General features: G+C 42.1%; 3 protein-coding genes and 1 pseudogene across 12 annotated transcripts in view; 2 read left to right on the top strand and 2 right to left on the bottom strand.

The window, feature by feature from the left end:
* Opn1lw (opsin 1, long wave sensitive) overlaps positions 1-13,602 on the bottom strand; it is a 59,261-nt gene extending 45,659 nt beyond the window's left edge. The window contains exons 1-4 of one of the 2 annotated variants that reach the window (XM_021153782.1): positions 13,469-13,602; positions 7,789-8,085; positions 3,837-4,005; positions 2,454-2,619 (exon numbers count right to left, since the gene is read on the bottom strand). In XM_021153782.1, the coding sequence (XP_021009441.1) occupies positions 2,454-2,619; positions 3,837-4,005; positions 7,789-8,085; positions 13,469-13,565 (729 nt within the window). In that variant the 5' untranslated portion in view covers positions 13,566-13,602. The remainder of the gene's footprint in view (positions 1-2,453; positions 2,620-3,836; positions 4,006-7,788; positions 8,086-13,468) is intronic. The other variant, XM_021153781.1, reaches the window with a different exon arrangement.
* A 44,790-nt stretch (positions 13,603-58,392) lies between these two features.
* On the top strand, positions 58,393-117,426 carry Mecp2 (methyl-CpG binding protein 2). 3 transcript variants are annotated; one of them, XM_029473092.1, is made up of 6 exons: positions 58,428-58,573; positions 63,755-63,856; positions 64,316-64,439; positions 69,497-69,591; positions 106,711-107,061; positions 107,538-117,426. In XM_029473092.1, exons 5-6 carry the CDS (start codon positions 106,964-106,966, stop codon positions 108,613-108,615), a joined length of 1,176 nt encoding a protein of 391 aa, XP_029328952.1. In that variant the 5' UTR covers positions 58,428-58,573; positions 63,755-63,856; positions 64,316-64,439; positions 69,497-69,591; positions 106,711-106,963; the 3' UTR covers positions 108,616-117,426. The 3 variants fall into 3 exon arrangements, with proteins under 3 accessions (XP_021009111.1, XP_029328952.1, XP_029328950.1); XM_029473090.1 differs by lacking the exon at positions 69,497-69,591; XM_021153452.2 differs by lacking the exons at positions 63,755-63,856; positions 69,497-69,591 and having other exon boundaries at positions 58,393-58,573.
* Positions 117,427-120,077: 2,651 nt separating this feature from the next.
* Irak1 (interleukin 1 receptor associated kinase 1) lies at positions 120,078-129,883 on the top strand. 7 transcript variants are annotated; one of them, XM_021153433.2, is made up of 15 exons: positions 120,161-120,403; positions 120,480-120,647; positions 120,807-120,938; positions 121,052-121,155; positions 121,340-121,531; positions 121,759-121,823; positions 122,045-122,159; positions 122,961-123,079; positions 123,486-123,693; positions 124,055-124,120; positions 125,653-125,889; positions 126,002-126,118; positions 126,508-126,889; positions 127,314-127,463; positions 128,493-129,883. In XM_021153433.2, exons 1-15 carry the CDS (start codon positions 120,268-120,270, stop codon positions 128,552-128,554), a joined length of 2,253 nt encoding a protein of 750 aa, XP_021009092.1. In that variant the 5' UTR covers positions 120,161-120,267; the 3' UTR covers positions 128,555-129,883. The 7 variants fall into 7 exon arrangements, with proteins under 7 accessions (XP_021009093.1, XP_021009090.1, XP_029329359.1 ...); XM_021153434.1 differs by lacking the exon at positions 126,002-126,118 and having other exon boundaries at positions 120,078-120,403; positions 121,343-121,531; positions 129,677-129,883; XM_021153431.1 differs by lacking the exon at positions 126,002-126,118 and having other exon boundaries at positions 120,078-120,403; positions 121,343-121,531.
* Positions 129,884-135,565: 5,682 nt separating this feature from the next.
* LOC110286239 overlaps positions 135,566-143,550 on the bottom strand; it is a 37,709-nt pseudogene continuing 29,724 nt past the window's right edge.

The raw sequence follows: 143,550 nt of genomic DNA, 5'->3' as shown, positions 1-143,550 counted from the left end.
AGAGAGAGAGAGAGAGAGAGAGAGAGAGAGAGAGAGAGAGAGAGAGAGAGAGAGAGACTTTCTGCCAGCTGTGCTACACAATGCTGGGGCACTGAACAAATGGCACACAAAGTAAATGGTAGGGGGGTTGTTTAACAAAGGGACAATTTCTGCTGGGGAGGGAAACCATTAGAGGAGCACACAGCACTCAGCATACAGTACCCAGCTTACACATTCTCTTACTCTCATCTCCCCAGTGTAACCTGACCTAGATAGGGACATTGGTGAGACAGGGAGTCCTGACAGAATGGGCTTCCTAAGATGGAGCACACAGGACAGTGTCGAGCAGGTCTAGAGACAAATGGCATTCTGGAGTTCACTTCTTGATCTTCCCCAAGAGCCTCATTGTGGTGGTTTGAATGAGAAGGGCCCCCATAGGCTCATGTATTTGAAATCTGGTCTCTAGTTCATGAAACTGTTTCAGAAGATTAGGTGGTGTGGCCTTCTTGGAGGAGGTGCATTATGAGGGGTGAGCTTTGATGTTTTAAAAGCCCATGCTAGGGTCAGTCTCTCTCTCTCTGCCTTCAACTTACAGATCAGGATTAAGCTCAGGTACTTCTCCAAGTGCCATGCCTGACTGACTGCTGCCATGCTCCCTACTACATTTATCATGGACTCACCCTCTGAAATTGTAAGCATCCCCTAATCAAACACTGTTTTTTTAAAAAAAAAATAAGTTGCTTTGGTCATGGTGTCTTTTCGCAGCAATAGAATAGTAATGAAGACACCTGAGGAGGGGATGCAGGCTTTCTGTAGATTATGCTCCATGGGAGGGCTGTACTGGGCCAGGGAGAAGGCACAGACAGCTCTGCTCTCTTTCTGAGTCCTCTAGGAATGGGCAGTCACTTTCCATCTCATTGGAGTGAGAACAAGGAAGCCAGGTTTTGAGACTACAATAATTTCATTTATGTGTACATCAGTCCTGTTGTGTCTGGATGACAGTTTCATTGGAGCTATTCTTTACCTTTACATCTTACAATACTTCTAACTCCTTTTCTGCATTAAGGGCTGTAACAGCACAGAGAAGACCTGTAAAGTTCAAACCACACAAAATTTCAGCATAGAAAGAAGTTCCATCCCTAACTAAGATGCTATTTGCAACTGATACATGCTGAAAAGGGGGAAGTCAGTTTTCTGTATCAGACCGCGTCACTAGGTATATCTGCCACACTCCAGGGTAAGCCCCAGATCCAGGAGTAGCTGTCTAACACAAAATGGACTCCACAATTGGTTTGTCGTTTGTTTGATTGGGTTTTTGTTTGTTTGTTTGTTTGTTTGTTTTGCTTTGTGAACTTTTTGTTTGGTAAATTTTGTCTTAATGGATTTTGCTTGTTAATTTATTTTGACCTTTGTTTTGTGTTTTTCCCCCTAAGGGGAGAGAGGGAGAGAGAGGGCAGAGAGTGTGAGAGAATATGAAGTTGGGTGGAGAGGATCTGAGAGGAGTTGAGAGAGGGGAAAGAATATGATAAAAAATATTGTACATACCTTTTAAGTAAAAAAATCCCTAAATTTTATCCCCCAAAGGAACTCCTTGCATCTCCATAGTCTATGTACATATCAGGCTGGCCTTGAATTTGCTATATAGCAGAGGATAACCTTGAACTTTTTTGATCCTCCTGCCTTCACTGCCTAAGAGCCACCACTCACAGTTTATTTGGTGCTTAAGATGGAACCCAGGGCTTCAATACATGCTAGGCAAATATTCTACCACTAAGCTACACTTCCTGTCCTATACTATTGGTTCTTAATATTTTTTATATGGATGGGATCTGCTTATATGGTTTGAATAAGAATGCCCCCTCCATAAGTGTTTGAAGCTTAGTCATCAGGGAGTGGCACTATTTGAGAGGGATTGAGAGAGGTGGCCTTGTTGGAGTAGGTTTGTCCATGTTAGAGGAAGTATGTCACTGGAGGTGAGGTTTCAAAAGCCTACAACAGGCCAGCATTCCTTTCTTTGCCTTCGGATCAGGGTCTGCTCAGCACCATGCCTGTCCAAGTCCCACAATGATAATAATGGACTAAGCCTCTGAAACTGTAATCAAGCCCCCAATTAAATGCTTTTATATGAGTTGCCTTGGTCATGGTGTCTCTTAACAGCAATTGAACAGCAACTAAGACTCACAGGGATAAAAAGGTTTAAGCCAGTCATGGTGGTACACACTCAAGAGACAGAGGCAAGTGGATTTCTGTAAATTTGAATCTAACCTGATCTACATAGCAAATTTCAGGCCAGCCAGGACTCTATACTGAGTCCTTGTCTCCAAAAATAAAAGGGGGGTGCATTTAAGAGACTCTGGTGAACTGCTTGATTTGGGATCAGAGCAATGTGGAGGCAGGAGAGTTACCAGGTGTGCCTCTGAGTTGCCTACACATCTTGCAAGTTTGGTATGAGGACAGGAGGGTAAAGGGCTTACTGCTCGGATGGCCAGCCACACTTGGAGGTAGCAGAGCACGATGATGCTGAGTGGGAAGATGCAGCACGTGACCATGAGGACCATCATATAAGACTGAACCCCGGGGTACGAGGTACCGCTGAACACGTCTGGGCCACAGGATGTCTTCAGGCCATAAGGCCAGTACCTAAAGAGAAGGGCCAGCAGCCCATCCTAATTCAAGCTGGGGCAACCTGGAACCTCCCCAACTAGCCAGGGCACATGCCTGACTTGAGTCAGAGGGTTTTTTAAATTGAGAAGAAATTAACCAATTAGAAGTAAACAAGTCAATAGCATTTCATATCTACACAGTGTTGTACTTCTAGAATATTCTGATCATCTTAAAACTCTGTAGTAGGATTTTGGTAAATCCTTGTCCATTTATATTCTTCATGTCATCTTTTCTCTTTGTGACAAAATATGCATAGTATGAAATTTGCCATTATTACATTCAAGACTTTCCCAAGGTTGTGCAATTATCACTACTTAGTTCTAGAATATTTTCATAAGGAGGTGAAGAAGCTTCCTCTTTCTCTTCCTTTTTAGAAACCCTAAGAATGTCTGAATTTATTATGAGGCCAGTTTGTGCCAGGGCTGTAATGAAGGGGAATGCTCACTGGGTAACCATGGAAGTGAAATGAAATAATCCAGTCTAAGCCTCCCCCAGCACTAGCACTAGGACATTCTTAATTACTGGTAATTGTTGTGGTTCTGTGGAAAGACAAGCTGTTAACAAGGCTTATTTCACAGAATGATGGAAGCTTCCCAAAGAAAGAACATTCCCTGTCCAAATACCACAGGAACACACACTCAAGATTGTCATGTACAACAGTAAAATCCGTTGTCCATATCTCATTCCTCCCTGCTAAAATATCTAAGCCATTGCCTCATCAGCTTTGAGTATTTCCCCCAAAGAATGAATCTGGCAAGGATATATATGGCTTCCATGACCTCCTGTACCGTCTAAGAAACCTCTGAAGGTGGTGGGGTAAAATGTATGAGAAGTGCCTGGCACAGAGCTTTTAAGAGGGCCCTGAAATCTAAATGTACCCAGTGTTCACTTACACTATAGCCCTAGGATGGGCATTTTGAATAATCCTAGCCTTCTTGTGGGCTTCTTACACTTGAGATAAACATTTTCATGTCTAGGGAGTGAGCCTCAGGGCCTCTTTTGATGTCATAGGCAAATACATACATACATTCATGTGCGTGCCTCACTACCCTGAGGCGAGTTTCCTCCTTCCTTCTTGTAAGCAAGGAGCCACACAGACCCAGAAATCAGAAGTGATTTCCCCAAAGATCACAGTCTGACCTTCCACACTTGGTCCTACAGGGGCTACCTTTCTAGCATCATTACACCCTTACCTGCTCCAACCAAAGATTGGTGGGGCCGTCCATATAGCAGCCCAGACCCAGGAGAAGACGATTCCCACAGTGGCCAGCTTAGCATCAAATCTCACATTGCCAAAGGGCTTGCAGACCACCAGCCATCTCTCCCAGGAAATGATGGCCAGGGACCAGAGGCCTGTGATTCCTACACGGAAGAAGAGATAGACCAGGCTTCAAGCCAAACAAAGGATTATTCATACTGCTTCCTCCTCCTGGCTGGCAGATTTTAAGACTCCTAGCTGCCACACCAAATCCTTGGAAAGGTTTTTAGATCTAGAGTTCCATGGACCTCTTGGTGAATGGATTTTTTTTCAATTCATTTTTATGACATAGGTGTCTCACCTTCTTTCCCCTCCTCTTTTAGGCTCATCTGCTTTGCTTCCAAGCTAAACCCAGCAACTTGCCTTCTCCTCTGTCTTTCTACTCTCTCACCTTCCTTCTAACCAGAGTTGCTTGTGCTCTGGAGCAGGATGTCCTAGTTCTCAGTTTAGTTACTGAGTCATAGAATCCTGAGACTGGTAACTTAGAACTCTCATAGCTCTCTTTCCTCAACTTCAGCCTGCACACCTCATCACTGTAAAGAAGGCAAGAAAGGGCTATGGTAGCTGGCTGACTTGTCCACAGGGACCCTTTTTGTTCCCTTGGTCTCTGAGATTGTCTTCCTCTGATGTCATTGATGAAATTCCTGGAAACACATGTTCATTCTGGCATGACCACACTGAGGTGTTATTGTTCCAAAGAAATAGAACATGCGATCTATACACTTCCTGCTTATTTGCTGTTTCTTTGAGTGTTTGGGGACAGCTCAGATTCTCTATAATTGGAGGGTGGCACAGGTTCTCACTCCATCTTATGCCCAAAGGTGTGTACACAGGCCTCAGGGACCCACAAACCAGGGTGGGAAAAAGCATCTTTCATTCACCTAACCTCTAACGGACACTGTATTACCTTCTCTTATGAACTTGGCAGTATTAATAATACCCCTGACTCAGTCAGCTAGATATAAAAGTGACAGATATTCTCATATCACCTTACATTATTACTCATTGTCATTTGACTGAATTTTTATTAGTAGTCAGATCAGATCCTTGTTGAAACACTTTAGTACAGAACACTGTTGCTAATGTTTTAGTGAAGAAGTTCATAGAAGACCTATTTTTATTTTGAGTGTATGAGTGTTTCACCTGCATATATGCCCATGTATGCCTAGTGCATGTATGCCTAGTGCCCATGGAAGTCAGAAGAGGGTGATAAATCCCTTGGAACTAGAGTTTAAAGTGGTTGTGAGCCTTCATATGGATGCTACCTAACTGAACCCAGGTCCTCTGGAAGAGCAACCGATACTCTTAACCACTAAGACATCTCTCTAGCTCCATTTTAGTCCACAGTTTAGTACGTTTTGGTTTTGCTTTCTTTTTATGTCTTTTGGTTTTGTTTTGTTTTTGTTTTTTGACAGGGTTTCACTATGTAGCTCTGGCTGTCCTGGAATTCACTCTTTAGACCAGACTGCCCTTGAACTCAGAGTTCTGCCTGCCTCTGTCTCCTGAGTGCTGGGATTAAAGGTGTGTGCTACCTCTGCATTGGTCAGTTGCTGGCTGTACCTCCCAGGGAACCACCACACTAGGTTCAGGTCAGCAAGCACCTCTTGATCACGGTAACGGTGTTGGGTTTGGTGTCTGCAGACATGATGGATCCCCAGGTAGGGCAACTGACCAACACAAATGCAGATGCTTAGAGACAACTATCAGACTGAGCTCAGGAAACCTGGTGGGGGAGCTGGAGGAAGAACTGGAGGAGCAGAGAGGGATTGCAACCCCATTGGAAGAACAACACAGGCTGGCATGACCACTCTCTTCTTCCAGAGTCCAAACCACCAACCAAGGAGTGTACCTGGAGGGATCCATGGCTTCAGATACGTATGTAGCAAAGGATGGCCTTGCCTGACAGCAATGGGAGGGGAGACCCTTGTTGGTCCTGGGGAGGTGTGATGTCCCAGCGTGGGGGGATGCTGGAGCAGTAGGGTGGGAGAGTGTGGATAGGTGAGGGAGCACTCCCATTCAGGTAAAGGGGAGGGCAATTGTGGGATGGGGAGTTGGTGGAGGGGGTAACCAGGAAGTGGGATATCATTTGAGATGTAAACAAATGGGATGATTGATAAAAAATAAAATAATAAAGACATTAAATGCTCATATATCTTGCCACTGGAAGACCCCTGAAAAGAGCATGCAAAGTGAAAACATCAGTCTTGGAAGAAAAAACATAGCATATCACTAAATGTATGAAATGTCTAGAACATATGGCTAGAGGCAGCCTAGAATGGAAACTGGGAAAACACCAAGTGACTGCTAACAGAGATGATTCCTCTTTCAACACTATTAAACTATTCTAAAATTGATTGTAGTGATTGTTGAACAACTTTGGATATAATAAACTCACTAAATTACAAAAAATAAAGTGTGTGCCACCATTGTTAAGCAATACTTATATTTCTTATGAAAGACTATGTTGCTAATAGTTAAAACTTTGATAAATATTTTTCAATGTCATTGATAACTTTGTAATGTTGTGGATTTAATTTTACGGATTTGAAAACATTCCTGAGGGTGAAGGCATCTGTGATACTAAAATATGCTGGCTACTGGACATCTGAATGAACCAAGAATACACTGTGAGTAGGACAAAGGCAAGCCTACCAGAGGCAGAGCCAGACATGAGGATGCCACTTAAGGCCATGTAACCACCAAGGCACACATCTATAACTGAAAGCACTTGGACCTGGGAGATAAATTTTGTTTACTTGATCTTTCCTGATTATTCTACCCCTATGCTTTTGGGATACAGCCTCCATACTCCCTCTGGTCTGAACTTTTATCTGCCAAATAGATGAGGAACAAGGAGAAACAAAAGTGAGGGAACCAAAAGCAAGGGCAGCCACTGATAGATAGATGTCTGCTGGGTATATAGCTAGGTAAGTGGGGTTCCAACCATGACCATTTGTGGGTCTTCCACCCCCAGTCTGGACCTCTCAAAGTATCTGCTTATAAGCATGACATTCAATGCCCCCCCCTTTCATATATGTTCAACAAAGCCTGTTTTCCAGACTGGCTACTTCTCCTTGCCCAATTAGAGATAAGCTAAGAGAGAGGTTAACAGAGGCATTGTGTTGCCCCCATCTGGTTACTAGGCCCTCTCCAGTACAGAACATAGCACACTTGTACTTCTTAGCCACCACTTTTTAGGGTTTGTATGTGTGTATAGCCATGGTGTATATATGGAGATTAGAGGACAATTTTTGAGAGTTGGTTCTCTTCTTCTAACATGTGGGACCTAGAAATGAAACACAGCTGATCAGGTTTGGCAGCTAGCTTCTTTACCCACTGGACCATCTCATCATCCCCTAGTTACCTAACCTAAGCAAACCATAGACAACCAGTATTAGTGAGAGTTGTAAAGAAAAGTGTCTAGAATCTGGTCAATATCTCAAAAAGCTCTGGGAACTGTCTTTCTCTGAGAACAGCTCATCCAGTACCATTAACCAGCCTGAGAGATAGGATGAAAACACATATATTCCTCAACTAGCTAGGAGTCTATCGAAGGTACCCAGAGCCTGTCATCCATATGTTTCTGAAATTCTCTGGCTCAATATCTATCTCTTTTCACATGAGTCCCAAGGCCCCAAACTGGGTACATACAATCAGAACCTGTCTTGATGTTGAACTCAAGCAAACTGAGTTGAATATGTGTGCTTAGATGGAAGTCTTCAAAATCCTGTAAACCTGTCCTCCAACCCTTGTGCTGACAGTGATCCAGCTTCTACTATGAGTATCTCCCTTCAGACTGTGTCTCATACATGAACACCATTTGTGAACCCCAGGGTTTGCAGTATGGTTTCCTTTAGGCATACCAGGTTGTGTTTCTTTCAACTTACCACACAATGAGACAATGTAACCTTCTATGACACACAGAGGGTGTCCCAGAACGAAGTAGCCATAGATTTGGTTCACAACACTGATAGTGCTGGCAATAATGGTCTCTGCTAGGTCAGCAACTGCCAAGTTCACCAGAATCCAGTTCAGTGGATGGCGCAGCTTCTTGAATCTCATGGTGGCTGCCAGCACAAGTCCATTAGTGAAGACAGATGCAATGACCACAAGAATCATCCAGGTGCTGGTGAGGTGGTACACCCACCTGGGAGCAATGTGATAATTGGGGCCTTCAAAGGGACCTGGAGGCAAGAAGTACAAAATACAGGAGGAAGTGTACAAAGCTTTATGCTGCCGAACCAGAATCTTGACCTCACTTTTCCTTGCTCTATGTGAGCCCTGTACATAAAGCAATTAAGGTGAGCCTTAATCCAGTAAGATGGGTGTCTTTATAAAAAGGGAACATTTGCCATTGCTGCCTTTTGCCAGAATGATTGGATAGGGTCACAAGCCCCAATCTCTGTTACTCGATAAGGCTTCACAGAAAGGCAGAAAAACACACACGAAGAGACCTGTGTTTGATAGAATTCTCCAGTCTATTCATTCAACAAAACAAAACAAACAAACAAACAAACAAACACCCAAAAAACAAAAAGCAAAAAAAAAAAAAAAAAAACCCATCACCTCCCCTAAAACCCACCAACCTCCTCTAAAATTCCCCAAACTCCCTAAAACAAAATAGCTCAAGAAAAACAAGGCTGTTCTGGCTGTGCTATGAGGGACAGGTAAATCTCACCCCCAGCAAAATTGCATCCTGTGATACCTCTGCTTCACTCTGCGTACAGGTCCTATTTGTTTCTAAAAGAAAACCCTGCACAGCTTTCCAGGAACCCCAAATATGAGATGTAAGAACAGGCCATTCTTAACCCCAGACTCAGAGTTTTAGTCTCTATGCAGAAGGGAATAGTTTGAAGCAACAGGGATTTTAATAGACATGAGAACAGAGAACCCTCAGACTGTAATGTATCTCCCCTGAGAAAGCACTGCAGAATAACCGGAGCAGAAAAAGGAGAACTGGGTGGTATTTTGAACCTCTAGTTTATAGACAAGCAAAGAGGTTAGAGCAATTGAATGTCACAGATTCTAAACCAGAGCCCGTTCTAGAGAATAGACTTCAAACCAGGCAGAGCACTGACAAAGAGAAGTAAGTATCCAGGCCCTGGCAGCAATGACACAAGAGCAGCCTGTCTCTCCTGCCTGAACAAGATTCATAAAGAAATAAGCAAGAAAAAGGTATCAAAAGTTAGATCCTACATAAAAAATTTGTAAGGAATACAGGAAAGGAAACAATTGGGTCATGAAAGCTGGACTTCTACAAATCTATCTTGTGTTCTAGCTTTCCCTTCGGAACACTTATTATTATTATTATTATTATTATTATTAAAATGAAATTTTAATATTTCTTTATTAAATTTTTGGATAAGTTTTCTCTACTGAGCCCTGGATGTGCTGGAACTTGCTATGTAGACCAGGCTGGCCTCAAAATCACAGAGATCTGCCTGCTTCTGTATCCTGATTGCTGGGATTAAAGGTATGAACCACTATACTTGCCTCCTTTAGAACCTTATAACCAACATATTACATAATTATAAAATGTATTTTGAACAGGTTTTAGGTATGTAAACCTGGCTGGTCTGAAACTTGGTATGTAGACCAAGCTGTCCTTGAACTTATCCTGCCTCTGCATTTAAGTACTAAGATTACAAGCAAAGTGGCTTATGCCTGACCTAAAATTTACACTTAAAATGTAATATCTGATTTCCAGGTGTGCTGGTGCATATCTATCTTTTAAAAAAGTAATTCCTAGCCAGGTGTGGTGGCGCACGCCTTTAATCCCAGCACTCGGGAGGCAGAGGCAGGCGGATTTCTGAGTTCGAGGCCAGCCTGGTCTACAAAGTGAGTTCCAGGACAGCCAGGGCTACACAGAGAAACCCTGTCTCGAAAAACCAAAAAAAAAAAAAGTAATTCCTTGTTAGCAAAACAAAACAAAAACAAACAAACAAAAACAAATGAGCCTAAGAGTACATCCAATCAATAGCATTACTCCAAGACAGGGATTGAAAGCACAGTGTCTCAACTACACAACTTAAGGACATACATCCTAAGTGTAAAAAGACATGTACAAATGTTAGGTCTTTAGCAACCCTATTTAAAAGATTTTAAAATATTTTATTTATGTGTGTAGGCATTATGCATCAGCAACTTGTGATTTCCCAAGAGATGCTTCTGAAAGCTGTCATCACTGAGACACAAGATTCCAGCTGGATGCTAGTCTAACAACTGAGAGGAAACTAAATAAGAACTTTAGCTTTGCTGGCTCTCAGTAAACTTCAAGATTGCTAATTCTTCTTTTTTAAGATTTATCCTCAGAGGATAGAGGTGTCAGATTCCCTGGAGCTAGATTAGAGACTCTCGTTCTGAGACACCTGATGTGGGTTCTGGGGTTTGAATTTGGATCCTCTGGAAGAGCAGTAAGTGCTCTCATTCAGTTCTTCAGCTCAAATAGCACAAATTCTGAAGGTCACTTCCTAGCTTCAATGCAAAGAACAACTCTGCCGTGTTGGTTGTGGTAGGACTTTCTTAGGTTACTGTTCGGGGACCTGAAGGCTGTTTATGCTGAAAGTTCTCTCTTTACTTTGGCCTGCAGGTGTCTGATAGCGTGACTGGGATGCGATGATATGGCTTGGCTCATCTGTCTTCCACCTTACTGCGTTGACGTTTGAGCCAGAGTCTACTCCGTTCTGTGTATAGACCTGCAGCACCTGGATTTCCAGGACTAGCCAATGTCTTAAATAAAAAATAGAACATCTTTTGAGACCAAAGCTATAGCCAGGAGAAAATCTTCAGGCTAGACCAGTAAACAAAGAAGAGCTTGCCTCTCTTCCTCCATCTGCAGAGCAGCCTGACCTCTGTTTCTATCAATACTGAGTACTTTCTGCTCAAGTTGAGAGTGTTCTGCTTGAGTTGATGCTCCAATAAAGATTTGCTTAGGGCTGGTGAGATGGCTCAGTGGGTAAGAGCACCCGACTGCTCTTCCGAAGTTCAAATCCCAGCAACCACATGGTGGCTCACAACCCTCCGTAACGAGATCCGACTCCCTCTTCTGGAGTGTCTGAAGACAGCTACAGTGTACTTACATATAATAAATAAATAAATCTTAAAAAAAAAAAAAAGATTTGCTTAGAAGTTCCTGACCCAGAACTTGCTCTTATTTCTATTACTTCTGCCAAAAGATGCCTCTCATACCAGTCAGACTTTCAGATCAACTGTTAATTTACAGGAAAAAAAGGTGATAAATAATACAACTCAGAGTGGCAAGCTAAATCATAATAGGCTAGTCATCAGCAATGTTTCAAGAGAGGGAAAGCCCAAAGGAAAGGAGTTACTTTTCTTTTTTAAAAAAATGCAAGGGAAATGAAAGATGTAGCAGTTGGGTTGGGGAAGTAGATACATGGTAGAGTGCATATATGAGGCACTAGGTTTCATCTAGTAATCCACATGAATCTGTAAATTTCATTTGGGCCTTGATTCAAGTCAACTTAAAAAAAAAAGTATAAAACACTTTTTCTGGTTATAGTAGTCCATGCCTGTAATCCCAGAACTCTGCAGTCTGAGGCAGGAGATCATGAATTCAAGGCCACCCTGGGCTGTAAATTCCAGGATAGCGTCAGAATCATAAGAAAATTCTGATTCAAAACAGAAACAAAAACAAAACAAATGAACAAACACACAAGTATGAGATTGTCAATAGAACTCAGTGGCAATCTGAGTTTGGTCCATGGAGCACACATTCTGGAAGAGAACTCACTACTCTCACAAGTTCTGATCTCTATGTGGATGTTGTGTATGCATTATCTGATAAATAAATAACTAAATTTGAATGTAAAACAAAACCAAAACATGACCATTTTGACACAAAGTCTTGAGAGCTATGTAGCTAAGAACTTGAGCTATATAGTTTTAGCTGGTCAGGAACTTGCTATGTAGAACAAATTGGCCTCAAAATCAAAGAGATCCACCTATCTCGGCCTCACAAGTTCTAGAACAAGGTATATACCTGGTTAATTTACTTTTTTGACACAGGGTTTCATGTACAACAGACTGGCCTTAAACTCTGTATGTACCTTGAACTTCTGATCTTTCTGTTTCTATCTCCTAGGTGCTGGAAATACAAGCATATGCTACCATGACCATTTGAAAGTAAGATCTTTCTAATATCAACTAAGATAATGCATACAGTCCAGGAAACATTGTTGAATTTTTAGTATTAGGATGACATCATAGTTATGTTTTATAGAGCCCTATCATCTTAGAGGGAAGAGACTGGGAGGAGTGGAGAGAGGGGAATATATGAGTGAAGAATAAGTAAAAAAATTAATTTTTAAATAAAGAAGGATATAATGTGTTAGATTTATGTCTAAGAATCAGGAATCAGGAGGAACTAGTGAGATGGCTTAGTAGGTAAAGGTGCTTGTTGCCAAGCTTGATGTTTGATCCTGGGTCCCACATAGTAGAAAGAGAGAACTGACTGCTCCAAGTTATCCACGGACCTCTACACATATGTTCCCAAGTTGTCCTCCGATATCTATATGCAACTCTCTGTCTGTCTGTCTCTATCTTATCTTATCTTATCTTATCTTATCTTATCTTATCTTTTCATTTCTTTTCTTTCTTTCTCTCTCTTTCTATCTTTCTATCTATCTATCTATCTATCTATCTATCTATCTATCTATCTACCTACCTATCTTCATTCTCTCTTATCTTTCAGAAGATCCAACAAGCAGCTGAAAGAGTCAGATGCAGATATTTGCACCCAACCAATGGACAGAAGCTTCTGACCCCTGTTGTTGAATTAGGGAAGACTGAAAGAGGCTGAGAAGGAGGGTAACCTTGTAGGAGGATCAGCAGTCTCAATTAACCTGGACCCCTGAGATCTCTCTAACACTGGACCACCAAACAGACAGCATACACCAGCTGATATGAGACCCCAAACACATATACAGAAGAGGACTTCCAGGTCTGTTTCCATTCAGAGATGATGCACCTAACCCTCAAGAGACTGGAGGCCCCAGGGAGTTTAGAGGTCAGGTGGGGTGGGTGGTGGGTGGTAGGTGGTAGGTGGTGGGGACAATCCTTGTGGAGATGGGGGGGGCAGGGAGGAGATATGGGATGTGAAACAATTGGTGGGTGGACTGGGAGGGGAATAAAATCTGGAGTGTAAATAAATAAATAAAAGATTTAAAAAACAATTTTTAAAATAAAAATAATCAGGAAGAAAGGGGTTGGAAGAATCACAGATGAAATAAGATAAAACCTATGGAAGTTAGGGTTTTATAAGGACCTGCGTTCATGATACTCTTCCATTACTTTGACATTTGGAGCTTTGCACAAAACAACCCCCTTGGCATCAGAAAACAGAGGTGTTGTGTCTCATTGAAGGCACAGGTACCAAAACAATCCTGTGGAGGTGAAGTACAGAAAGTTTGTGCTTTCTAGCTAGTTTGGCCTGAGATCCCTGTTCCTACCGCAGTGGCAATGCTAGGTTGTTGCCAACCCCAGGTTCTAGGGAAGCTTTAAGGAGAGACCTGGCCTGCTTATTGAACCTCTAGTGCACCTGTTGCTCACCTCTGGTGCTGTTGCTGTTGGTATAGGTGAAGATGCTTGCATGGGTGCTATCCTCATAGTGGTCCAGTGTCTGTTCACCTGTAAGCCTTTGGGCCATGGCTGTAGAAAACTGTCTCTGGAACCTGTCAGACTTGGCACATTGCCTATGGGGTTACAGGACTTTATATCAGCCTGCAGGATCAGCCCAGGCCTCCTTACCTTAAAGGCCCCCAAACCCTTCACCATCTGATCTCTTAATTGGGCCCAGGACTTAGATCATCCCCTCCTACCCTCACTTCCATGTTTCTGAGTCCAATCCACAGGGGTGGCTCAGGGCCATTTGCCTGCACACACACCACTGTTCCCATTCCTGGCTTGCAGTAAAGCTTGTGGCAGCCACTGTAGCTCTTGCTTGTTTACAATGGCTTATTTATAAGGGTTTGTGTTCCATTTCTTTTTACTACTATGGATCAGGAAAATGGGGTTTGTGGACCAGAGTGTGAGTAGGGAAGCAGCCCAGAGTTCCAGTCTACTTCCTTTCTCTGACCCTGCTGAAAGCAGCTCCTGGAAACCTTTCAAGCAGACATCTGGAACACAACTGTGTCGCAGTTTGTTGGTGGGCCCCAAGGGTACATTGTGTGTTAGCAGGATTGCTCCCATGGAAAAGGGGGTAGGAGCTGACTGCCTCTCTCGGCTTTAGCCTTCTTTATCCTTCATCTCTGCCAGCTGCAACTCTTATTGTCACTAGGAGACCATGTAGGTCTTCCCAGAAGCATGGCACAGTACTTGAAGGTGCTCACATGTGCTTCCCTTTTGCCTGTTCAAATGCACAATATGTCCTTGGACTTTAACTGGCTGCTGCCTGCTTCTTCACATTGTCTAGACAGGGTGCCTCACTGTCCTCCTCTACTCATAACAGTGTGGCTGCTGCTGGCTTCACAATTAGTAGGAGACACTAATTACTTGAACATGACCACTTCCAAGAAAAGACTCCTGCTTTCTTACTGTGGCCTCCTCAGGAAGCACATCCACTAGCTCCTCTCTACTTGGTCCTGGAATCCAGCTGCCTTGAGGAGTATCTCCTTTGAGTTAGCTTCTTGGGCTCAGTAAAGACTCGTGGGCTGATGGAATTAATGTCTTCACCCTCTGTGCTATCATTCTACAGTACCATTCTACTCTTGACCCTACCCTTAACCTGGGAGCTAGGTAGAACCTTTGTAGCTACCCATCCCAAGAATGGCTCTTGGAATTAATTGATGTAACCGTGTAAGAACCAAGCTTAGAGGCTCTGTGTGTAACTTAATCCTGGTCACAGTCTTGCCCAGCAGCAGCCCAGAAAGCATGTGTCTACACAGAACTCACACCAAAAGCCACTTAGATATGATTCTATGATGTCAAGTATAAAGAGAAGGCAAATCCATTGAGACAGAAAGTAGATAAGTACATTAGAGGAAGGGAGATGAAAGTAACTTTTTTTTTTGATCATTTAATCTTTATTTCTAAGTTCCTGGAGTGGGGCAAATTGATGCTATCTTTTCAATTAAATAGCATTTGTGATACAGGATTTCAAAAGTATTCATTTATATTATTGAAAATTTTATTAGGAAGCCCAGAACCTATGCACCAGAGTTCTAATCATTTAAGAGATGTATGGAAAGTTACCCTAAACACTGCTCTGCATAATTTAATTTTTGTTACTCATGATAAATCTTTTGATTAAGACTTTAAAAAATATTTTAGTAGTGTGTATTGATTTATATACTAGAAGAATTGGTTATAATATGTCAGCATGGGCACTTCTCAAATCCAACCTCTTTTGTCTACCCATCTCCTTTCCCAATATCTAGAATATTTTTAAAGATTCATTATTTTAATTTTTTCTCAATGTACTATTTTTATTAATTATTTGGGAATTTCATACAATGAACCCTGATCATTTGATTCCCATTCCTCTCAGGTCTGCCCTTCCACCCTTGCGCCTCCCCCAAAACCCTACCAAGTCCAATTTGTGCTGCCCATATACTCATTGGAGCATAGTCAGACTCCCAGTGGCCAGCTTCTTAAAGAAAACTGTCCTCCCCATTTATCAGCATCACAAGAAGTCATCAAACTGTGAAGAATTACATGTTAGCATCGTTATCACAATTTTTAAGGACTCTCTGATAGCTGTCTGTCTGGATTATTTCTTTTTGGGGGCTCAAGAGGCATTGTTACAGAAACCTTCAATGTCTCTGACTCTAAGTTCTGAGTCTGCAGTCATTGAAAGCACTGCATAAGAAGCTTCTTTGTGTGTAGCAGTCTGCAGCAGCATGGATCACAGAGTGCTGTGCCACATGTTTTCTGGCAGCCAAATGGATCACAAGGTCCCAGGACTATGGGCCCGGGTTCCATTCCAAGCACTTACAAAGTGGATGGCACTTGTCTGTCACTCTGGTTCTAGGGGATCTAATGTCCTCTTCTGGCCCCTTTGGGCTCTGCATGCATGTGGTTCACAAATACTTGAGAGCAAAACACTCATACACATAAAATAAAAATACATTTTTAAAAAATGTTAAATTACGTGTGTGGTGGGGGGACGGTACATGCCATGGCGTGTGTGTGGAGGACAAGAGAACAACTTGTGGGAGTCAATTCTTTCTTTCTACCATGTGGGTCTCAGGGATGTTGGTGTCTTTATCTGCTGAGACGTTTTGCCAGCTGGAACATGATTCTCTAATGGGTACTGGGAATCCCTTGAGGGTGAAGCAAGTGTTCTAGAACTAGGTAGAGATGTGAAACCACTGTGTAAAACAGTTTAGCAGCAAGAAATGGGGGGGGTTGTGAGATGGTTTCAAACTTGTTATATAGCTAAAGATGACTTTGAACTCTGGATTCCCCTCTCTCTACCCATCAAATACAGAGATTATAATCACAGTACCTAGCTTATGTGGCTCCAGAGATTGAACCCAGGGCTTCATGCATGCCAAGCAAGTACCCTATTAACTGATCCAGCTTCGTTCTGAAAAATTTTAAACATGGAATTAGGGTGTGATCTAAAAGACTTGAAAATAGAGGTTTCAAAGAAAAACTTGTACCACTATCTTGACAGCAGCCATATTCCTTACTGAGATGAGGTGGGTATCAGTCTATTGTGCAGCAACAGATGAATGACTAAACAAAACATGGCATACCCATTACTCAGCTTTAAAAGGGAAGAAAGTTCTGATACATGCAGCAACATGAATAGCCATGAGGATATGAAGCCCCATGAAATGAATCGGGCATTAAAAGACAAATACTTGAGTTCTAGGAGGTCCTTAGAGTAGCCAGATTTATAGCAGATAGGCTGGTGATTGGCAGGAGCTAGAGGACAGGGCAGTTGGTGTTTCATGGGTACAACTTGTCCAAAATGAACAGATTCTGGAGTTGGAGGTACTGACAGCTGCCCAGAAAAAAGATCATGCTTAGTCCCACTGGACTGTCCATTTGAAAATGGCTAGGGTGGTAGACTTTTAAAATGTCAAAGGAAATTATCAAATGGTTCCTTGTTCTCTAGCAAAATCAGCTACTGGCTGTTGCTGATAAAGTCCTTGACCTGCCAGATGAAGCTGAGAGGAGCTGAATGAAGGTGACAGGCAGCTTCCAGAACTCCTAATAAGCAATCCTTTATAAAGGCATTTAGAAATAGATTAGAGATAAGTGTGACATCTAATCTTCCAGGCTTCCAGGATACCAGCTGGTACAATGATGGCAAATGATGCTGGGATGAGGCAGAGAAAAGGATGCTGACATCGGAGTTCTTTCTCTCTCCACCCTCACCATTGCCCTTGTTACACTCCCATTTTCTCTCCACCTTCACCCTTCACTTCCATTTCCAAGGCCCCTCTCCTTCTACCCACCCTTTTTCTGGAGCTCCAGGGAGCTGTCATTAGAGCTGGGGAGCTCACATGTCCTCACACATGTTTGGGTACTTTCTAAGGTAGTAATCCGCTTTAAGCTAAATCAAGACTTGATCTTCTGTTAGCCCTAATCATCAATTAGCACTCAACAGTACAGGAACTCCAAGACTTAGAACTCAATACCTTATTCCACCTCCTCTTTCCCCTCCCACTTCTAAACTCCTTCCCTAGGGTTTTGAAGCACTACAGTGAGATGTCATAAGTATAATATTGGACAAGGGCAGGCAGGGCAAAACTGAGAGATAGCTCTGGAGCTCAGGAGAGGTAGAAGTTCTCCCAGACACCAAGCTCCTCTGTATGTAGATAGTGCTTCACCTTCACAAGGAGAACTTATTAGGAATTCTGAGAGCTTCCTGACACTTTCTTTCATTCAGCTTTTAGACTCATTTTGTTAGGACTTTTATTATATAAGTCTATTATTAGGACTTTTGGTGAATGCCTGTCCCCTCATTCAACTCTCAAGTCCATCAATAAGACCAACTACAAGACAAGGAATCATTTGCTCTTTTGCCTTTGACATCTTCAAAATAGTAATAAAACACATAAAAAAAATCTAGGGAGGAAAATAGAGGGACAAGAAGAGGTCAATGACTCAAATTTGTGCATGTTTTAAAAAATCATTTACTTTCATTTTCTGTATGTGTTTGCCTACATGTATGTATGTATGTGGATCAAATGTATGCCCAGTGCCTATGGAGGCCAGAAGAGAGCATCAGACCCCCTGAAACTGAAGTTAGAGGTGTTGTAAGCTATCTTGTGAGTGCTGGGCAATGAACCAAGGTCCCCTGAAAGAGCAGCAAGTGTTCTTAACCACTGAGTCATCTCTCCAGCCCCACTGTACACATTTTTCAAGGAGACTGTTATAAACAACTTTATTCCAGCCAACTTGGATGGTAAAATAGACAAACTCTTAGAAAACACAGCTTACCAAAATCAGAAGATCTCTATGTCTACCAGAAATATCTAGCCCATAATTCCAACTTGCTCCTTCCCCACACAAAAAAAGGTAACAACCTTTCTTACTCAGGCTGAAGTTGAAATGGATATTGAGGCTGGGGGTGGAACGTATACATACTGGGCAAGCATTCTACTACAAAGCTACACCCTTGGACTTCATGACAAATTATTGGAGTTGGTTTTGTTTTTTTTTTTTACACTTTTATGTGGGTTTCAAGGTATGCACTCTGGTTGCCAGACTTGTATTTTTTGTTTGTTTGTTTGTTTGTTTGTTTGTTTGTTTTAGACAGTGTCTCACTATGTAACCCTGGCAGAACTGGAACTCACTGTGTAGACCATGCAGGCCTCAAACTCACACAGATCTGACTACCTTTGCCTTCTGAGTGCTGGGACTAAAGGCATGTGACCATTCCAGAAAACCACAACCAATCAAAATGCAGAATTGTAGATACATCTAAAAACCACTCTTGTACATAAGGCTCAGAAAGATTTTAATAGCCAGAGGACTAGGGAGTTTGCTGTGAGAGTATGTCTCCTAGAAATGTCAGAAACGACACCAATAAAGTCTCACTGACATGACTGCCCAAGCATGAGCTAAAGATGGACAACAACAATAAAACAAGCTAACGTGAATGGGGGCAGGGAAACCTAGGATGATTCAACCCTACACAAAGAACTAAAGGACACTAAGCAACATTGAGAGTAAGAGAAATAAATAGTCTTCCCCAGCGAAGAACACACAAATTGGTTATCCTATACCAAATGGCCAGTCCTGAAGACATAAACATTCAAGTAACATACAGACTGAGCAGGTCATATTTAGGAATATACATGTAACAAAAATTAATGAAAAAAAAAGCCTCTGGATCATCTGGCCTTTTCAGTGCTGGGCACTACCATGCCAGGCTTTTTACCCCGATGTTAGAGATTTAGTTTGAAACTCCAGGGCTCAAACACATTTCCTGCCCCAGTTTCCCAAACTGAAACTATAGTCACTTGCCATCAAACCCAGTTTCTCAACATATTTTTTTTTGCTTGAAAAAAACTCACATTCCAAACCAGTTTCATTTTTACAATCTAGTGAAGAATCAAGTCTTAGATTGTAAGGATTTCCCCTTGATTACTATCTCCTGTTTAGTTTAAAAATATTTTTAAAAGAGGTATATTTTCCAAACTCAGTTACAATTGGATTCCATTTACTATGTAGTCCCTGGAGTAGTCAAACTCATAAAAAGAAGGAAGGATGGATGCCAGGGCCCAGAGAGAACTGCATGGGGTTAGTGATTCATGGGACCAGAGTCTCGTTTAACAAGATGTTGAGGCTCTAGTGATAAATGGTTGTGATGTTTCATAACTATGTCCACATACGTGACACCACAGAACTATACAGTTAGAAATGCTTAACATGGCAAAATTTTTGTTGTGGTCATTTGATCACAATTAAATATTAAAACATCTTTAGAGATAAAACTCTTCACTATACTACCAACTGCATCTCAGCTTGTCCTAGTTAGCTTCTCTGTTGTGTCCTAAAATACTGACCAAAAGTAACTTGGAGGGGAAAGGGTTTATTTGGCTTATGCTTCCACATCACAGACCATAACTGAGGGAAGTCATGGCAGGAACTTAAGTAGGAACCTGGAAACAGGAACTGAAGCAGAGGCCAAGGAGAAACACTGCTTACTACCCTTGCTCCTCATAGCTTGTCTGCTTTCTTTAAATTATATTTTAGTATTTGTGTATGTGTGTGTGTGTGTGTGTGTGTGTGTGTGTGTGTGTGTGTGTGTATGCAGAGGTCAGAGGACAACATGTGNGTATTTGTGTATGTGTGTGTGTGTGTGTGTGTGTGTGTGTGTGTGTGTGTGTGTGTATGCAGAGGTCAGAGGACAACATGTGGGAGTCAGTTCTCTCCTTCTACATGTAGCTCCCAGGGATTGAACCTGATCAGATTGTCAATCTTGGCAGCAGGTGCCTCTACCTACCGAATTATCTCCCTGGTCCCTCACTTTAATTTCCTATACCATTCAGAACCATCTGCCCAGGGTGGCATTTCTTAAAGTGGACTGGGCTCTCTGTCATCAATAAATAATCAAGAAAATGCACCCCGCCCCGACTAATGGAGGCATTTACTTGGTTGAGGTTTCCTCTTCCCAGATGACCCTAGCTTGTGTCAAGTTGACAAAAACAAACAAACAAACAAACAAACAACAAAAACCTACTAAATCTCACACAGCCCATGGTGGATGTGAAAGAAGGCCAGGGGAAAGCTTGAAAAAAAAGAAGTCGTCAAACAGCACTAAAGTTTCTAATAGGGGTATGTTAGTAGCTGTTTCCTCTAGTATGGACATGGCAATTGCAATATTGAATCAGAATAGCTGTGAATGACCCCAAAACAACACTCACTAATAAGGAAAGAAACAAGCAGATCATGGGTCTCACAGGTCCTGTGTGGGAGATGGAAGGCTGACTGGTGGAAAGGACTTTTCTCTGGTATAGCTTTTTATGAATTATGCATGCTGTGGGTGGCATTTTTAGTGCTATAGCTTCTTGTGAGTCACCCACGCTATTGGTGGAACTCTTTAGTGGTGTAGCTGCCCACAAATTGCCCAGGGTCTTCCCACTAGTGTGGCTCTCTTTGAGTCCCCCACATTCCTGGCAGTAACCCAATGAACTCACCGATTTTCCAAGATGGAACACTTTCTTTGGTCTGTCAGTGTTTTCTTATTCTGGAGTGAGTGAGTAGACATTTCTTTATGTTTCCTTAGGAAAAGTCACATGACAGTCAGAGCTTTATATTGATGTAACAAATACCTTCTAATAACTTACAAGGAAGACAGATTTTGGCCCTTGGTGGATGGGCTCAGTTTCCTATAGGCTTGATTCAGGGCAAACACATTATAGAGGTAGGAGCCTATAGGAGTTGATAATCACTTCATGGCAGCCAGTAAGGAAACAGAGAAAAAGGAAGGGTGTAGGGACAAGGTACCCCTTGAAGGTACCTTGAATACTTAACAACTCATTTTCACCAACATATTTTTGGCAACCTCTCAAGAATTCTATCAATTTTTGTCTCCATTAGTAGGTTATTTCATTGATGAAGTTAGAACCCTCACTACTGAATTCAACAGTTGGGGAACAAACACAAAAGCCTTCAGCAAGGGGGTAGGGAGCGTGGGTCTACAACAATAACACTAACATTTGCCAGGTTCAGTTATTCTCGTTTTAACTAGTGGATAAATATAAAGCCAAGAGTGTGAGTCTTTTTTTTGCCAGACTAAATGCAAAATGTATTGCACTATATTTGGTTATGAACTTAAAGCTGGATTGGGCCAGGTGAGTCACTTTTAACTACTTTGTGCTTAGTGACACCCATGTCTTATGATCTCTCTTGAACTCTCAGCTGGGTGCAGTTCCTGTACTGAGAGCAGTCTTCCCCCTTTCATATATGTATTGTTTACAAGCTTTCACATTATAAGACAACAAAAATAAGAAATGAGTTCCACAGATCCTGGTCTTCAGTGTAAATAGGAGAAAATGTAAACAAACAAACAAACAAACAAAAATACAAAAAAAAACCCCTGGAAATTGGAAATTTTAATAGGAACTCACTTTTTAAAATGTGTTTGTAAATTGCTTTACTAGATGAGTATTTCCTAGTAAAACACATGTGTGATGAGCTGCAAGCATCTTGGTTGCACCAGAACTGATGGCAAGAGTACAAAAGACCCTTGGGAAGGTGTATCCACTGGCCAACATGATGACAAATTACATATCAAAAATAATTTATAGGGATTGGAAGCATGGTTCAGTTGCTAAGAGCACTTGTTGCTTTTTTAGTGGACCAGGGTTCAGTTCCTAGTACACATATGGTAGCTCTTAAACATCTATAATTCCAGTTTCAGGGAACCTGATACTCTCCTCTGACTTGGTCCAGTACTGCATAGTGAGTTTGAGGCCATCTTGGGCTGCATGACACCCACATTCAAAACAAAACAGAAAAGTTATATAACAAGAATTGATTCAAACACAGAGAATCCATGAAGAATATAAATTCCCCAATCCATTTGTCTCTTCCAGTACAGTCTCCCTCCATCCCCCCACCTCATCCCTCCTCATCCCCATCCTTCCCCCATCCAGTCTCCTCTTTCCATCCACCCCGATATTTAATCTATTTCTGCTTCTTCGTGAGAATCAAGAGTCCTCCCTTGGGTCCTCCTTATTATTTAGTTTCTTTGGCTCTGTGGATTGTAACATGGTTATCCTGTACTTTATGCCTAATATCTGCTTATAAGTGAGTATATACCATATTGTCTTTCTGGGTCTGGGTTACCTCACTCAGGATATTTTCCTTTTTGTTTTTTCAATTTTTTTTATTTTATTGGATATTTTCTTTATTTACATTTCAAATGTTATCCCCTTTCCAGGTGTCCCTTCTGGAAACCACGTATCCCTTCCCACCTCTGCCTGCCTCTATGAGGGTGATTCCCCCACCCACCCACTCTTGCCTTGTCACCTTAACATTCCCCTACACTGGTGCATCAAACCCCCTCAGGCCCAAGGGCTGATCCTCCCATTGATGTCCAACAAGGCCATCATCCTCTGCCACATATGTGGCTGGAGCCATGGGTCGCTCCATGTGTACTCCTTGGTTGGTGGTCCAGTCCCCAGGAGCTCCAGAGGATCTGACTGATTGACACTATTGCTCCCCTCATGGAGCTGCAAACCCTTCAGCTCCTTCAGTCCCTTCAGTCCAATGGTTGGCTGCGAGCATCTGCCTCTGTATTTGTCAGGCTCTGACAGAGCCTCTAAGGAGACAGCTATATCAGGTTCCTGTCAGCAAGCACTTCCCAGCATCCTAGATAGCATCCCGGTTTGGCTACTGTATGTAGGATGGATCCCCAGGTGGAGCGGGGACTATACTTTTCTAGTTCCATCCATTTGCCTGCAAATTTCATGATGTCATTGTTTTTAGCAGCTGAGTAATACTCTCTTGTGTAAATGTACCACCTTCTCTTTATCCATTCTTTGATAGCGGGGAAATTCTGGGACCAGCCAGAGACCTAGGACACTGGAAACGCTCAAGAATCTATGAGGATGACTCTAGCTAAGACTCCTAGCAATGGAAGACATGGAGACTGAACCGGCCATGTCCTGTAACCAGGCAAGACTTCCAATGGAGGGATTGGGACTCAACTTACCCACAAAACCTTAGACCCATAATTTGTCCTGCCTACAAGATATACAGAGGTAAAAACGATGGAGCAGAATTTGAGGGAAGGGACAGCCAGTGACTGCTTGAGACTCATGCCATGAGACACTGTTAATGATACATACTTGCAGACAGGAGCCTAGCATAACCTTCATCAGAGAGGCATCATCCAGCAACTGATGGAAACAGATGCAGAGACCTTCAGCCAAACATAAAGTGGAGCTTGGGCAATCCTGTGTAAGATGGGGAGGAAGGATTGAAGGAGCCAACTAACCTGTGCTCATAAGGGCTCACAGAGTCTGATCCACCAACCAGACGACAGCATGCATGGGATGGACCTAGGTACTCTGCATATATGTAACAAATGTGCAGCTTAGTCTTTGTATGGAACTTGTAACAACTGGAACAGGGGCTTTCTCTGACTCTGTTACCAGCCTTTGGAACCATTTTCCACTACTGGGCTGCCTTGTTTAAGCCTCAATTGGAAAAGATGTGCCTAGTCTTACTGCAATTTGATATGCCAAGGCTGGTTGATATAACCATGATGTACTGGCTAGTTTTGTGTCAACTTGACACAGCTGGAGTTATCACAGGGAAAGGAGCTTCAGTTGAGGAAATGCCTCCATGAGATCCAACTGTAAGGCATTTTCTCAATTAGTGATCAAGGGGGAAAGGCCCCTGTGGGTGGGACCATCCCTGGGCTGGTAGTCTTGGGTTCTATAAGAGAGCAGGCTGAGCAAGCCAGAGGAGGCAAGCCAGTAAAGAACATCCCTCCATGGCTTCTGCATCAGCTCCTGCTTTCTGACCTGCTTGAGTTCCAGTCCTGACTTCCTTGGTGATGAACAGCAGTATGGAACTGTAAGCCAAATAAACCCTTTCCTCCCCAACTTGCTTCTTGGTCATGATGTTTGTGCAGGAATAGAAACCCTGACTAAGACACATGGTATACCTGCCTTTTTCTGAGGAGTAGAAAGGGTAGATTAGGGTGAGGGAAAGTGAGAGTAAGTGACTGGGAGGAGAGGGGGGAGGGAAAGCTACAATCAGGGTGGAAAATAAACAAATAACTTTAATAATAATAATAATAATAATAATAAATCTATAAAAATAAATAACCCATGAACTCAAGAAGAACACAGTGAATCACTGAGAACATTAAAAGCCATTGCTGCCAACCATTGGACTGAGCGTGCGGTCCCCAATAGGGTCACCAAGGGAGGAGTTAGAGAAAGGAATGAAGGAGCTGAAGGGGTTTGCAACCCCATAGGAGGAACAACAATATGAACTAACTAACCAGTACCCCCAGAGCTCCCTCCCCACCAACCAAAGAAAACACATGGTGGGACTCATGGCTCCAGCTGCTTATGTAGCAGAGGATGGCCTTGTCGGGCATCAGTGGGAGAAGAGGCCCTTGGTCCTGTGAAGGCTCTGTGCCCCAGTGTAGGGGAATGTGAAGGTGGGGAGGCAGGAGTGTGTGGGTGGGGGAACACCCTCATAGAATCAGGGGGAGGGGGATGGTATGGGAGTTTGGGGTCAGGAAAAGGGATAACATTTGAAATGTAAATAAAGAAAATATCCAATTAAAATTAGGGGGAGAACCATTGCTGGAGACCTTCTGCTTGTTACTGCTTAGACTGTTTACTTTGTGGGCTTTTTTCTCCTTTGTGCAAATGCAGTCCCCCTCTCCCTTTTTATTTTGCTTTTGTTCTCGCTGTTGATACTTGAATATTCTTGGTCTCCTAGATGCCAGCTTAGCACAGGTACGCCCTGGGGAACTCAATAGATCTGTGGCTTCCTCGGTTCTCAGGCGCCCTCTCCTGGTCACAGCACCTCTTTGGGCTTCCGTACCCATGGCCACCCAGTTTCGTTTTCTTTCCCTTTTGCTCCTCTGAGCCTTCTGACTGGACCTGAGCTCATCTGCACGCTGGTGTTTTCAAGCACAGTTGGGCAGTGTCCTGCTGTACTGGATCACAGTACATTCTGGGATCACTGAGACCCTTAGCACCTCCTAATGCCTTGTCACACCCTAGTGGCATGAAGTGGTTGTTTTTTCTGGTTTCCTGAACTCTGCATTCTGATCTGGAGTTAGCCAGTTGTCTGCGTCCTGGGTTCTTGAAAATTGTAAATTATTGGGCAGTTGCAGAGAGAGAATCTTTTTTTTTTTTTTTTTTTGAGACAGGGTTTCTCTGTGTAGCCCTGGCTGTCCTGGAACTCACTCTGTAGACCAGGCTGGCCTCGAACTCAGAAATCTGCCTGTCTCTGCCTCTCGAGTGCTAGGATTAAAGGTGTGTGCCACCACTGCCTGGCTCATTTGTTTTCTCCTTGAATTTTTTTTTTTTTATGCTCTTAGAAGACTATGAGACGTTAGGATTTTTGTTGTATTCCTTCTGTTTCCTGAACCCAGAAATCTCATTGCCTTTTCTCTCTCTCTCTTTTTTTTTTCTCATTGCTTTTTTATTTTTTAAAAATAAAATGAGTCTAGGTTCATCTTTAATCACAGCACTCACGAGGCAGAAGCAGGTAGATCTCTGTGAGTTCCAGGTCAGCCCGATCTGCATAGAGTTCTAGGATAGCCAGGGATATGCAGTGAGACCTGTTTTTTATTAACTAAAAAGGATATGGGATACTAGTGGGTAAAGTGCTTGCTGTGTATAAGTCTCTGAGTTCACAGCACCCATCTGGAGTGGTTGCACATGCATGTAAAGCTCCATATGAAAAGAAGGCTCTAGGTTCAGTGAGAGGCTTCTAACTTAAAAAATAATAAGGTAAAGTGGCTGGAGAGATGGTTTAGTGGTTAATAGAACTGCCTATTTTTCCATAAGACATGAGTTTGATTTCCAGTACCCACATGATGGCTCACAACCATCTATAACTCTAGTCATTGCCCTCTTCTGGCCTCTGCTAAGCACACACGTGGTTCACAGACATATATGTAGGCAAAACACACATACACATAAAAAAACTAACAATAAAAATATTTTAAAAATAAAGTGGAGTGTGATAGAGAAAGATACCTAAATTCAATCTGGATTCCACAAGCACATGTGCAGGGGAATACACTTATAACACACATGTTCACACACATGCATACACAAAATGAAAAATAACAATAATCTCAATACTTAATAGGCTAAGGAGGAAGGATTGCCACTAATTTGAAGCAAGTCTAGGGTACAGAGTGAGACCCTGTCTTAAAATAACAATATCCCAAGTTCAGAGATTACTGGCATATGCCACCACACATAGTTTGACTGTTTCAAATAGCTGCTTTTTTTTTTTTTAATCAAAATCCAAGATTTCCCCAGGAATTGGTATGGCACATCTTTGGCAGTGCTTGAGATGAGTCAATCCAGACTGGACCAGTTCCCCTACAGACCTAAGCTCAATTGAAAATAGTTTATAGTTTGACTGAATAAAAGCCAAGGTTAATATGTTTATAACTCAAATTCCTGCATCCAAAGGCGATTGTGGGCTGGATATGTGCTTCAGTGATAGAGCACTTGCTGTCTATTGTGTATAAGGCCATGGGTTACATCCCCAGTGCTGTGGATTTCTGAGGCTCAGCCTATTTGTCTAAATTGCAACCACAGTCATTGTCTCCAGACTCTAGCTTTTCTTTTCTTTTCTTTTTACTGGATATTTTTAAATTTACGTTTCAAATGTTATCCCCTTTCCTGATTCCCCACCCCCAGAAACCCACTATCCCGTCCCCCTCCTCCCGCTTCTGTGAGGGTGTCTCCCCACCCACCCACCACTCCCACCTCCCCACCCTTGCATTCCACTATACTAAGGCATCAAGCCTTCACAGGACCAAGGGCCTTTTCTCCTATTGATGCCAGATAAGGCCATCCTCTGCTAAGACTTACCTTTTCTTTTTTACTAGTATATATATTGACATGCAAAATAATGGCCTTCTTGATGGCATTACAAATTGTCTATCACACACATTGAACATATTCACCCCTTATTACTCTCTTGTACCCTATAACTAGTCCTAGTCATCTCCCCAAATAGTCTATCCACTTTCAAGTCTCATATAAGTTTTTAAATGTGGGTTCTATACATGAACAAAATTACATATTTGTCTTTGCAAATCTGCCTTATTTCACTTAACATATTTATCTTCAGTTGTATCCATTTTCCTTCAAATGACATAATTTCATTTTTTATGGCTAAATAAACACTGCATTTAGAAATACATACCACATTTTCTTTATTATTCCTGTGCTAATGGACACTTTGGTTCATTCTGTAACTTGGCTATTGAGAACAAAGTCACTGTTGCTGAACATGGTAATGCACAAATTTAATCCCAGCACTTTAGAGGCAGAGGCAAGCAGGTCTTTGTGAGTTTCAGGTCAGCCTGGTTCACATAGTTTCAGGCCAGGCAAAATGCTTGAGTGTGCTCAACAAGCAAGAGAACAAACATGTAAACATAGACGTGTGGGTATCTTTGCGGTGTGCTGGGAAAGACTGCATTGTGAGACTCCTCCATTGCCATAGTGACAGCCCTAGGCATTGGTATAGACACAAAGGATTCCAGCACACCACAAAGATACCCATATGTCTGAAATGTCAACAGTGCTATTCATTTTTGTATTATTATTGTTGTTGTTGTTAGTAATAGTAGTAGTATGAATATGATGCATGTGTGAATGCATACATGCACAGTATGCATGTGGCAGGGTCAGAGGGCATCTTTGGTTCTTACCTTCCACCTTTTATGTAAATTCTAGAGAGCAAATTCATATTATCAGGCTTTTATGGCAAGCACTTTATTTGCTGATCCATCTTGCTGATCTATTATATTCATTTTAGCACTGCTTTGTGGGGAACCCGTATCAGGAAATTGCCACGGTCAGGTATTTAATATCTCAGTTGCCAGGTGCCCCAGAAAATGAAAAAATCCTGGCGCTGGCAGTGTACAGACTCACAATATATTATCACAACCTATAGGGACAGTAGGGTGATAATTGAGTAAGAATTAGATCCTCTAGAAAGTGAAACTTTAGCCTTTGTTTATAGTTTGATGCCCCATTTATTATAAGTGGCCACAGTTCATATATTTATACACATACATATATGGATACACACACATACACATATACATATGTATGTATGTATATATATATATACATATATATATACATACATACATATGTATATGTGTATGCATGTCCAGGTTTTTCAGGCATCTCTGTTGACAGAACTAAGGTGCTGTGAGTTTCTTGTATAGTAAAAATAAAAACCTCTGGGTTTGGGTAAATATCTGGTATTGAAAAGATATTGGGGTGGAAGATATGGCTCAATATTTATGGCTCAGAGCACTGTCTGCTCTCTACCTAAGTTCAATTTCCAGCACCCACATGGCAGATCACAACTGTCTGTAACTCCAGTTCCAGGAGAACCAACACTCTCTCACAGACATACATGCAGGCAAAACATTAGTGCACACAAAAATTGAAAGTAAATAAATAATTTTAAAAAAATAAAAAGAAATGAAACAATTTTAAAAATATGAAAATAAAAGATGTTGATTGTTCACTCACTCACTGATTCATTCATTTGCTATTTTGAGATGGGATCTAGTGTAGTCTGAGTTGGCCTCAAATTCCCCATGTAACCAACCTCTGATCCTCCTGCCTTTACCTTCCCAATGCTGAGATTACAGGCATTTCTCACTACCATACACATGTTCAATATTGGTTATTTAACTTTTTTCATTTCATTTCATTTTATGTGTATAGATGTTTGTTCTATGTCTGTATACCTCATGCACACAGTATCCAAGGATGTCAGAAGAGGGCATCAGATGTCCTAGAACTGGAGTTAAGATGGATGTGAGCTACTATGTGGATGCTAGAAATCAAACCCAGGTCCTCTGGAAGAGCAGCCAATGAGTGCTCTTAACTACTAAGTCATCTCTTTAGCTCCTATATTACTTATTTAAAAGGGCTCTGTTCATTCAGACCTCTATTATACAGAAGCTTTATAAACATTGTAACTTAATACACAATTACATGTATTTATGTAAATATATACATATATAGTAGTAGCAAAACATGTGTGGATGGTGCTAAGAATGCATAAGTGAAAAGTAACCAGGAGCTGAAATGTAGCTCAGGGCGTTGAGTGCTTGCTTACCACATATGAAGCAGTGTTCTTGATCCCCAGAACCACATAAAGTAGGTGTGGTAATCCCAGCACTTGGGAACTGAAGGCTGGAAAAACAAAAATACAGGTTCAACCTTGTCTGTATGTCAAGTTCAAGACCAGCTTGTGATATATAACACCCTATCTCAAAAAAATAGCAAGTATGCACAAGTATTTTTATTCTTTGTATATTATCCAAGTAAATATTTATTCATTGATTACTCAAAGTAACAAAGATAAAATAATGGTAAATTGATTACTCAAAGTAACAAAGATAAAATAATGGTAAATTGATTACTCAAAGTAACAAAGATAAAATAATGGTAAGGCAACATGGAAGGATAATATGATCACAGATGATAAATCCAAATTAGACAGAGAGGGACTGGAGAGATGTTTCAGGGGTTAAGAACATCTTTTAGATGACCCAGGTTCAATTCCTACCATCCACATGGATGCTTACAATGGTCTAAAACTGTAATTCCAGAGATCCAATGCCTTCTTTTGGCCTCCAGAAGTATTACACACATGTGGTGCACATACATACACAAAGACAAAACAGTTATATACATTTTTTAAATTATCATCCTAACAATTGACAAAGAAATAGGGCATTTCAAACCTTTACTTGCTTTACAAAATGATGAAAGGCTAAGGCAGACTCATGAAGGAACGTTTCAGTGAAGCAGACACAGGAGGAATGATGTTCTGCTAAAGCAAGCACATGAAAGGACACATAATGCAGAATTCTTTGCTTACAACACCCATGTATTTGTCTGCCTTACATTGTGTAGTTGAGCTCCATTTGTTGGAACTCCATAGAGAGAAATGCACCAAAAAAATTCTGGTGGTGTGCTACAGTTTCTTGCCACTTCCTCGAACTCAGGCTGATTGGCAGAGTGATGTAATATGAGACAGTGTTGAGACAAGGCATGTGCTGAGGCAAGACCAATGGAGGACATGTGATATTTGGAGGGTATAAATAGGACTTGATAGACAGTGATGGAGGCTGAGCTTGACTTGCTTTTAAAACTAGCTTTACTACACTTGTTGGTCTCACATCTTTGCTGATCTTTGCTTCCCTGACAGAGGCACAGCCTAGAACTTATCCTGGCCTCCCACCTGATCCTTCCTACTGAATTGTACTGAGGCTGAGGCCTGGATATCTCTGCTAGGTAGTACCACTACTGTTGATTCCTGTTTGTTATTCCAACTCTACCAAACTGGACTACTAGTATATCTGTGAGGTGTTTGCAAATGGATTGAACTGCCACTGCTGACCTGTGAACTGAACTGCCAATTTCCAGACAACATAGATGGGATTTGCTCCAAAGAACCTTTCTTAACAGGTCCACTTCCCCTGTATCCTTTCTTCTCCACTATTCTGGTGGGTGGTGGGCTAAAAGAGAGGTTAAAATGTTTAAGAACCATCATTAAAAATAAGATAAAAAATTAAAGTTATAGACCTTGGGTGTTTTGCCTGTTTGTGTATGCCTGTGTACTGCTGAAATACCTGGTGCCTGTGGGCTAGAAGAATGTGTCAGATTCCCTGGAATTTCACTTACATGATTGTGAGCCACTTTGTAGGTGCTGGGAATTGAACCCAGGTCTCTAGAAGAGCAACAGTGCTTTTTAACCACTGAGACATCTCTTTCTTGAGACAGGGTATCAGAATGAGACAGGATATCAGAATTACTTTTTAAAATATTTTATTACATTTATTTACTTGTTTGTTTGTATGTGTGTATGCATACACATGCATGAGTGCCATGGCCTATGTGTGGAGGTCAGAGGACAACTTACAGGAGTCAGTTCTTTCCATCTCTCAGATCCTAAGGGTTAAGCTCAAGTCATCATGGTTGTCAGCAAGTGTCTTTACCTATTGAGCCATCTCACCAGCTTAGGTCTCCTGTTTTTAAACTGGGAACAAGTGTCCTAAGAGATTGTGTTATGTTTATATGCTGGACCATAACCAAGATTCCCAGAAACATGACTTTGTGTGTGTCTAAATGTTATGTGCATGTTCGTGTATATAGGTGTGCTCATATGTGTGGAGATCAGAGGCTCTCTTTTGGCCCAGAATTCTCCAAATAGGTTAGACTGGTTGTCCAGTTTACTCCAGAGATCTATTTGTCTTTCTCCCAAGCACTGGAATTTCAAAAACAAGCAGCCACACTTGGCTGTTAATTAGTTTCTGGGGATTAAGCTCAGTTCTTCATTCTTTCAGATAAGCACTTTACCAACTAAGTCATCTCTCCACTCCACCTCCATGCCCAGAGTCAGGGCTTTTGCTTTATACCTCAAAAGGTAAAGGAAATTAGCCAAAACCCTCAGAGGACCAGAAAGACGTGATTCTCAGACTTCTATAGACAAAAAACCTAGAAGTCAACTCAATGGATGAAACTAAGACGTTTCCCAACCTCCCCTGTATATCACCTCATTAGCAGCAGTTTTCCTAGAAGAGAAGAGAGTGGGAGACTGTAACACCCTCCCCTCTCTGAGTTCCTGGCAGGAACTTTCCATGCCAGTGCATAGATAGCATGTAGCCTGAGGCCAGTGACATTGAAGGAACTTCTAACCTGTGTAGGCTGTAATCTCAGCCAAGGAGGCAGCCAGCCAGCAGAGAGTATAGTTCCCAGGCTTCAAAAGGAAAGGGGCATGTAGGTGGTTACTTTAATAGGCACAGCACATTAGTTACCCACGGGATAAAACTCTGCTACTTAGCCAGGTATGGTGACAAGCACCTGTAGTTCCAGCTACTTGGGTGGCTGAGGCAGAGGATTGCATGAGCCCAGCATTTCAAGATTATTGTGGCAACATAGTGATCCCTTATCTCAAAGCAACAAAAACCTACTCTGTATTTATGAGTTGTGTGGGTTAAACCTGAATCACACTGACACAGATACCTCTCTAAGAAACACCAGATCTGGGACTCTTCTTTCTTTTCTCTGTCATTTGTGTTTCTTCTGTTTTTTTTCCTTCTTTTTCTCTCTTCCCTCCCTCTCTCTCTTCTTTCTATAGCTGAGGATGGCCTGGAACTCTGCTTTTCCTGCCTTACTGCCTTAGCATCCCAAATGTTGGGATTATAGTGTGTGGCACCATGTCTGGAGGGTTCTGGAAACTTAATCAGAAATAATGATTAACATGAGTGAACATCTGTAAGAAATAACAGGAGCCAGATGTTGTGGGTATATTATAATAATCCAGTGTTTTTGTTCTTTCTTTCTTTTTCTTATTTTTTTTTAGATATTTTATTTATTTACATTTCAAATGTTATCCTCTTTCTGAGTTTCCCCTCCGAAAATCCCCTATCCCTTTCCCCCTCCCTCTGCTCCCCAACCCACCCACTCCCACTTCCTGGTCCTGGCATTCCCCAACACTGAGGCATCTAGCCCTCACAGGAACAAGGGCCTCTCCTCCCATTGATGATAGACAAGGCCATACTCTGCTACATATGCAGCTGGAGCCATGAGTCCCTCCATGTGTACTCTTTGGTTGGTGGTTTAGTCCCTGGAAGCTCTGGGGTTACTGGTTAGTTCTTATAATGAAGTTCTACTTCATTTTGGAGGAAATGTGTTTTGTCTTAAGTTAGTGTATAGAATCTGTGTCATTCTTTCAAGTTTTGAGATTTTATTTTCATGTTTATGGATATTTTGCCTGCCTGTATGTATGTATGTATATCACAGGAATGAAGAACTAGCAAGGGTCAGAAGATGGTGTCAGACTCACTGGAACTGGGATTACAGACATATGTGAACTACTTTTTTTTTTTTTTTTTTTTGNTTTTTTGAGACAGGGTTTCTCTGTATAGCCCTGGCTGTCCTGGAACTCACTTTGTAGACCAGGCTGGCCTCAAACTCAGAAATCCGTCTGCCTCTGCCTCCCAAGTGCTGGGATTAAAGGTGTGCGCCACCACTGCCCAGCTCTTCATTCTTTTGTTAAGGGGCATCTAGGTTGCTTCCAGTTTCTGGCTATTACAAATAAAGCTGCTATGAACATAGTTGAGTATGTGTCCTTGTGTTATAATGGGACATATTTTGGGTATATACACAGGAGTGGTATAGCTGGGTTTTTGAGGTAGATTGAGCCCCAATTTTCTGAGAAACCATCATACTGATTTCCAAAGTGGCTGTAGAAGTTTGCACTCCCATCATCAATGGAGGAGTGTTCCTTTTTCTCCACATCTTAACAGGAGAGGAGGTGTCTAATCTTACTACAACTTGATATTCCATGTTTGGTTGATATCCATGGGAGGCCTACCCTTTACTGAAGAGAAATGGAGGAAGAGTAGATGGGGAGGAAAGGGGCAGTGGGGAGGGACTGGGAGGAAAGGAATGAGGGGAAACTGAAGTCAGGAGGTAATATATGACAGAATAAATTAATTTAATAAAAGAAAAGTTCCTTTTCCATTCCTATTCTCTTCTCTTTTTTGTCTGCAGCCTTTTCTCTCTTTCTTCCATTTCTCTTCACTTCTCTTTTTTCTTATTTATTAATATTTGAAAATATTATATATGTATAAAATATATTTGGGCCATTTTACTCCCATTAATCTCTCTCTTACCCCCCTTTCACTACTTCTCAATAAGTCCTCCTCCTATTTTCATTTTGTGATGTGGTTTGTGTATGTCTGTATGTGTGTGTCAAAAACAGCCAGGCCTCAGCCAGATCAGCATGACTCATCAGGAGAAACCAGGGACACCAGGAGAAGTTCTTTGTTGTACCTCTCTTAATGAAGCAGAGATCAGTGAAGAAGTGTTGAAAAGCTACAAGCAAGCCAAGCCTCTGTCACTGTTCATTGAGTCATATTTATATCCCTCCAAACATCATGTGTCCTCCACAGGTCTTGCTTCAGCACATAAGTCTGTCTTAGCAAAACTCCACGTAGTTTGTATCAGCTGACATCACTTTGCCAATTGGTCAGAGTCTGAGAAAGCAGTAAGAAGCTGCCAGCACATCACCAGAAGATTTTTGCTGCGTTTCTCTCTATGGAATCACAATAAACAGAGCTCAACTATGCAATGTAAGGTGGACCAATATATGTGCGTTGTTAGCAAAGAATCCTTCATGTGTCCTTTCATATGTTTGCTTTAACAAAACATCCTTTTACCTGTGTCCACTTCAGGAAAACACTTCTTCATGTGTTTGCCCTAGCAAAACACCATCCAACACAACTGACTTTCCAAAGAACCCTTTAGTTTCCTGTTCAGTTTACAAACTGGTGGTTGTTGGGCTCAGGCTATGCCCTACTCTGTTATTATATAAAAAGTGTGTTTTTTTTCCAGGCTATGCCTTGCTTTAGGAAACTCCATTGTAAAAGTGGCCTTTGACTCAATTTTGAGGGAGAAGGATGACTAGAGCCCCTGGATGGACACAGAAACTGCACCATCTGTCAGGTAGCTCCATGTAGCATAGAGTGATGAAGGGCTTTTTCCTGGAAATAGGAAGGAAGCCATAGCTGGGCAGTGGTGACTCACACCTTTAATTCCAGCAATTGGGAGGCAGAGGCAGGTGGATTTCTGAGTTCGAGGCCAGCCTGGTTTACAAAGTGAGATCCAGGACAGCCAGGGTTACACAGAGAAACCCTGTCTCAAAAAACCAAAAAGAAAAAACAAACAAACAAACAAAAAAGAATTGTTATAGAGTGAAGACAGAGCAACCTAAAGAATGGGAGAAAATATTTGCCAACTGTTTAGTCAAGGGTCTCTAGAGTCATAGATGTCTCTATATATTAATGGAATATATTGTAATGATTTACAGTTTGCAGTCCAACTAACCCAACAATAGGCAACTATGAATGGGAAGTTCAAGAATCTAGTAGTTGCTCGGTCCCACAAGGCTAATTTTTTCAGCTGGTCTTCTATATAACCTGGAGACTTGAAGAATCTGGTTCTAACAGATGTGCTGGCAAGTAAGTGAAAGCAAGCTAAGAATTAATCTTCCTTCTTCCAATGTCCTATAGGAGCTGTAGCCCAGATTAAAGGTGCATACTACCATGCCTGGATCTAGAACTTGCTTTCTCCCAGACTGACCTTGAACGCAGAGATCTGGAAGTAGAAACTACTAAGGCTACACAGAGAAACCCCATCTTAAAAAAATAATAAAAAGAAAAGAAATGGTGGTAAGTATGTAGGAAATGATTAAACCTTAAATACTGCTGTTGGGAATGTAAACTGGTGCAACAAATATGAAAATCAGTAAAGATCCCTAAAACACACACACACAAAGAGAGAGAGAGAGAGAGAGAGAGAGAGAGAGAGAGAGAGACTATTCAGTTAAGTAAGTCCTGGACATAATATCCAAAGCTCTCTAAGTTTTACCACAAAAGTAGTTGTGCATCCATGTTTATCACTGCACTATTAAGAAACAGAAACAACATAGATGTCATCAACAGGTGAATGGACAAAGAAAATGTGGTTCATATATGTATTTGGCTGTAAAGAAAAATAAAAACAAGTACTTTAGGGAAAAAATGGATGGAGTTCAAAATCATTATGTTCAGAAGATGTTCCAACCGGTAAGAAGGACACATGCTCCACTATGTTCATAGCAGCCTTATTTATAATAGCCAGAAGCTGGAAAGAACCCAGATGTCCCTCAACAGAGGAATGGATACAGAAATTATGGTACATTTACACAATGGAGTACTACTCAGCTATTATAAAGAATGAATTTATGAAATTCCTAGGCAAATGGATGGACCTGGAGGGCATCATCTTGAGTGAAGTAACACAATCACATAAGAACTCACACAATATGTATTCATTGATAAGTGGATATTAGCCCAAAACTTAGGATACCCAAGATATAAGATACAATTTGTTCAACGCATTAAACTCAAGAAGAACGAAGACCAAAGTGTGGACACTGTGCCCCTTCTTGGAATTGGGAACAAAACACCCATGGAAAGAGTTACAGAGATAAAGTTTGGAGCTGTGACTGCTTGTGGACGTTGTACATCGTGGTGCGGAGCCTAGTGCGCACCACGATGTACAACGTCCACAAGCAGTGGGAACTGCAACCCCATAGGTGGAACATTATTATGAACTAACCAGTACCCCAGAGCTCTTGTCTCTAGCTGCATTTGTATCAAAAGATGGCCTAGTAGGTCATCACTGGAAAGAGAGGCCCATTGGACTTGCCAACTTTATATGCCCCAGTACAGGGGAATGCCAGGGCCAAGGGGTAGGGGTGGGTGGGTGGGGGACTGGGGGGGGGGGGGTATTGGGGGACTTTTTGGATAGCATTGGAAATGTAATTGAGGAAATTACCTAATAAAAAATAAATAAAAAAAAACCAAAAAACAAAATCATTATGTTTAGGAAAATAAACCAGACTAACAGAGACAAATACTGGCACAATGTGGTAGCACATGTCTTTAATCACAGCACTTTGGAGGCAGAGACAGGTAGATCTTTGTGGGTTTGAGGCCAGCCTGGTCTACCCAGTGAGTTTCAGGATAGCCAGAGCTACATAGTGAGACCCTGTCTTAAAAACAAACAAAAAAGCAGAAATATATTTTAATTTTTTTCAAATATTATTTTTAATGATGGTTCTTAAATGCTTTAACCTCCCTTGTAGCCCACCGCCTACCTGAGGGAGTGAAAAAGAAAGAATACAAGGGAAGTGGACCTGTTTAGAAAGGTTCTTTGGAGCAACTCTCATCTGTGTTGTTTAAATTTGAACATACACACTCACACTCACACACACTGTGTGTGTGTGAGAGAGAGGGGGGGGGAGGGAGAAGAAACTAGAAAGGGGACATTGAGAGGAGAAGAAATCTTAAGTCAGGGGAGAGTAGTAATAGAACATATGTGTCCTAGTTTCATTTCTGTTGCTATAATAAAATATTTTGAGAAGCAACTTAGAAGGAAAGGGTTTATTTGCTTACAATTCCAAGTTATAGTCCATTGTAGCAGTGAGTTTTAGCTACACCACTTTTGGCTCCCAGCGGGTTGCAGGAGCACCCACCCAGGAGCTATTTTTGGATCCGTGAATGAAAGGCACACACACATAAGCTTATTTTTAACATGCATTACTAGCTCAGTGGTTGGGCACTTCTAAGCCTCCCGAAGCTAGCATGCCCTTCCCTCTGGTATTCCTGGCTCAACACCTTCTAAATCTACTTTTAACTTTGCTGCCCTGTTATGGTCTGTGAAGTCCATTGGTCTTTGCTGCCTAAGACACTTCTGGGCAGCCCTTCCCGGGGCTGCTTTCCCTTTACTCCTACATTTTGGATGATCTCCCCCCTGCAGCTCGAAATCTGTCCCATCTCTCTCTGCCAGGTCAAGGCAATTCTCCTTTTTCCTCCTTTGTCTTAGCCCACACAACTCTAAGGGTCCCACCCCATTCCCTTTGCCCAGCCATTGGCTGTACAGCAATTCTTTATTGCCAATCAAATCCAGCTGGGGGCAGGCTTTCTTCAGCCTGTGTGCAGGACACTGCAAACAGGTGTTTTTGTCTTTGTTTTTGTTTTTGTTTTTGTTTTTCTGGTAACATGATTAGCAAGAGAACACCAGCCACTACAGTCCATAGTTATAGAGAAGTTCAGGTAGGAATATGAAGCATCTACCTAGTTACATCCACAGTCAAAATCAGGAACCTGGTCTCCAGGTTCCCTCAGCATCCCTCAGCCCCTACCTGGCATACCCTGCCCTCTGCTCTGAACTTTCCAGCCTAAGGGCTGGTCCTCTCCTCCCCGAGAGGCTCTTCCCTATATAATGTAGATATTTTGGTCTCTCTCTGTGTCTATCTCTGTCTCTCTGTGCATTTTCTCTTTCCTTATATATGCAGGTTCTTTCTCTTTTCCCCATCCCCTCTGTCTCTCTCCCTGGGGTAACTTCCCTGGCCTAGTTCCTTGGGACCAGTGAAACTGACCTAGAGCTGCTTCCCAACAAACCTGCCTTTATATACTCTAATCTGGCTTGAATTGGCTCATTTCGATGGCAGAGAATAATTTATCACTGATCTAGACAATTCTTCATTGAGATCTTCTTCCAAGGTGACTTAAATAGTTTTGAGTTGACATATAAAAGTAACCAGGGTTAGGGCTGGAGAGATGGTGAAGTGGAAACTTAAGGGTTCTTTGGAAAGTCAGTTGGATGGTGTTTTGCTGGGGCAAACACATGAAAGAGTGTTTTTCTGAAACAGACACAGACGAAAGGCTAAGGCAGACTCATGAAGGAACGTTTCACTGAAGCAGACACAGGAGACAGGATGTTCTGCTAAAACAAGTACGTGAAAAGACACACGATGAAGGATTCTTTGCTAACAACACACATGTATTGGTCCACCTTATATTGAGTAGTTGAGCTGCATTTGTGGGGACTCCATAAAGAGAAATGCACCAAAAGACTTCTGGTGGTGTACTATGGTTTCTTGCCACCTCTGCCAACTTGGCCTGATTGGCAAGTGATGTCATCTGAGACAATGTTGAGACAAAACACGTGCTGAGTCAAGACCCATGGAGGACCTGTGATATTTGGAGGGTATAAAAAGGAATTGACACACACACACAAAAAAGGAATTGACAGACAGTGACTTGGCAGAGCTAGCTGTGCAATGCTTGTGGGTCTCCTGTCTTCCCTTCCCTGGGAGAGGCACAGGCAAGAACTTCTCCTGGTATTCCTCCTGGTCCCTCTGGCTAACTTGTGCCAAGGTTGAGGCCTAACTATCTCTGCTAGGTTGTGTCACCACTGTTGCTAACCCAACTCTACAGAACTGCACTGCTGGTGTATTCCTGAAGTGTTTGCAAGTGGATCAAGCTGCCACTGCCTACTAAGCACTGAACTGATTTCCAGACAATACAGATGGGAGTTGCTCCAAAGAACCTTTCTAAACAGGTCCACTTCTCCAGTATCCTTTTTTCTCCACTCCCTCAGGTAGATGGTGGGCTACAAGAGAGGTTAAAGCATTTAAGATCCATCATTAAAAATAAGACTTGAAAAAAATTAAAGTTACAAGATGGCTCAGTGGTTAAATGTATTTGTTGTTCTTCCAGAGGACCTGGGTTCAATAGTCACCACCCATGGGACAGCTCATGACCATAACTCCAGTTCCAGAGACTCTGATGTCCCCTTCTGGCATCTGTGGGCACCTGGCATGCCCATCATGCATATACATACATGAAGGCAAAACATTCATACTCCTGAAATATATAAATCTAAAAGCCAAAACTAAACTAAAATTCTAACCGAGGGCTACAAAAATGGTTCAGCAGTTAGGAGCCATTGCTGCTTTTGCTGGGTACTCAGCTTCAGTTCCCAGTGCCCAAGGTATGCAGCTCATGACTGTCTGTAACTCCAGCTCCAAGGGATCAGATATTTTCTCTTTTGGACCACATGGGCACCGGCACTAATATTCACATACCCCTGGTACACATGTACCCATAATTAAAATACTAAAATTAAAATTTAAAAATCTAACCAGTTATATGTTGGAGCATATAACATATTTGTCTTAGTTAAGGGTTACTATTGCTGTGGTAAAACACCATAACCAAAAGCGAACTGAAGATGAAAGGGTTCCTTCTACTCACAGTTTCATATAATAGATCATCATCAAAAGCAGTGAAGGCAGGAACTCAAGCAGGACAGGGTCCTGAGGCAGGAGCTGCAGAGGTCATGAAGGAGTGCTGCATACTGGCTTACTCCTAGTGGCTTGCTCAGCTTGCTTTCTTTTCTTTTCATTTTTTAAAAAATAATTATTTATTCACTTTACAACATAATATCAGACCTTCCTCTCCTCCCAGTACCTCCTCACACAAGTCCTCCCCTCACTCCCCCTTCTCCTCTTTTGAGTATCAATTTCCCATCCCTGCTTGAATGCTGTCATGCATGCTTCCTGCTATGATGATATTGAACTGAATCTCAGAACCTTTAAGCCAGCCCTGATTAAATGTTGTCCCTTTTAAGAGTTTTCTTGACCATGATATCTCTTCAAAGCAATGGAAACCCTAACTAGGACAGAAGTTGGTACCAGAAGTGAGGTATTGCTGCGCTAGGCCTGACCATGCTTTTGTTTGGAAGATTGTGGATTTGGGGACTTTGGACTTGGAAAGGCATGGAATGCTTTAAGTGGAGCTTAATGGGCTATCTTAGTAAGAATATGGAAGACATTGGTGCTGAGGGTAATTTGATTTCTCCAGATAGAATTCTGGAGATAATTCTTGCCATGCTTTGGTGGAGAATGTTGCTGGTTTTTGCCCTTGTCTGAAGAGTCTGCTTGATGCTAAGGTGAAGAGAGTCAAATTAATTGCACTGACAAAGGAGGTCTCAAAACCATCCAGTTTAGAATCTGTGTTATGGTTTAGTCTCATGAAGATCGTTTTGATGAAACACAGTAAACTTAATAAGAAAAAATACAAAATGTGTGTTCCAGTAATAAAATAGCACCAGGAAGTACAATGGAACTAAATTCTGTGTTTGAGGAGGTAAGCAAATTAAGTGGTTAACTTTGGGGGGAAGATCCTACCCAGCTAAGCTTACTGTTTATACATTTGCTGTTGAACAAGAAATAGTTATATCTAGGCATTATTATTATCTGGATATTGCTTTCATTTGGACTTTTAATCTGGAATGAACTACAATCCAGAAATGCAGGGCACAACTGTGATCCAGATCTTGAGGAATAGTGGTCATGAGAAGCTTAAGTCCAGGCATGGTGGTACATGCCTTTAATCCCAATGTAACAGGAGACAGAGCCATGCAGATCTCTAAATTCAAGGTCAATCTACAGAGAAAATCCCAGGACAGCCAAGCAGTGAAGGCATTGGAAAACAGAAAGTTGGTGAGAATACAATAGAACAAGGAGGCATGTTCCAGCTCCAGTAAGCAGCAGAATTCCACAGCTTCAGCCATGTGGCTCTGGCTTTAGAATCAAGAGTAGGAGTCTGGGACGATTGATGATGCTGGTTAGCTAGAGCTAAGAAATTAGTCGTGACTAAGAAAAGACTGGCATCACTGAGGTGAAATCTTCTAGGAAGTGTTTTCTGAAAGCGTAAATAAGCTATGTTCCAGAAATAGTCATGCTGAAGCTGACTTGGTAACGATTAAGAATTACCCAAGTGGTACTGGTTTTGAAGGCATGAAAGGATCATGGAGAGAAGCTGAGGCTTGGCACTGTGAGAGGTCATGGAAGGCCACTGGTGAAGGTGCAGCCTCAGTGGCAGTTGACATTCCAGGACAGAAAGTGTCATGCAAAGAAGTTGAGGCTTGGCACCATGAAGGGAGCCTATGAAAGATATTGATGAAACCTAGTTGCATTAAGAAACTCCAGAATGTTAGAGATACCAGTACTATGGGATGGCCACCAAGAACAGCAGCAGCAGTGGCATGGAATCAACCAGACCCTGGAGTGCGACAGAGGGCAGAGCTGGAGAAATGGCTCAGACTCTTTGGAGGAGCCCAGAAGATCATGTGTGAAACCTAGACATTGGAACAAGAAGGTGTAAAATTGACGTTGCCTTAGAGTCCCCAAGATGATAGAGATGCCAGAGCCATGGGATACCTGTTGAGGAATGCTTCTAACAGGGAGTGGAACCAGTCCCAAAGAAAGAAATGTGTTGCAGTCATCAAAGCAGAAGGAGTTAGAGATCTGATGAGTATTTTGACATCAGATATGGAGATGCAGAGTTTGGAGTTTTCCTAGCTGTTTTTTGGCTTTGCTTTTGTTCAGGATTTCCTTAAAATATCATTTTGGAATGGTAATGTATATCCTGTGATGTTGGAGGTATGTGATCTGCCTTTTTATTTTGTTTTTTAGGGGATTACATATCAGTGATTGAAAGATCTCAGAAAAGACTGAATTTTGGACTCTTTTAGACTATGGAACTTTCGAAGTTGGACAAAATATATTTTTCATTATGCTTTGACTAGATTATGGGTCCCATAGACTCATGTTTGAACAAGCCTATGTGGGCCAGGGAGTGGAATGTGGTGATTTGAATATGCTTGGCCCAGGGAGTGGCACTATATGGAGGTTTGTTCTTGTTGGAGTAGGTGTAGCATTGCTGGAGGAAGTGGTGGGTAGGCTTTGAGACTCTCCTCCAGGCTGACTGGAAGTCAGTCTTTTCCTGTTTGCCTTTGGAACAAGATGTAGAGCTCACAGCTCCTCCTATACCATGCCTGCCTGGATGTTACCATGCTTCCTGTCATGATGATAATCAACTGAACCTTTAAACCTATAAGTCAGCCCCAATTAAACGTTTGCCTTTGTGGTGGTTGAATATGCTTGCCCTAGGGAGTAGCATTATTAGGAGTAATGGCCTTGTTGGAGTAGGTGTGGCCTTGTGGAAGAAGTGTGTCACTGTGGGGATGGGTTTGAGATCCTCCTCTTAGCTGCCAGAAGACAATGCTCTTCTCCTATTTGCCTTCAGAACAAGATGTAGAATTCTCAGCTTCAATCCCAGCACTCGGGAGGCAGAGGCAGGCGGATTTCTGAGTTCGAAGCCAGCCTGGTCTACAAAGTGAGTGCCAGGACAGCCAGGGCTACACAGAGAAACCCTGCCTCGAAAAAACAAAAACAAAAACAAAAAAAAAAAAAAAAAAAAAAAAAAAAAAAGAATTCTCAGCTTCTCCAGTGATATGCCTATCCAGAAGTTGCCATGCTTCCTGTCATGATGATAATGCACTGAACCTCTGAACCTATAAGCAAACCCCCAATTAATTGTTGTCCTTTATAGAGTTGCCTTAGTCTTGGTGTTTGCTTACAGCAATAAAACCCTAACTAAGACAGCCTGCATAAGAGTTGCCTTTGTCATGATGCCAGTTCACAGAAATGGAAACCCTAATTAAGACAGTTATCCTGTACTTTATGGCTAATAGATACTTATAAGTGAGTACATACCATACATGTACTTTTGTGTCTGGGTTACCTAATTCAGGATGGAATTTGCAGTTTGCTTGTAAAATTCATGATGACCTTGTTTTTAATGGCTGAGTTGTATTCCATTGTACAGAAACACCACATTTTCTGTATTCGTTCTTCAGTTGAGAGACATCTAGTTTATTTCCAGTTTCTGGCTATTACAAATAAAGCTACTATGAACATAGTTGAGCAACTGTCCTTCAGGTATGGTGGAGTATGGAGGTATAGCTATTCCCAATCTTCTGAGAAACTGCCAAATTGATTTCCAGAGTTGTTGTACAAGGTTGCATTCACACCAGTAGTGGAGAAGGATTCCCCTGGGTCCACAACAATGCCAGCATGTGTTGTCCTTTGGGGTTTTTATCTTAGCCATTCTGATGGTTATAAGGTGGAATCTCGGAGTCATTTTAATTTGCATTTCCCTGATGACTAAGGACATTGAACATTTCATTAGGTGCTTCTCAGCCACTTGAGATTCCTCTGCTAAGACTTATCTGTTTATCACTGTACCCCATTTTAATTGGGTTATTTGGGTTGTTGGTATCTAGCTTTTTGAGTTCAATATATATTTTGTATATTAGCCCTCTGTTTGATGTAAGGTTAGTGAAGATCTTTTTTCAATCTGTAGGCTGTCTTTTTATCTTAATGATAGTGTCCTTTGACTTACAGAAGCTTTTCAGTTTCATGAGATCCCATTTATAAATTCTTGACCTTAGTGCCTGAGCCATGGGTGTTCAGTTCAAGAAGTTGTCTCCTGTACCGACAAGTTCAAGGCTATTCCTCACTTTCTGTTCTATTAGATTGTGTCTGGTTTTACATTGATGTCTTTAATTCATGTGGACTTGAGTTTTGTGCAGGGTGACAAATATTGGATCTATTTGCATTCTTCTACAGGCAGACCTCCAGATAGACTAGCACCATTTGTTGAAGATGCTCTCTTTTTTCTATTATAAGGTTTTGGCTTCTTTGTCAAAAATCAATCGCCCATAGATGCATGGGTTTATTTCTGGATCTTTGATGTGATTCCATTTATCAACATGTGTGTTTCTATACCCATACCATGCAGTTTTTATTACTATTTCTCTGTAATACAGCTTGAAGTCAGGGGTGGGGATACCTCCAGAAATTCTTTTATTGTACAAGATCATTTTAGCTACCCTGGGTTTTTGTTTTTCTGTAAAGAATTGCGTTGGAATTTTGATGGGAATTGCATTGGATCTGTAGATTGCTTTTAGTAAGATGGCCATTTTCACTATATTAATCTTACTGATACATGAGCAAGGGAGATCTTTCCATCTTCTAATATTTTCTTCAATTTCTTTCTTCAGAGACTTGAAGTCCTTGTCATACAAATATTTCACTTGCTTGGTTAGTGTTATACCAAGGTATTTTATGTTATTTGTGGCTATTGTGAAGGGTACTGTTTCCCTAACTTCTTTCTCAGCCCATTTATCGCTTGTGTAGAGGAGAGCTATTGATTCCTTTGAGTTAATTTTGTATCCAGCCAATTTGATGAAAAGTCCTCTGGTACAATTTTTGGGGTCACACACACACACACACACACTATCATATCATATCATCTGCGAATAGCAATACTTTGACTTCTTCCTTTCTAATTTGTATCCCCTTGATCTCCTTTTGTTGTCTCATTGCTCCAGCTATAACTTTAAGTACTGTATTGAAGAGATATGGGGAGAGTGGTCAGTGTTGTCTTATCCACAATCTTAGTGGAAATGCTTTAAGTTTCTCTCCATTTAATTTGATGTTGGCTATTGGCTTGATATGTCTTTATTATGTTTTAGGTATACCCCTTTGTATCCCTGACCTCTCCCAGACTTTTATCATGAAGGAGTGTTGGACTTTTTCAAACACTTTTTTGGCGTCTAGTGAGATGATTATGTGGGTTTTTTTTCTTTCGGTTTGTTTATATGGTGGATTACATTGATGGATATTTTTGAATATTGAACCATCACTGCATCCTTGGGATGAAGCCTACTTGATCATGGTGGATGATGTCTTTGATGTGTTCTTGGATTCAGGTTGTGAGTATCTTATTGATTACTTTTGCATCAATTTTCATAAGGGAAATTGGTCTGAAATTCTCTTTCTTTGTTGAGTCTTTGTGTGGTTGAGGTATCAGGACTGTGGCCTCATAGAATGAGTTTGGCAATGTTCTTTCTGTTTCTGTTTTGTGGAATAGTTTGAGGAGTATTGGTATTTGCTCTTCTTTTAAATTCTGGTAGAATTCTGCACTAAAACTAAAACCATCTGGCCCTGTTTTGTTTGTTTGTTTGTTTGTTTGTTTTGTTTGTTTGTGGTTTTTTTTGGTTGGGAGACCTTTAATAACTGCTTCTGTTTCCTTAGGGGTTATTGGACTATTCAGATAGTTTACCTGATCTTGATTTAGCTTTGGTAATTGGTATCTGTCTGGAAAACCATCTATTTCATTTAGATTTTCTAATATTGTGGAGTACAGGCTTTTGAAGTAAGACCTAATGATTCTTTGAATTTCCTCACTTTCTGCTGTTATGTCTTCCTTTTCATTTCTAATTTTGTTAACTTGTTACTGTACTCTGCCTTTTAGTTAGTTTGGCTAAGGGATTGTCTATCTCTTTAATTTTCTGGAAGAACCAGCTTTTGTTGGTTCTTTATATTGTTCTCTTTGTTTCTTGTTGATTTCAGTCCTGAGTTTGATTGTTTCCTGCCATCTAATCATTCTGGGTGTGTTTGCTTCTTTTTTTTTCTAGAGCTTTCAGATGTACTTTTAAATTGCTGGTATGAGAACTTCCTAATTTCTTTATGGAGGCACTCAGAGCTATGGGTTTTCCTCTTAGCACTGTTTTAATTGTATGCCATAAGCTTGGGTACGCTGTGCCCTCATTTTCATTGATTCTAGAAAGTCTTTAATTTAATTTTAATTTCTTTCTTTATTTGTTCTTTGACCCAGTGATCATTGAGTAGAAAGTTGTTTATTTCTGTTGTTGTTGAAGTACAGCTTTAATCCATGCTGATGTGGTAAGATTCATGCTTGTTTCAATATTCTTGTATCTGTTAAGGTTTGCTTTGTGACTTATTATATGGTCAATTTTGGAGAAGGTTCCATAAGGGGCTGAGAAGAAGGTATATTCTTTTGTGTTTGGGTGAAATGTTCTATAGGTAGTTGCTAGATCCATTTGAATCATAACCACTGTTAGTTTCATTATTTCTCTGTTTAGCTTCTATCTCAGTGACCTATCCATTGGTAGGGTATTGAGGTCTCCCACTATTAATGTGTGGAGTTCAATGTGTGATTTAAGCTTTAATCATGTTTATTTTACAAATGTGTGTGCCCTTGCATTTGGGGTATAGATGTTCACAACTGAGACGTCCTCTTGGTAGATTTTTCCTTTGATGAGTATAAAATGTCCTTTCCCATCTCTTTTGATTACTTTTGTTGAAAGTCAATTTTATTAGATATTAGAATGGCTACTCCAGTTTTTTTCTTGGGTCCATTTGCTTGGAAAACCTTTTTCTACTGAGATAATGACTATATTTGTTGCTGAGATGTATTTCTTGTGTACAGCAGAATGATGGATTCTGTTTACACATCCATTCTGTTAGCCTGGGGAATTGAGTCCATTGATTTTTGAGAGATAGTAATGAGCAATGATGATTAGTTCTTGTTATTTTGAGTGTGGTAGTGGTTGAATGTGTGTGTACATTTCTCTTCTATTGATTTTAATGGTGAAGTTATTTATTTCTTGTGTTTTTTTTAATTATAGCTAGCATCATTAGGTTGGCATTTTCCTTCTAGTATCCTCTGTAGGGTATAATGATAAAAAGGTTTCCTGGGTATAGTGGTCTGGGCTGACATCCGTGGTCTCTTAGGGTCTGCAAGACCTCAGCCCAGGCCCTTCTATCTTTTAGAACCTCAGATGAGAAATCAGTGTAATTCTGATAGTTCTGCCTTTTCCCCATACAGCTTTTAAAATTCTTTCTTGGTTCTGTATATTTAGTTTTTTGATTATTATATGGCACAGGATTTTTTTTTTTTTTGGTCTGATCCAATTTCTTTCGTGTTCTATAAGCTTCTTGTACCTTTGTAGGCATCTCTTTCTTTAGGTTAGGGAAATTTTGTTCTATGATTTTGTTGAAGATGTTTTCTGGGGCCTTGGCACTGGAAATAGTTTCTTCTTCTTCTTCTTCTCCTTCTTCTTCTTCTTCTTCTTCTTCTTCTTCTTCTTCTTCTTCTTCTTCTTCTTCTTCTTCCTCCTCCTCCTCCTCCTCCCCTTTTCTCTTCCTCTTCTTCCTCCTATGATGATGATGATGATGATGATGATATTTGGTCTTTTATAGTGTCCCAAATTTCCTGGATGTGTCATGAACCTTTTAGACTTTGCATTTTCTTTGAGTGATATATTTATTTCTTCTTCTACACCTGACATTCTCTCTTCCATTTCCTGTATTCTGTTGGTGATGCTTACATCTGTAGTTCCTGTTCTCTTTCCTAGGTTTTCCATCTTCAGGATTGCCTCAGTTTGTGTTTTCTTTATTGCTTCTATTTTATTTTCAGGATTTGGACAGTTTTATTCATGTCCTTCACCTGTTTGATTGTATTTTCCTGTATTTCTTTATATTTATTTGCTTCCTCGTTTTTTTTAAGATTTATTTATTTTATGTATGTGAGTACACCGTTGCTCTCTTCAGACACACCAGAAGAGGGCATCAGATCCCATTACAGATAGTTGTGAGCCACCATGTGGTTGCTGGGAATTGAAGTCAGGACCTCTAGAAGAACAGTCAGTGCTCTTAACCACTGAGCCATCTTTCCAGCCCTGCTTTCTCTCTTTTTTAAAAAAAGAATATTTATTTATTTTATTTATATGAATACACTGTGGCTGTCTTCAGACACACCAGAAGAGGGCATTTGATCCCATTATCATGTGGTCACTGGGAATTGGACTCAGGACCTCTGGAAGAGCAGTCAGTGCTCTTAACTGCTGAGTCATCTCTCTAGCTCCTTTCTTCCTCTTTTAATGCCTCTGTTTGAATGTATTTTCCCGTGTTTCCTTAGGGAATGTATTTATGTCCTCTTTAAAGGCCTGCATCATCTTTATAAAATTGGATTTGAGATTCTCTTGTTGTGCTCCAGTTTCATTAGGATATCTAGGGTTTGTTGTAGAGGATAGCTGAGCTCTGGTGATGCCATATTGCCTTGAGTCTTGTTGATTGTGTTCTTACACTGTCCTTTAGGCATCTGGTTTTCCCTGGTGCTGGCAGGATGATCCTGATAGCAGCAGGACTTCATGGGGAGGTGGGGGAAGCCATAGGCTAGAAAATGTAGGTCAGGATACCCTACTCTGTTGGCTGTGTCTCAGGCAGACACCACTCTGCAGGCTTTTTCTTGAGTGGGCACTACTCTACAGGGTGTGTCCCAGTCAGACCCAGCTGAGGTGTCAGGCAGCTCCAACTAGGATGGGTGGTCAGGCAGGCTTCCAAGCTGGTTAGTTTTGGGGCCCCCAAAGGTTTCCACGGGAAGGCAGGATGCTCTTGGGGTCCTGTGTGACTTCTCCAGACCATGGAGCAAGGCTAGATCTAGACAGTGGTGCTCAGGGGACAGTTCTCAGGCCAAGTTCTACTATGCAGATGCTTGCTCATGAGCTTCATTTCCACAGAGAGAGGTGTATCAAGGCAAATGTGTCTGATCTTGTCTGAAAGCATGGACTCAACTTGCTTTCTTGTTGAACCCAGGACCACTAGTGCAGGGATGGCACCACCCACAATGAGCTGGGCCTTCCTCTCTCTCATCACTCTGAGAGAGTACACAGTTGCCCACAGCTGGATCTTATGAAGGTATTTTCGCAATTGAATCTCCTTCCTCTTTGATGATTCTAGCTTGTCATGTTGACATAAGACTAACCAGCACACAAACACACACACACACACACACACAAACACACACACACTTTAAAACAGTGCTCTGTAACAGATTCTGAATGATAATGACGTGTCAGTGTAGATTCATTGAATATATAAAAGTCTCACTCTAATGGGTGTTGATAATGAGGGAACTGTGCATCTTGTTGGGGCAGAAGGTACATGGGAATTTTCATTAACCTCTTCTCAATTTTATCAACATTCAGCTTACTCTAAAAACAAAAGAAAAACATTGCTAAAGATGACCTTGAGTTTCTAATCTTCATGCTTTCACCACTGGAGAGCTGGAACCACAACTCCCTGTTTGTGTGGTGCTAGGGAACAAATCCAGGGCTTTGTGCATGGTAGGCAAATAAAGACTCAAAAACTCATCCTTCACCTCTCTCATATCCTGCAGGGTGTCCCACACTAGATAGTAGATCTTGCTTAGCATAGTGGCAAGGGGGTTCATGGAAGAGCCAGAGACTAATATTAAGGCCCAAAAATGACCCTCAAGAAGTTTCAAAATTAGAAAAGAAATGATGAACAAAAGTGGGATCTACTAGAATTAGATTTAAATTTAGTTTGAAAACAATCAAAGTTTGAAAATATGTAGAACACTGGAACTGTGAGAACAGAGGAAGTACCAAGTCAATAAACAGAGGCAAGAAAATTAATACCAAACTTGGTTCTTTGAGTACATAGAAAGAAAACATAAAGAGAAAATAACAGTCAACCTAAGCAAGCAAGAAAGCAAACAATAACCAGAGGAAAAAATATTTAAACCAAAGCTGGAAAATAGCAGATATTGATGAAATATCTAATCTCACAAGACCTCAAAAACGTGTTTGGTGGCTGACTGCCTTATGGCCAGACATCCTCTGCCTTCTCCAGGCTCACCCTGATCAAGGGGAGAAAAACAGCTGCAGCTTCCCAGAATCCCCCAGTCTACTCACCCTCACCTTTCACTGGCTAGAACTAGGTCCTGGGCCACATTTCTGTGAATTAAGAAAATGAGTGGGTGAGGGAATAGAAGCAGGGCTGGCCAACAAGCTGCTGGAGCTGCTCAACACTGTTGGCTCCCTTTAAGAATCCATGTGTTTCTGTTGGCTGTCTTTTTTGACAGCAAACCTGGATTTGTTTCATCTCTGTATTTCCATAGCATTTTAAATTATCTAGTTAAAGGAAGGTTTCACTTCTTGACTGAACTTGTATGTGTTTACTGAAGAACCTTTAAATAAGGGATTTTTAGCTGAACTTTGTGTGTGTTTGCTTATTAAGTTCCACTACAACTCAGTGGGAAAAATGGGTATCATTTATTAGGGTCTCTCAAACTCTAATATCCTTTTGTTCTACTTTCTTCTGTTCTTTTTTTTTTGGTGATTATCTTTTCAAATTTTTTCATATGAACCCCAACAATGTAAAATTAAAGTCTAGCTGATACAAAACTGTCAAATGTAATATTGATATTTAAAGTTAGTGGCGTGAGAAATTAAAGTGTGTTGTTTAAATTTACTACAACTAAGATAACCACATAAGACTGGGAATGGTGGCTGACACCTGTAGTCTCAACACTTGGGAAGCTAAGGATAAAAGCATTGCTGTCAGTTTGAGACCACTCTGGGCTATAGACTGAAGAGACCTCATCTCAACTAAAAGAAGGAGGAGGAGAGGAAGGAAAAGGAGGAGGAGACATGTTAGAGTTGTGTTGCATTTTCATGAGTCTAATGTGATGACTCCTGGACTACTTAAGAAGATAGCACTGTCCCATTATGCTACACTGTCCCATTATGCTATTTTTTCTTATGTGCCATAAATTAGAAAATTATGATAAATTTTACTTTGCGAATGATATTGATCTTGGTATGTTCTAAGACTTGAACTTCTGATCCTCCTAATTCCACACCCTTAGTGTTGTACTGTACTGTACAGGCATATACTATCACCCCCAGTTTATGTGGCACTGGGGATCAGTCCCAAGGTTTCTTGTATGTTAGGCAAGCAGTCTCCCAACCAAACCACATCCTAAACCCATATCCAGCTTCTTCAAACTCTTAATCACACATTCTAAAACATTGAATTCACAAACATATAGCAAATTTGTTTTTAATTCTTGGATCTCTCTCTCTCTCTCTCACACACACACACACACACACACACACACACTGAGTTTGTCATTTTTTTTGGCTTATATCTTTGTTTTGCTTCAGAACATCCTCAAGTAACTTCTTAAGAAAATGTATTTGAGAGAAATTTATTAATTCATATATCTCTATAACTCCTTATTTCATTGTTACACATGATAGATATTTTGACTTGTACATGATTCCATTGCTTATGGACAATCATTTTCCTTTAGAATTTTTGGGGGGTAACAGGCAACGTTTTATTGAGAAATAAATAACCTCCTGGATCAGAAAGAGATCCCTAACACTGGATTGCCTCTCCTACAATTTTAAAAGCTTTGCCCTATTGTCTATGTTCTAGTTGCCCTGTTTACTTTTGTCTGGTGCTAATCTCATAACTGTTTCTTTTCCTCAGTTTTTATTTTTTCACTTGTTTTTTATTAATCATTTTATTTGTTTACATTTCAGATGATATCCCCCTTCCGGGTTACTCCTCCACAATCCCCTATCCCATACCCCCTTCCTCACCCCCCGCCGCTTTGCCTCATGAGGGTGCTCCTCCACCCACTCACCCATTCCTGCCTCACCCCTTTAGTATCCCCCTACCCTGGGGCATCAAGCCTCCCTCCCCTCCCACTGATATCAGATAAGGCCATCCTCTGCTACATATGCAGCTGGAGCCATGGATCGCTCCATGGCTCCAGAGACTTTGGTCCCATGGCTCCACTAACACTTTGGTTGGTGGTTTAGTCCCTGGGAGCTCTGGGTGGTCCAGTTAGTTGATATTGTTCTTTGTATGGAGTTGCAATCCCTTTCAGGTCCTTCAGTCCTTCCTCTAGCTCTTCCATTGGGGTCCCCAGACTCAATCCAATGGTTGGCTCTATCTCAATATGTATTGGTCAGGTGCTGGTAGAGCCTCTCAGAGGACAGCCATGCTAAGCTCCTGTCAGCAAGCACTTCTTGGCATCAGCAGTAGTGTGGACGTTTGGTGTCTGCAGATGGGATGGATCTCTAGGTGGGGTGGTCTCTGGATGGCCTTTCCTTCAGTCTCTGTTCCATTTTTTTGTCCCTGTCATTCCTTTGGACAGGATCATTTCTGAGTTAAAAGTTTTGAGATGCATGGGTGGCCCCATCTCCCAACTGGGGGCCATGCCTATCTACTGGAGGTGGTCTCTACAGGTTGTATCCCCCCTTTGTTGGATAATTCGGCTAAAGTCATCTCCATTGGGTCCTGGGAGCCTCTCACTTCTGTAGAGTCTGAGACTTTCTAGTTTTTGCTCAGTTTTTAATTTTCAAATTCTTGTTAGGCTCTCGAATTCCAGAATACTTCTCAAAGTTCTCATTTTTCTCCTCTTTTTAAGAATTACTGTTTGTCTCTGAATGCTCTATTATATAATGTTCTGTTCTTATTTATAGATGCAATGTGTGTTGTTTTTTCCAGAGTTGGGCATTAAAGCCAGTATTTTGTACATTTTAGACAAGACCTTAAATTTTTGTGTGTATGGAAGGCTCCCGTCTATTTCTTTTTCATGTTTAAGAAGACAGGTTCTAACAATATACCTCTGGCTGACCTGAAACTTGTGGTGATTCTCCTGCCTCATGGCCTCCTCAGTGCTAGGATTACAGGTATAAGACACCACACCGAGCTCTTTCTCTCAATTTTTTATGGTACTTAGTAATTATTTATAATTAATAGAGAAGAGTTCAATAGCTATTGTGGATTTAATGTTCTGTTGGAGATCTGTTTTCCTGATCCAAACGACCTCTGTGAGGGCAGGAGCTGGAGGAGTGGAGATCATAGAGTCTACTGGCTAAAATGAGGAAGAAATTACTCAGGAATTGTCAACATCCATCCTGGAAGCCTTGGCTCTCTACAGATGTTCAGCTTCTTTATAGAACAGTCAGATGTTTTCTCTTTAAGCCTTTGTTGGCTCCAGCTCAGCTGTCTGCTTGGGGAGAGGGGTGTTCCAACTGAAACCATCATACTGCACTGGGCAAGGATCTGTGCTGCATCAAGCCTTCACTGAATCCCTGTGTGTCTACTATTGTTTTATTTCATATATATATATATATATATATATATATATATATATATATATATGAAATATATATAACATATATATATGAAATATATATAACATATATATATATGTATATATATATCATGCCTCCAGATTGTTTAACCTGCAAACTGCCCCCTATCTCTTCTGCAGCTGCCTGGTCAAATATTTTCAGCTATATTTTTCCAGCTACCTTATTTTTCAAATAATTCTTCTCTACATTCTCTCTCTCTCTCTCTCTCTCTCTCTCTCTCTCTCTCTCTCTCTCTCGTGGGGTGTGTGTGTATGCAGGTATATATGTGGATATTGGTGCATGTCTACATGTACATGTGGAGACAGGAGACAACCACTAGTGTTGGACCTCAGGAACCATCATGGGGGTCTCTGCAGGTAGGGAAATGAACTGCAAGGGGCAAAAAGGAAATCTGTCTTAGCCAGTGTTGGTTCAAAATTCTAGTCTGACTCTGTGCAGTTTATTTTAAACTTATTTAAGTATGATGCAATTTTGGGAAAGAAAAGTTCCCTGGTTACAGTTTTCCTAATTCCGTGTGGAGAATGAATATTTGGGCCTAACTACATGGAAAGTCTTTTGCAAAGTTTAGGTGACCTCTACCATGAGGATGCATTCTACAACTTAGGACCCTAGGATCTGGTGTGGTTTCTGTCATGCAGATAGTGTTGAGGTCACCAGGCTATAAAATACATTTTGACATCTCAGTCTACTGACTGAGAACAAAACTAAGGATGAAGGTCTAGGGAGGGAGAGTCTGATATAAACTGGGGGAGGGGGGATTTGGGTGTGACCTGACCACACAGGTGGCACAGACCACCAGGCTATTAACAAAATCCACTCCCAGCCTTCTGGGTGGAAGAGAGACATGCATATACATCCCTTCTGTTGAAGAGACAAGCCTGCCTGCATGCTTCACACCCCTGGTTTCTATATTCCTTGTCTGTGAGCACAGAGACTTCATGCCCTCCACATCCATCATATTTAAAGGTGATTTAAAGAGATTGGGCCTATCACTTGCATGAAACTCACCAAGTAGGCCAGGCTAGGCTAGCCAGCTAGCCTCAGGATTCTGCTTGTTTCGGCCTCCCCAGTACTGGAATTACAAAATTACAAACACATACCTACATGTTCAGATTTAAAAAAAAAAAAAAAAAAGTTTTGAAGATTGAAATGAGGTTCTCTCTTTTTGTTTGTTTGTTTTGTTTTGTTTTTTGAGACAGGGTTTCTCTGTGTAGCCCTGGCTATCCTGGAACTCACTTTGTAGACCAGGTTGGCCTCAAACTCAGAAACCCACCTGCCTCTGCCTCCTAAATGCTGGGATTAAATTGTGCGCCACCACCGCCGGCTTGAAATCAGGTTCTCATACTTGCACCATCAAGCATTTTGCCAACAGAACTTTCACCAAAGTTTCTTTATTTCCTTTTAATCTTAGGCACTTTTCTTTCATTGCAAAATTTTGTCTGTCTGTCTGTCTGCCTATCTATCTATTTGGATTGGGGAGAAGGAGAGAATGAGCCATAGCATGTATGTGAATAAAGGTCACAGGACAATTTATAGGAGTCAGTTTTAGATACTGGGACTTGGACTTAGGTCATCAGGCTTAGCAGCAGGAGCCTTTACACTGTCTCATCTTGCCAGCCATGGCACTTTTTTTGAGTAGTTTTAAGAGCAAAAAAGGAAAGCTTTGAGAACATGTACATGCAAGCATAATTTATTGTCTTTTTCTATTTTACCTTTAAATGTGTATTTATTTTTATTTTATGAATATAAATGTTTTCCTGTATCAAAGGGATTGGGTTTTGTTTTGTTTATGAGACAGCATCTCATGTAGCCTAGGCTGGCTTTGAATTCATAATGTAGCTAAGGATGACTTTGAATTTCTGATGTTCTTGCCTTTTACTTCCTGTGTACTGGCCTTATAAATGTGCACCAACATGACAGGTGTATGTAATGCTATGGGTTATCCCAGGGCTTTGTACATGCTAGGCAAACACTTTACCATTGAGCAACACTTACAGCTTCTGGGACACTTGATTGGTGTGTATGATGAATGAATGTTTTTGGGAGATGTTACATAAGTATCCTCAAGTCAAATTGTGTTTATACTTGTGTAGCATCATATGGGATGTACCTTCAGTATTTTGAACTGTGTCATATTTCTCATTTTTCTTTGTCATTTTGGAATTAAAAAAAAAATTCCCACCACTCCCACAGATTTTTGGACAGAGTGGATGTGTGTGTTCTATTTTCCATATTGCTAAAATTCTTCAGTTTGTTGAGATATATACATGTAGTATACTCTCCTGGTTTAATTGCCCCACTTTTTATGTTGGGGATTGAATCCAGGGCTTTATGAGTGGTAGGCAAGTGCTCTACCATTACGTTTTATCCTCAGACTCTATCTCCCCATTTTAAAGGAATATTATTTTTAAATGCTACACTCTCATTTTTTAAATGGCTCCTTTTAATTCTACTGCTAAAATGCTTTTGGTACAATATGTCTTTTTTTTTCTATTTTTTTAGTGCAAGTATAAAAGATGTCATTTAAATCTCTTTTATCTAATTTAAGGAACTTAAGATTTTCTTCCCAAAATTTCACAAGGTAGGAAAATGATGTACTTTATTTTTGTGAATGATATTGCACTGTAGAACTTGCTGTTTCTTGCTTTGTTCTCAATTAAATATCATGTTTCCTCTACAGCTTTATAGATATTTTGATCAGATTAAGGACATTCTAATTATAGTTCTTTAAGGTGTTTTTAAAATCATATGTAGGTATTGAATTTTATTAAATGCTTTTTCCTGCATGTATTGGGATACTCACATGATCTGTTCTTAAAATTATAATTGATTTCTAATTTTAAACCATCCTTGCATTCGTGGAATAAAACTCAGCCTGAAGGTGTGGCTGGAGAGATGGCTTGTTGCTCTTGCAGAGGACCCAAGTTCAGATCCTATTCTCTGTATATGCAAATACCTGTATGCTTACACCCCAACATACACACACACACACACTACCACTCTTACCCACTTGTTTTTTACATGTATATCTTAGTATTTTATGTGTATAAGTGTTTTGCCTGTATATGTGCACCACATGTGTGCCTGGTGCTCACTGTGGTCAGAAGAGGGCACAGGATTCCCTGAGACTAGAATTACAAATGGTTTAGAATGGTCATATGGGTGTTGAGAATCCTCTAGATTTCCCCCATTATAGTAAAAGATATTCACTTAGGTGATCCTGTCCCAAAGTCAGCCATCATCCTTATTTTTTTTCTTTCTTTCCATCTGATATCCAATACTTTTGGCTCAATTTTGAACATAAATCTTAACTATCACAACTTATCAGATTTCAACTGCTACTGTCCTGGTTAAAGCCGTCATCATCTATCTCTCTTCAACTGCTGCCAGGACCTCTGGACCAGCCAGTTCTTCATTCTTCACTGGCAACATAGGTTTTATGATGACAGCTAGTGACTCAAATATTTATCAAGGGCTTCTCATCTCAAAATAATCTCCCAGTTCTTTTGGTGGCCTAGGTCTCTCTCCAGCCACACTGGCCTCCTTAGTAAGGCAGGCATAGTCCTTCCTTAGAGTGTTTAAACTTGCCTAGAATGTTTTCCCCAATTACCCATATTGGGAGATGACATGAGGGCAAAAGCTAGAGGGTATCATAATAGCACTCCTTTTGTCCTTGCCCTATCTATTTCAAAGTCTTTATCTCTGTGCAAAATTTTAAGTTCTACTTACTTGTATGTTTAGTATGACTCTTCCTTACCAGGAGTCTACTTTGCGTCCTTGTTCAATACTAAAACAGTGCCTAGCAAATAAATGAATGGAGAGGGGAGCCAAATTTGAATCAGAAAGTCTCTTGTTGCATAGTGTTTAAAAAACAAACAAAGAAAGAAAGTCTCTTGTTAAGCATTTGTTTAGCACAAAGAGCATTGGATGCTGTCTGGTATCAGGGTAAGGCTGCTTTGACAAACCTGACACCTTATTACCTAAACCTTTCCGCATAGTCTTAAATCCAGATTTGCTGGGTCTCAGGTCTTCAAAGCAGTAATGCTCCCTCTGGCCTCACTCCCTTTTATACATACTTCCATCAAACCATCTGATTCAACAATGACAGACCGATCTCTTATGGGCTTGGCACACACCATCTGCCCATTATAAACGTCTGCAAAGACCAAGGTTTGATAAGTTGATTTTACTGTCAGCCTTAAGAGTGCGACGTCTGCTAATTTAGTGTAATAATACGATCAGTAGACCCTTTAAAACAAGTCCCTTGGCTTGGAACAACGCCAGGCTCCTCAACAGGCAACTTTGCTACTTCTACAGAAAATGATAATAAAGAAATGCTGGTGAAGTCAAATGCTTATCACAATGGTGAACTACTCAGCAGGGCGGCTCTAATAGGCGCCAAGAGCCTAGACTTCCTTAAGCGCCAGAGTCCACAAGGGCCCAGTTAATCCTCAACATTCAAATGCTGCCCAAAAAACCAGCCCCTCTGTGCCCTAGCCGCCTCTTTTTTCCAAGTGACAGTAGAACTCCACCAATCCGCAGCTGAATGGGGTCCGCCCCTTTTCCCTGCCTAAACAGACAGGAACTCCTGCCAATTGAGGGCGTCACCGCTAAGGCTCCGCCCCAGCCTGGGCTCCACAACCAATGGAGGGTAATCTCGACAAAGAGCAAGGGGTGGGACGCGGGCGCGCAGGTGCAGCAGCGCACAGGCTGGTCGGGAGGGCGGGGCGCGACGTCGGCCGTGCGGGGTCCCGGCATCGGTTGCGCGCGCGCTCCCTCCTCTCGGAGAGAGGGCTGTGGTAAAACCCGTCCGGAAAATGGCCGCCGCTGCCGCCGCCGCCGCCGCCGCCGCCGCGCCGAGCGGAGGAGGAGGAGGAGGCGAGGAGGAGAGACTGTGAGTGGGACCGCCAAGGCCGCGGGCGGGGACCCTTGCTGGGGGGCGGGTAGGGGCGGGACGTGGCGCGGGAGGGGCCCGCGGGGTCGGGCGACACGGCTGGCGGATGGCGTCCCTCCTCTCTACCCTCCCCCTCCCTCTGCCGCCGGTGGTGGCTTTCTCCACTCGTCTCCCGCAATCGCGAGCGACGGTTCTCAGCGCGATCTCCCTGGAGCCACCTTCGAATGACGCCCTCCCGCTGCCCGCCCCATCTGTGCGCATCCTAGGCCCCAGCTGTGCAAGCGCCCTTGTCGTCTGGGCTTCGCCAGTTGGGGCTGCGCGCGCTCCTGCCCTTCTTGGGGCTTTGGGCCTCGGCAGTGTCGCGCGCCCGCGGTCCCGGCCTCTCCCTGGATCGCGCTGTCCCCTTCTCCCTCGCGCGCCCCCACTCCCGTTACTTGCTCCCCCCTCACACACACAGACTGGCGCGCGTGCGCAGTCCATCTCCCGTTGGGAGAGTGCGCCACAAGGGCTCCTGAGCTCTTACCCCCATCTCTGGGTTTTGCTCCCTCCCCCTCCTCTCCCATTCCATGACTTTTTGCCCCCACTGCAAGCGAGTCGGTCCATCAGCTCCATTCCCCACTTGGCAGGAACAAGTTGAGGGTTATTGTCCACCCACAAAAAGGACTAGACATTATGTTCCTAGGTCCCACAACTCATCATAAAGAGATGGTTGTAGTTCTCATCAGGAACCGTGGGCAAGGGACTGTGCGTTCCTCAGCACTCGAAGCTCTTCCGTGAGACCATGCCCGCAGGGTGCTATGGTTCTTTGGGGATGCTGTGCTGTGGCTTCGGAATATGAGCGTCTTCCCACCCTCCCTCCCCTCCCTTCGCCAGCGATCATCCAGTTACATAAGTGGAATGGGACGTTGTATGTAACGGGCTCTCTTCGTCCTGGAGCGCTCAGGATCGCCAGTACCAAATGGGGCGAGTTCATCGCATCGCTGTGACTCCTGTCAATTATCTTTGAAAGTTCATTCTCTTTTTAGTTTGGTTATGGCTGAATCACTTAAAATAAAACACAGGTGACTTTTATGTGGCAGTGGCAATGTTTCTGAGGTTTTGCACTAAAGGTTTAAAGTCATCATGGAGTCTAAAAAAGATTCGCTCTCACAAGAGAGACCCCGGTATGACATTGTTCAGTATGGACCCCGGCAGGGCAAAGCTTGTTTCTGGATACGTTGTGCTGGTTCCTTGTATGTTCGGGTATAGGTTGATCAAAACAAAAATGGGCTCCACCACAAATTTGATATTCCTGACTCATAGTCAGGCAGATATGTACTCTTGGTTAATTTTCCAGGAACACAAATGGGCTCTGTTGAGTCATTTGCATGTTGACTCCAGTGTTTGGAATCATTAGAGTGAGGCAGTAGGCTCAAATACAGGGTGGTTGATGACGATCATGAAACAGGATGGACTAATTTATAGTTCTAAGTGACTGAGATGTTGTAGGACTCTCACAAGTTCTAGATATTTTGTTATACTACATAAATGAAACCAATTTGGGCCTGGGTAGTAAAATTTCACTAATAGGTAATTATTACTATATAGGAGAATTTGGGGTTTGTGGTTGGAATTATGTGAATCTCAGCAATTTCCATTAATAACATGATTAAACTGATATCTTAGGTTCTTTGAAATATGTCGAATCTCTATAAAAAGATAAAATTTGGATTGTTAGGTTCTTGGGGAATTTCCACCAAGGATTTGGAAAAAATATATTTACAGACTTTTGGTTTTTCGTTTGTTTTTAACTTCAAATTCAAGTCATACTCAGAAAGCCTAGGAAACACTTGCTTTTATTTTCTTTTCTGGATATGTCAGAACCTTAAAGAGTCCAAACACGCCGGGCGTTGGTGGCACACGCCTTTAATCCCAGCACTCCGGAGGCAGAGGCAGGCGGATTTCTGAGTTCGAGGGCAGCCAAGGGCTACACAGAGAAACCCTGTCTCGAAAAACGAGTCCAAACACTCCAAACACTTTAAAAGTACAAATGATCTAAAATGAGTTAATACACATGACCGACAGAGTGCATTCACTTTCACAAACACACCCAAGTCTTGCTTGTCAAAAAATTCCAAGATTTGTACATCTGAGCCTGAGCTCAGAGGTGGAACCTTTACTTTGTTTTTATATTCTTACAACAGGTTTGCTTCCTCAGGTGCCCCTCTGTTTATCTATTTGTTGTACTCATAGCTCTTTAAACATTGTAAGCAACTTCTAGAACACTTTCCAAGTGCCTGGTGACATCTGAAGCTAGTGTGTCCTAAGAATTTGAAGAAACTATGGCTTTCTTGCTAGTATTGATCTATCACATATGCCTATTTTCTTTCCATGAGAATGTGTCTTGAGTACTTTAAAGCTACAGTAACAGGTCCCTATTTCACTGGAGAAGAAAGCATCATGTTGTCCGTTGTACTCTAAGGATTCTTTTTTTCCTTTTTTTTTTTTTTTTTGTTGTTATTGTTATACTGGTGGTCAAACCCAGGACCTCATGGCATGCTAGGCAGTCACCCCACATCCTTAGCCTTCTACTCTGTTTTTTGGGCTGTTTGACTCCTGAGGTACATATGATCAGAAAGACTACACATAGACCACAAAGATTTTGGAAGGTTATGATATGTTTTTGCAATCTGTGTATTTTCCAGATAGAGTTGTTCCCTCTACCTGATCTGCTTTTATGAAGCCTAATCTATTGGGGATAGGGAGGCAAAGCTATGGAGTTTAAGGAGAAATCAGATAAATCCCTTGTTCCAGTGCCCCAACTCCACCCATGTACTCCTGAGAAGTTTTTTTAAAACCTAGAATAAAGAGCGGCAGAGGTAAACTTGTTAGTTTGTTTGCATGGTAAATGATATATCCTGGAACCTGTTATCTTTTCTAAAGGTAACTGTCTGTGAGAATCTTTTTTTTTATTCATTATTCTCATATATTACATCCCAACTGTATTTTCCACTTTCTCCTCTACTCTCAGTCCCTCACTCCTCCCTTCTCCTTCCCCATCCACTCATCCTTTTCCCTTTAGAAAAGGCAGGCCTCCCAGGCATATCAATGTAACATGGCATATTAAGTTTCAATAAGACTAGTCACCTTCCCTCATATTAAGGCAGCCCACTAGGAGGAAGGGGATGCTAAAAGTGACAGAAAGAGCTTCCCACTCCCTCTGATAGGAGTTCCACAAAACAGGTCACTCGGTGGGGAATGTTTTAATTGGCTAAGAGCAGTTTACCACCAGTGAACTACTTCTGGGAAGCATAGACTGATGGACAATGACATTTCTAGTAGCCAGTGTTTTAAGCACAGCCTAGACTTGAGAATTCCAGGAAGTGTGGCAGAATACCTCATTTTAATCACCTGCTCTGGTAACATCTGTGCAGCAAGCCATGTGGCTGACAGAAACAATCTTTTTAGTTGGGTAGAAAACACTATTGTTCTTCCAAGGGAAGGACAGTGTCCTCAGTGCCCATCACAGCCATTTTTAATCACTCCACTTTTGTCCAATCAGAGTACTGCACTTGCTCATCATTTCAGGGAGTCCAGTGGCTCCCTACTTCTGGGGCTTGCTTATACAGAAGGTGTGTGTGTGCTCTTCTGCTTTCTACAGCTCTCTTCTGCCTTTCTCTTCCAAGGAACATTTTCCTTTGAAAGTTTTATTTCAATCACTTTTATGGGAAATATAGTGTGTGGAATGTCTGAATGGTGGCAAGACTCAAGAGAAGGCAAATGAGCCTACTCCCATGTTAAAGGGGGAAGTATGACCTTTTCCTGGACACTGCTAGCATGTGAATGTCTGCTCAACTAGCTGGTACTATGGATGTCTGGACTCTTGTTACTGGCCAAGCCTTAGTAAAAGTGTGCTTATCTTTTCCTAAAAGCAGGGGGTATTTTAGTATGAATATTTTTGTTGGATTTTCACCTAACTGAATTCATTTTTAACTTTTTTCCCCATGAAATGTCAAACTTTTTTAAGAGCTTAGCATAAAGCTTAGTTCAGCTTCTAGTGAAATAAGGGCTGAAGATATAGGACTCAGTCAGTAGTGTAGAGCGTTTGCTTCACATGCTCAAGGCACTGATTGCAGTTCCATCCTTACAAATAAATAAATAAATGACTAAAATTGCAGGTAGGTACAACTGCTCTTGAGAAGTTGTGACCTTCTTATAAACAAGGCACTGGTTTGATTTTTATTAGGCTGATATCCAAAAAACAATTAACTTTGGGATTTCCAACTGTTCCATGACTTAATTCTATGATTTAAGGAAATTATAGAAATGAAGAGGTTTTGCTGAGCCTTAAAAGATAACTGTAACCATCGTCTAGGTAAATAGCATACAGCTGCAAAGGACTTGGTTGCTGTTGCCTTTCCTCTGGATTCAACCCCATGAGTGACTATAATAGACTTAAGTTGTATAGTATAAGCTTTTCTTTTAGTGTAAAGATAAAAGTGTTATTGCTGGGAGAGCCAGGTGTCTAAAATTAGGTATTTAGGCAGCTAAGGCTTTAACTAGGAAACGATGGTTAGCTTCGTGGCAACAGCCTTATTTGAACATGTGTGCAAAAAACGAGAGGCTGAAGCAGGAAGAACTGATTTTGAGGACAGCCTGAACTACATAATAAGACTGCCTCAAAAATAACAATGGGAAGCCGGGCGGTGGTGGCACACGCCTTTAATCCCAGCACTTGCGAGGCAGAAGCAGGCGGATTTCTGAGTTAGAGGACAGCCTGGGCTACACAGAGAAACTCTGTCTCGAAAAACCAAAAAAAAAAAGGAAAAAAAAAAAACCAACAATGGGGGGTGGGAGAGAGCGCTCATAGAGCACTTGTTTATCTTCCACTACCTTCATAGAGGCTCACAATGGTCTAATTCCAGTCCCCAGGACCCATCTTCTAGCCTCAGCAGGCACTACATGTGAGTAGTGCACAGACATACATTCAGACAAATGCTCATGCACATAAAATAAAAATAAATAAAATTTCAAAAATTTTAAAGAAAAACAGTAACAAAAAGGTTAAAAGAATCATCAACTCAATGTGTTACAGACATTGAGATTTACTGAATTGAGAGGCTTACAGAAATTGGTTAGAGAAGGGCTTATATAGTTTGGATGATGGCTTTGGATCTCCTGGTGTTTTTTCTTTTATCTCAGGGTGAAAACCCCTTTGTGATGTTAGAGCAGTTCCTTGCAGCTTTGACTGCTGGAAGCAGAAGAGAGACTTTTGCCTCTGGATTTGGTTGTGTTCTTTTTGAGGTGATGTGTGGGTGTTTGGGGTTTTTTTTTTTATTTGTTTGTTTTGGTTTTTGGTTGGTTGGTTTTTGTTTTTATTTTGGGGGGGGTGGGAAAGTTGGTTGTTTTGTTTCGATGTTGCATATACTCTTGAACACATTCTATCCTTGACTTTTCCTGTATAATGTGGTGGAAGAAATACTTAACCAGAAGTCACCACTTGTGGTATGCATTGTAGTTTCAAAGTGTTCCCCAGAGGTGTAAAGACCTCTGATAGTGTCACTTCTGACAACCATAAATCTTGTCTTTATTTTAGCATTCTGTGTTTTGTGGCAGTAATTTGCAGTTTATTCTTTGCTTCTAACTAGCTGAGCTGGGAAGTAACATAGTATGTTGTCTGTTTATCTTCAGAATGTTCCAAAAAGCCTTGGGAAAAGGTGCAGCTCAATGGGGACTTTCAACTTACGATTTTCTTTGTTTTAGGCTCCATAAAAATACAGACTCACCAGTTCCTGCTTTGATGTGACATGTGACTCCCCAGAATACACCTTGCTTCTGTAGACCAGCTCCAACAGGATTCCATGGTAGCTGGGATGTTAGGGCTCAGGTAAGTAACCTTCCTTTTTTTTTTTTTAGTATATGTCCTGGTTTGGCCATCTGTTTTTAAAAAAAAAAAAAAGGAAAAAAAATATACTATTCTTGGACAGTATGAAAGTACCCCAAAGACAAAAAATATAACTGGGCCAAACTGTGCCATATAATAAAAAAAAGTCACTTCCCTGAGCCCTGAAAGTTCAGTTCAGTTTGGGTAGAGTTACTTGGTAGCCACAATGTGATCTGGGGGGTGGGTGTCAGATTAGAGCTGGAACTGGTGATCTGCAGCTTCAGTTCACCTTGAAGCAGGAGAGTGCTTGTCCTGAGCTCTTCACCTGTGCTGCTGCTCTTACCTAGTGGTCTTCAGCATGATGCTTTCTTTGATTTGGTTTGGGCTAAAGGACTTGCAGGTCGATGTTAGCAAGCAGTGGTGTACTGCATTTTCAGATATAGGAACTGGTATGTGGTCCCCTAGAAGAGCACCTTTCTGAAAGTGTCACAGCACAATGGAGCCTGTGGTTAATGGTGCTTGCTTGCTGAACTCTGATGGAGTGCATCCAGACAGATGTGCAACTCTTGGGATTCTAGAGCAGGATAAGTGCTTTTGGAAAAGCTGGAAAGCCAAGTTGTTTTTTAGACCTGACAAATCTGTAGTGTGAACTACTGTGATACCATTGTGTGGACTTTAGTTTCTGTAAGAATGAATTGTTCTGTAATTTCTTATCCTTTATCAGGCTCAAATCTCTCAAGCTTTTTTTTAAATTAGTAATTATTCCACATTTGATATTTTGTCACCTGTATTTCTGTGTGATAAAACAGATGTGCCAATTGAATTTTCCTATCTTCTACAAAAGAAAATGTTGACTGTTCACACATGCTGTGTTTTGATTGTAGCAGAGATCCCCAGTTAGCATTTTCTGTATCTCTAGATTTATTACACATTGTGTACAGGTGCACACACACACACACAAATAGCTGATTTATCTGGGGGGGGGGGTAAGTTTTGGGTGGAGGAGAATAGAAGAAAATGAAGACCATAGCACTGCCCCCAGGTTCTGGATTTGATTCTGCTTCTAATACTGTGACCTCAGTTGTCATTCTCCTTAATGTGATGAGGTATGATCCAGACCTGACTGATCTTTGTGCTTCACATATTTATGCTGGTGGGAGTTATATGGCTAGTGCTTTGTCTCAAGAATTCTACTAAATGTAATAGAAGCCCTGATGGGTAGATATTAGGCTGGGCGTGGTTTGCGGTTTTTAAAGTCTTTTTCTCAGTTTATGAATGACTCTAGGAAAAAGACAGTAATGATACTATACATGTTTCTCCAGAGAAAGGGTGGATTTCTTTTTTTAGAAAAAGTCTTTTTTTTCTTTTATTTATTTTTATTAGATATTGTCTTTATATACATTTCAAATGCTATCCCGAAAGTTCCCTATACCCTCCCTCCGCCCTGCTCCCCTACCCACCCACTCCCGCTTCTTGGCCCTGGCATTCCCCTGTACTAGGGCATATATAGTTTGCAATACCAAGGGGCCTCTCTTCCCAATGATGGCCGACTAGGCATCTTCTGCTACATATGCAGCTAGAGATACGAGCTCTGGGGCTACTGATTAGTTCATATTGTTGTTCCACCTATAGGGTTGCAGACCCCTTCAGCTTCTTGGTGCTTTTTTTTAGAAAAACAACCATTTCAGTTCAAACAATACAACTTGCCTTTTCTAGAAAAGTGTATATCTTTTCTTCTTAAAAAAAAAAAAAGGAGCCAGGCGGTGGTGGCGCACGCCTTTAATCCCAGCACTTGGGAGGCAGAGGCAGGCATATCTCTTGAGTTCAAGGGCAGCCTGGTCTACAGAGTGAGTTCCAGGACAGCCAAGGCTATATACAGAGAAACCCTGTCTTGAAAAACCAAAAAAAATAAATAAATAAATAAAAAAAGAAAAAGAAAAAGCCAAGCATGGTGGTGTACAACTTTAATCCCAGCACTTGGAACACAGAGATAGGTAGATGGATCTTTGTGAGTATGAGGCCAGCTTAGTTTACATAGCAAGTTTCAGGCTAGCCAGGGCTACATAGCAAGACCTTGTATCAAAAAAAAAAAAAAAAAAAACCTATAAACTTTAAATTAGAACTTCTTCATGAGCCAGTCATTTTGAAGAATGGCTGTCTAGACTTGGAGGTACTGGTAGGTATCACCTTTCAGAAATTCTTGGGACTTCATAATTAGATACCTATTTTTTAAATCAGTGCTCTTTTTGTTATTACTGAGCTGTATCTCAGTAATTATTGGCCATTTGTATCTGGCCTATGTGAATTATATGTTCATGTTATGTATTATTCCATCAGGGTATTTTTTATTAATTTTTAATTCTTTGTGTGTGTGTGTGTGTGTGTGTGTCTTTCTGTGTCTGTGGGGCTCACACGGAAGATGAGGGGCGCATATGAGTTCAGGTACCTGCAGAGGCCAGTGGTAGATCCTCTTGGAGCTATAGTTATGGACAGTTGTAAGCTACCTCACATGAGTGTTAAGAAACCAAACACAGGTCCTCTACCAGAGTCACAAGTGATCTTGACTTCTAAGCCATCTCTTCAGCCCCGCAAGATACTTCTTTTTAAGTGTGTCTGTAAGAAGCCAGGAGCTATACTTTGTAGATCTACTGAACCTGTTTGTCCTTCCATTATATAAAATCTCAGGCAGCCCAGTGATTAGCTTAGTGGGTTAAAGATGCTTCCATCAAGCCTAGTGACCTAAATTTGATCTCCAGAAGCCACATAGTGGAAGGAGAGAACCAACTCCTCGAAGTTGTTGACTCCGACAAGCTATCCTTAGACTGTAGCACACATGTAACATGGACACTTAAAAAAAACTTAAGATTTCATTTGCTCCTAGAAAGTGTTTTCTAGAGGCTGGAGATATGGCTTAGTGGTTAAGAACGTAAGAACACTTGCTGCTCTTGCAAAGGGCCTGGATTTAGTTTCCAGAACTCACAAGGGTATGTAGTTCTTGTTCCATGGGATCCAGTGCCCTCTTCTGGTCTCCACAGGCATCACACATGCATGTGGTACATAAACTTACTCTATACAAAACACATAAAATTAATTTTTTATACAGGAAAATCTTTTTCTTCTAAGAGTTAGTTGATACTTCCATCTTCTTTCTGAAAAGATTGATGTATTTTCAATGTATACATATTTAATGCATCATAAGTTCCTGTTTGTCCACATTCCTTTTTAAATTGGTTTTTAAAATTATATTTGTGTATGTGTGTGTGTGTTAGGCTAATGGATCATTAGGCTTAGTGGAATGCCTCTTTATGTCTCTCCAGCCCTTAGGTAGTTTTTTAAGTTAGCTTACAAAAATGATGGTTTTATTATGGTATTTTCATATATACTCTGTTCTGTTGCTCATTCTTCCCCATTCCTTTTCCTGTTCTCCTGCCTTATCCTTCTGGTCCTCACTACAGAACCACCACCACCCCTTCTCTAGTTTCATGTCATATGTATTCTATTACCTATTTCCTCTTAAGATTGCCCTGTGTTTTCCCAAATACTGGTTTTTATATTTAATTTTGAGGTGGGATGATTTCTGGAGTATGCTTGAGTTTGACTTTGGTAAACTTGTCATTCAGTTTTCAAATTATTATTATTGCCATCCACATCCAGATCTCTTTTCTTTTATAATGCTGCAGTTCTATGCTCACTGAAGACTAATTCTCGCTTTTTGCTTCATCCCTATCCTTTGCTAAACCACTCTCCTACTGGCTGTCAATACCGTCTAGTGCCTTACTCTGAATGTTTATGCATGTGCATTTTATGTATTTTGTATGTTTACACATGTACAAAAAGTATGTGGGAGTATATCTTTTACCTGAACCATAAAATATGGCACATAGTTGCAAAGCTTGCCTTCTAGTTAATGTATCTTGGAGATTATCTGGAATTAGTTTATACAAAACCATATCATTCTTTTTAACTGATGAAATAAAATAGTCTATTTATAGGGTATGCTATAATACATTTAATTGATTTTCTATTAATGGATGTTTGTGTTTCTAATTGTCAAAATGTCATTTATCCTACCATGGTATGGTGGCACATACCTTTAATTCCAATACTTGGGAGGCAGAAGCAATAGGATCATTGCAGATTTGAGGCCAGCCTGCTCTACATAGAGAGTTCCAGACCATTCAGAGCTACATAGAAAAACCTTATCTACCTCAAAATGTTGATGCTCTATGTGTTAGTTAGGGTTTTATTGCTGTTAAATAGGGCTTATTGCATGGTCACCATGACCATGACAGCTCTTACACAGGAAAACATTTAATTGGAGCTGGCTTACAGTTTCAGAGGTTTAGTTTGTTATAATCATGGCAGGAAGCATGGCAGCCTACAGGTAGACATGGTGCTGGAGAAGGAGCCAAGAAGAGTTCTACATATTGATCAGAAGGCAACCAGGAAGAGACTCATCCCACATTGGGCAGAGCTTGAGTATAGGAGCTCTCAAAGCCTGCTTACACAGTGACGTTACTTCTTCCAGCAAGGCCACACCTACTTCAATAAAACCCTGCCTCCTAATAGAGCCACTCCATAAGGCCAAGCATTGAAACAAATAAATCTATAGGGCCCAAACCTATTCAAAGCACTATACTATACATTTTTTCCTGTATTTAGCTCAGAGGCAAGTTTATCTGTAAGATAGAATTCTAGAAGTGGGACTTGCTAGATCAAAGGATATATACATTTTAAATTTTCAAAGTATTTCTGAACAAAGGGGTAGCCATTTAGTTGTAGACTTTTAGGGGGAAAACTATGAATAGATAAATACACGAATTTATGACTACAGTACTATTTTTAGAGATTAGAGTGTAGTTGGGCTAGGAGGAAGTTGTTTTTAGCAGTTAGCACTAGAAACCAAACTTTGGAGGCTTCCATTTCATAAAATATGATCTCGTGTAAGCAGGGCATTTCAGGCAAGACATTTTACTTGATGAGGGGAATTTCAGCTAGTTCCTATTTATGAATCTTGAAGAAAATCAAATGGTTTTTTTTTTACTTTGGACCATTCTAAGTTGTGGTAGCTCCTTTGGATTCTTGGCTGGAGAGTATCCCTCAGATGCTGGACCTTCTGCCTACATCCTGTTTTAATTTGCACAAAGAATATCCTGTAAGTATTTGAGACCAAGTTGCTGTTGTTTCATTTATTTATGAATGTTGTAATGTATATAGCAGTACTTTATTCATGTGATCTCTACTGATCGAGCATCTGTTATGTGGGGTAACTGTGCTAACTACTGGGACTGTCCTTACCCTGGCCTAATGTAGGTACAGATGGGCAAATGGGCTATGATTTTCCAAGGGGTAGACAATTATGATTGTGAAGAGTGTCTGCCACTGAGAGAGCACATAAAATGTTAGATTTAGCTGGGTGGTGGTGGCACACGCCTTTAATCCCAGCACTTGGGAGGCAGAGGCAGGCGGATTTCTGAGTTTGAGGCCAGCCTGGTCTACAGAGTGAGTTCCAGGACAGGCAGGGCTACACAGAGAAAACCTGTCTCAAAAAAAAAAGTTAGATTTATGGGATGGAGGCAGAGAACAGTTTAGTTGTCTTTTTCTTAAATGGCAGTCAGCATCTGCACAGTAAGGAAACTTTAGCTGAGTCCAGGAGAAAGCATCAGTAGAAAAAGATGATGAGTCTTAAAGATAGACAAGAATGCCTGGTAGCTGAGGCAGGAAAGAATATGTGTCTGGCTCAGTACACAGACATAGGCAGGTGTGCATAGTCAGCTGGGGCCTGAAGATGGGAGCTCTTATGTTTTGGGGCATGTAGTATGATGTTCAGGCAGCTGTATACCAGTCACAGGAGCCAAGATACAGCATACTCTTAAGATCCTACTCTTATCCTCAGAGTCACCAAGCAGTGCTTTGTCCATTTATCCTGTACTATTTCCACAATGAATTTATTCTGGATTTACTCTAAGGACAACTTCTGTAACCTTCCCATTCTACCTATTGGAGCTCCAGGGTTCCCATTATAGATCTCCTTACAGAACCTCCTTCCCCTCCATACTTTTGTCCCAGGAGATTGGTAGACACTTAAGTAGGGCAGGGCTTCTCCTTCCAACATATTCTCTATTACATTATTCTCTATTACCATAGTAACACTCAATAGTGCCAGCCTATGAGGTAGTCCAGAGCTTGTACAGGAGCAAAAGCTATCTTTGGTATTAAATGATACTTCTGATATTTTTTTTATTCTATGAAAATACTTTACCACTAAGTCATACCTGCAACCTTAAACCCTTACTGGTTTCCATCAGTTTTTTTTAAAATGTGTGTATATTTTTGTTTTTGAGACAGAGTTATGCTGTGTAGCAGTGGCTGGCCTAGAATTTGCAGCAGTCTTTCTCCTTCTGGTTTCCAAGTGCTGGGATTACTGGTGGGAACCACTATGCCCAGTTATTTGGTTTTTTTGTTTTTTGTTTTTTGAGACAGTATCATATAGCACAGGCTAGCCTTAAAAGATCACTATGTAGCTGAGGCTAGTCTTAAATTACTAGCCATAGTCATTCTTCCTCTACTTCACAAGTGCTTAGATTAGAAGTGTGTGTGTTACAATCCAGGCATGGTGGCACACGCCTTTAATTCCAGCACTCCGGGAGGCAGAGGCAGGCGGATTTCTGAGTTTGAAGATAGCCAGGGCTACTCGGAGAAACCCTGTCTCCAAAAACCAAAAAACCAAAAAAAAAAAGTGTGTGTTAACCATAGTTGGCTTTATTATTTTTTTTGAACAAGACTTTGATAGTAAAGGAAGTGTATGAGCAAACTTGTTTCTTTCTTGTCATGGACTAGGTCTATCCTGATGAGCCAATGTTAACAGCAGTCCTCTAATTCTCCCATCCTGGCCTAGGGGACTGAAACTAGAACCTTCTCCCAGATCCTCTGAGCTTTTTGCTCTTCTGTTCTCCCTAGGTCATTCTGTGGTTGTTTTCCCACAGCCTTTTTAGCCCTTGTACCCTATCCACATGTGGTAGCTACTTAAGTACTTTTTGACTCAAACATAAGTGTTAGCAATCTGCATGCGTATTCATGTAGAACCCTTCTTCTATAGAACCCAGAAACAGTCCCAGCTAAACTCCAACTCATGGTAATTTCCCTGCCTCCCTAAGGTAGCTAGTCTACTAAAGTTGATCAGGACACATTACATTCCCTGCAAGGTTGTGTTGTACATATAGCATATTCTACAGTGCAGGATGCTATTGTATGCAACTCCTTTCTTTTTTAAAGTATGCTTATATTGATCTTTGCAGACCTTCTTCATTTGTGTTTCCTTTTGCCATGGAAACACCTTTGTAACAGAAATCTAACCAGAGTCTTCACTGAGAATAGGTTAGATAGAAGCAAGGATTGGTATTTGCTTTATGTTTGTATCCTTCGGTCTTGTTAACCAGAAGTTGTTACATTTCTATGTTTATAAAATCTTTCTACACACACACAAAAATGGCATCTATATCTAGACTTTCTTCCTTGTCTCCTTTGTAACCTCTGTATTTCTACTAAACCATGAATTTAATACTTTTGCAGCGCAATCTTAATTTTCTCCATGTAAGTCAATTTTGAAAATCTTGAAATACTTTTTGGCTTGTTTGAGGCTTCTAATAATACCTTGGTATTCTCTTCTAACCTGGGACCATATCTGATGTATTTTTATAAATGATTTGAACAGTTTATACTAATATATACTTATGTTTACTTGCCTAATAATTGACAGTTGTTCATCTCTGTCCAGTTCCTGATAATCCTATATCTTCATTAGTTTGTACCTTATAAATGAACAGATTAAGTATACCAAACTACTAAGGGAAAAATACATTGCTTGAGGTATGTATTAGCATTGCTTTGATGCGTTGTATTCTCATTTTTCCTGCACACATTTGGCAATTTATTTTTAAAATATATGGTTCCATGTGTTTCTAGGTTTTGTGTTTTTGTAAACAGCAGAAGGTATTAGAGCATATTAAGAACTAATTTGCTCTAATATTTTTAGCTGTTTTTGGAATTATTCTTGGCAAAAAAATTAGACAAACGTCTGCAAGTTGTGACAGTTTGGCTTTTGTTTGTTCTTTTAAATTCTAAGATAAATAGATATAGTGATTTTTTTTTAGGCTAGTAAAACTATAGGAATGATAAAATCCAAGAAGTTAGGACAGTTGAAAGTTGTATTTTTTAAATTTTTTTTATGTATGTGGGTGTTTTGCCTGCCTGTGTATCTGTACACAGAATACATGCTTGGTTCCTTGAGGAAGCCAGAAGTAGGTTTCAGACCCCTAAGGCTGAAGTAACAGACAATTTTGAGTTGCCATGTGGGTGCTGGGAATTGAACCTGGGTCCTCTAAAAGAGAAGCCAGTGTTGTTAGCCAGAGCCAACTCTAGCCCTGAAGGTGTGTTTTAAAATGTTAATGTCACTTATAAGTACTTGTATAATATTCCTTAGATGTTCTTCCAGATTAATATAAAACAAACAAAAATATGATATTTTTAAGCTTTTTGAGCTTTGTTTTTTTAAAAGTAGCATGTCATGTATCCCAGACTTCTCTCAAACTCCCTATATAGCTGAGGATGACCTTGAACTTCTGACCCTCTTTCCTCCACAACTGCTGAGATTATAGACATCACCCCACAAAGAAGAGCTCTTTATTTTTCATTATAAAAATGGAATATTATAGTAAGAAACTTGGAAATGCATATAGATCAAAAGTTTAAAAAAACATCCTGCTGAGCATGGTGGGACATGAATCCAGGACTGGGGAGGTAGAAAGGCAAGATGGGTCTCTAAGTTCAAGGCCGGCATGGTCTGCATAGTGAATTCCAAGACAGCCAGGACTACAAAGATAGCCATTCTACCTTATTTTTAAAAATCAAAACAATGAAAGTAAAAAATATTCTGATAATTCACCAAAGGAAACTGCTATTCATGTGCTCAGAGATAAGGTTGTAGCGCAGTAGTGGGATGCTAACATGGTCATAGACCTGAATTTAGTCCTCAGTACCACAAGGAATATCTTTTTAGATTTCTAGATTAAGGGCTTTGAGTCTTAGCTCAGGGGTTTGTGACCTTTGATGGGGGAAACATTTCATTTTTATTCACTGACAGTTGTAGATAATAGATCATTTATAGTACTGTTGGGAATAGCTCTAGCTTTGTCATGTAGCTCAGTGGTAGAGCACATATTCAGCATGGGTAAGGCCCTGGATTTGATCTCTACTACCAGGAAAGTATGTGATTATCACCAGTAGAGAATAGAAATCTTTTCAGCTTACACTATATTTATTGTAGATAATTAAAATGTCATATGTGTTCATAATTGTTTGTAACTTTGGTCTACCTCTGGATCTGATTAATGATTTACCAAAGAAGTGCATTTTATTCTAGCACAAATTTGTCATAAATCAGTGTCTATATATTTTATGTATTTCAAATCATTTCCTGAGAAGGAATTCAGAAAACAAAAAGGGTTCTTGGTCAAAAAAGGGGGGGTTACAAATACCCATCTGAAAGTATAGCTTATTGGTAGGATGCTTGCCTGGCATTTGTGAGATCCTGAGTTCAATACTGAAATCTTGGAAAGGTAGGGTGGGGAGATTTAGATGTTGTGTTTATTATCCCATGCAGCAATAAACTTTTAAAAAATCATGTCGGGTTTGGTGATACATATCTATAACTCAGCACTTGGGACCCCATCATAAATAAATAATTAAATGACCAGTCACTTTAAAAAATACCCCAAGAAAACTTTAGAATCACTGGGTAAAGTGCTTCCTATATATACATGAGAATCTGAGTTCTGATTGCCAACAAATAGGTATGGCAGAGATGAAAACAATAGGATCCCAGGGGCCCTCTGACTAGCTAGTCTAGTCAGTCTGTGAGGTTCAAGTTTGGTGAGAGACACTTTCTCAAAAAATAAGGTGGAGGATACTAAATAGAACACTCAGTGGTTAAGAGTGCTTTCTACTCTTGCAGAGGGCTTGGTTCAGTTCCCAGCATCTATAGCAGCTCACAACCAACTGTGGCTCTAGAACCAAGATATCTGTCACCTTCTTCTGGCCTCCTTGGCCACCTGCATATTCATGATACATGTACATACACACAAGCACATAAAATAGTCCCTTAAAATAAAAAAAAAAAAAAGCTGGGAAGCAATAGAGGAAGACACTACCTGCTAACGTCTCACTTCTGTATGTATATGCATGGGTATACACATAAATAAGTAAATAAGTAAAACTTGTAAAAATAAGTTATCAATGGGCCAGAAAGATGGTTTAGCAGTTACAAGAGCACCCATATCTCTTATTGGAGGACCCAAGTTTGAACCCCAGAACCCATGTTAGGTAGCTCACAACAACTTGTAACTCTAGCTCCAGAGAGATCCAACGTCTCTACCGTCCATGGGTGTTTTCACTCTACACCACATAAAAATAAATCTTTTTTTTAAACTTAAGGTATCTGTTGTGGTTCGGTCTGTTATTGTATATTGTAATGCTAAGTGTGGGCTCCCAAGACCTGGTTGTCCCAGAGATAAGAGACCCAAGTGATGCTATGTGACCTTGCCCCCAAGTTATTTCTGATTTGTGAATAGAGATGTCTATAGCCTATAGCTGGGCAGAATTGAGATAGACAGGGCTTGGTGTTCCTGGCCTTGTGGGTCAGAGCAGACCACAAGGAGAGAGAGAAGAAGGTGGAGAGAGGAGAAAGACACCATGAGTTAGGAAAGAAAGCATACCCATGAGAGTTGGCCAATTGGAGTTAAGTACAGCACAGATGAAACATAGTAAACATAATAACTCAGAGTTATCTATAGGAAAATAAATTCTAACAACGTAGAGGGTAGACAGCTGCCCAACTCTAGTACAGATTAAAACTTATTGTAAATCATAAAAGTTATGTGTCTTTTATCTGGGAACTGAATGATCAAAGGCAGGATAGAAGCCCTAGATTGATATTAAGTATTTCTACAATTGGTATTAGTACCCAACTAAGCAGTTATATAGGAAAAAGCACAGGTATACGAAAAAGACAAAGGAACTAGAGAGATGGCTCAGCAGTTAAATAGCACATACTACTCTTGCAGAGTGCCTGAGTATGGTTCCCAGCATCCATGTTAGGTGGCTCACCAACTAACTTTAAATCAATCTCCAGGGGGCTCCAAATGCTTTCTTCTTTCTTCTATGGATAGTCATACTCACATGTGTGTATTAATTACCTCTATTCCCTACTTCATAATTATAATTTTAAAAATAAAATTTTTTGGCTTTTATTTTTAAAAGATACAAAATGAAATTTAAAGCTTCATCTTTTTATTTTGAGATAGTGCCTCACTGTGTTGAAGTAGAAACTTAATATTTCTTTGGAAAGTCAGTTGTTTTGGATGATTTTTTGCTGGGGCAATCACATGAAGGAACATTTTGTTGAAATGGACGCAGAAGAGAGGATGTTCTGCTAAAGCAAGCACATGAAAGGACATGTGATGAAGGATTCTTTGCAAACGACACACATGTATTAGTCCACCTTACATTACACAGTTGAGCTGCATTTGTTGGAACTCCATAGAGAGAACCGCACCAAAACCTTCTGATGGTGTGCTGCAGTGTCTTGCCACTTCCACAGACTCAGAATGATTGGCAGAGTGATGTCAGCCGAGACAGATGCATGTGTTGAGGCAAGACCTGTGAAGGATACGTGATGTGTGGAGGGTATAAATAGGACTCTACGGACAGTGATGGAGCCTGAGCCTTGGCTTGCTTACAGACAGAGCTACTTGTGCCACACTTGTTGGTCTCACATCTTTGCTGAGAGACACAGCTGAGAACTTCTCCTGGCATCCCTCCAGGTCCCTCCTGCTGACTTATGCCAAGGCTGAGGCCGGGCTTTCTCTGCTAGGTGAATCGTTTTTGCTATCCTGCTTTGTGTTACAAGTATATTTACCTGCTGAGCCACCTCAGCAATCCAAAAGTCTGTTTTGAGTACTTAATGCCACATCAATGACTTACTATCTAATAGCCTAAAAGTTTATATTAATAGCCTATGCCATTTGACATTTTAGGTGGATTTTTGTTGTTTTTCCTTTCTTTCTTTGAAACATCTCAATGTGCTGCACAGGCTGACCTCAAACTCGTAATCTTTCTGCCTCAGTCTCTTGAGTTCTGATTACAAGTGCTATTAGCATTTAAAACTTTCTTCTAGTTTTCCTTCTCCTTCCTGCATCCCTAACATTTTAGGGAGTGAGATCATCTAACATGTAATCTGCCTTCTTAACGTATGTTTAGGTATCTCTGCCCAGCAGTAAAATAGATGGCATGAACTCTTTCCACTAAAGTAAAGATAAGCTCAACTGCATTTTCTTACTCTAAAAATAATAGTGTATTTGAACTTGTGGTCCTCCTGCCTCCAAAAATAAAAATAATATGCATTTGATAGAAAAGGTTTCATAAAATATAGAAAGAGGAAAAGTAGATATTGTCCATAAATTTGCCATGGATTGGTAGCTAACATCTGAATAAGATTTTTAGTACTATTTTTAGTCCCCACATAGCATTTCAATGTCATTTTATAACTTGTCAAGACTGCCATCAGTAAGTGACATTTCTATTGTTTCTACCTTTTCATTACTCTGAAATGATGATGTATCAGCAAGCCAGTGGAACCAACTCTACCTGTACCCAAACCTTCCTAAGTCTCAAAGGTAATGACTTTTTTAGATATACTTGAGTTGCCCATTAAACTTAAAGTCCTAAACATAATTCTTAACTTCCTCTTTAACCTTGTTCCATCTGCTCTTTACTCCATTTTAGGAAATAATACCAATATCTAACCAATTAATCCAGATTTAAAGAGTCAGTCTTGATTCTGTTCTTTCTTTCACCATCTTTTAATAGCTCTTCATATGAGTCAAGCTGCTTCTCATCATTTCCACTGCCAAGATCTCAGTTTAAGCCACAAATCGCCTCTCAGATGGATACAGCAGTACTTTGGATGACATGTCAAACAGCATCCTCATTGACATCCCTATAAACCTAGGTCTCTTTGTTATACTGACACTTATTTTTTACATAATGAACTTTTTGCATACTCCATGCTGAAGCATATGCAGTACATTAAGTTACTATCATTCATTCATCCCACAATGGAGTGAAATGTCTATAGTGGCCCAAGCACTGATTTTAGGCAATGGATAGGATCACCATGCTAGGTTTTTGCCTTTCTGAGTCTGGCTTATTTTAGATCTCATATAAGTGACCTCCTTTTGTTTTTCCTTCCCTAGATTTTTAGAATATTCTCTTTATCCTCTGTGTTCTGAAATTTAAAGGGACTGTGTCTTTCATTTCATTGTTCTAGGGATTGCTCAGTCAGAATATTTTTGTCTATTGTTGTCTTTTTAAAATCTTAACTTCTTGGGCCAGACAGATGGATGGCTTAGTAGTTGAGAGCACTTGTTGCTCTTGTAAGGGACCCAGGTTCTATTCCCAGTACCTGCAGCTGTCAGTAACTCCAGTTCCAGGAGGATCTAATGTCCTCTGCTGTCCTCCATGAGCACTGCATGCATGGGGCACAATTACTTGGAGGCAGGACAGTCCTGCACATAAAATAAAATAAAAAAAGATATATATTCTGTTCATTTCTTTTTAATTTTGGAACCTTGGATTGCTCCTGTATCAACTTTCCTGGAACTCACTTTGTAGGCTTGGCTAGCCTGGAATTCAGAGATCTGCCTACCTCTTCCTCTCTGGGTGCTGGGATTTAAAGGTGTGTGCCACCACCATCTGACTTCTCAATATTTTTTTTAATTTCCATTTATTGGAGTATGTGCAATTTTTCTGTTGTAACCAACAAATAATCTATGTGATATAGCACCATACAAATATCTTTGTTTCTAACAGGTATTTACTTGATGACTTTAGCATTCATTCATAATCCTTACCTGAATCTATTATTTTACTATGTGCTTCAAAATTATGGTTTATCTTAATTCTGTCATCTTCCAGTTGCCATCCCTCTGTAAAGAATTATCTGTTAGGAGGAACTATTTCTCCCCCAAAAGGTACAGATTTTTACTGGATTGATTGCTAAATTTCAAAGTAGAATTAGTGATTATTGGTGACAACATATTTGTTGATAAGTTTTTCATGTTGATGGACTCCTTAAGTTTTATTTATTAGAAATTTTAGAATTCAGCCGGTCTATGGTGACACATCTTTAATCCCAGCACTCAGGAGGCAGAGGCAGGCGGATTTCTGAGTTCAAGGCCAGCCTAGTCTACAAAGTGAGTTCCAGGACAGCCAGGGCTATACAGAGAAACCCTGTCTTGAAAAACAAACAAGCAAAAAAAAAAAAATAGAAATTTTCGAATTCAGCTACAGTCATTGTTTTGTCATCAAATTATTCTGAACTTGGACATTGAAGAAGCTCTTTATATTGATGCCTGTGCTCTCTTGTCACACTCTTATTAACTAGTCTTTGAGCAGTTCTCTTGTTTTCTAACACCAAATATTGCATCCCAACATGTGCTTTTTTGGTCCCAGAAATGACTGCAAGAATCACTGGTTCATTATAGTAGTAAATGGTATTTAGATCCCCAAGTGTGTATGCCAGATGTGATTTATTTTTACTAGACCCTTTGGGTGAGCAAAGCTAGGAAAATTATTTAATTTTTTAGAAAAATCATGATTCTATAATGAAATCAAAGGAGATATGACTGAACGTCACGTTGATAAGAGGTGGACTTGTGATCGATCTTCTTGGTTGTCAACTTGACTACATCTGTGATTAAGCAGCTGGGCGTAACTGTGAGAGATTTTTTTCAAAGACAGTTTTTAGCTTTCGGTAGTCTTTAACTTATGCCCATATTTTTTGTCTTCACTGAAAATGTTGATTTCTAACAATGCTAATATTCACACTTACTGGCTTTGTTTTGTAATATGTATAAAATAATTACAAGGGACAGAAGAGATGGCTCAGTGATGCATAGGACTTACTGCTCTTGCAGAAGACCTAGTTCTGTTCCTAGCATCCACACGGTAGCTCACAACTATCTGTAACTCCAGTTTCAGTGGATCCAAACCCCTCTTCTGACCCCTGCCAGCTTCAAGTACTCATGTGATAGATGCATACAGACATGTAAAACATTCATATATGCCGGGCGTGGTGGCGCACGCCTTTAATCCCAGCACTCGGGAGGCAGAGGCAGGCGGATTTCTGAGTTCGAGGCCAGCCTGGTCTACAAAGTGAGTGCCAGGACAGCCAGAGCTACACAGAGAAACCCTGTCTCAAAAAACCAAAAAAAAAAAAAACATTCATATATAAAATATCAAATTATAAAACTAATAGAAGTATTAACAAAAGTTGATGCATCAGTTGTTTTTTTTTCTGTTAGAAATCTTACTACCGATGTAAAGTCAGGATATATGCATAAAAATTACCTGCTATACCTGCCTGGCCTGTGGTGATACAGGCCTTTAATCCCAAAACTTGGGACACAGAGGCTGAAGGATCTCTGTGAATATGTGATTACCCTGATCTATATAGTACGCTCCAGGACTACATAGTAAGACCCTGTTTTAGAACAAATCATCTGGAGTGTTTGCTTTTGTTAATGGCAGAGTAACTCATTTGCTCTACTTTTCTTACAAATACTCAAAACTCTGATACAACACACACACACACACACACACACACACACACACACACACACATATATATTAGTATGTCTTACAGACTGTGGTCCTGCTAGTCCAGCAATGGCTGTCTACCAACAGAAGGTCCAAGAATCCAGTAATTGTTCAGTCCATGAGACTTGATGTCTCCACTGGTCATTAGTATATGCCAGAATCCCATAGAAGTAAGTTCTAATGCCAGTGAAGGAATGGACTTGCCAGCCAGAGGGGGGACAAGCAGTCAAAGAGAGTAAGCTTCCTTCTTCCATGTTCTTTATATAAGCTGCCAGCAGAAGGTGTCGCCCAGATTAATGGTGGCTCTTTCCACTTTAAATGATAAAATTATAAAAAAAAAAAAAACACTCACAGTTACGCCCAGCTGCTTAATCATAGATGTAGTCAAGTTGACAACCAAGAAGATCGATCACAAGTCCACCTGTCCACCTCTTATCAGTGTGACATTCAGTCATATCTCCTTAAGTCATGCTTAATTCCCAAATGAAAACAATAGCCAGGTCATAATTCTATCTAACATAACTTCCCTTCTGCAACCCCAAATGCATTATAAATTTTTGAATAGGTGGCAATGTCCCTTGAGAGATACTCTTTTAGTATCTCAAACTTAAGTATAACCACTAATATTCTCTTAATTGATGTTACATTACATGATAAAGAAATAAAGGAAAGAAAATGCAAATATACAGAGACATTTTAACAAAATTTGACAGAAACACTAAGATCAGTTATAATTCTTATTTCTGGAACTGTCATGTGGCCTTATATTTATAGCTTCCTTCCTCTACTACCCATTCTGTAGTTCCTGAACCCTTGTTAAGTAACTCATCAGGTCTCTTTTCTTGGAGGTGTGACTCATACCTTCATTCTTGAAGGGTCTGTACCCTTTATCATCCTGCCTGGATTAGGTGTTATACTTTGCCATTGACTTTAATCATAAGGCACTGTAGCTCCAAGAGATGCCCTCAAGGATCTTTAGCACTTGAGACAATCTTTATTAACTCCATTGTGAAGAAACAGTCCAATCCCTCTTGGTAACCAGTCACCCTTCCTAACACTGTTACTCCTTTCTTAGCTATTAGTTTAAGGGCATCAGAAACCTAAAATGGCCAGAGGGAAGTTTGAACTTCTAGTTTAATGAACTATTTCTTACGTCTCTAGGCAGGAGAGCTCCTGACTCAGGAACCAAAACTTCTAGGTTAGCAGAACTTAATGTCATGGAAACAGGAAGCAAAAATTTTTCTAGTAGGCCACTAGGGGGAATAGTGAGTGGAACTATTCCTTTTACCCACCCCTTCATTCCTGTACCTGTGGATCCTGGCTATGGGAGATACCATACCATATATTATTGGTTGCTGACTTCCATGCTGCTGCCACTTAGTTGGCACTGTGACTGCGTCTTCAAAAGGCCATGCCATCTTTCTATCAGGCCAGCTGCTTTAGGATGGTGAGAAACATGGTAAGACCAGTAGATCATGAGCCCACTGTTGCACTTCTCTGGCTGTGAAATGAGTTCCTTGATCAGAAGCAATACTGTACGGGATACCATGAGGATGGATAAGGCATTCTGTAAGTCCACAGGTGGTGGTTTTGTCATTACATGTAAGAAAGGCAAATCCACGACCAGAATAAGAGTATCTACTCCAGTAAGAACAAAATATTGCTCTCTCCACGGAGGAAGTGGTCCAATGTAGTTAACCTGCCACCAGGTTGCTGGCTGGTCACCTCAAGGAATGGTGCCATACCTGGGGCTCAGTGTTGGTCTCTGCTGTTGACAGATCTGGCATTCAGCTGTAGTGAGTTTTATAGTGGCATGACTTGTATGAACTTTTGGTACTGTCTAATTAGTCATGGTGTTTCTAGACATGAAATAGATAAGCCTATTGAATTTTTGTTTGATCTGTATAAGTGGAAAAAAAAAACTTCAAACATAGCCTATATATTTGATGGTGGCAAAAGGGAGTCATGTACCACAACCCAATTTCCAGACTTGAGACGGTATGCAGACCCAGAACTCCCTGAAGGAAGGGATGGCCAAGTTATCCCAAGGAAGAACCTTGATAAATACTTCAGAGTATTACTGTTAGCCTTTCTCCAGTCCTTTCCCAGAGGGACCTATAGCCTTTAACAAGGGTAAATTTACACCGGGGGGGGGGGGGGNGGAAATAATCAAGACTTTATAGGATATCTATTGGATACTAGTTCTGAACTGACTCTGATTTGGGGAGACCCCAAGGAGCATCATCTCCTTCCAGTTAAAGTAAGGGCTTGGGGGTGTCAGATAATTTATGGAGTTTTGGTGAAGTCTGACACACGATAGGTCTAGCAGGTCCCTGAATTCATCCTGTGGTTATTTCCCCAGCCTCAATTGGGATAGATATACTTAAAAGTTGGTAAAATTCTCACATTGGTTCCCTGATCTGTGCAGTGAGGGCTATTATGGTTGGAAAAGCTAAAGACAACTTTAGAGTTGTCTCTGCCAGGGAAATAGTGAATTAAAAATTGTATCACATCCCTGGAGGAATTGCAGAAATTAGTGCCACCAAGGACTTGAAAAGTGCTTGAACATGGTATACAGATATTAGTAGAGCAAATGCCCTTTTTTGATACCTGTCCATAAAGACTACCAGAAGCAATTTGCTTTCAGTTGGCAAGGTTAGCAATATACTTTTAGTTTTACCTCAAAGGTATATTAACTCTCCAGCCCTGTGTCATAACTTATTTTGAAGGGACCTTGATCTTCTCTTTCTTCCACAGAATACACATTACTTTACCATGTTGGTTGGACAAAGTGAGCAGGAGGTAGCAACCACCTTGGACTTGTTGGTAACACACATGTGCATCAGAAAATAGGAAATAAATCCAACCAAATCCAAGGGCCTTTTACATCAGTGAGATTATTAGGAGTCCAATAATGTGGGAATGCAGAAATAGTCATTCTAAAGAAAAGAGTAAGTTATTGCATCTGTCCCTGCCCATCACCATGTAAAAGCCGATTTTTGGTAGGCTTATGTGGATTCTAGAGACAGCATACTCCTCACTTGGGTGGGTTGCTTTAGCCCATATACCAACTAACTCAGAAAGCTGCTAGCTTTGAGTGGGCCCTGGAATAGAAGGCTCTTCAACAGGTCCAAGTTGCTGAGCAGGCTACTCTACCACTTGGACTATATGATCTGGCAGACCTGATGGTACTTGTGTATCAGTGGCACATAGAGATGAAGTCTGGATCCAGTCTTTGGCAGAAGAGACCTTTGGGAATTCGATGCAAGGCTCTACCATCATCTGCAGACAAACACTCTCCCTTTGAAAGACAGCTCTGGGCATGCTATTGGACTGTAGTGGAAACTGAACATTTGACAATGGGCCACCAAGTTTCCATTCGACCTAAATTGCCCATCATGGACCCACCAAGTCATAAAGTAGGACATGCACAACATCAATCATTATTATTATTATTATTAATCTATTATTAGGACCTGAGTATACCAGGACTTGGTTTACTGATGGTTCTGCACATTATGCAGGCAGCACCCAGAAGTGGACAGCTGCAGCATTACAGTCCCTTTCTGGGACAACCCTGAAAGACACCAGTGAAGAGAAATCTTCATAGTGGGCAGAACTCGGGCAGTACACATGGCCATACATTTTGTTTGGAAGGAGAAATGTCCAGATATGTGATTGTTAGTGGATTCATGGATTGAGCTGATGGACTGACTCAATGGTCAGGAACTTGGAAAGAACATGATTGGAAAATTGGTGGGAAAGCCATCTGAGAAAGATGTGGATAGATCTCTCCAAATGGAAGCATGTGAAGATATTGTATCCCATGTAAATGCTCATCAAAAGGTGACTTCAGCAGAAGAGGAGCTCAATAATCAAGCAAGTAGATAGTATGCCCTGTTCTGTGGGCAGTCAGTCTCTTTCCACAGCCATCCCTGTCCTTACTCAATGGACACATGAGCAAAGTGGCTATGGTGGCAGAGATGGGGGTTATGCTTGGACTCAACAACATGGACTTCCATTCACCAAGGCTGACCTTGGTGTCTATGCTGCCAGTTATGATAACTATGATCACTTTACCTTTGGCAATTCAGTGCTTCCATCTGGTCCCTACAACTTTGGGGCCCAATTAAACCCACCACATTTAATCCAAATGAGCAACAATGTCTCTAACCTGAAGATCTGGCACAAGGAAATGGGCAACAACAAAGCTCTTCAGATGTGTTGTACCCCTCTCTCCATTTTGTGTCTTATAGGATCAGTGAAGTGTATATCTTCTGGGCCTTCCCATTATGAAGGATTAGGTTTTACATAGCATACCCACTCTAGCATTGCAAATTCCCTGAACCTTAAAATCCCTTCATCAACACTAAGCCAAGGGATATCAGACATCTCCCAACTCCTTTTTCAGTAGGCCATCTTTTGACAAATCTAACTGTGCAGTCTTCCATATCTAACCTAGAATCTTTACTTGATGGTCCCAAAATCAGTAAATGCTGCCTGATCTATTAACCCACACCCCTAGAACCCATTCCTACACATATTTCCCAGAATTCTGCTTGAATGAACTAGCAGACACATTAAGTTCTTTAGTAGTGTAGTACACCTCCTCATGGAGTACACTTTCTGTCTCCCCTTTAGGAGACTACTTAGCCCTTAGTTTGGTTATAGGTTTAGAGGCAACTATTGGTGGGCCCTGAAGGACATAGTATTATCAGTATTTCCTTTAGAGAAAAATCACTGCTGGTTAGCAGTCAGTGAAGGATCAATTTTCACAGTCAAAGGCAGAAAATGCAATAATTCAGGTTTTGGGGTTGGGAGTACATCTTCTGCTGAGGGTGGAGAGACTACTTACTCAGGTGAGATTAACTCTCTCTCTCTCTTTTTTTTTTTTTTGAGGTAAACTCTTGAGAGTTAGTGGCAAAGTAGCCCATTTTGCTCTGCTTTTTTTTAAACAAATACTCAAAACTCATATATATATACACATACATATGTATACACACACGTGTGTATGTGTGTATAAAATTTATTAGAATGTCTTACAGACTGTGGTCTTGCTAGTCCAACAATGGCTGTTTACCAACAGAAGGTCCACTAATCCAGTAGTTGTTAAGTCCATGAGACTTGATGTCTCCACTGGTTATTAGTGTATGCAGAATTCCATAGAAGTAAGTTTAATGCCAGTGAAGGAATGGACTTGCCAGCCAGAGAGAGAAAGCAAACAGTAAAGAGAGTTAAGTTTCCTTCTTTCCTGTTCTTTATATAGGCAGCTAACAGAAAGTGGGGCCAGATTAAAGGTGGATCTTCCCGAAACCTCAAAAAATACAGATTACAAGTAGTGTTGACATTTAGTCTAGGCTCTGCTCCACAGTTACCTGGCAATAGCCAGGTGTGCCTGACTCACTATAAAAGGGGCTGCTTGCCCCCTCCTCTCTCTCTTGCTCTCTCCTCTTGCTCCTGCTCCCCCTATCTTCCCATTCCTCTCCTCCCTCTCCACGTCCCTGTTCAGGCGCCAACTGTTGCGGCCTGCCCGCAGTCCACAACACGAACGGTTCAACTGAGAATGGCAGTTCGAGCTAAAAAGAGAGGAATCTAGACGGGGCCGGAAGAAAGACGATTTCATGTTCAAAGCCCGCCTTTTTAATTCCAACATTCAGTTATAAAGGAAGGGGGAGGGAACCCAATTTCCCGCCAAGTAACTCGGGATCCAGTAGCAGGACGAACACGTGTGTGCCTCCAAGCAGCTAAGCCGACAGGGTCCAGCGGTGGGCGTGGCAGAACGAATGAGCGGGAAACTCCACCCTTGAGCAAGCAGGTTCCAGGCTGGGGGAAGGGAGGCCACATCTGTGCTCATGGCCAGCCTCTACTACCCCCTGCCTTTCTCTCAATTCCCTTCGCTGTGCCTGAATAAACTCTTATCTTATTCCAGGTCCTTCAGGGGAAGGAATACCTCAGCGTGGGCCCACAGAGGCAAGGTCCTACCCCACGCCATACCTCGCCTCTACCAAACATATTCCTTCCTCTTTATCTTTTTATAAAACATAACAAGTAGGCCTTCCTACTTCAAATAACTTATTAAGAAAAAAATCCTTCATGTATGTACAGAGGGTCTTGGGTTTTGGTTATTTCTAGATATAGTCAAGTTGACAACCAAGAATGGCCATCACACTAGGTACAGTGATACATACATATGTATCATCATGGTACACAGGAGATAGAGGCAAAAGGATCTGAAGTTTAGGGTTGTCCTTAGCTACCCTAATAAATTCAAGGGCAGCCTGAGATACATGAGGTTCTATCTCAAAAAAAAAAATCACAGAAATTTAAAATAATTACTTAGGGCACTGGAGAATAATTAGAAACACACAGAAGCTGGTGCCAAGTGGATCATTTGAAGAAGGAAACTTCATTGGAATGAATTTTCTCTTTATATTGACTACTTACATGATAACTATCCAGTCAGTATTCACTCAGCAGACAAGCTGTCTTGGATAGAAGCACATAGTCTTGGATTGAGAAATCAGAATTCAGAGTAGCTACCATTCTTAGAATCTGAGGGTAGCAATCAGCCAGAAGCAAGAGGCTCCAGTTCTTCCTTCACATAGACTCCACCAAACTCTAGCCAAGGCAGGAAAAACTGAAGAGTCTCAGGTCTTTGTTGCCTACCAAGGTAAGACAGTTTGAAGTATGAGTTGAACCACGATAACTACTAAAATTTAAAAACTGGAATGCTTGGGCTGGAGAGATAGTTTAGTATTTGAAGTGCTTTGAGTTCTCTATACCCATGTAAAGGCCAGGTGGCTATGGCTGCTGGTTATCTCAGACTGGGAAAACAGAATAGCTAGATTAGCTATATCCATGGGTTCTGGATTTTTATCAAGAGACCTTGCCTCAATGGATAAGGTAGAAGAGCAATGGAGGATGGTTCCCAACATCAACCTTAGACCGCTACACAATTGCGTACATACACTCAAACCCATGCAGACACCAGTACACATGTACATCATACACAGACGCGACAAGAAAATAGAAATCAGACTTCTTTACTAGAATATAACCGATTTCTGTAGAATAGGAAAGTGCATCTCTGTTTAGGCAAGAAAAAAATGGGAAAATGTAACTGTTACTCAAGAAGGAGTCAACATTTTCCCCATAAACAGTTATTTTTAGCTCATTTGATTTGTTGCAGCTTACACAGCTCACTATTGTAGATGCAAAAGCATGGATATAGCTGTAGCAAAAAAAATAATTTTACAAAAACAGTCACTGGGTCCAATTAAGCCTATAGACCATATTCTGCTCACCTTTGTTCAAAAGAAAATACAGTCATTGAGACCCACCCCAAGATAGCCTAGATACTGGAATCAGCAGAGAAAGATTTCAGAGTAGCTATTATCAAGACATAAAAGAAAAAGTAAACCATGTCTGGAATGATGGAACAAATCAGTAGTTCTAGATCCATTCATATTACCAGTCACATTAAGCATAAATAGACTGAACATTTCTGGCAAAAAGCAGATTATAGAGTACATTAAAAAGCAAGACCCAAGGCCAGACAAGGTGATGCATGTACTTTTAATACCAGCACTCAGGAGGCAGAGGCAAGTGGCTCTCTGAATTCAAGGCCAACCTAGTCTGTGTATTGGGTTCCAGGGCAGTCAGGTATACATAGTGAGACCTTATCTTAAAGGAAGAAAAAAATAACGTATAGTAGTTACAAGCCACCCAATATGGATATTGGGAACTGAACTGAATCCTTGAGAAGAACTGGACGAACTCTTAACTGCTGAGTCATCTCTCCAGCCTCAAGATAATTTTGATATGACAAAATGAGATTTAAAGTGTAATACTATCCACAAGTAAAGGAATATTGGGATGACAATACTAATATGAAAAAAGTAGACTTAGTTAACATAGATAACAAGACATATTTTAAGAGCTGGGAATATGGTAGGTAGGACACTTGCTTAGCATGTGCTAAGCCCTGGTTCAATACCAGTACTGAAAAAAAAGGATGTGTTTTAAAATGATAAGGGTCAATTATTATGAAGACATTAACATTTATGAATGTATATATGTTCAAGTACAGAGCTGCAAAAATGGAAGAAAATTATGAAGATTAAAGAAAGTATATAAATCCACAATAATTCTGTTTGGGAATTTTAATTCCCTTCTCGGTAATTGATAGAACTGCAAGAAAAATTCAATGAGCATATAAAAGGTCTTAACATTACCAGTCACCCTTAATCTAATTACAATTTACAGAGTAATAAATTCATTGACTACAGAGTGCCCATTATTACCAAAGGAGAGTGATAAAGCTAAAGACCTTATTCTTTACTAGACTGTAAAACAAGTCTTAATTTGAATCTTGATTGTATTCTCTAATCAGAGTGAAATTAAATTGCGAATTGTAACTATAAGACATAGAAAAAGCCTCAAGTATTTGAAAATTAACACATTCCTAAGTTACTCATGAGTCAGGAAAAAAACACAAAAATTAGAAAAGATAATGTAAGATTTGTGGAATATGCACAAAATATCACTTAGAAGGAAAATAAACAGCTTTAAGGAAAATTTTAAAACAATAAAACATGGCCAGGTGGCGGTATCACACACCTTCTTCCAAGGCTGGAATTACAGATGGGCTACCACACCCACCTGGCATTTTATGTGGGCTTCTGGGAATCTGAATTCTTATCCTCATTGCTTATTTGCATGGCAAATGTGGCAAACAGTTAAGGAAAACTTAATGGATACTTCATGAAAGGAATATATTTGAATCATGACATAGGAATTAGTGAAATGTTGATTACGAGCACACTGAAATGCCACTGTACCTCCACTGGAATGATCAAAATTAAAAACTGATAATAAGGGCTGGGGCTTTTTTGCTTAGTGGTAGAGTGCTGGCCTGGCATGTGTGATGCTGTAGGTTTGATTCCCAAACAAAAATCCCTGACAACACCAAATGTTGCTGATAATATTGAGTAGAGTAGCAAGAAAGATGCCAGGGAACTTCCCATTGTGTTTGTCTTATGTCTTGGTAGGACTGTCTGTTACACAGCTGCAAACACTTAGCAAAAGTCATTAGATGATACACTTGATTTTTATACACATCAGTGAGTTTAAGTTTTAACTTTAAAATAAAAATTTCAGCTTAATGACATGAATGCTAAAGTGTTTGTGGATTGTCTTAGGGTTTCTGTTGCTAAAATGAAACACCACGACCAAAAAGAAACTTGGGGAAGAAAGTGTTTATTTAGCTCACATTCACACATCTATCATCAAAGGAAGCTAGGACAGAAACAGACAGGGCAAGAACCTGGAGGCAGGAGCTGATTCAGAGGCCTTGAGTGGGTGCTGTTTATTGGCTTTCTCCTCCTGGCTTGCTCAGCCTGCTGCTTCCTTATAGAACCCAGAACCACCAGCCCATGAATGACACAACCTACAATGGGCTGGGCCTTCCCCATCAATCACTAATTAAGAAAATGCCCTACATCTGGATCTAAGGGAGGTTTTTTGGGTTTTGGTTTTGGTTTTGGTTTGTTTGTTTTTTGTTTTTCGAGACAGGGTTTCTCTGTATATAGCCCTGGCTGTCCTGGAACTCACTCTGTAGACCAGGCTGGCTTCGAATTCACAAATCCGCCTGCCTCTGCCTCCCAAGTGCTGGGATTAAAGGCATGCACCACCACGCCCAGCTGGGAGGTATTTTCTTAATGAGGTTCCCTCCTCTCAGATGACTCTAGCTTGTATCAAGCTGACATTAAAACTAGCCAGGACAGGAATGAAGTGATTTTTGTGATGCATTAAAAATGTATAAGAAGGCTGGAGAGATGGCTCAGCAGTTAAAGAGCACTGACTGCTCTTCCAAAGGTCCTGAGTTCAAATTCCAGCAACCATATGGTGGCTCACAACCACCCGTAATGAGATCTGACGCCCTCTTTTGGTGTGTCTGAAGACAGCTACAATGTACTTAGATATAATAATAAAATAAAATCTTTTTTTAAAAAAATGTATAAGACCTTGAGTTTAACCTCCAAAATTAAAGGAAGATAATCTGATAGATTGATTAATGGGTGAAGACTGTGCTCAGTTGTTTTTTTTTTTTTTTTCCAGTTTATTTTCACTTATTCTTCCCACACCCCATCAGCATAGTGATCTTCTTTTCTTCGGGCTTTAAGAAGCTATATTTTCATTCTTCCCATTGCCGACTCTCTTGTATAGGTGAGGCAGCACTTTTTCAGCCTGGCAGTTTCCTGTGAATGGACTTTTGGGTCATTATAGACTTCTCTTCTGGGAAATGATGGCATACTGGAAAACACTGTACAGCACATGTGTTGTACCTAACCTATTTTTAATTTCTGAACACTTTTATCATGTTTCCTCGTTGTATATGATTCTCTTGTCAGATTTCTCTAAAATATTTTCTGCTTTCTCTAGGGACAGAATTGGAGTCTATATGATACTGATTCTCTGAGCCTCCAATCCTGCCCTGAAGAGCCTCTGGGATTTGAGTATGGAGTCTACATGGTCTCTCTACAAAGGGAGTCTGGAGACAGGAGTTCTGTGGAGGGCAGGGCAGGTTGACAGACTCTAGTTTAGGAGGAAGCAGTCTAGTTAACCCTCAGAGGCCAGAAAAGATGAGCTTCACATAGAGGAAGTTTGCTAAATATACATTTCTTGATAGTTTGTAGGTCTCTTACTTCCTTTTGGGATGTCTGCACTTAAATTTCTTAGGGTGACGGGCCAGGTTGCAGATACACTCACACAGATAGCCTCTAGCAGGAAGGGTATGGCTCTCCACTGAGAAAACTCATATTAGTCATTATTTTCTTGCTGTGAAGAGATACCACGACTCTTACACAGAAAAGCATCTAATTGGGAGCTTGCTTGCAGTTTCAGAATCTTAGTCCATTATTATGGTGACAGGAAGCATGGCTGCAGGCATGTGTGGTGCTGAAAAAGGTGTAGTTAAAAGCTACATCCTGATCTATGAGCCAAGTGAGACTAGGCCTTGCCTGGGCTTTTTAAGCCTAAAAGCCTACCTACCCCCAGCTACAAACTCCCTCCAATAAGGCCATATCTTCCAACAGTCACACCTCATAATCCCTCTCAAGTAGTGTCACTTCCTGATGACTAAGCATTCAAATATATGAGCCCATGAAAGCTATTCTTATATAAAGCAACACACAAGAGAATTACTCCTTTGTGGGGGAGAGGATGAGAACCTATTTCACAAGTTCCTTAGGAATGCTGGGTTTTAGCTAATCACCAGAAATCTGTCTATAATCCATTCTGAGCTCATTTCTAGGAATAGACTACCTAAGACCTAACATATGTATGTGTACCATGTCTGTGCATACATAGTGCCTGTGGAGATCCAAAAAGAAGCCATAGGATCCCCTGAAGCTGGAGTTAATGGATACTTGTAATCTACCATATGGGGGCTGGAAATTGAGTCTGGGTCTTCTGCAAGAGCAACAAGTACTGTTACCCTAAGCTTTCCCTCTGTCCCTGTCAAAGGCTTTTAAAATCTGCATTTGCTCTGTATTAGCCACATCTCTATATTCTTTCTCAAGCATTCATAGTGACTAGTGCTAGTTCAAGTATCAGAAAATTTAGCCCAGTTCATGTTATTTTTTCTTTTCACTTCATTTTATTTTGTATATGCATACATGCATGTGTATCACACTAAGTGTTTTACCTGCTGAGCCATTGCACTGGCTTTCAAATCTTGTATCTGCAAAAGCAGAGATCCTCTTTTGTGTTTCAAGTTAACTGCCTGTAATGTCCAATTCCAATATGCTCATTACCTTGGGGATACTTATAATTCATATTTGCTTGCATCTTTAATCTGGCCATACCTCCCACTCGTCTCCTTCCCAGTTTCAATGCCATGGTCAGTTTGCACTTGGTCAATAAAGCACCAGCTTTGGTCAGTCATCTCGCTTGTCTGCTCTACACACAATGAATATGGTTACTCTTTAATACACTCCAGATGAACCTCATGTTCACCTTTCTTTGACAGGTATACTCCAGTTCCCCGTGTCTCTGTTTCATCTCTTTTGGCCATGTCTATACAGCACTATGACAAATATATGAGGAAAACTTAAAGGAAGATTGTATTTTGGCTCAATTTCCAAAGTCTCCCTTCATAGTCAGTTGGCTCCATTGTTTCTGGACCTGTGGTGATAGAAGATTGTTAGAGAAGTTCTTCTTCACAGTGGCCAGGAGGCAGGGGAAAGCTCAGAGTAGAGGACAAAATACATCTCTCCAAGACATGCCCTCAGTGACCTAATTCTTCTAGCTAGATCATACCTAATAACATTTCTACTGCCTCCCAGTAATGTTGTCAAGTTATGAATTCATCAGAGCTCTCATGGTTCAGTCACCTCTCAGGAATTGGATCCATCAGCTCAGGGTCAAGGCTTTGGCCAAAGAGTGAAGAAGTAAAGTTAGGGAAAAGGGATACTTCCTAACAATTATAACAGGCTGTCATACCCCCTCTCGTCTTGTAACTGCTCTGTTAGTTTCCAGAGAGCAGGGAAACAGTCCAAAGAAAACGCCCACAGACTAGCATTGCACCCTCATGCTCTTGTTTGAGTGTACACACACACACACACACACACACACACACACATTCTCCCTTATGATGTGAGAAACCCAGCTCTGCACTCTTGCTTCTGTTTCAAGATGTGTCTCCAGAGCTCTCTGATATCAGGCTCTCCTCCCAGTTCCCTAGAAATCTGTTCCTACTTCTTCCACCTCAGTGGCACTGTTTCTGGCTCCTGCTCCCTTCTGGCTTCCCTTTTCCTTTCCAGTGACACTATGTCTCTCTCCATACCTTCCTAAGCTCTTTGCTGCCAAAGCTAGGGCATGCTACACAGTAAGGCTTCATCAATAATGACCTTCATATTGTTCAATACAGTTCCAGTTTTGCTGATCCTGTTCTAGGACATTTCAGCACCATTTGATCTAATGTCTATAGAAGTCAGTCCCTTTCTGAGTATCTGCATGAATCTCTACCTTCTCATGGAGTCTACCTTCTCATGGAGCCTACCATGACTGGGCTTCTTTTCCTCCAACCATAGCTTTTGTCCTTTTTTAACACTATGTAGCTGACAGTGCTTACTTGGACTATCAGCCCATTGTAGCATATGCTACTTTAAGGCAGAGTTGTCCACTTGATTCATGATATGTCCCAAGCATTTAGCTAGAACAATGGCTGGTGTCTAATGTAGTCATTGATCTGCTGCATCAGGGTCAGGAAAGTAACAAGGGCTTCCTGGATCCACCCTGACCACATCCCTGTTTGATAAAGGAAAGAATCTGTTTTAGGTCCTTGGCCCCCATGCTGTCTTCTGTTCCTGGTATCACACAGATAGCTTGTGGGGTTTTTTTCAAGTCTCTTCAAGGATCACTTCTACTATGACCCTCTCTGGCCACGTTCTTCTAGGTCAAAGTCTTCTTTTTCCACCCCTTCACTGCTAATCCTGATACTTGTCGACATCTGCTACAAGCTGAATATTTTTGTTTGTACTCTCCTCCCCATACTACAGTCTAAGCCCCATGAAGGCAGAGGATTGGAGTATACAGATACTGCTATATATCTCTAGTACCTAGACTCAGGCATAACTACTTAGCAGATGAATACTTCTGCATTGGGACTTTGCCCTAAGGTTTTTGTCTTAAAATAAGCTGGACAGAATAAAACAGCCTGCACTGCTGTTAGTTCATCAACTTTTGGGTGGCCAACTATTCATGAGCTAATCAAACCTGTCAGAGGTGCACAGAAAAGGGAAAATATGTGAGTTTGGGGTTATTTCGGGGGGGGGGGGAGTCGTAGTCACCCAAAGCAAAATAAATTAATGAGAATCTAAATAGCATCCACACATTCTCCCTCCTTTTAAATATAAGTGTATGGTTTAACAGCACAGTTTCTCAGTTCAGCTTTGCAAAACAAGAGACACGAATTTTAAAGGCTATCAGATTGCCTGTGCAATCTGTAACTTCATATTTGTTTAACAACATTTGTGTTTTGCCGACAGATGTACCATTTAAAGCACCCATGAGAATAGCCTCTGTGGTTTTCTGTTTCACTAGAGGGAACTTTAGGAACTGATGAATGCACAGAGACTGGCACTACCCCCAGCTCCAATACTAGGGAATTTGCCACTCTGCCTGAGTTCTGGCTAACCCTTGTAGGCATTTGTTACTGCCCCTTCCTGGCACATTGTTCTGCCTTCATGTTTAATGTGTTCCTTGAGCACAGAAGTGCACAGGTGTCTTCCCTTCGCTTCCCCTATATAGGAGGGCCCATGTGTTGAGGTACCCAACAACTAGTCAATGAAAAGAAAGTATTTGATAGAGACTCCCAGGATGTCTAAGGGAAAAGGAAAGGCAGAAATTCTGTCTCATTCCTTAAAATCTGACCATTGCATCTAAGTAAGTAAGTATGTTACCTGTGCTTGGTATCCAGGTTCAATCAATCACAAGGCTTCAGCTGCTTTCCTTCATTTGTAGGTGACTGCTGTAGCTTGGAAGTGTGTTTTCTTTTCTGTGACTAAAAGGACTTTCTTAGTCTCAGCAATTTAAACACGTTTAGTTTTGTTCTGCTAAGATTGAAAAGGAAGAGTTTGGTATTAATAGGTTTAAACTTTTTATAGATTTTTAGTAAAGTATATTTTCTTCGAATAATGATGCTGTAAGGTTACTTCCTAGGAGACATAATGTTTATACAGTACAATCTGAATTATCTTTGTTTTGTTTCTTGGATTCACTAAGAACCAATTCAAAAGCTGATTTGGGTTTGTTTTTGGTTTTTTGGTTTTTTGGTAATATATAGGAAGGAAAATCTTTAACTTTATCAGTTTTTTATCTGTTTTGTTTTAATCTATGTATATGTGTCTATGTGAGTATATTCCACATGATTGTGGGTACTCAGAGATATCAGAAGAGAGCATCAGATCCCTTGGAGCTGGAGTTACAGATGGTTATGAGCCATCTAACATGGGTGCTGGGAACCAAACTCAGGTAGTTCAGTTCTATAAGAGCAGAAAATACTTTTACCTACTGAGCCAATCCTACTTGTCATTTTCCCAGTGGGTTGAATTATACTAATTGTGATATCTTAGTGGAAAAGCAATATTTCAAATAAATCTCACATATGGTCAGTCTATCATTCCCATCTTTTGTTTCTGTTCATCTTGATATCTCATTTGTATTGTAAGAATGAACAGACATACATGTAGGCAAAACAGCAATACACGTAAATTTTTAAAGAATTCCCTTGCTAGGCATGGTAGTATATGTCTGTAACTCCAGCTCTCTAAAAGTTGTGGCAAGTGGATCTTTGTGAATTCAAAGCCAGACTGGTCCACATAGTTCTAGGTGAGATAAGCTGTGTAGTGAGACCTTGTCTCAAAAAAATGAGGGGGATCGGCTAATAGAAATTATGTCTTATTTTTTGTTCCTGTGGTAAAACACCAGGACCAAGGCAACTTATAAAAGAAAGCACGTAATTTGGGGCTTATGGTTTTAGGGAGGTAGAGTCCTTTCTGCCTCTAATATGTAGAACAAGATGTTAGCTTTCAGATGTCCCTGCCACTGTGCCCTGCTCCACCATCATGAACTCTAATCTTCTGAAACTATAAGACAACTAAACACTATTTTATAAATTGCATTGTTCATGGTGTTTTGTCACAGCATTATAAAAGCAACTAAGACAGATGGTTCAGACATTAAAGCACTTGCTGCTCTTCAGAGGACAGAACACCCTGCTGGGTAGCTTACAACTTCCTATAAGTCAAGCTAGAGAAAGGGACAAATAATACCTCTGGCCTCCATGGGTACTTCTACTCAATTGCACATTCCCCACACAAATACACACATAATTGCCAGGCCTGGTGGTTGGCATGCCTTTAATCCCAGCAAGTGGGAGGCAGAGGCAAATGGATCTTTGTGAATTAGAGGCAGCCTGGTCTACATAGCAGAGCTATGTAGAGACCCTGTCTCCAAAAAAAGAAAAGAAAGAAAAAGGTACATGTAATTAGAATTTTAAGATATTTCTCCATTGTCTACTTAGCCTAAAAACAGAATTTGGAGTTGATATTGCACTTATCTTTCATGTACCATGATATCTAGAGATAGGTTTCCTAGGCCACTAGTAGTTCTGTGTGTATACACAAAGTAAAGCCCCTCAGTGGGTGTATTACCTCCCCAGGATAGTGTTCTAGCTATTGCACCCATCTTTCTAGACTAGAGGAAGGTTTTTTTTTTTTTTTTTTTTTTTTGGTGTGGTGTTGCATGTATATGCAAGCATATCTTTAAACATTTAAGAACCTAAGACTTTTTAGAAGAAATTACCATTCTAATGAATTAACTCATTAACTATCGTATTTTTAGAAATTGTAATAAAAATCTTAGTCTAAACATTGCGTAGCACAGTGCAATAAATTTCATAGCAGTAGAAACCCCAATTATGACAAGATTATAAGGGCTCCTTTCTGCCTATATCATTACCAACATGTAGTAGCTCAATAGCATTATGGTGAGAGAACCTAATATAGTGATACTAGTCCTTGCAATTGGTTGATAACTACTTGTGACCTTACATAAAACAGTCATGGGCCTTGCTGTCATCCTCAGCCTCTTGTCAGTCCCTAGACAGGCTTGGGTTTCAGCTGACATCCCATTAGGTAGTCATAGAGAACACTGAAAGAAATTACCAAGGACTTGTTTGACTTTATGGTAGAAAGAGGCTAACATGAAGTATGCATTTTGTCAGATTTTACCAATGTTTTTATTAGCATATATTAATTTTATAAAATAATGAGTTTTCTTTATGATATTTTCACATAGGTGTATGTTGTATGCCTGTTACCTCTCTCCCCCACTACCTTCTGGTTTTTTTCCCTCCTCCTTGTGCCCTTCCTTGGCCCAAAAATAGTACCTGATAAAGTTTTGGTTTGGAGTTGTTTTGTACTCTTCTGCCTCTTCTCAACTCACTGCCTGCCCTACCACCCACCAGCCTTCTTCAGAACAAACTGGGTAAATAAGACCACACAACCAGATGACATGTGCTCTGCATTCAGTCCGCCAGGCTGGACACTCAAGAGTCTTCTGCCTATCCCTACAGTACCAATATTCAGGGAGCTGCCAAGCTGTGCCATACTGTCCTTCTCTTTTTCCCATCTTTCCCTTGACCCCTTCTACCACTGTCCTGAATCAAACACCCTCTTGAGGATTCCTGTGACCTTGTAAGCTTTCCTATAGATACCTGTCTTTCACAGTGAATCTCTGTAGTCAAATTGATCTCTCCCCTGCTTTAAACCCAAGTGCTATATTCCTGGTTTTGAATAACATCAAGGCCCCTAATGTGAATCTTGCTTTTCTTTCTAGACTCTTCCCTATTCAGGTTAGATTCCCTTTTCTCTGTACACCCACACCTCATGCCAAATTTGCCCCTCTTCCAACAGCAGCTGGTTGATTGTTTCCTATCCTGTGTACTTTAGAAACAGAACATCTTTACACCCACAGCTTCTATCTCTTTGTCTCAGCCCCTCTCATCCTGAAGGTGACTATATTGAACATGTTGACAACCTTCCTAGTGTCAGACTTTCTATCTCCTTGACCACCTCCATTCCAGTGACCTCAGGCACACATCCTCATACTCAAGAACTGAACTTTGTCATGACTAAAACCTGTTCCACCCACAGAGCCTAATGCAGACCTCTTGATGACAAGGATTTCCTGTCTGTCCGGCTTGTGGTGTCTACTGCTGTTCCATGTCCCTGGGACTTCATTTGTATTCTCTCCTCTCATGAATCACACTTATCACCATAAAAATGTATTTTAGAATTTCCTGCTTAGCTATGCAAACCTTCTTTAGCCTCTGTCTAATCTCTACTCTGTCCCCTTTTAATCAAACTCTTCCAGCATTCTCTGTTCATGGACCCTTCCCTCACCTCCTGTAATCAACTTTATAAAGACATATAAACACTCCTGTGTTCCATGAATTGGCCTTATCAGTCTCCAGTGGACCTTCACATTGTTATGGCCAGTAACAAGTCTTCTTTTTTTGACATTATGTTCAGTTCTTTAGAAAACTGTTATCTTGTACCTCTTCTGTGACTCCACAGTCTCCAGGTAACATTTTGTGTTTGGAGAACTTCTCGCTCTACCTTAGGAGTTTGAATGGAGGCCAAATAACTTCTATAATCACTGAAAATACCAGTTGCTTGTTTACGTAGCTTCTCTTCAATTAACATAGCAGCTAGTGAACCACATCCCAAGAGTTAGCTCTGGCTCACTGCCTGATTTGGTTTGGTTTATTTGTGACAGTCTTGCTACGTAGCCCAGATTGGCCTCTAACCTCTGATCTTGCTGCCTCAATCTCCAGAGTGCTGGAATTATAGTTATGTGTCACCATACCTGGCCTGCCACTGCTTGTTTTTTGCATATAAAATTCTACTGGAACTCAGCTCATCCATTTCTTTATGCATTGTTTTTGTCTGTGTACCTGCTACAGCTCATAAGTTGAATGATTATAATAAAGACTGTGTAGCTATCTATCAAAATGAAAAAAAAAAAAAAAACTCCTGTGCAAGGATATGGATCAGGCTCTGCCAGCGTTCCCTCACCTGATAAGAGGAGTGGGCAGGCTGCCAGAAAGATGAACTCCAAAGCCAAAGTTCTGCCCAGTGTTTCCCCCAAGCAGAGTTGCAGAGGCAAGGACAGCTAGCTGTCCCAGGTCAGATTGGCAAAAGGATTTAGAGTGTGTCTACTTACAGAGTAATTTTAGGGTTAGAGTTAAAGAGACTCTTGTCTTAAAAATACCAAGAAGAGGGTTGGGGAGATGGCTTAGCAATTAAGAGAGCTTGCAGCTCTTGCAGAGGATAAGACTTCAATTTATAGCACTCACATTAGGCAGATTTTGTCTCCTGTAACCCCAGCTCCAGAGAATCCAGTGCCAACCACACATGCACAAACCCAAACATGGGCATACGTATAAATACATTTGTTATTATTTATTATCTTTAATTTTTTTTACAGTCCAGTTATCCCCCTCCCGGTCCTCCTTCCTACAGTTTCTCATCCCATTCCTCCTCCCCCGTCTCCAAGAGGATGTCCCTACCCCATCAGGCCTCCCCACTCTCTGAGGCCTCAAGTCTCTCCAGGGTTAGGTGCATCTTCTCTCACTGAGGCCAGACCAGGCAGTGCTCTGCTGTATATGTGTTGGGGTCCTCATATCAGCTGCTGTATGCTGCCTGGTCAGTGGCTCAGTGTCTTGAGAGATCTCTGGAGTCCAGGTTAGTTGAGACTGCTGGTCTTCCTATGGGGCCACCCTCCTCCTGAACTTCTTCCAGCCTTTCCCTTACAGGGGACCCTGACTTCAGTTCATTGGTTGGGTGTAAGCATCTGCATCTGAGCCGGGTGTGGTGGCCCACGCCTTTAATCCCAGCACTTGGGAGGCAGAGGCAGGCAGATTTCTGAGTTCGAGGCCAGCCTGGTCTACAGAGTGAGTTCCAGGACAGCCAGGGCTACACAGAGAAACCCTGTCTCGAAAAAAAACAACAACAACAACAAAAGGTATCTGCATCTGTCTCAGTCTGCTGCTTTTTGGGCCTCTTAGAGAGCAGCCATGCTAGGCTCCTGTCTGTAAGCACACCATAGTATCAGTAATAGTGTCAGGCCTTGGAGCCTCCCCTAGAGATGGATCCCAAGTTGGGCGGATCACTGGACCTCCTTTTCCTCAGGCTCTGAACTACCAGAAGAGGAGGAGAAGCCTGTTAGAACACAGAATCAAAGGCCCAAAGGAAAGTGAGGAAACAGAAGTTGCTTACAATAGAGGCTTCTCAAAAGCTAGAAGAGAATATCAGGTATCCTGCTCTGTCACTTTCTTCTGCCTTTCTCCCTTGAAACATGGTTTATCAATGAGCTTCCTGAATCTGAATCTCAAAAGAAGGAATGAGTGAGTGAATGAATGAATGAATGAATGAATGGAAAAATGTTTGCATAAACAGTGACTCTGACATTTTCTCTCTTCTTATCTCATTTATGAGGTCAGTCTGTGGGACACCCTACCTGAATCTTTTGCCTTTACCAAGTTTGTAATCTTGGCCTGATTTCCCAGTGAGTCCTAGAGTAACCATTTTATCCCTGTTCTGGAGCCTTTCTGGCTACTTGATGAGTCTTCCCTAGCTCCTGGCATCTATCTTTTATGTTTACCAAAGCTTCTATTTTGGAATACCAACCATATCAGAAAAAGCAGCAGCAGATGCTTTATGCAGGTAGAGTCTTATTGATGGCCCAAGTGTAGCATGAACAAGATACATAGATGTTTAAGGGACATTGGATAATGCATGAGCAAGTAAGTTGAGTGAGTGAGATGAAGCAACACATAATGTTCCTAAAAGTCTTGCACTACTGGCATGTACTACCATACCCTGGTTCTAGGATCACTTCTATTTAAACCCACCACTAGCTACTGAGCATTCAAGAAGCATTTCTGCCACCCCACTTTACTTCTATCTAGTTCCAGAACATTTGAAGTACCTCTAAACGAAAAACAGTCTGGCAGCTTCTCAGAAGGTTAAACATAAGAGTAACCATGTACTGTAATAATCACTCCTAGGTTTATAGATAGAAGAGAACTAAAATGTATGTTCACATAAAACTTGTATGTGAATATTCATAGAAACACTATTCCTAATAGCCAAAGGATGAAAAGAGGCTATGTGTAATGGATAATCAGGGAATTTTTAAAATTGTATATAGATGGTTTATTTATGTTTGTGTAGGTGTGCAGGTCTGTGTAGCCCTGAGTACATGTGTGGAAGCTAGAAGAGAATATCAGGTATCCTGCTCTGTCACTTTCTTCTGCCTTTCTCCCTTGAAACATGGTTTATCAATGAGCTTCCTGAATCTGTATACCTCCACTCCCATCATCAACATGCAAAGGCAAGCAGATGTCTATGAGTTCAAGGACAGCCAAGACTATACAAAGGAACCCTGTCTTTAAAAAAAATCAAACAAACAGGAATAAAATTGTAATCCATGATACTCTAAAGACATTATGCTTTATGAAAGAAAAGAGCCATGAGTCACAAAGGGCCACAAAATTTATGATGCCACTGTGAATAATGAAATACATAATAGACTAATTCAATAACAGAAAGAGATAAGTAGTTGTCAGGGACTGAAGGGAATTAGAAAGTTAGCAACTACCTATGAATACAGGGTTTCCTTTGAGAGTTACCAAAATATGCAGGAGCTAGATAGTAGTAATGATTGCTAGATGCAGCTAATGGTAAGCTTTATGCTTGGGTTTATTTTACCACAGTTTTTGTGATAATGAACTACCCTCAGGATATTTAGCTAATAATCTACAACCTGACCAGAAGCCCTAGATTTGAAGCTTCTTGAACTAAATTCCTTTCTGGGGGCCCTGTAGTGGTAGTAGATACCTATTGTATCAGCACTTGGGAGGCAGAAGCAGGAGGATCATAAATTGCAGTTAACCTGTCTTTAAAGCATAGCAAGAATCTGTCTTTTAAAAAAATGTGACTGGGAATATGGCTCAATTAGTAGAGTATTCTTCCTGGCATGTATAAAGTCCTGATTTTAATCTTCAGCACCATATAAATAGGACATGGTGGCATACACCTGTATCCCAGCAGTCAGGAGATGAAGGCAAGAGGATCAAAAATTCAAGATCATCATGTTATGGATATATATTCATACATGCAAACATACATTAAAAAATATAGTTTAATCTGAGTCTAGTGGCACAGGATGGTAATCCCAGCTACTCTGAAGGCTGAGACAAAAGAATTACACATCAAGGCCTGTCTGGGCTACAGAAACCTGCATTGAAAACTTTTTGTAAGACCCTATCTCAACATAAAAATTTTTTAAGAACTAGGAATTTAGCTATGGGTGGAGCACTTGCCCAGCACGAATAAAGCCTGAGTTCAATCCCCAACATTGCAAAACATAAATGAATATAGTATACAATTCAATGGCATCAAGTATATTTGCAGTGTTGTGGAACCATCATATATAGTAATTCCCAAACATTTTCATCTCCCACCACCCTGGCGGGGGGACTCTCATCTCCATTTGTAATCATTCCTTATTACCCACAGCCCTGGCAAATGACTTTCTGTTACTATGGATTTGCTTGTTCCAAGACAGGATTTCTCTGTGTAGCCCTGGCTGTCCTGGAACTCACTCTGTAGACGTCCCAAGGGCTGGGATTAAAGGTGTGCTCCACTACCACCAGGCCAGAATGTTTTCTTGAGACTCGTCCATGTTATACTGTATCAGAATTCCTTTGTTTTAACGCGTTAAACAACATTTCGTTGACGTGAGAGGTTTTTCTCCATTCATCCATCAGTAGACACTTGGATTGCTTCCACCTTTTGATTCTTAGGGGTCAGGGAACTGCAAACATTAGCATATAAGTATCTGATTGCAGGCCTGTTGTCAGTTTTTTGGAATCTGTACTTCAAAATGGAATTGCTAGGCCATAGGAACTTTATATGTAACATTTTGGCCTCAGAGTTGTCAAGACTTTTTCACTACAGAACTTTTTGTGTTGTTTTGTTACAGTTTTGTTGACTTGAGGCAGCCCAGTCTCAAACCCACTGTGTAGTCAAGGATTGCCTTGAACTTCTAGTCATTCTGTCTCTGCCTCCCAAGTGCTAGGATTACATACATGTCATCACTCATAGGAGTGGGATTTTATTGTTGTTTCTTAACTGACACGGTGGATGTGACAAGCTGGATGTGGTGCCACACCCTTGAAACCCCCAGCACTGGGGAGGTGAAGAAAGGATGATCACTGGGACTCAGTGACCAGCCAGAGTAGCCTAACTTCTGGCTTTCACATTCATGTGCTTGTGCACACACACATACACCCCAACACATACAAGCATTTTAAAAAATGGCTGCAAAGCTGGACATGGTATATATCTGTAATCCCAGCACTTGGGGGGCGGGTGGGACTCAAGAGTTCCAGGCTAACCTGGACTTTGTGAGACCCTATCTTGCACACTGCAGCTATCCCTTCTCACCATAACCAGCCTGCTCACTTTCTCATGTTGCTTCAGAAGATCCTGGATGTCATTTGCTCCTGGGCAGGCAAGTTCTTGGAGCCCAACACCTTTGGCAGTGCTTTTTTTCTTAAACATGAAAACTGTAGCTTTATATTTGTTTTATCCCCATGCTGGAGCTTCACCATATACAGTGTAGTGTTGTGGTTAGGCATTATTGCAGTTTGAGCTACTAAAAGAAAGTGCTTCATCAAGGTTTCCAGGTGTTTCTTTTTGTTAGGCTTTTTAAAAAAAATCAATCTGTGCAGACCTTTAATCCTAGCACTTGGAAGACAAAGGTGAATCTGTGTGAGTTCAAAGCAAGCCTGGTCTGCATATTTCATTCCAGGACAGCAAGAACTACATAATGAGACCCTGTTTTGGAAAACAAAACTAAACAAGAAAAATGAATAACTGGGTATAGATATGTAGTGCTAGCTAGCCTAGAATTCATCATGTATGTAATATGCAGCCTGATCTAGTATTGTTTTCTTGTAACACAAAGTTACTCTTTCTTAAAAGCTTGCTTATTACTTCTTGAAAATACTACTCTTAGAGCTAAGGATATGACTCAGTGGTAGCATAACCATTAAAAAAAAGTCCATCAGGTGGTGTACACTTTAATCCCAGCACTTGGAAGACATAGGCAAGGGGATTTCTGTGTGTTAGTAGCCAGCCTGTTCTACATAGTGAGTTCCAGAACTACCAGAACTACATAATAAAGAGACTCTGCTTCAAAAGATTTTAATTGCCATAAACTAGTAGAGTTTCTGATGATATTGATGTCATTTCCTCTTTTAAAACATGTTATAACATGGACACTATACATATCCCTTCCACCCCAAATCCCCTTAAGAGTTGGAAGTCATCTTGATGTTCAGGTATAAATACTTGAGGCTGACTTTCCTAATAGCACACAGCATAACTACAACAGTCTGGAAGTTTAGTAATAAGCTAATGTAGAGCATTATTCACATTTCCCCAAATGTCTCATTATTGCTCTGTGTGTCTTTAAAACTAGAATCCAGTCCAGGATTGTGTGTTAGGTTCGAGTGTTCTTTCTCCTTAGTCTTCTTATTCTTTAGTCTGTATATTCCTTCCTTCCTTGTAGGTGTGTTTAAGACATTCTGTAATGTCTTCTCTACGATATTTATTTGGTTCAGCATTTTTAGGTGTTTCAACATTTAGGTGGGCACTGCGCTCTGCCCACAATTCTTAACTTAGTTCTGCCTTGTTGATTCCTCCGCTATACAGATCTCAAATTCATTACTGCCTACATACTTGGCCATGCCTAGGCTATTGCTAAAAGTTTTTCTTGACTCCCCCCTCCCCCACCCACTGTTTTTGTACTCCCATCCCTAGCTTTACTGGCACTAGAGAATGCCCCAGAATCAGAGTCACCAATTTTATCTTTGAGCTGGTTTAGTGTATATACTGCCCCTAGTATATTACTGTTGACTTTGGAATATATCCCACCACAGAAGTACTATGATCAAAAGTTAGTCTTTTTTGTATAGTAACAGTTAAGCTCCTTTGTTCCTGTTTGCATGCATTATATTATAGTTTTGTTACTTTTTAGTTGTGTAAGTATTTATGTGATTCATTAGTCAAAAATATATTCCGAGAAGTGTTCAACAAGAGCTCTTACCTAGTTTTCACCTACTCTAGACTTCTTAATTTCTAGGCTAGCCTACAATCCTGTACACCTGATCCATGTGGGAAATGTGTCTGCAGTTTGCTTTGCTTTGATTTGTTTGTTTGTTTTTTTTTTTTTTGTTACATCAAAAAAGATCATGATACTCATCTAGCTGCACAACCTTCCAATATGTAGGCATCCCGTAGTTGATTCTCCAAGTCTCCTTGGTCATGAGGACCTGAGAGGCCTGCATTCTTAACTACTGAAAATTATTTTATGCCTTAGTTGTTAGATTTCTAGAAGGTGTTCCTTTGCTCATATAGTTTATATTTGATGGTGGTTAACATATTTAAGAATACAAGTGAGAATTCCAAAGAAGCCAGCCTGCCTTGTTACTCTAGTAGTTTTCTCAAACTCAAGTTCAGAATCAGGGGAGCAGCCCTGGTGTTCAAAGGGGGCCTGTGAAGTTATATGCACATGATGGGTACCTGTTGGCCTTTGTTTTGCCAGCTTTGCTGGTGAGTATCCCCTTCTTTTTCTCTGTCACTGAGAGCTTCTGAATAAGCCAGTCTGAAGATTGAACTGTGAACAGACCACAGGCTTCCAGATGCACATCATAGCCCTAACCTAATTCTTCTCTTAGTTTTAGACCAATAGGCAGCTGCTACTTCTTTCCAAACCTTCCTTAGTCTGGCCTGTAGCTCAGAGGGGCAGTGCAGTGTGACCAGATTCTAATCAGAGAAAGGCTCACTGTGTTGCCTTACAGTGGTAATTAAAAACATCTAAGACAGGCTTTGAACCCTAAAGTACATGAAGGAACCCCACAAAAAAAGAACCAAAACCCGTAGAAGGAGGCCATCTCTGTCTACAAGAAAGAATAGGCAGGTGTCCTTGAATATGGTAGTTGCTAATAGTCTATACACTGTTCTATTACACCTTTCTGCTAAGGATAGGGATTTTGGTTTTGGTTTTGCTCCCCACCTTGCAGTTTGGTTTGGTTTTGGTTTTGGCATTTAGGGTTTTTTGGGGGGAGTAATATCTTGTGGTAAAGACCCATGTGACCCAAGATACCTTTTTTCTCATACTGGAACCCTAGGCAGCAGTTGCTATTTGCCTGAGTTAGCAATAGTTTTACAGTACTTTGGGGCCTTTGGTCCATAAGTCTCATAGAATGCCTCAGGGATGAGATTAGCTACTGTTGGGATGAGGAAATTGAGGATTACACTGCTGAAATCTCTTGCTGGGGCCCTTGTTTTGAATTGGAAAGTCAGGAGGCTGGAGCAAAGGCTCAGAAGTTAAGAGTAACAGCTGCTCTTCCAGAAGACCTGCATTCAATTCCCACCAATCACATGGTGGATCACAACCATCTGTAATTCAGTCCCAAGGGATCCAATGCCCTCTTCTGGCTTTGCCATATTCTTTTATTTGTCTTATGTGTTTTTGTCTTGTCATGTGGCAAGCCCAGGGGGCCATTAGGTGCAACTCATAAACTGACTTCTGCCAGTGGTATGTGAAGAAGCCAACCATACAGTGCTTACATTCCAGAAAAAAAAATGTGCCGCTTTAACAGCACTAGAACTAGGGTTTAGAGAAGTATGATAAAGGTCAAATATGTTTGACCAACATCACCAGCAACGTAAAGTTGTTAAGAAATCTTTGGACCCCATCTTGACCCAAGGATACAGTATCCTAGGGAAGTTACCAAAATCAGAGACAGTATGCAGCAGCCAGGGGTCTCATGTGTGGCACTCAAGCTCACCTATACTCACTACTGTGCAGACAGCTGTGTTCTCTGTAATACTTACATATTTGTTTAATACTTCAGGGAGGAAAAGTCAGAAGACCAGGATCTCCAGGGCCTCAAAGACAAGCCACTGAAATTTAAGAAGGTGAAGAAAGACAAGAAGGAAGACAAAGAAGGCAAGCATGAGCCACTACAGCCTTCAGCCCACCATTCTGCAGAGCCAGCAGAGGCAGGCAAAGCAGAAACATCAGAAAGCTCAGGCTCTGCCCCAGCAGTGCCAGAAGCCTCTGCTTCTCCCAAACAGCGGCGTTCCATTATCCGTGACCGGGGACCTATGTATGATGACCCCACCTTGCCTGAAGGTTGGACACGAAAGCTTAAACAAAGGAAGTCTGGCCGATCTGCTGGAAAGTATGATGTATATTTGATCAAGTAAGTAAGAGCAAGTCTTGTGTCTACAAAACAGGAAGGCCAGGTGGGTAGAAAGGCTAGGATGGAAAAGCTTTATTGTACTGAAATGGCTTTCCAAAAAGGCTGGATACCATGCCTTGGTTAAAATGGAGGAATGTTTTGGTGGTGGATTAGGTCTCAGTACCAACCAAAGATATTCAGTCTAGCCCAATGATCCCCAAGTACTAGGGCTCACTCCTTTAGTTTAAGGATTGTGGAAAAGCCAGGGAGTACAGAGGAGACCGGCAGGTCCTCTGTTTTCAGATCCAGCTGTTTTGGCTTCTGAGCAAGCTGTAACATGGTTTCTACCCATGCATCTGGCCCAGTTGTATCCCAGTTTGTTCCTTGTTCACTTACAATGTCTTAGAAGAAAGCTTGTCAGTACATTTTCTGTCTCAGTCTCTATGTTGTCAAAAAGCTTCTGACTATTGTTTGTGTCTCTCTGTTTGTTTCTACAGTCCCCAGGGAAAAGCTTTTCGCTCTAAAGTAGAATTGATTGCATACTTTGAAAAGGTGGGAGACACCTCCTTGGACCCTAATGATTTTGACTTCACGGTAACTGGGAGAGGGAGCCCCTCCAGGAGAGAGCAGAAACCACCTAAGAAGCCCAAATCTCCCAAAGCTCCAGGAACTGGCAGGGGTCGGGGACGCCCCAAAGGGAGCGGCACTGGGAGACCAAAGGCAACAGCATCAGAAGGTGTTCAGGTGAAAAGGGTCCTGGAGAAGAGCCCTGGGAAACTTCTTGTCAAGATGCCTTTCCAAGCATCACCTGGGGGTAAGGGTGAGGGAGGTGGGGCTACCACATCTGCCCAGGTCATGGTGATCAAACGCCCTGGAAGAAAGCGAAAAGCTGAAGCTGACCCCCAGGCCATTCCTAAGAAACGGGGTAGAAAGCCTGGGAGTGTGGTGGCAGCTGCTGCAGCTGAGGCCAAAAAGAAAGCCGTGAAGGAGTCTTCCATACGGTCTGTGCATGAGACTGTGCTCCCCATCAAGAAGCGCAAGACCCGGGAGACGGTCAGCATCGAGGTCAAGGAAGTGGTGAAGCCCCTGCTGGTGTCCACCCTTGGTGAGAAAAGCGGGAAGGGACTGAAGACCTGCAAGAGCCCTGGGCGTAAAAGCAAGGAGAGCAGCCCCAAGGGGCGCAGCAGCAGTGCCTCCTCCCCACCTAAGAAGGAGCACCATCATCACCACCATCACTCAGAGTCCACAAAGGCCCCCATGCCACTGCTCCCACCCCCACCCCCACCCGAGCCTGAGAGCTCTGAGGACCCCATCAGCCCCCCTGAGCCTCAGGACTTGAGCAGCAGCATCTGCAAAGAAGAGAAGATGCCCCGAGGAGGCTCACTGGAAAGCGATGGCTGCCCCAAGGAGCCAGCTAAGACTCAGCCCATGGTCGCCGCCACTACCACAGTTGCAGAAAAGTACAAACACCGAGGGGAGGGAGAGCGCAAAGACATTGTTTCATCTTCCATGCCAAGGCCAAACAGAGAGGAGCCTGTGGACAGCCGGACGCCCGTGACCGAGAGAGTTAGCTGACTTTACATAGAGCGGATTGCAAAGCAAACCAACAAGAATAAAGGCAGCTGTTGTCTCTTCTCCTTATGGGTAGGGCTCTGACAAAGCTTCCCGATTAACTGAAATAAAAAATATTTTTTTTTCTTTCAGTAAACTTAGAGTTTCGTGGCTTCGGGGTGGGAGTAGTTGGAGCATTGGGATGTTTTTCTTACCGACAAGCACAGTCAGGTTGAAGACCTAACCAGGGCCAGAAGTAGCTTTGCACTTTTCTAAACTAGGCTCCTTCAACAAGGCTTGCTGCAGATACTACTGACCAGACAAGCTGTTGACCAGGCACTCCCCCCAACAATATCCTCCCTCTTCCCCCCCCCACCCCACCCCCACCCCATGTGCTCATTAGGGCAATTGAGAGGACACTCCCATTTTTGGTGCCATTGATGCCCTGTCCATAATAGCTTCCCTGACTTTTACACCACCCCAACTCCCAATCTGAAGGACTGGGAGGTGTGATGCAGGAGAAACTATGGGACTCTTGGGAGAAGACTATGGAGTTGGCCAGTGATTAAGGCCCAGTAATTCCAACTGTGGTAGCACAGATCTGGCTTCACATCAACCCAATCCAAAACTGACAAGGATATTTTGCAAAAAAGGAAAGTGGCACCTGTCTGATCCAGCTCTGACATGGCTAGCGGTGAGTCCTAAACTGATGGCTTATAAACTAGCCTGAGCCACAGATGAGTATGGCCCAGAGTGAAGTGTCATCATCTGTTCACAAGGCATGCTCCCCTAGAAGATAATGCTAAAGAGGTGCCATGGAGGCAGCAGGGCAAAGTACAGGCAGACTAGGTGGAGTCAAGCCAGGCCTAGTGCCACAGAACAAGAGAGCAGTCTGACTAGTAATTAAGAGGGAAGAAAGGAAAATATTCTTCCAATTACTTTCCAGTTCTCCTTTAGGGACAGCTTAGAATTATTTGCACTATTGAGTCTTCATATTCCCACTTCAAAACAAACAGATGCTCTGAAAGCAAACTGGCTTGAAATGGTGACACTGTCCCACAAGCCACCAGACATGGCAGTGTTCAGAACTACCTGTATCTGTATATACCTGCGCTTGTTTTAAAGTGGGCTCAGCACATAGGATTCCCAAGAAGCTCCGAAACTCTAAGTGTTTGCTGCAATTTTATAAGGACTTCCTGATTGCTTTCTCTCTCGTCCTTCCATTTCATGCTTTCATTTCTTCCCTTAGCTTCTAGTTGTTTCTTCTGTTCCAGGCAGCTGCAGTGCTGAACCACATGGTTACCTGACAGCAGTCAGCTGCAGCCCTAGGATTCTTCCTGCCCTTTAACTTCCCATTGCCAGTGCCAGGTATCATATTTAACCTTGAGCAAGAGTTGGGCTCTTTTGAGCCCTCCCTAACCTCTGTGAAGAACAAGAAGGTAGGAAGCTCTTGCTAGGAAAAATGTCAAAAGGCTTTCAGACCTTAAACAATGAGCCTTTTCACCTTCTACTCTAGAAAAGTGGACTAGAGAATCTGGGTCACATGTGGTAGCTGAAGGAGATACAGAGGCCCCTATGGCCTGCCAGAATCATTGCATGGCCCAACAGGGGCTCCATGCCCACTACCCTTGACCCTACTCAGAAATCTAATGTCATACTTAGTGTGGGCAGGGGACCTGTCAGGACAGATGCAGACCTAAGCAGGGAGTGACACCAGGGCCCTTGGCCCTCTTCTGACAAACATACACATCCCAAGTCTTTTTCTAGTGGAATTCTTAACCTCTTGCTCACTGGGGACTGGGCAGCATCAGCACATCCCATATTTCAAACTCTGCTCCATAAGTACAGTGGTGAATTTTATAGACTTGACTTTGCTGTGGGGTTTTAATTGGTCAGTTTTAATTTGGGATCCCAAAGTTTTAGCCTCCATTCAGGAAGTCCTTATCTAGCTGCATATCTTCATCATATTGGTATATCCTTTTCTGTGTTTACAGAGATGTCTCATATCTATCGAAATCTGTCTGAGAAGTACCTTATCAAAGTAGCAAATGAGACAGCAGTCTTATGCTTCCAGAAACACCCACAGGCACGTCCCATGTGAGCTGCTGCCATGAACTGTCGAGTGTGTATTGTCTTGTGTATTTTCGTTAACGTTCCCCAGCTTCCTTCCTGCGGTATAATCATGGAAGAGTGAAACATCATAGAAATCGTATAGCACTTCCTGGCCAGTCCTTAGTGATCAGGAACCGTAGTTGACAGTTCCAATTGATAGCTTAAGATAAAACCATGTTTGTCTCTTATGGAATGATTAGAACTAAGTGAGAGATCTTGCCCCATTCTGTTTGCCGAATCATAGTTGGACTTTCTAGTGTCTTTGTATCCATTTCCTTGTGCTATAAAAGCAAACCCTGCAACCAGCTTTCTGTCAGGCAGTCCTTTTGCCTGCTCTGCTTTTGATCCTCTTAGTCTTGCTTCTGGTTCCTCCCTGGAGAGGGAGGAGGGGTCAGAAGAGGAATTCTGGAGGATCCAGGATATGTCCTTCTGAACTCCTGCTTCTTCCAGTGACAAAAGGCCCCTACTGCCCCACCCCAACCTGCCCCATGCACTCCTAGGACACCTTTCCATACTTTTCACAACACCTAGCCAGGTTGACACCAAGTTGTTTATTGTGGTCTGCTTAGGATTTTACCTGTTAGGCTTACTTAGTCCAATCAAATGGACTCCTAAGTTGGGTATCCCTCATCTTTGGAAGACAACCTAGGCTGATTAGATATTTACTTTTGGGATTGCAGCACTTTGGGTGCCATTTTTCTTTTATTTGGGTTTTATCTGCAGCTCCCTCACCACCACCACCCCCCACTTACCTGTATGTAGAACTGATTTCAAAACTGCAGGTGGTGGTAACTGCAGCTTCTTAGGGTTTTCTTCACTTCTTGCTTCTTTCCCCATTCCCTCATCCACAAATAAGGGCATCACAAGTCAGTCTCCTTTAAGCAGGCAGCTTTGGTGGGGTTTTTCCCCTGGAAGCCAGGGACCCTGTCAGGCTGCCTCTGCCTTGCGGTCAGGTTGACAGGAGGTTGGAGGGAAAAGCCTTAAGTCATGGGATTCTCACCAGCTGTGTCTGGCTCAGACCTGGAATGTGACCTTTATTTTGTTGTATTTGAACATTGTAAAGTGTGGGTGGTACCTTAAACTGAATATGTGAAGAATACAGAAACTGACCAACAGCTTTCAGATACCTGGGCCTAGGTCACTAAGGTCACATCCAGTCTTCCCTACCCTGTTCTAGTTGTTAGCTACTACCTCTCCCAGATAGATTGCTGTATATCCTCCAACTATGATCATCCTGGCCCAAGCTTGCCTGTTCTTGAGTCTGTCTTAACCAGTGGAACTGCTGCCCTTGGTGTGCAGTGAGTTGAGGACTCTTGGTCACAGCCAGGCTCTAGTAGTACAGCTCCTTTCTGCTGGTGCTGTATTTCCATATCAAAAGGCACAGGGGAGATCTAGAAATACCATCTACCCCAGTCCATCAGTGCCAAACAAGCCCATGATCCCAGCATGGGTACAGACAACTCTGTTCAGTGCTATCACAACAGACTAGAGGCCATGAACATTGGACGTGGGAACCAGAGCAACCTGAATTGCTGCTGCTTTATTCAGCTTTCTGTTGCTCTGACAGTGATAAAACAAGGCAGTAACTCAAAACAGACTGCCAGGTTTGGCAGAAAAAGGAATTTCCTTAGCTGACAGCACCTCTGGATTTTAAATAAGTTGTAATAAGTGGCTCAAACCCATCCAGGAAAAAGCAAAAGGGTTAGAACTGACCAGATGAGACCAGCCAGATTTCATGCAGCCCAAATGGAGTCCAGCTGTCTGAACTCTGCAGCACTTCTCTACTACAGTCTCCTAGAGCATTCCAGCCAGGCTCTTCAGGCTGAGGAGACATCACAGGTGCCAGTTCTTCAAGAAGACTTTTGTGCATCAGTTCATAGCCTATATCTTTGCCCAAGATTGTTTGTTGATTCGGGTTAACACTACAGATTCTAGGGCAGATGACTGAGACTCAGAAAAAAAGCAGTTTCTAAAGCCCCTGTGGACTGTGGTATAGCAAAGTACAAAAATTGAAGGGGGCTAGGGCAGATACAGTATGCCTCATGCCAGAGCCAAGCCCTCTGCTCCATCCACATCCTTTTCTGGCTCTTCCTTCTTGCTCTCTGCTTCAGTGAACCAGCCCCACTCTGAAGAGATTTGTTGATTCTCTCCATTTTTATGTCTTTCTCTTTTAGGTACTATATAGAAAAGGCTTAGTCTAATTGTTATAAATTGCTAGAATACTGCCTCCCCCAGGGTCTAAAAATATATGCTAAAGGGGAAAACTTGAACACTGAAACCAGTTCTGAACAATTTAGAAGGAAAACCTTGAAAACATTTAACAAAAAAAATTATATTTGAATGTTTATGAATAAGAGGAGGCTTTTGAAAAAATGTTGATCTATAAATACTTACGTTTGGCTTGAGGTGTCTAATGAGTGAAGTGAGCAATGGGAACTCAAGGCTGAAGCCTCCTGCATCAGAGGAGGTAGAACCAGGAGCCTCTTGAGATTTGAGGTGTTTTAGCATTGGAAAGCCACTCTTTGGGTAGCTGGCCCCAGAAACTACTTCTGACCTTGTCATTTGGAATGGAGGTTAGTGGTCTGCCAGATGCCAAAGCTGCATGAGACCAGCTCATGGTTTATCGATTTGAACACTCAGTAACCTAGAAGGCCCAGCACAAAGTGTCTGCTCTCTTCTTAATTGAGCCTGCCCCAGCACTACTGCACAAATTAGGGAGGGTCTACTTCCTACAGAGCATCCCTCCCTGGGCCCCCTCCCATCCTTTGCACTCTACCTACCTGACCTTCAGGATCTTGGCACATACGAAATGGCTGTGTAGCAAGCACTTTGGCATGCCCTCCTAAACTTACCCCAGAGCCTCTCCCTGCCTCCTTAAGCCAGTCTGCCTGCCTTCTGGGGAGGTGTTAGAGCCCATAGAATGGAGAGGAGAAAGAAAAGAGGAAGAGGCAGGCAGGTAGTAAAAAGGCTCTGGGAGGAAAGACAGCCTCCTAGGCTTTGCACAAGCAGGACTCAGCCCCTCATGGGAACTAAGTGCCATCTTGGAGTTTAAGAACATTTGGACAAGTTGCAAATGACCTTTGCTCCTTGCTCCTCTCACCTTTTATGGGGCCCTGCTTAGCACTGAGAGCAAATGCGCTGAAAAGGCAAAGAGCTTTGGCTCCTGCCCACTGATAGTCCTTCTCCCTGCAGTGTTTGTGTGTCAAGTGGCAAAGCTGTTCTTCCTGGTGACTCTGATTAGATCCAGTAACTTAAGAGATTTGTATGCATAGGTCTGCTTTGACTCTTCTATTCTGGGCTTTTGATTTGTTTTACAGTTTTGCTTTTAGTTTTCCTATTTTTATTTTATGCACCAACTAGACACACAAAGCAGTTGAATTTATATATATATATATATATATATATATCTGTATATTTCACAATTATAAACTCATTTTGCTTGTGACGCCACACACACAAAAAGAAAAACCTTTTAAAATTATACCTGTTGCTTAATTACAATATTTCTGATAACCATAGAGTAGAACAAGGGAAAAAATTTAAAAAGAAAAAAAAAAAAGAAAAAACACATGTGTCTGCTGGTCACTTCTTCAATCCAAGCAGATCTGTGATCTTTCCTCGCTTCTTTCAAAGACTTCCCTGTGCTAAGTGAAGGAAGCTCCAGGCTGCACCCGGGTTCTGTGCTTTGTTTCTCCTCTGTTGTGAAAGGGGCCCCAAGATTCTGGGTAAAGGACAGTTCATTTCAGCATGGGCTCAGGAGACAAGAGCACTCCCTTTACATGCTGACGGACAGAACTTAGTGGGCATAGCCTAGTCCCCACCTCTAGGGTTGGGGAGATAGCATGCATGGGGGTGACCCAACTCCCTCCACCTTTCCCTGGACAGGAAGAGCCTGTGTACAGTAAGTCTGACAAGCTTTAGCAGGGCTCAGAGCATTTCAAAACCCTCCAAACTTTGCTGAGTCCAGGGACTAGAGAGACGATAGAAGACTTGGTCTATCTCCAAGGTGTGTAAGCTGTACCAGGTAGAATGCCAGGGACCCCAGAACCACATGCAACAGCCCAGTGGGTCTCCTCCAGAAAGTAGTGAAGACTCCAGAAACATCCCTTTCTCTTCTCCCTGCTCCCATGAGTAACTGCATTTGCTTTTGTAATCCTTAATGAGCATTATCTGCTTTAAAAAATTTAGCTGTAACAGTTCTTTTTGCAAAAGGATCGTTCTTAAATAATTAAAAACACCCCCCCCAAAAAAATAAGTCCAGAACCTTGTTCTTCCAAAGCAGAGAGCATTATAATCAGGGCCAAAATCTGTCCCACACCTCTACCCCATCTCCTCATGATTGCTGCTTCTAAGGCCAGAATACAGCAAAGATATTTGTAGGCCCTTTGGGTGACTGGGCTACCCTTGGAGCTCTTGAAAGATGGGCTGGGGAAGCCTCTGAGACCCTATCCTAGGGCCTTGCTCTAGGGAGTAATCAGTATTAGTAGAGTGTCACAACATTATTCCCCAGCCGGCATGAGATGGGGGCAGAAGAAGCCAAAGGGTTGTCTCCACTGCTACTTACTTGGCCACTGACAGGTAGGTGACCATGTATGTCCATATGCATGTTTTATGGCTGATGTGAGATCAGCACCCAAGTTAGATTCACCTGGTGACCTCTAACCCTGCCTGGATGGAGCAGGCCACCTGGTTCAATGTTTCTGGGCAGCTGGACAATGGAGTGCAAAAGGCTTATAGAACTTGAAGCCTTTTCCTTACTTTGCTAGCACGGCCTCCTTTTCCATTTGATTTGTCACTGCTTCAGTCAATAACAGCCGCTCCAGAGTCAGTAGTTGATGAATATATGACCAAATATCACCAGGACTGTTACTCAACGTGTGCCGAGCCCTTTCCTTGTGCTGGGCTCCCTGTGTACCTGGACACTGTAATGTGTGCTGTGTTTGCTCTCCTTCCTCTACCTTCCTTGCCCTTTCCTTGTCTTTCTGGGGTTTTTCTGTTGGGTTTGGTTTGGTTTTATTCTTCCTTTTGTGTTACAAACATGAGGTTTTCTCTACTGGTCCTCTTTAACTGTGGTGTTGAGGCTTCTATTTGTGTAATTTTTGGTGGGTGAAAGGAACTTTGCTAAGTAAATCTCTTCTGTGTTTGAAATGAAGTCTGTATTGTAACTATGTTTAAAGTAATTGTTCCAGAGACAAATGCTTCTAGGTACATTTTCATTGCAAACAAAGCATTTGAATGGAGGGAAGTGGTGAATAAGACAAGAGGGGCAATCTGAATTGACCCCTGCCCAGATCAGCCAGAAGCTACCAAAAGTTAAGCACTGGTTTTCCATTCCAAGTCAAGAGACTGAAGCTGATGTGTTGCCATTTTCAAAGTCAAAGCAAAACCAGCTTTTCCACCCAATGGATTCTTTGCTTCTCCTTCCCAGATTATTACTACTGTTGTAATAATCTAGGAGTGCCAGGAGGGAATGGAGTATTGACACAGAACTGTGCTCACTGAGTATGGCAAGGCTTGGTCTGAGTTTTCAGGAGGATGACCCACTGTGGACATGGGGAGAAGACAGAAGATAAATTAGCCGCTCCCTGCCTAAGATACCTCTTAATAGATAAGACAAGGCCATGGACATTATTGTCTACAAGGCATGTTTCAGAGACATGACTAGTCAGGACACTTCTGTCATACTCCATGTTGTCCCCTAGTACACAGTACTAATCTGATATCTCTGCTCCCGCCATGCCTGGGGGATAAAATGATAGCAGAGACTTCTTTCCTTCAATGTGATCTAATTCCCAACAAAATCTGGACATGAGATAGCACCTGTTTCTATGGCAAACATTCTCAGTAAAGTGTTATTCTCATTGCAGATTGTTCCAGCCTAATGTAAGAGGAACAGACCAGTGTTCCCTTGGAGCCTCATGTGAGGACAGTGCTACCTGTAGTGACCAGTTGGCTCTAGTAGTTATTAGCTGGAAGAACCAGACAGGGTGCATGCCTCCTCCAAAATCCATGTTGTACTCCCCTCTGCCAGCCAGGGGGCGGGCGGGGGGGAGATCTGTAGGATAGTGCAGCCAGAGACAAGCTACCTTGTGTTTGTCACCAGCTCAGAAACTCATCTAAGGTTGGGAGCAGGCAGACAAGGCAGAGAGAAAGATCCAGAACAGACATAGCTGGAGGGGTCTTGAAAAGCCCTCTGTCATATTCACCTTCAGTTTTTGTGCTTTGGGACAATTACTTTAGAAAATAAGTAGGTCGTTTTAAAAACAAAATATTGATTGCTTTTTTGTAGTGTTCAAAACAAAAGGTTCTTTGTGTATAGCCAAATGACTGAAAGCACTGATATATTTAAAAACAAAAGGCAATTTATTAAGGAAATTTGTACCATTTCAGTAAACCTGTCTGAATGTACCTGTATACGTTTCAAAACACACCCCACTGAACCCCTGTAACCTATTTATTATATAAAGAGTTTGCCTTATAAATTTACATAAAAATGTCCGTTTGTGTCTTTTGTTGTAAAATCAAGTGGTTTTTCATAAGGTTCTTTTACTATTTGAAAAGATGGGCAGCACGCGGTTTCATTTTATTTTTGTAAGTTTTTTAATACATGTGAAAGCAAAGAATACTCAGCATGCCTTTCTAAGTGATGCGTTTGCACCTTTTGTTGGGAAGTACTGTATCCTGTGCTGTTAGCATTCTCGATAAATCTCTCTGTGAAAGTGACTCAAGGTCTGGGCTTTCATTATAAGTCACCAGTCCCCTCCAGCTCACCTGACAGCATATGTTTGATTCAGCTATCCCTGAACCCCAGTAGCCTCTCAGGATAGGTGTGGGAGGAAAGGGAAGCCTATTTCATATACTGGCATCCTCCTTAGTTTGCTTTGTGTCAATATTTTTCAAGCATACTACACCAGCATTCGACGGGAAGGCCTGACACAAGTGTGCCTAGAGCATAGCTTCCCTCTCCTGACCAGTGTAGCAGGGGCAACTGCTAGGTCCTGGTGTGCCATAGTGTTAACACTTTTCCTCCCAACTATGAGGAACTGCCCAAAGGGAGTCCTTGTGTCACTGGTTTCCTGTAAGAATATGAGCCTTCTGCAGCCACCTGCAGAGGATAATGGCATGTCACAAGTAATTGTGAGCATACCTAGAAGCTACCTTGAAATTCTGGCCTCAAATGTTACATGTTACATGAAAGGATGGACGATTCAACCCTATAGACATGGAGAATATACAGAGTACCAGGTGTGTACCAGACACTGAGAGTCCCCCGTCCATAAAAAGGACCAAATCCCTGCCCATAGAGTTTAACATATATACACATGGTAATTTTGGATAATGGAGTTGGTACATCTTAATATAGACTGACCCATGAGAAACCACTGGAAGCTCAGCATATGGTTAACCTCTTGGGTTGTTTTGTTTTTAGTCAGGGTCCAACTTCTACTCTAGGCTAGCCTGGAACTGAGTATGTAGGGTGATCTGCCTCAGCCTCCCAAGCGCTGGAATTACAGCTATGAGCCACCATGCCAAGCTTTGTTTTATAATAAGGTCTCACTGTGTAGCTCTGGCTGGCCTGGAACTATGCATTGTAAACCAAGCTGCCCTTGAAATTTTAGTTATCTTCCTACCTCTGATTCTAGAGTTCTGGGATTACAGGTATGCACCACCACATCTAGTTTGACCTCATCTTGGGAGTGGCCACAATTACTGTGGCTTCAAAGAAGAGGCCCCAGTGGGAGCCAGCCATGGATCTTGTGTAGACCTTTCTAAAAACATACTATAAGTTCCTTAGAGGTCAGGCTAGTGAGAGAGAAGCCTTTGTAGTTAGGATTGATATGACAAAAAGTGTTTGTTGGGGAAAATGGTCAGGAGAAGAAAGCTGCCGCTTTACAAGCATGCTTTCAGCTGGCGAAACAAGGAATGCCAATGCCAAGTTGCTGCCTGTGGATCATCCCTGGGCAGTGGGAAGTGAGAAAAGTTCAGAGGTACAGAACTCCAGCAAGCTCAAGGTGTGTCCAAGAGAAGAGCTGGGTTTAGGAAGCTTTCCCCACAGCTGTTTATGTTCAGTCTTATCAGGAATGGCTACAGCAGGGGTGTATATGCAAACTCAATTTCAGAACAGAATAAGTTCTTTTCAGGACACCTACTAAACAGGGTTTGGGTTTTTTGTTTGTTTTGTTTTGTTTTTTGTTTGTTTTTTCAGGTTTGGTCTTGATCTGAGGTAGGGTTGCACTTTGTATCCCTGGCTGACCTGGAACTCACTATTTAAACCAAGCTAACCTCAAATTCACAGAGATTCACTTGCCTTTGTTTTCTGGGTGCAGGAATTAAAGGGGTGTACCACCAAGCCCAACATCTAAAGAGTTCTATCTGGCTTAAGGCTGTTGGTGTCTATAAGTTCAGGTGGGTGGACAGAGGCTGGCTATGCCATCTTCCTAACAGCTCTCTTAAAGAGCTGGGCTTTGGTGATTTGTACTTGAGGAAGACCACCTGAGCAGGGAGCACTATCCAAGCCATACAGTCTGTGCAGGTGAGTGGCAATGGCTAATGCTAAGAGTAGTTCACTCATATGAAGAGGACTTCAGAGAGCATAATGAGAAAGTAGTGTGCACTGAGATGTGTGTCATGGTGACCAAAAAAAGCCAAAGAAAACCCTGAATGGAGAACAGTAGAGGAGTAGGCAAGAGACACTCATTCATGTGGCTAAAGGTCACAACAGGTGGTGTCACCAACAACTACTCTAGAAAGGGGTAGGAGAAGCTGCTAGACCCTACTATCCTTATGGAGAGAAGTGCAAACTAAGATAAAAGTGTGACAGAAAAAGGAAAGGGACATTTAGAGCTGAACACCGTGTGTATGTTAAGAGACATAAATGTGTTAGTTGGAAAGCTAATTAGGATCCTGCACAGGCAGATTCTGTGATCTAACACTTGCTGGCCCAGCTGCTGGAAGGTTCCTGGAGGCGTGGTGGGGGCATGGAGATCTAGCACACAAGCAGTAGCATGGTATACACTCTTCCAGACCATTCGCAGGGCATCCATCCTTATCACCAAATGACTACAGTCTGCCAGAGGGCCATTTTGTGACCCACATTTGACCCTGACTGACCAACAATTTGGCTGGCTCTCCACTGCTCCCCAACTAAAGCGAGGGTAGCTTCTCCGTGACTTTCACCAGGCTTGGCATAAACTGCCTTTGTAGAACATCGTGTAAAAACATCGTGCCCTTTGTCTCTAGAACTGGAAGTCGTTCTTCATCCTGTTCAGTCCTATTAAGATGTTCGTAGGACCACAGACCTCGGTTCTCCCATTAGGGACTCCCTCCTACGTAGCAGAGCTCCTTCCCCGCGTCAAGGGCGGCGCGGGACGCCCCCGTGTGGCGGAAGGCCGCGGAGGGCAAGATGGCGGCGGGTCGAGCGCCGCCTCTTCCGCCCTGCCGGTGTCGCACGAGGCCGGCCTGAAGGGGAAGTGAGTCAGTGTCTGCGGACCTGGCCCGCTAAGGCCCGCGCCCGCCGAGGCCCCGAGAGGCCTCGGCCCGGCGGCGGGGGCGGAGGCGGTGGCCATGGCCGGGGGGCCGGGCCCCGGGGAGCCTGTGGTTCCAGGCGCCCAGCACTTCTTGTACGAGGTGCCACCCTGGGTTATGTGCCGCTTCTACAAAGTGATGGACGCCCTGGAGCCCGCCGACTGGTGCCAGTTCGGTGGGTGACGGCAGGTCGGCGTGGGGTGGTGGACTCAGGCTTCTGGAGCTGAAGCCTGATGTTCCCCATCCCGCAGCGGCCTTGATCGTGCGCGACCAGACAGAGCTGCGGCTGTGCGAGCGCTCCGAGCAGCGCACAGCCAGTGTTCTGTGGCCCTGGATCAACCGCAACGCGCGCGTAGCTGACCTCGTTCACATCCTCACGCACCTGCAGCTGCTGCGTGCGAGGGACATCATCACAGCCTGTGAGCGAGCATAGCCCCAGGGACCCTAGGGATGGGAACCCAAGAGGGATGACGGGTACAGTTTCCTGAGACAGGGAACCATATGGGAACTCCCACCCCCTTCACTTAGAGATAGAGAGCTCTGAGTCACAACCCTCCTTTCCTTCCTTGTTATCCCAGGGCACCCTCCTGCCCCTGTTGTGCCCCCAAGCACCGCTGCCCCAAGGCCCAGCAGCATCTCTGCAGGCTCTGAGGCCGGGGACTGGAGCCCCCGGAAATTGCAGTCCTCTGCCTCCACCTTCCTCTCCCCAGGTAAAAAGAACCCGGGTGTTGGGCTTGATATGCCTGAGGAAAAAGCCACCATGACTGCTGACATGGCTGTAGACTGCTGCTGGTCTCTGCCTCTCACTGCCATCTTTATGAAGCTTTTCCAGGCTCCCAGACCCATTCTGAGTCAGAGCTCCTCCAGGTTCCACTCCCTGTTTCCCTCGGGCCACCACTACCATCTTCAGCCCCTTCCTCCACCAAGGTAGGTGTCTCTTAACCCCCAGGGAATTTTCCAGACAAAGAGGAAGAAACTTAACCTTTGGTGTACCACAGAGCCTAAATCAGCACAGCCAGGTCATCTGAGAGACAACTAGTGTTGAAGGGAGCTTTCAACCTGGACCAAAGGGAATAGATAGGGTCCTCGCCTGGTCCATGGTCTCTTCCAGCAGTCAAGCCCAGAGAGCCCAGTGTCTAGCCTCCAAAGAGCCCATCCCTCCCCATTTTGCTGGCCCTTCTGTGAGATTTCCCAAGGCACCTGCAACTTCTCTGAAGAACTCAGGATTGGAGAGGGTGGTTTTGGATGTGTGTACCGAGCAGTCATGAGAAATACTACATATGCTGTGAAGAGACTAAAGGAGGTAGGTGTAACATTGGGGTAGACACCTGGACAATCCATCAGTCCTTGTTTGTCTAGTTCCTCCCTCCATCGGCCCCTCACTTCTGCAGTCCCCTGCCTCCAGCCTCCCCAAGCAATTCCTTCAAGGACCCCAAGCCTTCCATAGATTTGGGCCTGGAAACAACTGGCAAGCTTGGCTCATGTTGCCTACTTTCCCTACCTCTTACCCCATCATGCCTGGGGCTACAGGAAGCTGACCTAGAGTGGACTATGGTGAAACAGAGCTTCTTAACAGAGGTGGAACAGCTATCAAGGTGAGCCTTGGGGGTCCCTCCTGTCTAGGGGCACAAGGTGAGCCACACCAGGGCCTCATCAGTCTTTAGGACTGCACAACACAAGATCTGGCTCCCTTGGGCCCTCAAGGCCTGGCCTGGCATGGGTGAGGGAACATCAAGTGCTGCCTACCTAGCCTGGCCTGATGAAAAGTAGTAGAACCCAGAAAATGAAAGAACTCAGACTCCACTCTTTATAACAGGTTTCGTCACCCAAATATCGTAGACTTTGCTGGCTACTGTGCAGAGAGTGGCTTATACTGCCTTGTTTATGGCTTCTTGCCCAATGGCTCCTTGGAGGATCAGCTCCACCTTCAGGTAGTCCTTGCTGATCTGGCACCTTTACTGGCATAGCCCCTTAGCCTGTGTCAGGCAGGACTTGGGCTTCTGGCTCCCCCTCAAACTCAAGATTTGGCCCAGGGTTTTCTTTCTTCCTTTTTACTGGCTTGATTGTTTGAGACAATACCTCACTACCCAGCCCAGGCTAGCCTCAAACTGGCAATTCTTCTGCCTCAGCCTGCTCTATGCTAGAATTACATTACACTCAGCTTGGCCCAAGATTTTTCCACACAATTCTTTCCTCTGTCCTCTCCCCAATGTTCCTCTATTGGGAGTTATTGGCTTTGCTAAAGGATTTAGTACTTAGTCCACATACAGCTCTTGAGGAATGAGGACCAGTGGACACAGGCTGTCAGAGTGAACCCAAGCTTGAGCCATGCCTGAGTGTCATACTCACAAGCCACCACATATACAGGATAAGAGCTTCCTTCTCAAACTGTTTTGAGAGAGGCGAGGGAGAAGGGCATCAGCGCTTTCTGTGCTGTTAGGTAAACCTGAGCCCATCACATTTTGTCTTAAGTCCTGAGAAATGTTCCCTAGCTGTTATCCCGGCTGTAGAGTGCTTGCCAAAACCTTTGGAATAGCTTTAGCTACCACTTGCTCATGAAGTAGGTCATAGACAGTCTTACCCCTCATTCTCCAGAAAGGAATACTGAGGCTCAGAATAAAGCTTGCCCCAAGCTGCACAGTGACAGGTGAGGGGAATTGAGGGGGGCAGGGTCGGGGGTCAAAGAACAGCTGCCCTGAGCTGCCTCTGTGCTTCTGTCTTTGTCACTCCAGACGCAGGCCTGCTCCCCCCTTTCCTGGCCTCAACGACTGGACATTCTTCTGGGCACAGCCCGGGCTATTCAGTTTTTACATCAGGATAGCCCCAGCCTTATCCATGGAGACATCAAGAGGTGAGGAGGGGCTCAGAAGAGCTATAGAAAGTCATATGGCCAGGGAGACAGTGACCCCCTGCTCAATGAACAGCTCTGTTCTGAGTGTCCCTGTGATATTCTTCCTGCCCAGACCTGTGAATATGGGAACAGGTGTTGCCTGGGACCTCAGAGCTGAGAGTACTTAGGGCTATGAGTACCCCTGCATGGTGCAAGTATACAAATAAAGCCATGGTGGTGAGCAGAAAGCAAACAATGTGAAGGGACTCAGGGACTGCTGACCCTCAGACAGCTGGGATGCAATGCAGCCACTTTCCATAAGCAGTATGCCTCTAGTCCAGTTTATCAGGACCATTTGGGTGTAGGGAACAGAAAAAAAAAAAAAAGGTAGTAGGACCTGAACTGGTGCCATTTCTCCCTTTCCAAGTTCTAATGTGCTTCTGGATGAGAGACTGATGCCCAAGCTGGGAGACTTTGGCCTGGCTCGTTTCAGCCGCTTTGCAGGGGCCAAACCAAGCCAGAGCAGTACTGTAGCCCGGACTTGCACAGTTCGAGGTACCCTCGCCTACCTGCCTGAGGAGTACATCAAGACAGGCCGACTGGCTGTGGACACCGATACCTTCAGCTTTGGAGTGGTGAGCCACCAGCCCTTCTGTTGGCTTGGGGAGGGAAAACCACCAGTAAGTAAAATCAGGAAAGCCTAGAGAATTCTAGGCCTAAGGCAGAGGTAAACCTAGTGGAAAGCTAGCATAGCTTTGGCCTTGGGGATCACCCTGCCTCATACACCTCCCTCTTCCCTTGCACTAAATTGTGTTCATAATTTGCATCCTTTTGCTTAAGCTTCCGTCCCATAACAATGCTGCCCTTGCTGGGAGGTGGTCTGTACCTGCCTGTTCCAGGACTACTTTCCCACCAGTCCTGATCCATGCCCATGCTACAAACCTCTTCTCCACACAATTTCTCCCTGCTAAAGTGATGCTGTCTATCCCCCTCTAGGTAATACTGGAGACCCTTGCTGGTCAGAGGGCTGTGAGGACACAAGGTGCAAAGACCAAGTATCTGGTGAGCCTCCTAAGCTTAGTGGGGCATGGCGGGAGGGAGGGAGGGAGGGGCAGCTGCAACCAGTGCGTATAGCCCCAGAGGGTGGGATGATACAGATCCTTTACATTACCCCACAATAGCCTGCTACTGCTGCTGCTGCTGCTGACTCATCTTTAAAAGTGGGTGAGTCCCAAGCAGTTTCTTTTACCTTGCACGGAAGAACCTATCTTTAGTCTGTACCTAGACCTTGAGGCTAGGGATGTAATCTCAGTGGTAGAACCTTATTGCATGCAAGGCCCTGGGTCCTATCCCCATCAAAGGGGAAAAAGAACTTTGACAGGTTCCCCCTCTGCCTTGGACTGGGGATAGAGAGGGGGCTATTCCTGATACCCCCGGGGACCAAACCTGCAGTGGAACTTAGAGCAGGGCTGAGTAAAGGCAGTAGGAGGTAGGCAGGCTGTTAAAGTGCAGCTCCAAGCCATCCTGACCTATACCCCTACATTCCTGTCTACCTTGCTGTGCACTGAGATAGGGCTAAGGAAAAAGAGACCTAAAGCTTAGCATCTGAGTACATGGTTTTGGTTCCAACATTCAAGAATCTGAGGCAGGAGGATTGCCAGGAGCTGGAGGCCAGCTGGAGCTATATAACAAGACCCTCTATCAAAAACAACAACAACAAAATTAGTTGATTGTGGTGGCATGGGCACTTGGGAGGTAGAAGCAGGGGGGATCAGAAATCCAAAATTATCCTTAGTAATATAGTAAGTTCAAGACCAGAGTAAGTTACATGGTTCACTGTCTCAAACATACAAAGAAGCCGGGCGTGGTGGCACATGTCTTTAATCCCAGCACTTGGGAGGCAGAAGCAGGCGGATTTCCGAGTTTTAGGCCAGCCTGGTCTACAGAGTGAGTTCCAGGGCAGCCAGGGCTACACAGAGAAACCCTGTCTTTAAAAAAAAAAAAAAAAAAAAGACAAGAGACTTGGGTTTTAGTCCCATCAACACAGTGGTCATGGATCAAATTCTTGCTCTTCATTGAGCTTCAGTTTCCCATATAGAAAACAGACTTTAACACAGGAACACTATTCCAGCAATTCCTAGGCCCAGAACATGCTTGGCTAATGCTGGGCCGTCACCTTTTACAGAGTTACATCTCCCATTGCTTCTCCAGGATGAAGCCTAGTTTTGTCCACTGTTGGGCCCAGTGGGGGATTTAACCAACCCCACAAACTGAACCAGATTCTACCCATCCCTCCTTCCTTTACTACGTCCATTAGCACATCCCAGCTCAAGTACTGGTTATTCAGACCCCATGGACCTTGCTAACAGACTAGTAGGTTTGTTGGCATCTGTTTCCCCCACTGCAATGGGATGTCAGGACTGTAAAACAAGGCCCAGAGTGTTTTATTTGTGGCTGTTATCAGTAGAGCCCCAGACAGCACTAGGCACACAGTGGTGTTTAATGAACCTAGGGAAAGAAGACCAGAGGACTGAGTGGCAGTGGCCTGGAAGCTTTGGTGGAACCATGCTGAACTGACAGTATTTGTTCTACAGAAAGACCTGATTGAAGATGAGGCTGAAGAGGCTGGAGTGACCCTGAAAAGCACCCAGCCTACTCTGTGGATGGGTGTAGCCACGGATGCTTGGGCTGCTCCAATTGCTGCCCAGATCTATAAGAAGCACCTGGACTCCAGACCTGGGCCCTGCCCACCCCAGTTGGGCCTGGCCCTGGCTCAACTAGCTTGCTGCTGCATGCACCGTCGGGCCAAGAAGAGGCCCCCCATGACCCAGGTAGCCCTGGGGAGGCCAGTTACCCATGGGGACATAGTGGCCAGCAAGAAAACTTTCGTACTTGCCCTGCTTGATAGCAGTAGCTACAAAGTACCTACCTGATCTCTTACAGAGGCAAAACTCCCAACATTCCTTGCTTGCCCTTTGGCTCTGTTTGGGGAGGTGCTCTGTGGAACTAAGTGGTAAAGGGCTGCTGCTTTGCTGGATGCGCCTCAGATCCCAGCAACAGGTAGAAGGAAAGGGCTCTGATCATGCCCCCTAGTGGGGGTGCCATGCCACTCACTACCTTTGTCTTTTTGTCTTACCTTCCACCTCTTCTGGTGATGGTTAAGAATAGAGTTCCTGGCTTTGGTGGCCATGAAGCTCAATAGTTCTTAGGATGAGACAAAGGAACAAAGGGCAGTGTTTTCTCAGCTGCAGAGTGCACCAGCTTTGTGTTATCTGTCATTCCATTGGCTGTATGGGGCCTGTGGTATTAACCTGAACATAGGCAAGTCTAGGCCAACCTGAAGCAGCAGAGCAGCTGTGTGGTTTGACCACAGGGTGTCAGGTCTAGGCTGCCTTGCCCAGCCAGGAACCCATGCTCTGCCCATCCTGAGAGCCTCTCTCTCCACACAGGTATACAAGAGACTAGAAGGGCTTCAGGCAGGGCCTCCCTGGGAGCTAGAGGTTGCCGGCCATGGCTCCCCTTCCCCTCAGGAGAACTCCTACATGTCTACCACTGGCAGTGCCCAGAGTGGGGATGAACCATGGCAGCCTCTAGTAGTGACCACAAGAGCCCCAGCCCAGGCTGCCCAGCAACTCCAGAGAAGTCCCAACCAGCCAGTGGAGAGTGATGAGAGTGTTCCCGGCCTCTCTGCTACCCTGCATTCCTGGCACTTGACTCCAGGTTCCCACCCAAGCCCATCGTCCTTCAGAGAGGCTAGCTGTACCCAGGGAGGCACTACCAGAGAATCAAGTTTGAGGAGTAGCCCAGGCTTCCAGCCTACAACCATGGAAGGTAACTCGGAATAGGATCTCCCTTCTTAACCCTTCTCCCCACCCCATGCCTAAAATCAAAAGTGTAGAATTCTAGGTTCTGTCTAGGCTACTGGTCTGTGATCTTATCCCTCCCAACCTGGGCCCCAGAATTTACTGGAGAATTCTGCCCTGCAGCCAGCATCACTAGCAGGGGGGAGCTGGGAAGACTCTGGAGGCTAGAGTGTCACTCAAGATTGCAGGGACAAGCTGGGTGTGGTGGTGCACGCCTTTGATCCCAGCACTTGGGAGGCAGAGGCAGGCAGATTTCTGAGTTCGAGGCCAGCCTGGTCTACAGAGTGAGTTCCAGGACGGCCAGGGCTATACAGAGAAACCCTGTCTCGAAAAACAAACAAACAAACAAAAAAGATTGCAGGGACAGCTAAGAAGTTACTGTCTCTGCTCAGGCTCATCCACGGGCAGCTCATCCCTACTGTCATCAGAACCACCACAGATCATCATCAACCCAGCCCGACAGAAGATGGTACAAAAGCTGGCTCTTTATGAGAAAGGGGTATTGGATAGCCTGCAACTGCTGTCATCAGGCTTTTTCCCAGGTACCTGTGGATAACTCTAGCTCAGCTTCCCCAGAAGAGCCTCCCACCACTGCCATACACACATACAAACATGCATACAAAGTCATACTCTGCAGCTCCACGGCATACAGGCATAATTCCTTATGTCAACCCTAAACAGCAGAGCATTTGTTCTGGCTGCACAATTAAGGCTCCACTCACCAAGAATATAGGACCCAGCTTTTGCTCAACATCTGTAGGGAGATGCCTGGCTCAATCCCTTACTTCCCACCAGTAGCACTCCCATATGCTCCTAGAAAATGTGAAGTCCCAGCAGGAATTTTCTACTCCAGGTACTATATGAAAAGCTGCTGTTTAACCAAGCATGTTCTGGGATACCTTAGCTGGGGATAAGAGTGTACCTGTAAAGATTATCCAAACTAGCAGGCTGGAGAAATTGCCCAGTGAATAAGGCCATGGACTGCTTTTGCAGATGACTTGGCTTTAGTTTCCAGACTCCACATTTGGTAGTTCACAGCTACTTGTAACTCCAGTCCCAGGGGATCTGAGTCCCTCTTCTGGCCTCCACAGATACCTTTGTATATACATGTATAGCCTTTGTATATACATGGTGTATTTAAAACTCACTTAGAAACACACATATAAAAGGAAAAATCTTATTTTCAAAAAGCAAACTAAAGGTAAAAAGAAAACCTTGGCTCCAAAGACTGCCCTGAGCTGGGCAGTGGTAACGCATGCCTTTAATCCCAGCACTTGGGAGGCAGAAACAGGCAAGTTTGGGGCCAGCTTGGTTTACAGAGCAAGTTCCAGGATAGCCAGGGCAACCAGACAGAAAAACCCTGTCAAAAAAAGGTGGGGTGGGGTAGGGAATTATGTCAGTTATAGAGCATTTGCTTAGCAAGCGAAATGCCCTCGGTTCCAGTCTCATTGCCACATGCTCAGTTTGGAGTGGGAGGTGCCCTCTAAGTTCTGTGATCATGCTTCATGTCAGGGTATTTGAAAGACAAGAAGTTGTCCCCAACTTATTAAGTGATATTTTCTCTTCCATAGGCTTGGATTTAGAACCTGAAAAGAGACAGGGACCTGAAGAAAGTGATGAATTCCAGAGCTGATTTGTTCACCCTGACAAATCCCTCAGACTCAGATGTCAAAGTTCTCATGGTTGGAAGTTCTCATAGTGTGCAAACTCCTCAGTAGCCCAAAGGCATCAGGTGTGGGGGCTCACTCTGGCAAAGGAGAGACGGTAGTGGACCCTGCTGTTCTCAGAATGTGAGCACAGACAGGGCCAGCCAAAGAACCCGATAGAAGCTGATAAGGCAGGCAATGTCAGGCCAGCATTTGTGAGCAAGGCAAGCAGAGTACCTAAGGAATTGGGTAGTACATAACAGAAGACTGCTAGCTACACAGGCCCAGAGGACACAAGTAGGTCTGTTTGTATGGTGGGAGCTAGCTCCCCTGAGAGCTAGACAGTATATCTGCAGTCTATGAGTCTATTCCTCAGAACTTCCCTAAAACACCAAGCGAAAGTAGCTATTGTGCTTGTAAATTGCAAAAAAAAAAAAAAGAGTGTCTTACAGTTCAGTCCACTAGCTAGAAGTGAGCACTCTGAGATTCCCCCAAGAGTCTAATAAAACCCCCCTCCCCATCTTGGGTGGATATGTGCAAGCCTTGCCAGATACCAGTGAGCTAGTTTCATATGACTATACCTGCCTGCCTAGGCAGGCTCTCTCTATACCCTGCAAATTGACTGTGGATGTCCAAGGTTCTGCTTATGGCAGAAAGGTCCAGCAAAGCCCAGCTTTGTGGTACCCAGACAGTGAGAAGCCCCAAGGAGGAAGAAACTGAGAGCAAAGCTAAGTATTTGAGGGGGAAGAATGTTACATTTAAAAACAAAAACCAAAAACAAGTTTTTGTGTAATTAAGTGTCTTCACAAGTAACCCAGGGCTATAGCCCAGGCTTACAGTGATTCTGTGTTTGAGTCATGAGTCACACTACATGTCCCTGTGGAGTTGGTGACATCCAATTTGTCCTTGAGTAATAAAAGCATGCATTTCCCTGTCTGGTTAAACTTGTGGAATTTGTTGTGCTAAAACTGTTATGCTTTCCTAATGCTTTCTATCTCTGGGCTCTGAAGTGTCCACCCAAAACTCAGGCCCCTAGCATTTGTTCTCATGTCAAGCCCAGACTGGGGATAGATCCCCAATGCTGCGCCCCTTGCTTTCATGTCTTGCAGATTTCATGGATATTGATGCTATTGGAAATGAAGCCTTCATGTCTGAATTATTCATCAATCATATATAGAAATTTAATTAAGTTTTGATTCTGATCTTTATTCTGTGACCTTACTTATTATGTCCCACTTGTTTTGGGGGTGATTACGCTGAGATAGTTTGTATGCAATCATCCTATCTGAAAATAAATTTACTCCATTGCCAACCTATATGCCTTTTAATTTTCTTTTCTTTTTAGAACTAACTATATAGCCCTGACTGTCCTTGATCTTGATATGTAGACCAGACTGGCCTTGAACTCCAGAGGCCTACCTGCCTCTGACAAGGCATGCTCCACCATACCCAACTTGACTTTTTTTTTTCTTCATTTATTGCATTGACTAGGGCCTATAAGTTTTTAATACAAGTGGGAAACCCCACCCACTCTCAGGAGTTTTTCTCACTTTTCTTAACAAATCTATGTTTGTTCTGTTAAAGAAAAAGAAAATAAACACCATTGTTATTTTTCTTGTAAAGGTGGAATCGAAAGAGGAGTTACAGAATATTTCAAATGATGCTACTGAGTCTATTGAGATAAACATAGAATTTATTTTCATTCTGTTCATGCAGTGGTCACATTGGTTTTGAAATGTTTAACTAGATGCATATTCTGGCTTGGTTGCCCCATGTTCTGTTTTTGTTTGTTTTGCTGAATTCTGTAAGTGCAATTTTAAAAGTGATACATTTTCTCTATTCCCAGTTGCCTCCCAAATAAATGAAATGGACTATAAGATTTATTTTATAAGCTTTACAGCACATTAGCTGAGAAGTTAATAACCTATTATATTTCTCTTAAAATAATCTGGCTACCTCTGACCCCAAATCCCCATACTTGCAATTTTAGTATTGATCTGCCTCTCTCTGCTTCAGATGTCTTTTCATAGTGTTTTCCACCCTCTCCTCACGACTCAGTCTTCCCTTCCTTCTCCCTCTCTGCTCTCCCTCTGGCTGGCAGAGTCCCACCCTATTTCCTCTTCTTGGGTGCTTAGTTTTTATTGACAAATAAGAAAATAAATGGGGAGCAATATCTACACAAACTTGAAGTGGAAACTTAAGGGTTCTTTGAAAAGTCAGTTGGATGATGTTTTTGCTGGGCAAACAGATGAACAATTCATTAGAGTGGACACAGGTGAAAGGCTAAGGCAGACTCATGAAGGAATGTTTCACTGACGCAAACAGAAGAGAGGATGTTCTGCTAAAGCAAGCACATGAAAGGACATGTGATGAAGGATTCTTTGCTAATGACACATAATTGGTCTGCCTTACATTGCAGAGTTGAGCTGCGTTTGTCCAGACTCCATAGAGAGAAAAGCACCAAAAAACTTCGGTGGTTTACTAGTTTCTTGCCACCTCTGCCGACTAGGGCTGATTGGTGCTGAGGCAAGATGTGCTGAAGCAATGCCCATGGAGGACATGTGATGTTTGGAGGGTATACATAGGACTCGACAGAGGCTGAGCCTTGCTTATAGAGCTAGCTGTGCAACACTTGTGGCTCTTCTCTTCCCTGAGAGGCACAGCCAAGAACTTCTCCTGGTGTCCCTCCAGGTCCCTCCTGCTGAATCTAGCCAAGGCTGAGGCCTGGCTGTCTCTGCTAGGTCATGTCACCACTATTGCTATCCCAACTCTACTGAACTGGACTGCTGGTGTTTGCAAATGGATCAAGCCACTGCTGCCTGCTAACCTGTGAACTGAACTGCTGATTTCCAGACAACACAGACGGGAGTTACTCTAAAGAACCTTTCTAAACAGACCCACCCTCACCCCACCCCTTATCCTTTCTTTTCCACTACCTCTGGTGAGCTGTGGGCTAAAAGAGAGGTTAAAGCATTTAAGAACCATCATTAAAAATAAGATATTGGAGCCGAGCGTGGTGGCACATGCCTTTAATCCCAGCACTTGGGAGGCAGAGGCAGGCGGATTTCTGAGTTTGAGGCCAGCATGGTCTACAGAGTGAGTTCCAGGACAGCCAGGGCTATACAGAGAAACCCTGTCTCAAAATAATAATAATATATTGAAAAAAAATAAAGTTACACAAACATGAGATGAGAGATTCTTAGAATAAGCATTACAATGCCATGACCAGATTACAACTAGATATGGGGGCAGAGAAATCAGCATTTAATAATACCAGAATAATCTTGACACAGTGCACAATAATATTTTGCCTACAGAATTCCATTTATTCACATCTTGAGGGGTTTTGGGTTCTGTTTTGTTTTGTTTTGTTTTTCCGGCAGGGTCTCACTATGTAGCTCTGTTTGATTTCACTACATAGCTACATAGTCTAGGCTGGCCTAGAACTCACAAAGATTCACCTGCCTCTGCCTCCTGTGTGCTGGGATAAAAGTGATATGTGCCTTTCTATACAAGTGTGTGTGTGTGTGTGTGTGTGCGCGCGCGTGTGGACAACATTGGGAATTAGTTTTCCCCTTTCACATTTACATGGATCATTTTGCTGCAAAGCCTTTTACCTGCTGAACCATGTCACCAACACCAATGTTCAATTTTTGTACATATATTTATTTATAACAGATGATGGTACCGCAGTTTCCTAGTAATATCTTTTTCTAGTTTTGGGAACTGAACCTCAGAAAAATAAGTGGGAAAATACTCTGTCCTTTCATTTTGTTAAAGAGTTTGGTATACTTAATATTGTTTTTTATGCATTCCATAGGTTCAACTAGGGAAGTCATTTGGACCTAGAGTGTTCTTTCATTTGGGTTCAGTTTGGATAATGTTGTTGTTGTTGTCCTCGTTGTTTTGAGACAGGGTTTCTCTGTGTAGCCCTGGCTGTCCTGGAACTCACTGTGTAGACCAGGCTGGCCTCAAACTCACAGAAATTTGCCTGCCTCTTCCTCCCATGTGCTGGGATTAAAGGTGTGAGCCACAACATCTAGCTAGGGTACATTTTGTTGTTGTTTAGTTGGTTTGTTTCATTAGTTGTTGGTTGTTTGGTATTTTGGTTTGGTAGTTTTGTATATTTTGGGGTTGTGACTTTGGATCTTTCATATGTTGAGTATTAAGCCAAGGATCTCATGAACTGTACCAGAAAGTTCTTAACACCTATCCCAGAAAGCTTAATTAAAAGTTCGGTGCCAGTGGGAGTGGTGGTGCTCACCTTTACTCCTAGCATTCAGGAGGAAGAGACAGGTAGATCTCTATCAGTTCAGACCAGCCTGGTGGCAGAGGCAAGTAGATCTCTGGGAAGTCAAGGACACCCAGATCTACATAGTGAGTTCCAGGAAAACTAGGAGAACCTTTCTAAAAAAGAAAAAAGGTAAAAAAAAAAAAATTTTTTTTTTTAAAGAAATTCAATGTCTTTAGATCTTTGGCTATTCAGGTTGTGTTTTAAGTCAGGGTTAGGTTTGTGTACTTAAAGGATTTGTCCATCTTATTTAATAAAAGGAGTATCAACTCGTCCTTTTAGCATCTATGGGCTCTGTTGTGATAGCTGTCATTCCAGTACTGGTAATGTTGCTTTTTCTTTCTGGTTTGTTTTTTTTTCCCTTTCTGGGCATAGGCAGTCCTCCTAACCCCGTCTTCCCAGTAACTGAGACTACACGTATACCACTGTACCTATCTTCCTTATTTTCTCAGACATCCTAAGATAAAGGCTTTTCAATTTTAATAACTAATTTTGGGGATTTCATTAATTTTTCTGAATTATTTGTTATTTGTCTGTTTTCTATTTTCTCAATTTCTACTCCTGTTAATTTTCTTTCTTTAGCTTTTTTTTTTTTTTTTTTTTTTTTTTTTTTTTTTTTTTTTTTTTTTTTTTGTTTTTTGAGACAGGGATTCCTGTGTATCCCTGGCTGTCCTGGAACTCACTTTGTAGACCAGGCTGGCCTCGAACTCAGAAATCTGCCTGCCTCTGCCTCCCAAGTGCTGGGATTAAAGGCGTGCGCCACCACTGCCCAGCTGGTTTTGAGATTTTTACATTTACTATTTTTTTAAAATTATCATTATTTTATGAGTATGAGTGCCTGAATGCATGTATATCTACCATGTGTTTGCCTAATGATAGAAGAGGCCAAAATATGGCACTGGAACTGGAGTTACAGTGAGTTGTGAGGCACTGTCTTAGGGTTTTACTGCTGTGAAGAGACACTAAAACCAAGGCCACTCTTATAAAGGACAACATCTAATTAAGGCTGGCTTACAGTTTCGGAGGTTTAGTCCATTATCATCGTGGTAGGAAGCATGGCAGAATGCAGGTAGACATGTGCTGGAGAAGGAGCTGAGAGTTCTAATTCTTTTTTTTTTTTTTCTTCTACTCTTGAAATACAGAATTTTATTTAAAAACTGTTTAAAGTAGAAAAAAAAACTGTCAAGAAAGACCAGGTGGAAAAATGGGTTCCCAATAAACTGGAATTTGGGACAACAGAAGACTGAAAGGCCACGGAGGAGAAATAGCACCGCTGGCATCTGAACAATGTCTAGTTACTTGCTTTTTTTTTTTTTTTTTTGCATTGTTAATCACTGAATCTGGTTTCCTCTGAATGCCACAGAGCATGCACTACATAACAATCTGTCATAAAATACCTGTTTTCTACACACAGCATAAGACAAGCTACCACCAGAAACAAATCAATACAAACACATCAGGAGTTGAACAATCCCAGTAGTGAGTAACACATTTTGCAGTTATGCCGAACAAAGGAACTGAATAGGCTGTGGGTAAAGCAAATGAGGGAGAATAAAGGAATGAAGTATTTGAAGTGTTAATATTTCAGTCATGGTACTGTATGTTCTTAAAAAGTAACATTTAGTAACACACTAGAGAATTTTATCTCCAAAGTGATTAGTGCACTGGCAAAGTACTCAGGTGACAACGGGGAGCAGTGACCAGCAGACAGCGAGCACCCTAGCCTCACAGAGCCCAGGTGACACTGGCCTTCACTGATCACTCCTTTGCCAGAGGTCCAGCAAGAACTTGTAGCTCGATCTCCTGCCTGCTGTAATTACAATGCTCAGCAGCAAACTTAAGGAGCCAGAGGAGTTTCCAGAGGTCACAGGGGGCAGAGAGAGAACGTGTAACTGTAAACTTAAAAGACAGTGTGCTGGGACTCCACGCCCATTCAAATCCCAGAGACACAATACAGAGGAACTTGGGGGACAGTTTGAAAAGATCAGAGGACTGCTTGATAGGAAGCTGAGCTCTTCGCCTCAGGCACTGCGGGGCCAAGAAGCCCTTTATTCACCCAAGCAACCATGTTGATTGCTTTTAGAACAGGGGTGCAATTGGTCAATGACACAAAATGGCTTTACAGAACTTTTCAAACTTTACTTCTGGGCCAAAGTCGACATCTATAAGATTCAAGCAGCCTTGAAAGGCCTACAACAGCAGGTTCCAAAGGGTCTAAAGTCTGCCCTTCCTTCCTTCCCAGACATGTCAGACACATAAAATCCTGTCATGTTACACTGTATATTTTGAAATATGGAAGCATATTTTAAATACTCTTAAGGCATTTATTTATTAAAACATTCTCTGCCAGAATTTCACATTAGCTTAGAATTCAGTTCAGTTTTTACACCTCTGAGGTTGTCACCTCTTGTAACTATAACCCCCCTTCTCCATCAGTCAGTGTGGCCAGCATCCACATGAAGAGCCCCATGGTTGGCCTCTTGTTCCCCTGGTAAACCAACTAAATGTTAATACTGCTCTGCTACAAGGCAAAAGCTCCTAACTCAAACTCACTGGAAAAGGTGAGACTTCTGCAAAGTGCACTTTGAAGAAGAGGTACTTTCTGCTTATGAAAAGAAGCCAGTGAATCCTCTAAGATTAATAAAAGGGAATATTTAACAGTTAAGCACATGATTTGGAGCGAATACTTCGGATGTTGCTCTGCTGGCCCAAGCTGCTTAATACTCTTCTTGTTCCTCCTGTGGGCCCCCTTCATCAGGTATCACAAAGCCTTCATTTGTGGCATAAAGAATATCTACAATCCTCTGCAGTACAGCGTCATTTTCCCCCTCATTCTCCTGGCAAATCAGTTCAATGTTCCTTAGCTTTCCGAAGTAGAAGTCTCTCTCCTTCTCCAAGTTTCAACAGTAAGCTTCAATACTTTGACCTGCTGCATCAATTCAGCTGCTTCATCATCTCCACTGCCCACATCAGAATTCTTTCTCACCATCCCAGGGCCAGCCTTAGGAGCTGCAGTAGTCCTCTGTGTTGCAATGGGTCTCTGTAGGGCTACAGTACTGGAGCTGAGAGGTTTCTTCGGTTCACTCAAAGCTGAAGCAACAAGAGAAGGAGCCACTTGACCTTGAAGGAGCCACTTTCTTGACCTTGTCTGGCAGCTCCAGGATCACGTTCTTTTCCATCTTAATTTGCATTTAAAATCTTCTTGAATCATTGAACGAAATCAAAATTGTCCTGAAATTTTTCTTTTACTAATTTATCCACAGGAATTGTTTTGTCAACATCCATCCTCTTGAAGCCTGCTTGTAGTATTTTGAAGTTCTGCATATATTCATGTTCTCGCTTAGAATTTCACTTTCTTCAAGGCAATGGAGCCAGGGAAGAGCGTGTCCATAAACTGACAGTATGCAGCCCCTGAACACAACTGTTCTATCTTTGTCAGATTCAACTGCAGAAATTCATTGATCCAAGCCAGCATGTCATGTCGACTTATGTTATCACTGGCGACAGACATCGAGTACACATTCACTGCCAGCTTCGGCTCTCAAAGGACCCGCATCCACTGTCAGCGCGCCCGGGGCTCTGATTCGTCTTTGTCTGGTTCAAACCAACAGACCCTGCCTGCCCATGCGCGATGACCTCACAACACACCCCACCGTGTCGCGCAGACGCAGAGAGAGTTCTAATTCTTGATCCACATGCAGCAGTGGGAGACTGTGTCACTGGTCGTAGCTTGAGCATTTGAGTCCTCAAAGGCCTTCTCCACCTGACAGATTTCCTCCAACAAGGCCACACCTACTCCAACAAAGTCACACCTCCAAATAGTGCCACTTCCTATAGGCCAAGCATTCAAACATATGAGTCTTTAGGGACCATTCCTATTCAAACCACCACGGCCACCATGTAGGACTTGGAACAAGTGCTCTTAATCACTAAGCAATCTTTCCAGCCCTATTTTACATTTTTAATTATGTATTCTTGTGTCTATATGCTGGTATGTGCATGTGAACGAAAGTGCCTTCAGAGGCCAGACGTATCAGACCCTCCTGGAGCTGAAATTAGAGGCAGTTTTGACCCACCTGACTTAAGTGCTAGGAACTGAACTCGAGTCCTCTATAACAGCGGTATGCACTCTCAACCACTGATCCTTCTTCTCTAGCCCTCTGCTTGGGTTTTTTGGTTGTGGTAGTGGTGATGGTGGTGTATGTATGCATGTGAGCCACAGCACAGTTGTGGAAATCAGAGGACAATTTGTGAGAGTCATTTCTCTCCTTCCACATTGTGGGTCCTGAGGATTAAATTTGGGTCATCAGGCCTTACTGCCAAGCAACTTTACCCTCTAGTGTAGTGGTTTTCAACTTTCCTAATGCTTCAAACTCTTTAATAGTTACTCAGGCTGTGGTGACCCCCAACCATCAAATTATTTTTGTTGCTATTTAATTAGCTACTGTTATGGATTGTAAATGCCTGTGTTTTCTGACGGTCTTAGGCAACCCGTGTGAAAAAGTCATTTGACTCCCTTCATAGGGGTCATGACCCACTGATTGAGAGCCAACCCTGTAGGCCATTTTACCTGCCCTTTAAAACTCTTTGTTGTTTGTTTGAGACACCGTGTAGTCGTGGCTGGCCTAGAACTTGTTGCGTTGACCAGGCTGACCTCAAACAGACTTGCCTCTGTGTCCAGAGTGCTGAGATAAATAGCATGGACCACCACACCAAGCCTTAAAACTGTTATTTTAAGACAAAATCTTAAAATATTATATTGCCTAAGGTGATCTTAAGTTCATGGGTTTAATCTTTCTTTCCATCTCAGTCTCCCAACTAGCTGAGACTATATCTGTGTATTCATTCCTACAACAGCTTCTGGAAGAATTTAAAGCTAGACCTTTCACTTTAAGCATAGCTTCAGCTATCTTCTACACATTTAAATGTCTTGTTTTTGTTTTTAACTTTGAAATATTTTCTAATTTCTTTTTTAACCAATAACTTGCTTAGAATCATTGTGTTTAATTTACAAGTATAGCCATTCCTTGGCATCCACAAGAAATTAGTTCCAGGACACTCTGTGGATTGGAAAATCATGGAAGAGTAAGTCCATTATATAGGGATGGAGCTCAGTTGGTAGAGTGTCTTCCTGGCATACACAAAGTCCTAGGTAGCTGCCCCAGCACTTCATAAATGGGGCCTGGTGGTATACATCTGTAATTCTAGTACTTGAGACATGGAAGGAAGCAGGAAGATCAGAAGTTCAAAGTCATCCTCAGCTAGGTTGTTATTTGAAGGGAGCCTGAGATACATGGTATCCTGTCTTCAAAAAAAAATGCCCTTAGGCGGGCATGGTGGCACACGCCTTTAATCCCAGAACTAGGGAGGCAGAGGCAGGCAGATTGCTGAGTTCGAGGCCAGCCTGGTCTACAAAGTGAGTTCCAGGACAGCCAGGGCTACACAGAGAAACCCTGTCTTGAAAACCAAAAAAAAAAGCCCTTGTATAAAATGCTATAAATATACATATAATGTATACACATCATCCTTTACAATATTTTTTACCATGAGGACTTGACTTATTATTATTTTAATTAATAATCTCCATTTTTCTTTTTGTTTTATTCTTTGACAATTTTATACATGTTTATTGTTACTGGAATTTTAAAAATGATAATCTTTTCTCTATCCCAGCTAGTCTTCAAATAAATGAGACAGAGATTATAAGATTTATTTAATAAGCTTTACAGCACAGTAGCTGAGCAGTTATTAATCTATTCTATCCTCTAGACTAATCTGGCTACCTCCTAGCCAAAATCCCCAAGATACTTATACTTTAGTATCGTTCTAGATCTCTCTGCTCCAGGTATATTCCTATGGTGGCTCCTCTGCTCCTGTGCACTCTCTCCTCCCCTAGCTAGGATCAGAAGTCCAGCCCTATTCTTTCCTCTGCACAGTCATTGGCTGATCAGTTTTTATTGACAAATAGAATAAATAGAGAGCAATGTTTACACAACATTCAGACAGAAGATACTTAGAATAAGCATTACAATACCATGTCCTGCTCTGTAAGCAGACATGAGGGCAGAGAAATCAGCATCTGAATAAGGCAAGGATAACCTTTACATTATGCCTACAGTTTATAATGTAATTTTCTCATTTCATCCCCATTTTCCTCTCTTCTGTCTCCTGCTCCTGTTGAATCCCTTCTTACCAACAAGTTCCTCTGTGACTTCCTTTTTTTAAAAAGGCAGAAATGACTAGGCAGTCTAGGCCCATGCCTGTAATCTCAGCATTCTGGAGGCAGAGGCAGAGGCAGAGCTCTGGCCTGATTGCTCTACAGAGTTCCAGAACATCCAGGGCTACACAGGGAGAGCCTATCTCAATAAAAACAAAAGAAAGCAAAGCAAGAAAGTTTTGTGAAGCCAAATTGTATTCAAAGTGAAAGCAAATTGATAGCCTTGACAAAGGAGGGAACACAGAAATGGAATTCTGGGGGGGCTAGAGAGATGGCTCAGCAGTTAAGAGCACTGACTGCTCTTCCAAAGGTCCTGAGTTCAATTCCCAGCAACCACACAACCATCCGTAACGAGATCTGGCGTCCTCTTCTGGAGTGTCTGAAGACAGCTACAGAGTACTTACATATAATAAATAAATAAATCTTTAAAAAAAAAAAAGAAAAGAAATGGAATTCTGCCCTGGTACTTGAGTTGTTTTGTAGCTTTTTATACCCTACTGGGTTTAATGGAGGTTACCTGTATGGGCACTGGTGAGGGTTGTTCTCTGGAGTGTGAGGAACTTAGCAGCGCTCCTTTACAGTTGATGCATCTTTAAATTGCTTATGATGTCAAATACAATGTAAGTGCTATGAAAATACTATTTACATTGTATTGTTTAGAGAATAATAGCAAGAAGAAACATATAGTATAAATGAAATTTAAAAGATATTGTCAGCCGGGCAGTGGCGGCACACGCCTTTAATCCCAGCACTTGGGAGACAGAGGCAGGCAGATTTCTGAGTTCGAGGCTAGCCTGGTCTACAAAGTGAGTTCTAGGACAGCCAGGGCTACACAGAGAAACCTTGTCTCGAAAAAAACAAAAAACAAACAAACAAAAAAAGAGTGTTTTATAGGTTAGGCTAGGTCTTGCATATGCTTTTTCTGATACTTTGGGCTTACTTACTTTTTCTCTAAAGTTCCCCTCCTGGCCATGTGACTATCTGTCCACCATGTACTTGATTTCCAAGCTAGCTTAACTCAACTGGAATACCTGTTTTCCTTTTCTTTTCCATTCTATGGGTACCTGCTGAAATGTATATCTTGCCTGCTCTGAAATTTTTCTTTTTTTTTTAAAGATTTATTTATTTATTATATGTAAGTACATTGTAGCTGTCTTCAGACACTCCAGAAGAGGGCATCAGATCTCTTTACAGATGGTTGTGAGCCACCATGTGGTTGCTGGGAATTGAACTCAGAACCTTTGGAAGAGCAGTCAGTGCTCTTAACTGTTGAGCCATCTCTCCAGCCCGAAAATTTTCTTTTAAACTCTAATACAATTATATTATAAAATTATCATTAAGCTTCAAAAGAAATGTTGGTTAGTTGGATCCATTGATAGAAAACTATAAATACAGAAGGATACAATTATCTTCTTGCTGTTGGTTTTTCATGTGATTCCATTGTAGTCACAATTAATTTAATTGAGACTTGTTTTAAGGCATAGCATATGGTCAGCTTTGCAAGGTGCCCTGTGTATTTAATGAGTCCCTATTCTGTAGTTGAGTAGCATGCTCTGTGTTGAGGACGTCAAAGTACTTCTTAGAGCAATACAACTCTCAATATCCTCAATAACTATCCATCTCCCCATTCTGTCTTACAAACTGAGAAAGGGTTTTTTTCCTTTTTTTTCCTTTTTTTTTTTTTAAGGTTTTTTTTTTTTTTTTTCTAGATTTTTCGAGACAGGGTTTCTCTGTATAGCCCTGGCTGTCCTGGAACTCACTCTGTAGACCAGGCTGGCCTCGAACTCAGAAATTCGCCTGCCTCTGCCGCCCAAGTGCTGGGATTAAAGGCGTGCGCCACCACGCCCGGCCCATTTTTTATTTATTATTATTATTATTCCTTCTCTTTTCTAAAAATCTACAAGAGCCATGCTGTGGTCTATAGAACACCAGTTGCTAGAACTATCTTGAGCAAACCTTTGTAAAAGAAAGCTTGTTTTACACTGTCAACAGGAGGGTCTAGAATGAAGCTGTAGTCAGTAGAGATTGCATATTAAGTAGAGATAAGGACAGTCAGGACGGGAAAGGGACTGTTAATCTATGAGGGCAGGGTTAGGGGAAGCTACTCTGCTCACTTAGAAACCAGAAGAGAAGGATTGCATCTTTCTACCGCCTTTATTCATTTTAAAAAATCATATCGTCAAGACTGCAGCTGTCACACTGGAAATATGCCCTCACTGTTGTTTTTCTCAGAGAGAATTAAAGTCAGGCAAAAGCAGTGACTGGAAGTCTCTCTCTTGGGTTGGGTTTTCTGCTGAGTCACTGCTTTAATGGCTGCTGGAGATAAATGACTCCCCCTCTCCCCAGCTTGTTTCTAAGGCAACCATTGAGCAAGACAGCAAGGCGGCAGCAGTGAAGCCAGCTTGGGTCAGAAGCAGCTCCCATGTTGCTACCATGTTGCCTGCTTTCTTTTACTGTCTAGAACAAGTGTATGTTTAGAAAAGAGAATGCTGACTCTTAGTAGATGTAGCCATAGTGGCCTCTAAAGCATTAGACATTAGCAAAAGGATCACCTTTGCAAATCTAGAAAGTTAAAAAAACACATTCTTGTTACTTATTTACATGTTGTCAGGGGGTTGGGCATTCCCTCTCCCTACCCCCTCCCCCTTCCCCTTTCTCCCTTCCTACTTCTCCTCTCCCCTCCCTTTCCTTCCTCCACTCCTTCTCTTTTAATCAGCTTACAATTAGGTGTAAGTGGGCATAGTAACATTCCTTTAATCCCAACACTCTTGGGGCAGAGACAGGTGGATTCCCTGTGAGTTTGAGGCCAAACTGGTGGTTTACAGAGGGAATTCCTGGACAGCTAGGGCTATACAGAGAAATCCTGTCTCGAAAATAAAAAAAAAAAAAAATCAGCAGGTTTCCTTGTGGAATTTGCCTTTTTGATTGTTGTCTTGAGATAAAGTTTTCTTGTTACTCAGGCTGGCCTCTAGCTTCCTATGAAGCTGAGGGTGGCTTTGAAGTTCTGATTCTCCTGCATCCTTGAGAGTGCTTTGTGCTACCACACCTGGTTTGTGCAGACTGAGGTTCGAACCCAGGGCCTTGTGCAGCACTTTCTGAATTGAGCTACATTCCCAGGTGAAGTGGAAAATTAATGGTTCCTTGGAAAGTCAGTTGTGTTAGGTGGTGTTTGCTGGGGCAAACACATGAAGGAATGTTTCCTTAAAGTGGACGCAGGTGAAAGGCTAAGGCAGACTCATGAAGGAACTTTTAGCTGAAGCAGACAGGAGGAATGATGTTCTGCTAAAGCAAGCACATGATGAAGGATTCTTTGCTAATGACACACATGGATTGGTCCACCTCTCATTGTGTAGTTGAGCTGCATTTGTTGGGACTCCATAGAGAGAAATGCACCAAAAACCTTCTGGTGATGTTGCTACAGTTTCTTGCAGCTTCCAAGGACTCGATATGATTGGCAGAGTGAGAGAGTCACAACCTAGAACTTCTCTTGGTGTCCTTCTTGGTCCCTCCTTCCTACTGACTTGTGCCTAGGCAGAGGCCTCGCTGTCTCTGTTGGTAGTGCCACTGCTGCTGATTCCTGTCTGCTGTCCTGACTCTATGGACCTGAACTGCTGGTGTACCCATGAAGTGTTTGTGAATAGACTGAGCTGCCACTGCTGACCTGTAAACAAAACTGCCGATTTCCAGACAACACAAATGGGAGTTGCTCCAAAGAACCTTTCTAAACAGGTCCACTTGCCCCATATCCTTTCTTTTCCACTACCTCTGGTAGATGGTGGGCTAAAAGATGTTAAAACATTTAAGAACCATCATTAAAAATAGGTTTAAAATAATTAAAATTACACCCAGGTCCCTTTCATTGTCTTCACTGGCCTTTTATTGCATACTTAATCTTTAGTCTGATTTTCTTTAGTATGTACTTTCTTCTTCATGGTGGGTCCAGTTCTTTCTATATTTTCAGGTCCATAGTCCTGGTCTATGAATGTATGTTGAAATATTCTCTTCTCATTGGTAACATGTCTTTGATACTTTCTACATAAAAACTAATGTCTAACAGCTCTGACCTGCATATCTGGCTTTTTTTTTTGCATATCTGACTTTTAAAAGCTTTTCTGTACTTCATGATTGTTTTATTTCCTTATTTTTGACTAACTAATTTTTATTTCATATGTATGTCTATGTACCACATTCATGCCTAGTGCCTGCAGAGATTCATTTACAAGGGAGATTTCCCATTTTCATTAGGAGGTTTTTCAGGGAGTTATTTATTATCTCCTCTTGGCTAATCTGTTTTCTTTGTATTTCCATCAGGAATGCTATCAAATTTCCATTTCTTATCATTTACTGGCCTTTTCTTTGTGGTCTACTACATGATATTTTCCTATTTCATGTATGTTTGAAAAGAATGTGTAGCCGGGCGTGGTGGCGCACGCCTTTAATCCCAGCACTCGGGAGGCAGAGGCAGGCGGATTTCT

Source organism: Mus caroli, chromosome X, assembly GCF_900094665.2.
Source record: "Mus caroli chromosome X, CAROLI_EIJ_v1.1, whole genome shotgun sequence".
Lineage (NCBI taxonomy): Eukaryota > Metazoa > Chordata > Mammalia > Rodentia > Muridae > Mus > Mus caroli.
The sequence above is the reverse complement of the archived record's forward strand: the minus strand, read 5'-3'. Positions and strand labels throughout refer to the sequence as shown.

Bases quoted from the DNA above. Each gene is read 5' to 3' on its own strand.
- Irak1 (XM_021153433.2), top strand. From the start codon at position 120,268: ATGGCCGGGGGGCCGGGCCCCGGGGAGCCTGTGGTTCCAGGCGCCCAG. The intron at 121,824-122,044 runs GTGAGCCTTGGG...TCTTTATAACAG, and splicing joins GAGGTGGAACAGCTATCAAG to GTTTCGTCACCCAAATATCG. The intron at 126,890-127,313 runs GTAACTCGGAAT...GTCTCTGCTCAG, and splicing joins CCAGCCTACAACCATGGAAG to GCTCATCCACGGGCAGCTCA.
- Mecp2 (XM_021153452.2), top strand. From the start codon at position 64,414: ATGGTAGCTGGGATGTTAGGGCTCAG. The intron at 64,440-106,710 runs GTAAGTAACCTT...TTAATACTTCAG, and splicing joins GCTGGGATGTTAGGGCTCAG to GGAGGAAAAGTCAGAAGACC. The intron at 107,062-107,537 runs GTAAGTAAGAGC...TTGTTTCTACAG, and splicing joins TATGATGTATATTTGATCAA to TCCCCAGGGAAAAGCTTTTC.